Raw genomic sequence first — 126135 nt, 5'->3', positions numbered from 1 at the left:
GCCCTAGGGCCAGGGCCAGTCCTTCACGTGTATGTTCACATCGCACCATTCGCTCGCCTTGGATCCAAGTTAGGTGCTAGTCCTGTTGGGTAGATTGCACTAGGCAATCTGATTTGTATGTGATGTGCTTCTGCACTAGTCTTTACGTGATCGTAGTATTAGAGCATATTGATTACATCCAGTCCTGTTCGTGTCAGAAACCATCTGTTCGAACTTGTGTGTCATCTTAGATGGATGAGCACTTAGATATACTTGATTATCACATGATTATTACTGTGGCATTGGATACATCATTACTTGGCATGTTTCTGATTATTATACTGCTTTAATATTATTGAATTATCGTTTATATACTTGAGTAGTATGTTTAAGGAAACTATACTTGTTTTACGACGAGGGGTTAGTATTTTCAAAGTTAAAGGTTTTCTTATAAGCATTGTTTTGCTGACCCACTCAACTTTGTTTTTTCGCCCCTCCAGGACCTAGATAGCTGTACTCTTTGTGGCACTCGAGGAATCCTGGCAGTTTTGACATTTCTTTCTGTTTTAGAGGTACAAACTTATCACTATTATGTAATAAGTGTACTTTGGTTGCTTTGACTACTCTTTCATAGTCTCACTGTCTATTACGCTTTGAATAATTGTAGTGGGTTCAACCCATGAATTGCACACTCTTTCACTGTATAGTTCTAATTAGTTTTAATTTTATTCACTTCTTGCATCACTTATCCTTATGGTTACGTCACCTCACGGTGATGGCCAGCATGCTTCGACCTTTCCAGGTCGGGGTGTGTCATCAACGGTTATGATTAAATCACGTCGATATAAATTATTTTATATACTAATTTATATACTATTTCTGAAACTGAACCAAAATAACCCACACCATTTTGGAATGGAACAAAATAAACAGTATTTATGAAATTACAATAAAATAATGGACATTATTTCTCAAATTGAACCAAAATAATCCACACTATTTCTGAAACTACATCAAAATTCGGCACTATTTCTGAAAACTAAACCAAAATAACCCACACTATTTTTGGAAGGGAACAAAATAAACACTATTTCTGGAATTATCACAAAATAACCATACTATTTCTAAAACTGAACCTAAATAACACACTGTAACATCCCACATCGCCCAGGGGAGTGGATCCTCTAAGCCTTATATGTATATTCTCATCTCTACCTAGCACGAGACCTTTTGGGAGCTCACTGGCTTCGAATTCCATAGGAACTCCGAAGTTAAGCGAGTTCACGCAAGAGCAATCCCATGATGGTGACCCACTGGGAAGTTCTCGTGTGAGTTCCCAAAAACAAAACCATGAGGTGTGGTCCGGGTCCAAAGCAGACAATATCGTGCTACGACGGAGTCGAGCCCGGGATGTGGTGGGGGCCTGAGCCGGGATGTGACAATTTGGTATCAGAGCCAATCCCTGGCCGGAAGTGTGCCAACATGGACGGCGGGCCCCTAAGGAGGGTGGATTGTAACATCCCACATCGCCTAGGGGAGTGGATCCTCTAAGCCTTATATGTATATTCTCGGTTGACGACTAAAACCGTTAGTCCTACTTCGAGTTATTGTTCTCTCGGATTAACTTTTGGAAATCGAGAATTCTTTCATAGCCTAACGAAATTCGGAGTAGTCTTACTAACGACTCTCTCCTCAATTTCAACATAAAAAAATTGAGTGTTTGGGAACACCGACATTCAGTTTATACCATTTCCTCAAGTAACCCTTGTTAGTTGGTACTTTCTTGGAAGACGTGATCTTGGTAAATGACAATCTTTCCTTTTTCCAAAAAAGGGTTTATTGGAAGAAGGTTGAAATTCTTGCAAGGTATTGCAAAACTATGATATCTTGATCTTGTCAATTTATCGACAAATTGTTGGCGATCTTTTCAGCTACAGCGTCTCTCCTCACTTACGACCGAGGAAAGTTAATTTAGGTTGGGTTATTGCAAATGATTAAAGTTTCTGACAACTTAAGTGTTGTCTCATCTTACCCTTATTTTACACCTTTTGTTAACTCTGATCATTTCAAAATCCAGTGTGACGTGTCCTTTGGATGTTTCGACCTGGTAGAGGCAACATGTCGGAGTATTGCTTTTATTTTACAACGGTTAGAACTATTCGAAACGAACCATCTTATTCATGACCCAAAGTCAACAGCCATCATCTTTATTCGAAAGCTGGATGACACTTTTCTGTGGAGATTTTGGTGATGTATGGGGATTATTGATTGATGTGACAAGTCAATTCGCTTTTCGTTGGTTCAAAAGAACAATATTTTTCACCTCTTGGTGCTGAAAGGTATTCTAGTTAACCTTGGGTACATGTCAACCCTACTGCACTTCGTATTGCCTTCAAGTGGATGCACTGAATGGAAGAATCGTTGATGTTGGAAGTGCAGTCGTAATAATTAATTTCTCAATCACCTAGCAAATGCTCAATTGAACTAATCTTTACCGTGGTGATTGAATATCTCGAAAACTACCATTGTAGCTGATGTTATGCTTCCAATCCAGTTATCGTGTACTCTAGATTTGATGGACTTGCTTTGATCCTCAAATTCTTGAGTATTCTTTTAGATTTCTTGATGTAGTCACTTTCTTACTAAGTTCGAGAGAACTTCATTATGAATTTGCTTGCTAAAGCATTGCAGACTATGTTAGCTCGACTACATGACAGGTATGCCACTATCGTATCTTATCGGGATGCATGTTTTATTTCTAAGTGTTTGGGAAACCTTCTTGAAGGCCACATGTAGTAAGTTGTAGTTGACTATATATCTCTCTTAGACTAATAACCAGTTTGAACGGACTATCCAGACTTTCTTGGTGTGTTACGTTTTAGTTGTAGCATGATCGTATTTGATACTTATCTTCACTAGAAATGCTTGTAACTACGGTTACAAAATTGTTGGTCTTTATTGTGACACTATGGAGATTTGGAATGGAGATTCTTTGCTTAGCACTTGCTTGACAGAGGAGTTTTGCGAACAAGTGTTCAATTGTGAGAGTTCACATTATAGAAATGTTATCTTATTGTTGTTGTTACCTAAGTGGGGGTAGTGCGTGAGCACGGTAGAGATTTGACTAGACGTTATTTGTGTATTTCCCAATGGGGGGCATGATGGTAATATTGCACCATCGGGAATTTGTTACTTGCTTATCATGACTACAGTGAGTTGTCGATATCGCGTGCTGCAGACCGTAATATCAAAGACTTATTTGTTGGATTCGTTAAGCAAATAAATAGGTAGATTCTTTTACATTAGTGCTTACCTAGTACTTATGTGTTTGTTGTATTTTACCTAATTATTGCTTGGGCTCAACCCAAGGATATTATGTACTTACTTTCGGAGTACGTGATGCGCGGGAGCGTAGTAGAAAAATCTTATGTTCAATTTTACTATCAGTACAACTACTTTAACTTTATGTTGTTGTATATATGTATTTTCGACAGGTTGTTAATACATATAAATATTTTAGACGTTTTGTTTTTGCGAAAACCATTATATTGTAGTATTGTACTGAAGAAGAAGGAAAATATGAGTTGGAGGCATGAGAGAGGAATCATTGCACTCCGATCGTGACGGAATGACATTTTCCCTTTTGTGCAATCGCTCTCACTTGATTTCTTCGTTACGTACACATGTTTTATTCTTCCCTATCTTTGAGTTTTATATAACTAATGATTTTAAATTTCGGGGACGAAATTTTCTTAAGGGGGGTAGATTGTGACAACCCATCCCTAATTGTACGTTTTTATTAATTTTAAAAGCGTGAATTTACGAAAAATGTCCTAGAGGTAAGGACTTTGACTTCCGTTGACCATTGATTTGAGAGACGTAGGACTTATGATTTTAGTGTACCCTTGTATTACTCGTCATTACAAACACATAGGTGAAAGCCGTTTGCGAATTCGGATTATAACGGTATAGTTACGGACGTTTGAAATTGGTTATTTATATTTTGGTTTATAAGTTAATTGAATTCCCACCTTGTGGGAAAGAAGCCCAATCAGATTTTAGGCTTAAATAAGGGGGACCAATCACATAAAAGGAAGGAAAACCTTCAGAAATCAGATAAAAAAAATAAAAAATAAAAAAATGAGAAAGCTCCCAGCTTTCCCCGTCGACCCACTCGCGACCACCCATTTTCCAAGGCAAATTTCGGTCAACTCCGATGGAGTTTTTTGACGCCACCAGAGCCATCTTAAAGCTTTCACTCCCCTCTACAAAACCCAACCAAGAACCACCTTTAGAAACCACCACATGTAGCGGGGCGAAGCCACGAAATCCGACCCGTCAAAATTGTGTCCAGCCACTTTTCTCAATTTTCAGGCAAATTGGCAAAATGATAGCCGATGCCACCACTTGGGCTTTGTAGCCCATCATCCCAGGAGCAAATCCCAACTAACCTTGACCCCGTTGGTCCACCGTAGACGATGAATCGACGCCGATAAGTTTTAGGCACTGCCGACTTTGTGGGCAAAATTGACCATCTTCCATCCACTTTTGGACTTCGTGGCAGGTATAAAAGTTGTTCATCTCTTAAATTTGAGAATTTTTAGAAATAGTGGAATTTTCCGGTGAACTGTAGCAGCCAGCCACCACGTGCGGTGGCGTGTGTGGTGGCGCGTGGGCCAAGACCCTATCTGACCACCTTAGGCTAATTTTGAAGCCCCGGTTCCATATTTGTCATCCGTTTAGTGAAATTACGATGTTTTCATGTAGTTTTGTAGTTGACCACCTAGTTGGCCTTCATGGGGTCCTTGCATGAATTGACGATCCAACCGTCGGATCGTCACCAAACTTTGGTACCTTATAGTATGTAATATTTGAGGATCATAGGAACTTACGGATCGAGAAAGTACGGATCTTCCTGAATTGAATTTGTTAGTTCACAAAATAAAGTGTTGACCTCCACTTAATTTTGGCAATTGGAGGAGATCCGACCATTGGATTGTTCTGAAACTTTAGAATATTGTTCTAGAAGCATAATGTGAATCTTTGGAAGTTACGGATCGGAAATCCGAGGTGCGGATCTTCCAGATCGAGTTATGTAAGGTTGTGGATCCTACCGTTGACCTTTGACCGATAGTTGACTTTTGGTCAATGAGTTTCAAATCATTGTAGAACGCCATTGGGGATGTATTTTATGTCAGTTGTGTGTTCTATCGATAACAATCCTGAGTTGTGACTTGATATTTGTTGTAGGCGACGTTTGTTAGTGACGTCTTCATATTCGTGCTAAGGAGTTATAGCGCGGACTCCAGGTGAGTGAGCAGTTTATTTTATACCTATACATATTGATAGTTTCCCTAATTGCGTAGTTATTACATTTTTACGCTTATATTGCCAAGTATTCGTTATTGTGATGTAAATTGTGATAAATGCTGCTATATGGTTGAGATATTACTGTCATGACATTCATACATATTTGTACATTCTCATCTTGCTGCACCGGTGTTAGTACTCGCCCCAGGGCCAGGGTCAGTCCTTCACATGTATGTTCACTTCGCACCATTCGCTCGCCTTGGATCCAAGTTAGGTGCCAGTCCTGTCGGGTAAATTGCATTAGGCAATCTGACTTGTATGTGACTGTGCTTTTGCACCAGCCTTCATGTGATCGTAGTACTAGAGCATATTGATTACACTTAGTCTTGTTCGTGTCAGAAATTATCTGTTCAAACTCGTGTGTCATCCTAGATGGATGAGCACTTAGCTATACTTGATTATCACATGATTATATTATTGTGGCATTTGATACATCATGACTTGGCATATTTCTGGTTATAATACTATTATAATGCAGTTGATTTATTGTTTACATACCTACATAGTATGTTTTAAGGAAATTATATTTATTTTACGGCGAGGGGTTAGTATATTCGGAAATAAAGGTTTTTACAAAACGTTGTTTTACTGACACACTCAACTTTGTTTTTCGCCCCTCTAGGTTTAGTAGTTGTGCTTGCGTGTAGACGAGGACTCTGGCAAGATCTTAGTAGATGTGTACCTTAGTGGTATAACCCTCACCCTAATTACTGTATTGTTCTTATACTCTACCATCACGTGTGAAATGGATGCAATCCCGCTCACCCGCGCACTCTTTTGTTTTAGACACTTTTAGGTTTAAATTTATTCACTTTTTCACATCACTTACCCTTATGGTTACGTCACCTCACGGTGATGGCCAGCATGCTTCGACGTTCCCAGGTCGGGGTGTGTTAGTTTGGTATCAGAGTCAATCCCTAGACAGATGTGTGCCGACGAGGACGTCGGGCCCCTAAGAGGGGTGGATTGTAACATCCCACATTGCCTAGGGGAGTGGATCTTGTAAGCTTTATATGTATATTCTCACCTCTACCTAGTACGAGACCTTTTGGGAGCTCACTGGCTTTGGGTTTCATCGGAACTTTGAAGTTAAGCAAGTTCGCGTGAGAGCAATCCCACGATGGGTGACCCACTATGAAGTTCTCGTGTGAGTTCTCAGAAACAAAACCGTGAGGGCGTGGTCGGGGCCTAAAGCGAACAATATCGTGCTACGGTGGAGTTGAGCCGGGGATGTGGTAGGGGCCCAAGCCGGGATGTGAAAATTTGGTATTAGAGCCAATCCTTGGCCGGAAGTGTGCCGACGTGGCTGTCGGGCCGTTAAGGGGGTGGATTGTAACATCCCACATTGCCCATGGGAGTGGATCCTCTAAGCCTTATAAATATAATTCTCGTCTCTACCTAGCACGAGGTTTTTTGGGAGCTCACTACTTCGGATTTCGTAGGAACTCCGAAGTTAAGCGAGTTCGCGCAAGAGCAATCTCATGATGGGTGACCAACTGGGAAGTTCTCATGTGAGTTCCCAAAAACAAAACCGTGAGGGTGTGGTCGGGGCCCAAAGCGGACAATATCGTGCTATGATGGAGTCGAGCCCGGGATGTGGTGGGGGCTCGGGCTGGGATGTGACACACACACTATTTCTGAAATTACAGCAAATTGACCACACTATTTTTGAAACTACACCAAAATAACTCACATTATTTCTAAAACTGAACCAAAATAGGCCACACTATTTCTAAAATTACAGCAAAATAACCAACACTATTTCTGAATTAGAATCAAAATAATCGACACTATTTTTGGAACTACAATAGTGATAGATGTATTTGTTGATTTGCCCTCTGAACTTGTATAGAACTGCCAATTTCCCTCCTGAAAATTTTAGCTGATTACCCCAATAAACTTGTATAATTAGCCAATTCCCCCTTGAACATTACTTTTAGCCGATTGCCCCTTTGAACTTTTATAAAAAGCCAATTTTCCCCTTGACGTTAGGTTTTGAAAATTTTCATTCAATTTTTCATCCATTTAATTTTCCATCCTTTTTGCCCTCATACATTTGTCATGTGTTATTTCTGTGATCTAGATCATTTTAAAAATTTGATGCCGGATGGGGGGGTTTGGGTTGGGGAATTGGCTATTTATAAAAGATCAAGAGGGCAATCGGCCAAAATTAAAGTTCAGGGGGAAAACTGACAGCCCTATACAAGTTCGGGCGGTAAATCGACAAATATGCCATAGAGATAATACCAATGTTCAATTTAAGAAATATTTACTGTTTAGTTTAAGAAATAGTCATTGTCCAATTCTACAAATAGTCAGTGTTTAATTCTAGAAAAAGTGGTAGTGGCAGTGCTCATTGCTCAGTTATAAAGGTAATGGTAATGTTCAGTTTGAAGATTTTACATTTTGGAGACTTTTTAACTTTGTTTACTTATGGAAATATTTTAGCTATTTGATCATTTTTTTCCTTGAAGAATCTCAAAGTATCAAATTTGTATAGTTACCAAAGAAAAAGTAAACATGACATAAGTTGAAGGGGTTATTTGTAGTTTAGAAAAAAATGTACTAGGTAGAAAAACAGAGAGAATAAGAAAGAAATAAAATTCAAACAAAAAGTCAAAACACATTAGAGAAAAAGAAAAAGAGGTGAGGCATCGTCCACCACCATGAGTGGGTTCACTTCCAACCTTCCATTATAAGTAATATTTTTAGTTTTTGGGAATTGGGTAAAGGAAAAATGAAAGTGGGAATGGTGGATGTCAGAGAGGCAAAATGGAAGTGGGGATGGTGGACAACAGTTCATCACTTTCATGTTTAATACGGTAACGGGTTTGGGTAGTTTTTATTTGGGGCAGGTTTGGAATTTTATTTTTTATTGTGTTGGGCTTTTAATTCAGCCCGTGAGTATTTGTGTTTGTAGGATTTAAGAAGATGAATTTTTAATCCTTTTTGGTTAAATAATAGTTTAATTTAATTTTTTTAATTAAATTGAAGTTAGTCCAAGTTGTATTCATTAATCATTATTATTTTTTTCTTAAAAACAATAATACTTCGAAGTTCTCTTATCGGTGCACTATCAAACACAATATAAATAATATGGCTGACTAATTTAGTCAATACTATCTGACAAATTATTCTATCCAACTGAAATAATCAGTGAAAGCTCCCATGTTTAAACTCACGAGTACGAAACAAGCTTCCAAACACTTAAAACATGTTCTCTCTAATAAGTCTCCCTTTTTTTCTCTCTAAAATTCTCTATGTGAAAGACTCCAGCAAATTCACCGCTGGTCCCAGCCTTTGGCTGAAGCATCCTCCCTTCCTTCCTTCTTTTCTTCTTTTACTCCCTCTTCTCCTTTTCCTCTTGAGTTTTCTCAGGTTCTATTTCCTTTGCACTTTCCCTCTTTTCCTTCCCTTCATCTCCTCTGCTCCTCCCCCTCCCTGCTTCCCTCCTCCTTTTCCTTCATCTTTTCCAGTTTTCTGCCTTCCTTTTTAATTCTTGGTTCTTCCCTGAGTTTAATCTCAGTTTACCTTGAGCCGAGTCTTCAACTATCCGGGGCTTCTTGCCCCTTATCCGACGTTTTTCGCTTGCTTTTATTGCTTTCTGTCCTTTATTTTCCTTCCTTCCTTCTCCCTAGCTGTGATACTTCATCCCCATCCCATCATGTGCTTGGATCAGCGGGTTCTGATCAGAAATTGGATATCAGATCCACTTCCCTCCCACACTTCACCTCCCCTAACCAGCATGCCGGATCTCCATCGAGGCCAAGTGTTGGATATTTTACATACCCCTTAGCCTCACCTTCTTCCCATATGTTACTTTGTTTGTATATATTTGCAAGGGTTCGTGAAGGAGACTTAGATATGGTGTCTACTTTCTCGATTTGAAGATTGACTTCCTCTAAGGATGTGACAGCGGCAGCAATGTGGTCTTTGCTGCTGGAGATTAGGGTTTTTTATTGTCTGTTTTCTGCTGCCTTCGAGTTTAAGTTTGTGTGAACTTCTCGTTGTATCTTGGATTGTTACTCTTATTTTGCTTGGACCTTTTATTTCCTTGGTAGTTGTTTATCCGATTCTTTTTAGACCTTATACTAGTTTTTATTATAATAACGGTCTTCGTTATAAAAAAAAAGGGACGTCCATACACTTTTAGTGGTTCTTTTTGTTCTTCACTGCATACAAAAAAACCCCGAAGGTTCAAACTCACACCACTCATCGTACCAAACAAGCTTCAAAAAAATGGCTACCGACGAGACCAAGTTCAGCGTGCTCTGCAGCCTCTTCAACTGGATGCAGAAATCCAAAACCTCAACCCTAAAGCGTTCCAAATTCCGCAGATTTCTCGACAATTTCTGCAAACCCGCCAATTACTTCAGCGCCATTCGCCTCATTCTTCCCAGCCTCGACCGCGAGCGTGGCTCCTACGGCCTCAAGGAGTCCGTGCTTGCCACCTGCCTCATCGACGCCCTCGGCATCGCCAGAGACTCCGAGGACGCTCTCCGCCTCATTAATTGGCGCAAAGGTGGCGCCAAGACCGGCGCCAATGCCGGGAACTTCTCCCTCGTGGCGGCGGAGGTAACGGTTTTCAGGTTTATTCTGAAATTGCATTTCTTTCTGTGTGTGGAATTTTTGTGGGTTCGGTTTGTTTCGTTTCATTTTGGGATTTTGGCTCCTGGGTCGGTGGAATTTTGTGTTTCTTGTATTTGGGGTTTGGCGGGGTATGCTTTTTTATATAATTTCTGAATTTTCTGATGGTTTGTTGTTCATATGAGTTAATATGTATGAAGTAGAAGAAATGAAACCAACAAGAATGATTTTTCAAATGAATTGCAGTAAATTTTACGTGCAGTAAATTATTATGAGTTGATTTTCCACCTTGGTGGCTCATTGTAGTTTACCTTGGTGCATGGTTCAAGTGGCGGAGCCAAGATCTTACATCACGGGGGGGGGCCTTTCACAAATATGAAACTTTATTTTTTAATGCCTAAAATATGAGATAGATTGGTTGTATTTCGATTTATTTATCTCAACTCAGAAAAATATCATACCGCATCAACCATTAGGTTAATATGCAAGATAGAGGTAGATTATACCAATACCGCATCAACCATATAGTCACATAATCCAACTAATATTTAAGAGCAGATGGACTAGAAGTTCAAGCCAACAAAGAAAAATATCAGCCAACATTCTTAGAGTAAGTGATAAATCCTGACAATTAGATTCAATTACCACGGTCAAAAACTTCGACCTAAATTAATCTCCTCCGCCCAAAGATGAACGTGAAGTAATTAACAAGTTGAAGAAGCTACATCATTATAACTAGAATAAGAGAATCCCAAATCCATGAATTTCAAGATTGCAACTAAACTTACCAGAAATAAAAGGACGTTATGCTATATCTTATACATAGAAAAGGGAAAAAAAAATTGCAGGATAGGCCCATGACTACCCTTGTCCTTTAGTGGCTCCGCCACTGCATGGTTCTGGAGTTCTATGTTTATAACTTGTTTCCCATTCGCTATTTGTGAATCAGGTGTTGCAACGTAGACAGGGGTTGAGTTCAGGTGGACTAACAATCAAGGAGTTAAATGACTTGCTTGATCGTTTAGCTTCGAGTGAAAACAGGTATACTACTACAATGCTTCTTTCCGAATTCGTAATAGGACCTTGTAAATGCTTAATATCAATTATGAGGCATCATGTGAGCAAGTTTGTATAGATATGAGCTAAACATTAATATAGCAAATCTGTGGATGCAACTTTCCATATTCCCTGCTCGCTTTACGTTTTTTGTATGAAGACAGTATTTTTTCGCAATCTATCTGGTGCAACTTAAATGACACAACCATGTCAACAGGGCAGAGAAGACTTCAGTTCTTTCAACCTTGATAAACAAGACAAATGCACAGGAAATGAAGTGGATTGTCATGATCATTCTTAAAGGTATTGTCTACAAATTTCATGATATGTTTTTTTAGGTATCTATTCATTTAAGTTTCCAATTTTTTATGTTCTTATATCTCCTGTAGATCTGAAGCTGGGAACTAGTGAAAAGAGCATCTTTCACGAATTTCATCCAGATGCTGAAGATTTGTTTAATGTCACATGCGACTTGAAATTGGTCTGTGAAAAGCTCAGTGATAGAAATCAGCGCCATAAACGCCAGGTCTCTATTTAAATCTGAAACATGTTTTTATATATTTTTGACATTTCATGATTTAGCAACATTATTTAGGCATGTTCCTAGTATTTACTACTCACTAGTTGAAGCTACTATGACAAAATTATTTGAAGCTATTGTTGCATGCCAAAGATATAAAAACCTCTGTTCATTTTGTGAGTTGCTTGTGAAGACATGTCTTACGAAGCTCTAATTTATATGAAGCTCTTTCTGATCTTATAAATGTCAAAATGCTTTTTAGTTTTTTTTTTCTTTCTGCCAAAATGTTCATATGTATCCAAAAGATACAGCTTATGAATTAAGAACAGTACTTTGTATCAAACTGCAGGACATTGAAGTTGGAAAAGCTGTGCGCCCACAACTAGCTATGAGAGTTGGTGATGCAAATATTGCATGGAAAAAGGTTTCATATAATAGAAACACAAATTACTCACACGTACATGTTTGCATAAATGGTGATTCTGTTTCATATCTTTCTTATTTTCTTCCCCGGCATTCACAGTTTCATGGTAAGGAAGTGGTTGTTGAGTGTAAATTCGATGGCGATCGCATCCAAATTCATAAGAACGGAACTGAAGTACATTACTTCTCAAGGTAGAGGAAAATTTAACCAGTAATCCCAAACCTTACTCTGAATTTCTTTCTTATTTACTTGCATCTTCAATCTTTATCTTGGAAATGTTTTATTTTATTCTCATGGGCATTCTTTAATTGTAATTACAAATTACTTTATTTGATTGCAAAGTGTAGGTTCAAATTATGGCAGGATTACTCAAATAAGAGAATTTGGTTTTCCTTCTGAAATTATGCAAAGCTTGGGTCGTTGTCATATCAGTGGTTCCTTAAGCAAAAGTATTTGAGAACTTAACTCAATATGTTTCCCTTGCGCAGGAATTTTCTTGAGCACTCTGAATACACACATGCAATGTCAGACATTATCGTAGAAAATGTGCTGGCTGATAGGTAATAGCTATGTCATATTGTCTAGAGCCTTGATATTTTTTGGCTGCATTTGTCTTATTTTCTTGTGTCCCTAATAGAAATATACACTAAATATGACATGTCTTGCCCTGTTGCCCTTTTCTGTTCTTTATTGCTTTTTTTTTTAAAGGATAAGCCACTGCATAAGGCCTGGTAAGGGCCCTCTTTTATCCACTATTACCAAAACCATCTTAATGCCCCCACTTGGGTTACAAGCTCATGTGAGAGAGCTCGGCTGTTCTTTTATTGCTTTGTTTGTCGATGTGAGGTATCTTGATAAAGTACTCTGTAATACAGATAATCTTCTTTAATATGTCTACATAGATTTTGTGTGAATGGACAGAATGACTTGGAGAAAAAGCGAGAAGAAAAAAATTTGTGGGAAAAATGGGCTGGAGTGATTAGTTAAGAGACACATTTGTTATGAAAAAACAGACGTGCACTGGAAAGATGTACAAACCCCTTATGCTTTCAGTAATCCTTAGCACAAGGAAAAAACAAAGAAAGACCCTCAAACCTCACCCCTCAAGTTGCTTTAGTATACCATTAATAAACAACTTGTTATGCATATAGGTTGTACTAATTTGTAATAATCTGGTCAGGCATATAGGTAATACCAACTTTTGTCTTTTAATTGTGATTGAAGGTGTCTTTGTCTGTTTTTGTGGGATAAGTGATGACTATACTTAAATCAGTCAAATGGAAAACCTCCCCTTTTCTTCCATCACAAGAATTGGGATTCATCTCAATTTTAGAAAGCTACATTCTCTCGAAGGCTTTACTGTTCCTTGTTAGTGAGCACCAAAAGATGCCCAAAGTGGCACCTTTATTTGTACCCTAATTTGTTAACCAATCAATATGTGCGAGCACTATTTTTTGATATCCTTATTTGCGTGAAAACTAGGTATTAACATAGGCTTTTGGTTTAACAAGCTATGTATCATTTAGAGTCTAACCCCATACATGTTTGTATGAGAAAATGCAGAGAGTTGGTGTTTTATTTAATCTTTTGTATTACCTTAAGCCATTATACATTCTTCCCTGGCAATATTGGCAGGTGTATTCTTGATGGTGAGATGTTGGTCTGGGACACATCTTCTAGTCGTTTTGCTGAGTTTGGTTCAAATCAAGAAATAGGTTTTCTTTTTATTATTTTTTTCTTTTTCGTGATTAAATTTTTCTTGTTATTATCTTTTGACTCTGTTGCCTTGCTTGGATTGGCTTTAATATTTTTTTTTCTCCTTGTTTTACTTTACAGCCAAGGCAGCAAGGGACGGGCTTGACAGTGATAGACAGGTTTTCTTTATAATATTCTTTTTTTATTTTCGTAAACTATGAAGTTCGAGTCCAGCTTATGCTGCCTCCCATCCTCATGCAGTTGTGCTGTATCCTTTTGGTCTGACCTTACTCAAAGTTGAAGTCCAGGTCCAGCTTTTCCAAGCTTTTCTGTTTGATTGGTGGTGAGAATTTGTAAGATTTTCGACTTCCCTATGGAACTTGTTCTTTGAGCTTGGGCCTTTCATCACTTGGGATGTGTGCATAAACACTGTAACCGAACACCCTGAGTTTGGAGTTGTCCACACCTCTTCTGCACTCCCAAAATCGAGAATTGTAGATGGTGACCTGTTAATCAAGTAACTTGCATGATTAACAGTCTCTGCCCAATAACCATCAGGCAATCCTGCATGATAACACATGTTTCTCTCTCTTTCTATGTGAGTTCTGTTCACTCTCTCAACAGGTCTATTTTATTGGGGATTCTTCTTTACTGTGAAGTGTCTTGTGATGCCTTCTGGCTTACAGTAGTCGCAAATTCCTTGCTTGTATACTCACCTCCCTCGTCACTTCTCATGTACTTGTGTTTCTTCTAGTTTGATGCTTGGTTTGTGTCTTCCATTCCTTGAACTTTGCAAAAACCATGGATTTATGCTCCATGAAATAAACCCAAACTTTTTTTAGAAAAAATCACCCATAAAAGTAACATAATACCTACATCCACCGTTAGAGTTTGTTGGCGCAAGGGCTTAGACGTTTGAGTGAATATAGTTGAGTTGCTCCTTGCTTTAGTTATCTGCACTGATATTTGCGAACGATACCTTCCTTTGCTTTCTGAGAATGCAGTACTCATAAAATTCCAGTTTGCAAAGTGACACACCTTTTAGCAGGCCTTTCTTATGTAATTCTTGCAAACCTGATGTGCCCTAGCTTGTGATGCCAGAGTTTAGTCTTGTCTTCTGTACTCTGCTTTGTATAAACGGCTGCTCCCCCAGCTACGGTAGTCTCGATAAGCTTTTATAACACATTGTGTTGTATGTCAGCCTTCATTACCACCAGTGACCTTTGGTAACCTTGAGTTTTCATGCTTCAGAGCCAAACCCTTACCTGGCTTTGTCTAAAGTACCCAAGGATATCAAATTCTTCTTCAATCTAAGAACATATGTGACGTTCCTTAAAGTTCGTATCACCCCATGAAACATCTTGATCTTGACAGTGCTGATCCCCCTTATAAAACATGGTGAATCACCCCCCCATTAAAACTTCTCTGCTGCTGACCTCCTTGTAGTTATCAAATTCTCTTACTGAACACATATGGAATGTACAAACCTGGCAGTTCCCCATCACTCTCTTTTTAAGTGACTGCAATAGCTGAACCTGAGCTTCCTTCTTCCTAATTTTGCAGTTCTGTTCCAATGATCGGTAAGAAGGAACCTTGCTTCTTTTCCTTTTTCTTCATGGATTTCAACCCACCCTTGTTGCTGTTCTTTTCTTCCTTTGTCATTTCCCACCCCTCTCCTTGCCTTTGCATAAAGGCCTTGAGAGCTTTCAGTTATATCATCAATTTAGCATATAACTGAAAGGCATGAATTGTGTCCTCAAGCTGCAGGATCTCCTTAGAGTTGTACGAAAGTGCTTGAAAGATGAGGGATAGACCTCAGCAAGATGATAGCCATATCATCATCTTTCTAAGTTTCTTCGACCTTCTGAAGATTGACTATGCAATTTTGGAACCTGCATGCGAGATCTTCAATTTCACCTCCTTCTGGTTGAAGCCCAAATTTCATCCTTGAGAAACAGTTTGTTGGACACGGTTTTACCCATATAAACCTGCAACAACTGGGACCGGATTGATTTTGTGAGATGAGCTTGATGGAACTCTTGGCCTTCCTGAAAGTCATGGTCGATGCCGCTTCTATCATGGTCGAAGGCTTCTCATTGAGGAGTGCATCATCCAACTCTTGCTAATTCCTCATCATCCTTTGTTAGTATGTGAAATCATCCTTGCCATCAAAAGGTTGTAATGCAAGCCTTAAGCTTCCTAGGTCCACAAACTCCTTTCTTTTGACATCACAAAACACCTCGAACCAAGCTCTTGATACCAATTGTAAGATTTTCGTCTCCCCTATGGAACTTGTTCTTTGATGTATCCGACAATCAACTAAACTTAGCAAAAATAGAGAATAATTAGAAATGCACAAGATATATTTTGGTTCGGCAGAACTTTTGCCTACATCTAATCGTGATTTCTCTTTGAATTAATAATAGAGCATGCAATGCTTTTGTAAACCCTAGGACTAATCCCTCCCACTTCTCTCGATTGTCTCTTATTCTCTGCTCCTTGCCACACCCTATTTATAAGTATAGGATGCGGTTTACACGCCTATTTTCTGATTAAGTCTCCTATGCTATTTGGGATAGGAAAGGATACTTACATTCCTATGCTTTTTATGCTTTTAGGATTCCCAATCTAATTGTACAAGAAAACTTAATTCTTTCGTAATCCTTGTAGAACAAGAATATGTGTGCCTTTAGCTTTCCTAATACAATTCTAAAGAAAATAGGACACTAATATTGACGAGCCAATTCCTAACAAGATTATCATTGAATCCGCAAATAAAAAATGTGGAGGACAATTATGAAAATGTTAATTATGTGTACCTTGACATGAGATTATCTAGATGTTGCATTCGATATCCTCTATGTTGGAGATACTAGTGTGATTCACCAGAGCTTGAAGGAACGACATGAGCTTCTCCAGAAAGTTGTGAATCCATTGAAGGGTTGTTTAGAGATTTTAGTACCCAATCGTGGTCTTAACGCTCACTGTAATGAAGGTAAAAATGCTTTTAGAGATTTCAGAATTTGTTAATATGTTTGTTTTTCAACCCAGTACGAATCAGTGGATTTTGCAAGTTTAATTGGCATTTTTATATTTTCATTTGCTTGCTACTGAGTTGATTTATGTACGTAAACTTGCTATGTGATTCATCTGAGTTTGGAAAATTTTCATTCACGTAAAAGGTATTTTCTACAAAATATGTAACAAAAGAAAGATGAAATACACAATTAATGACTAGATGCCCGTCATTGTTGTCTGATATTATAATGCTGATGTAGTAGGTTCTTCTCTCCACTACTGGTAATTCTTTGCATAGAAACATAGTATATATTTTTTTTCTGGAAAGCTAATCATTCCTGTAAAATAGTTTAATATATTTACCACTCGATCAGTCTCTTACTTGTGATGGGAATGCAGGGGAACCTTGCTGGTCGCTTATTGCTACTAGTGTGGATGATGTTGAGAAGTTTTTCAAAGATACCATCGAAAATAGGTCAGATTTCCAAGTATTACAAGGCCAACTGAATACCAAGTGGTTTTTTTATCATATAAGATTGATTTTAATTTCCTCTACTGTCTAATTCCTTGTTCCATTTTCTTTTCTTCTCTTTTGCATTGCTATGCCGATTAAAAAAAGGTCCGAGTAAAGTGACTCAGGTTAACTATTGTAGCTCGTATAGGAGTAACATGAAGGTGCATTAGGAACTATTGATAGAAACATGCAATGATTGTTCTGATGTATCATGTGTCTTTAAATGCAAAAATCAAATAATCTGTGTGGTGGAACAATAGGAATAATGTGAAGGACATTTATGAGAAGGCCTCATAGGAATAACTTGAATGACATTTATGAGAAGGCCTTAATAGCATCTTGTCATATACATTAATGGGTAGGTAGAAACATGAGGCCTTCTCATAAATGTCTACTGAGATTTAAGAGTTATATACATTATCTGTAGTCGATGCTACTTCATTGGTGCAAAAGATAAGACACTTTACACCTATGTTCCCCAGCCAAGTTTTGTGGGTTGTGGTAACATCGGTTTGTAACTCACTTGCATGTAGATATTAGACCACTCATGTGAAGACTGTAAATTTAATACTACTATCTAATTGCATAAAGATGGTAATTTGGTCCCGTTGACAAGATCTTTTTGGTATGTTCTTAAGACATAGGGACATCAATGCATTTTCCTTTCAACTCTTTGAAACGTTGTTTCTTTCGTTTTGGAAGTGCAATGTCTGATGTTTGATCGTTATCTGTTAGCTCATTCTTAATTTGACCATGTCATTATTGCATTAAGCCCTGTAAAATTACAATATGCAGCATTAATACCCTTGGTTCAGGCCTTTAGGAGTATTTTATGTGAATTAGTTTTGATACTATTTGGAGGTAGAAGCCTATAAAGAGAGGATAACGCTATTCTGATGCAGTTGGTATTTCTTTAGATTGTTCGATTAAGAGATAGCAAAATCTTTGTAGACGATAGAGTGGAAGTGGCTTTCCTATGGTAAAGCAGATTTTTGGTGTGTTTATGGGCATCAATGGAAAATAGATTTAGGGATATTCCTTTTATTGTATTTGAGTTTCATTAGGACCATTAGGCATTAATCTTAGGTTCATAATGCTTTTGTCGTAATTTCCATCATGTTTCCTAAGCATACATGGAGATTTGGCCATCTTTTCTTGAATGTTGTTTTTCAGTTTCTATAAATTTTATATTCTTTCTCCATTTAATAGAAGAAATTTTACCACTAGCTCCAGATTTTTAGATTTGTAAAAATGAGACCGGACCAATTTGTGGAGTTCCAATTGTTTCCCTGGACATAAACAACAAGAACTTAATATTAGCAGCTAAGGTTAAAAGTGATTTATTCGTACGCTTCTTGTAAATACCTTTAAAATCATAGAAACTTTCATATTGATGGTGTTGCACATGAGAAAAATATGAAACTATGCCCTTTTCCTCATATTCTTATAGCGTCTAAATTCTTCATTCCGGAATCATTGTTGTGTTTTGTTCCGAATTGAGTTATTCATGGATATTCCTTATGCTTATATATCATTTTTCTTCCTGTTAGAGATGAGGGGATTGTTTTGAAGGACCTTGGTTCGAAATGGGAACCTAGTGATCGTAGTGGAAAATGGTTAAAATTAAAGCCAGACTACATTCGTGCAGGTTCTGATCTGGACGTTCTTATCATAGGTTTGTACTTTCTTTTTCTTAAATTCTTATACACGAAGAAATTTATTGGATTATTGTATCTGCCATGCTTTTTAGTTAAATGTTTGCATGCCTGTGTTTAGGAGGATACTATGGCTCTGGACGTCGTGGAGGAGTGGTCAGTTTGCAATCCTTGCTAATATACTAGTCTTTTCCCTTCCCACCCAATAAACATTGTGCACCTGCGTATATCATGTACTATCTTAGGGTCCTCAAATAAGTTTATATTCTTCGACCCTTGAGATGCTGACGACTGAGATGTATTGCCATGAGGGCTGTGAAACAATATGTTATTTTAAGGACCCTAGGAGAGAAGAACTGGGTGCACCTATATATGTGTTTGAATTTTAGTTCATTTGATAAATTTCTCATATATTGCAGGTAGCTCAGTTCTTGGTGGGTCTTGCTGAGCGTCCAGTTCCAAATACATATCCTAGAAGGTAAGAATTATTCAGTGGTTAGTTGATTTTCAGAGAATGATTAGCTTCAATATATGAAAATATTGTTTAGCATCTAATTTTTCTTGATTTGTTAATGAAGCTTATGAGAATGTTTACCAAGCATTCTCTCATCATTAGTGAGTATCATATTTTCCTCTCTCTCTCTCTCTCTCATACACGCACATGCATGCATGTTTATACAGTGCGAACATGTATCTGTTGCGGCATAAATTAATATTTTGGCAACTTGAGAAAGTATAAAAGAGGAGCATCTACGAGTTAATTAAATGTGTTTGCTGGTACAATGTTTCTTTCTTTTGGTTGACCTTTATATATCAGGTTGGAATTTTACCTAGCTTGTTTTAGAGTTGATCTTGAATATGAATTTAGCTGACTTGGGGTTGGCTTTTTGCTAATATATTTGTTGGTTGATATTAATTGAAGAAGAAATCTTGACTAAAGATCAGACAAGTAACCCCATGTAATTAATAGAGTTGATTCTACAGAGTAAATGTAGATTGTAGGCAGTAGATTCATAGCAGTCATATTTGACTTGTTGTATTGTGTTTCATACTTGATCTGGATAGTTTGTATTGCTACATATATCCTCCAATTTGGAGAATAACATAATCAAGAGGAATTGATTTTAAACTATATTGATACTTAAAACAACTAACAAGCAATAAGTTGTGTAAGTGTCTCACACTGTTGCCTAAATCATTGTTGGTGCTTATTATGCTTGTATGCACTCTGGCTAATCGAATGTTTCTAACTAGGTTTTCATATTGCAGGTTTGTATCCTTTTGCAGAGTGGGCACTGGACTTTCTGATGAAGAGATAGAAGCTGTTGCAACAAAATTAAAGCCGTATTTGAGGTATTTTGTTTTGTTATATGACTTAAAAACACTGTGATTGCTCTGCAGGGGATTATTCAAAAAAATATCCAACGAGCAATATGAAATGGCCATTGAAGCAACCAGAACAGTATGTGCTGTGACTTTTGCATTGATGGCCATGAAGCTTATGGTTTTGAACTTAAAATTGATATCTTTGGTGATTGTTTAGTGTAGTTTTGTAATTTTAGGTCAGATCGGTTTGATTTCATTTATCATGAATTCTGTTGAGAAGTTGAGATAAGGCTTGGAGCCAACACTAATAGGACTTTTTTGGCTAATTACTGGTACGGGGAAATTTATACGGTGAAATACAATACCTTATTAAGCCCTTGGGTTTAGCCCAAAGTGGTGAGGGAGGGTGGGGAAATGGGTTAGGATTATTGTGATAGGTCAAGGGATCTATTCTTTCGATTGTTAAATATGCAATACCTGTCATTTTTATTTTTTTGGTAAAGAAAAGAAAATACTAGATCTTGTGTCGACAAATACTAGGTGTTAAGTGCTATTCTTTCCTTATCTGTGCAAAATTGCAAATAAATTTTTATTCTCTCTTCTGTCAGGAAATATGAGTACCCAAAAAAGGCACCACCAAGTTTTTATCAAGTAACAAACAATTCTAAAGAGAGACCAGATGTTTGGGTTGAAAGCCCTGAGAAGTTAGTATGATTTTCTGAATAGGTCTGTGATGTATTCATTGTCAGCTTATATATCAATCATCTTTTTCTTTTCCCCCTTTGTATTGCAGATCAATAATACTTTCTATAACAAGTGACATCAGAACTATAAAGTCTGAGGTGGGTCCTAACAGCTATAGTAACATTTGTGATTCATTTATTAATCAGATACTACATATAGATCTACTAGGAAGGCCACTGTATATGTTTAGGTTCTATTATGAGTTTGGTGATTTTATTGATCTATTAGCTGTTGCATTCTTGCAGGTTTTTGCTGCACCATACAGCCTGAGATTTCCACGTATTGATCGTGTTAGATATGATAAACCTTGGCATGAATGCCTTGATGTGCAGTGTAAGAGGATCAAATTTATTCCAAATGCATCTTAGGATTCTAGCTTTACTTCGGCCACCAGTATATTTTCAATTTTCAGTACTAGGATTCCTCTCTATATTCTTAGTTTCAGTATTCAAAGATGCAGTAAGCTCTTAACGGACACAAACTTTAAATTTTTGGTTGTTTGCTTTTCTTCTTGCAGCATTTATAGAGCTTGTACAAGCAGGCAATGGGACCACACAAAGGGGGACGGATTATGGTGGTCTGCAGGATACTAAAAAGAAAAGCAAGAAGTCCCCTAGAAAGGAAGAGAAAAGAAATCTGTCTATTGTCCCCTCTCATTTTGTTCAGACTGATGTTTCGGGCGTGAAGGAGGACACATTACTATTTTCAAATATGATGTTTTGTATCCTGTGAGGTTATTGCTGAGTTATTTGCTTTATATACGAGTCAAGTGATTGAAAAACTTTTCCTGATCTTTCTCAGTCTTTATTTTGCATCACATAATTTTTATTATTTTGTTTTTCCTAATGTATATGTTGTCAACTTTTTTTTTTCTTGTGATGATACTTTCTCCATTTTGTACTTAACTCTTATTTCCATTAAGGGGTTTGGGTCGTGTATTAGCTGGATGAGAGATGATGTACATGTGTTTAATAACCTGTAGACAAAAATTTAATAAAAGAAACAGCGATACTATTTGTATGCATTTGGAAATAGGCTTAACATTGGGTATTTTGAGCATGCCATGTGATTGCATCCATTTATTCAGTGACTTATAAAATTGTTCCATCTTTTCTGCCGTTTTGTTCTTAACTTCCCAGACTTTGTTAATGTGCCTCCCACTCATTCTTTTGATTCCTTGCACAAGCTAGTTGTTGAGAATGGGGGTACTTTCTCTATGAATTTAAATAATGCTGTTACACACTGTGTTGCAGCTGATGGCAAAGGTCTCCCTCTCTCTCTCTCTCTCTCTCTCTCCCTCCCTCTCTCTCTCTCTCTCTATATATATATATTTCATGACTTAGTTACATGCACACACAAGGACAATTTCTATTAGTTTTATTGATATTAAGTTAGTTTGACAGGGATCAAGTATCAGGCAGCAAAGCATCATGGAGATATCATTCATATCTCTTGGGTGTTGGATTGTTGTTCTCAAAAGAAACTCCTTCCATTACAGCCAAAGTTAGTGACACTATCTAATCTATTTGTATTGAAAAGACATTGTAAAATGTGTCTCCTCTTCCGACTGTAAATGCTTTTATTTACTCTGCTTTTACTCGTGTAGGTACTATCTCTTCTTATCTGACTCTTCTAAGAAGTTACAAGAAGAGATTGATGATTTTTCTGACTCGTACTACTGGGATCTTGACCTTGCGGAGATAAAGCAGGTATATACGTAGAATTTTTAGTTTCTCTCATAACAGTGAATTGGCTGTATTATGTCTAATTTATTTAGAACTGGTTCTGATGGAGTGAACAGATAGAGTTTTTAACAGACAACGTGGTAATTATTTATTTCATTTTTTCAGCTTTTAATCAACATTCATAGATCAGAGGACTCCGAAGTTGTTAACTATTACAAGAAAAAATACTGTCCGGTGGAGAGATGGTCTCGCTTTCATGACTGCTGCATTTACTTTAAATCCTCAATTCATTCCTTGTAAGATCTGTTGGATACATTAAGCTTTCTTTACTAGGTTTTCTTTTATTTCCTTTGTAATCAAAATTTTTTGTTAATTGCTTTCTGATTAATCTTTGGTTGAAGGAAGCCGGATTGGGAAGTTGTCTTAGGATTCACACTGAGAAGGTTGAGGATTGAAGTTCTCAGGGGTGGTGGCAGAGTCACTGACAGTCTTGTTCATGCGACCCATTTGGTAGTCTTGTCCGTGCAGGGTCCTGATGGATTTGAAACTTTATTACGAAGGTAACTACGGTTCATAATGTTGTGAGTCGTGACTGAAGGGAAGGGAAGTATTCTTTAGTTCAGGATAATTGCTGGCATTTCCTGATAATAAGATATGTGGATCATTACTTGCGATTGAAGCATTATTAACCTATTTTATGATTCTTTGTCGAATCTGTTTAATGGTTGTTTTCATCAATTTTGGAGGCTTGGGTACCTCGAGTTTTTCCTTTTTTTATTTATTTAATTATTCAAATATGGGTGTGCAATCAATTTAGTTTTGGTTCTCGTTGCTATATCATGTATAAGGATATTCACATCAATTAATGTGTTCATTCATTTGCTTTCCCTGAAATGTCGTCAGATGTGCTTTTTTCTGGCATTACTAATTAATCAAGATTCATACAGTAATGGTGTCTCCATTTTAATAATGTTTGTGTATTAGGATTTATTTATGATCAATTGAGTGGTGTCATTTCTTTCTCAACACAGCCATATGCATGTTCTCTTAGAATAGGCTTAATAGCTAATGTGGCAGTAAAACAAAATATCAGGTTAAGAAACAGGAAGGGTATGGTTTTTATTCTTTCTTCAAATCTACCGATGATCTATTATGTCTTTTTCAATGATACTGTAAGGCTTTGTTAATGAGATTTTGATATTACCTTTGTAAGAGCATGAATTATTTGTTCTGTTCTGTTTACAGTACGTGACCTTTTCTCCTCTATATCTTTTGAATTGCTCTCTCTGTACAGTTTCACTGAAGCAGACAAACGATATCTGCATAGCAAAAGGTTGCATATTGTTGGATCTCAATGGTTGGAAGACTGCTTGGAAAGGGACCAAAGATTGCAAGAGGAAACATATAGCTTAAAACCCTATGGGTTGGAAGAATCCAACGTTGAAGAATGGTGAGTTCGATTATTTTAAAATATGATTGCATTGGGTGTGGCATTCCACTGAGCTCAAACCATTTCCACTACTGCTGTTTCAGTTTCACTTATTGGATATTGGGCTATAAGTATTGTCATAATAAACATAGAAAGTCAAGTTAGTTGATTTGAAAGACAGATCACAAACTTGTCCACAGGTGTATATAACTTGAAGTTTCAGCCATATTTCAATTTGAGATTTACGACATCGAAACTAACGGTCCCAGACGGGATCACCTATGTCACTTAAAACCCTTTCGTTAGAGAAAATAACAGCTTCAAATCCAGTCTCCCTTATTTCCTATGGAAACATATCTTATTCTTTGCCAAGAACATCAAAATTCTTTTGCAAGTCCTTGCACACAGGTGATCCTTATTGGACTATAATCTTGAGGTGTTTATGAGGTGTACCTTTATTTATTTTTGACAGTGCAACTTCCTTAGGTGAAGGATGCTACTTGGTCGTTTTGCAGTGTCTCCATCAGTATCTTTCGAAAGGAAAATAAATAAGACATAAAAATGGATTGCTAACGAATGTTGATTAAGGCTAGTTGTTGTGTAGTTGTTTTCATCATTTATAGTGCTAGATTGTCATTCTTCGAAATCAACTGCTTAGAAAAAGTAAGCTGATAGGGAACAGGGTTCAAGGCAGAGCTTTAGAAATGGGAGTTTCTCTGCAATTGACATGCGTATCAAAACTCCTCATAACATGGGGAATCATATTTGTTATTTTTTATTTGGTTCCTACCATGAGCACAGCACAAGGAACAAGTTACTGTGCATCTCTGATAGGTATATTGCAGACTTGGTTGGGCGCGTGTGTGTGCGCTCCTTTAAATTCCATTTATGATAACAGCGCATTTGGGGTGATTTTACCGTGGATAACATTTCAGTTCTGCTTCTGTTTTGTGTAGGAAACATGACATGGGTCTAGAAGAAGCACCCTGTGATGTGGATGCTGTGGAAAACCACAGTTCTTCTTTTCCTAACCGGAAAGGAAAAGAGATTGAAGTAAAAGCGGCTCCAGAAAACTGTAAGATCTTGGACTCACCCGAGAGGGGAAGCAAAAGGAAAAGGGGAAGACCTGCTCGCACAAGCTTGAACAAAGGAAAATCAACTGTCAACCAAGCTAGAAGAGCATGGGCGCGTATTGGAAGGAAGCCAGCTAAAATATCTGGCAACGAGTCAGAAGAGAGTGGCTCTCATGACAATACATCACTTGGGGAAGAGGTTGATCTGGGAGAAAGAATTCACGGAACGGTAGGTCAGGAAAGTATAGACATCCAAGAAAATGAAGCAATGAAAGATTCTGAATTGTTACAAAGAGGCAAAGCAGTTGAGCAAGACGTCGCTGAGGACATTAGAATTGAAGAGCCTTACAAAATTCCTGAAATCAAAATGATGGAGAAACATAACGTCCAAGAAAGTGAAAAGCCGGAGGAACTTGAAGCTACGGCTGATCCTGTTGAAGCCATGTTGTTTGACATGATTCCAAGTCTTGGTATGAAAAAAGCTGAAACTACATATACGAGTACTCGAGATGAGAAACCAGCACGGGATCCGATACCGAATGCAGGACCTTCAAAGAAAAAGAAAGTTAGCTACAAGGATATTGCTAGTGAGCTGCTGAAGGATTGGTAAATTGTTTTCTGCATTGGTGGTCTCTTTTGTATGTAATGATACAATCGAGGACTAGTGTTATCACAGGTGCAACGAGATAAATGTTCCTAACGACTTGAGCTACAAATCTCGTGCAAGTTGAAGGAAATCGTGTAAAACTAACGGTAGGTATTCATATGAACCCGAAGTCGAGGATCTAATAAGGAAACTGTCTCTCATGTCCGGCGCAGGAGATCACAACCGTGAGTTGGCTCATCTTCATAAAATTTTGAGAAGCAACAGAAGTTGGAGCAAAACGTGTTTTTGAGAAGCAACAGAAGTTTTGAGAAGCAACAGAAGTTGGAGCAAAACGTGTTTTTGACGTCACCATTTCAATTAAAAGTTTTAGAGCCTCTTGAACGCCGCTCTGCAAGTTCCAACTCCTTGTGCTTCATATCAAAGTAGAGAGAACCAATCTGATGCTTGCTTTGCAGGCTTGGCTTTCGTGGAAACAGGCTTCATGTAACAAATTCAAATACAACAGTCAAAGCATGATGTTTGGAAACGCATCCATAAGGAACTACGTTAAGGATTTTAAAGATTTTATCAAACACTAATTCAAAAACAAAATTGCTATATGTGGTCATTTGAGACGATTCAAAGTCAACCTAGTACTTGCAGTTTGAGAATAGTTAAGAAGGGACTCAATTTCTACAATGTCCAACTTTAGACCCCAAGCATGCTATATAACGTTAAACCAGAATAGTTGTGAAAGCAAGCAAGTCGATTATCCACAGTCCACTTCTTCCTTCCAAGGAAAATACTTGAGCGTCATAACTAGAGGCACCTGTTCCTTGCCAAATGGATTTCCTAACATTATGCATCGGAAAGATGCCGAGGGCAATTCTGATTTCGTTGACTTTATTATACCGGCCTATTGATCCTAATGCGTTTGCTAAAATACATGAAAAGGTCGCTAAACAACAAGGTCATGTGATACAAGAGTAGCGCATGCAGAGTTTGATGTACTATAAACGTACTGCTCATAATTTTACTCCCTTAATCTCACCCATCACCGGGATGGCTGGCACAACAGTTTCCGACCCCCCTCCCCAATACAACTAACTAATCACAACACATCACAAGCTTATTAGCTAAATAAGAATCTAATCTAGTGGTGGTTTTGATACATTGATGCTATGTGAGGATGTACTCTTAACACACCCCCTCAAGCTGAAGGAAGGTGATCAAATTGATAGCTTGGAAGTAAGAGCAGCAAATCGATCAGCAGCCAAAGACTTGGTGAAAATATCCGCAATTTGAAGAAGTGAAGCAACATGTTGGACACCAATATGACCAAGTAAAACTTTCTCGCGGATGTAGTGATAGTCTATTTCAACATGCTTGGTTCGAGCATGGAAAACATGATTGAATGCAAGAGCAATGGCACTTTTGTTGTCACAGTAGATGATTAGTGTCTTGAGCAAAGGGAAGGATATATCTTGCAGAATCTTGCACACCCAGGTTATCTCAGCAGCAGTATTTGCAAGAGACTTATACTCAGCCTCTGTTGATGATCTAGTAACCGTGGCTTGTTTCTTAGCACTCCAAGAGATTAGATTAGGACCTAAGAACACACAATAGCCATTGGTGGATCTTCTATCCACAGGTCAACCTGCCCAATCTGCATCGGACCAAGTAGTGAGATATTGAGGGCCTTTAGTGAACCAAAGCCCTGAATCAACCATGCCCTTGAGATATAGCAGGATGTGCTTGACTGCCTGAAGATGAATGGTTCTTGGAGAATGCATATATTGGCAAACTTGATTTACAATAAAGGCTAAATCAGGCCTGGTCCAAGTTAGATATTGTAAAGCACCAACTGTGGACCTATAATGAGTGGGATCAGAAAATAGTGTGCCTGAGTGATCTAGTTTGGAAGTAGAGACAGGTGTTGCACAAGGTTTAGCGCCAAGCATATATGTCTTTCTGAGCAAGGCTAATGCATACTTAGACTGATGCATAAGCAAGCCCTCTGTTGATCTTTTAACTTCAATGCCTAAAAAATAGTGAATATCGCCCAGATCCTTAACAGGGAACAAAGCTTGCAGTTTGGAGATAATAGATTGACACTCAATAGTTGAACTTCCAGTGATGATTATATCATCAACATAAACTAATATAAAGTAATGGAAGTATCCCTTTTAATGAAAAGACTTGTATCAGAGTATGATTAACTGAATTCCAGAGAAAGAATAACATTGTAGAAAACCTCATACTAAGCTCGAGGAGCCTGTTTAAGGCCATAAAGTGATTTCCTAAGCTTGCAGACATGATGAGGTTTGGAAGGGTCTATAAAACCAGGGGGCTGAATCATATATACATCTTCCTTTAAATGACAATGAAGGAAGGCATTACTTACATCCAGTTGGTGTATAAACCAATCATAGTTAACTGCAATGGAAAGTAAGATCCTGATAGTAGTAGGCTTTGCAACTGGACTAAAGGTTTCTAAGAAGTCCAAACCTTCCTGTTAGTGAAAACCTTTGGCAACAAGTCTTGCCTTGTACTTTTCAATGGTACCATCTGGTTTGTGCTTAACTTTGAAAACCCATTTGCAATCAACAAGATTGTAAGTTGGATTATTAGGAACCAATTCCCAAGTTCCAGTAGACTGCAATGCTTGAAACTCAGATTGCATAGCTTCCATCCAGTGAGAATGCTTAGAGGCTTGGAGAAAAGTTGATGGAGTAATGGATAACTTGGTAAGAGAATCTACTGCAGATGGGAGTTGGTGTTTAGTAGCAGTGAACACCTTGGGTTTATGAATACCTACCTTTGCACTTGTAATCATCAGGTGATTATTGACAGGAGTTGGAGGATGGAATGATGATGATGTAGGTAAGGTAGTGGGAGATGTTCCTGTGCTAAAAGATGTAGTTGGAAAGGGAATCAAATCTGGAACAGGAGAAGTTGTATCTTGTTGCTCAGAATAAGAAGCTGGAGTATTTGGTTGTTTCTCAGAGTGTGGTACAGGTAATGGAAGAGATAGAGACATAGGAGGATTGAAGTGCTTTGGTGAACATGATCGTTGAGATGAAATCAGAGAAGAAAGATGCTTATAAGGAAATAAGGACTCATCAAATACCACATGTCTCGAGATGTAGAGTCTATTGGTGATAGGATCCAAGCACCTATAGCCACTGTGATTCAAGCTATAACCCAGAAAAACACATTGTTTACTCTTTGAGTCAAATTTATCATTGGAATAAGGCTGTAACCATGGATAACATGCACATCCAAAAGTTTTTAGTGTGTTATACTTTGGAGAAGCATGAAGCATGAGTTCTTAAGGACTGATCACAGAGGATTGAGAAGGCAATCGATTAATGAGATAGATAGCAGTTTGAAAAGCTTCAACTCAAAAACTTTGCAGGTAAACCACTATGAGATAACAGTGTTCTGCCCATTTCCACAACATGTCGATGCTTGCTCTCTGCACACCTATTTTTCTTAGGAGTGTGAGGGTAAATCAACTGATGGGTGATGCCTTGATCATTAAGAAAACCTTGGAGTGACTTATTCAAGAATTCACCCCCTGAATCTGATCTTTTACTTTGAACTTTGAAGCAAGAAGAGTTTGAATCTTTAAAAGAAATGTCTTGAGAGTAGAAAAGACATCAGACTTGAAATAGAGAGGATAAAGCCAACTGTACTTAGTAAAATCATCCACTATAATTAGATAGAATCTGTAACCAGTACATGAAGATATGGGAGAGGGACCCCATACATCAGTGTGGAAAAGCTGAAGTGGTCTAGTTGAAGTACAAGGTAAAGAAAGAAATGAGAGCCTATAAGCTTTCCCAAATTGACATGCAGTGCACACTGACAAATTTCTAACAGAACCAATTACAAGAAGATTATTCTTATGCACAATAGAATGTAAAACTTCCCAAGAAGGGTGTCCAAGTACTCGATGCCAGATATAAATGTCAGCCTTAGCAATTATTAGTGCAGTTGGAGATATTGCAATGCTAGAAACACCATTGGAGGCATTCCAGTAGAAGGGGTACAAGCCGTCTTCACTAGGGCCTTGGAAAAGCATCTTCGCAGTTCTTAAGTCCTTGACATAGAACCCAAAAGGATCAAATGTCAGGGAACACCAGTTGTCATAGACAAACTTGTAAACAGATAACAAGTTATGTGATGCTTGAGGAAATAAGAGAACATCATTCAATTTAAAAGAAGCATGCTTTCTACGAATGATGGCAGAACCGGTATGAGAAATGCACATACCTTTTCCATCTCCAACGAAGAGTTGATCACTTCCATAGTAAGGGATGACAGAGTTAAGTGTGGAGGGATTAGTTGTGACATGATGGGATGCACCGCTGTCAGTGAGCCAATAGCTAGAAGGTGCCGAAGAAGTCATGGTAGACATTGCTATAGGAGCTTAAGTGAAAGTGTTGGTTGAGGTGGATGCAAACTGAGAGAGACGATTGCATGTGGGAGCCCAGTGACCATATTGTAGGCATAGCTGACATTGCACAGATCGACCAGAGAAGAAAGATTGACCACAGTTTTGGTGAGAAAGATTAGCACCAAGTAGACCACTAGAATTGTTGTTGTTCCAGTTGTTAGGTTTGTTGCCCCCAAAGTTCCGATTTTGATTAGAACGATTTCGATTTCGATTTCAAAAATTGTTGTTGTTCCAGTTGCCTTTGTTCGAGATACCTCAAGAATTGGCGGATTGAGCAGCATAGGCATGAAATGGTGCAGCAGATGAGGAAGAGGCTCTGGTTTTACATTTTTGAAGAGAGATTTCTTTACTTAATAAGAGGCCATGAAGTTTATCAGCAGTCACAGCTTAATTTCAAGTCTCAATAAAGTCAACAAATGATTCGTATTCATCTGGTAGTCCAGATAAGATGTACGCCATGAGATCAGATTCAGTCAGTGGTTTGCCAGCGGCTGCGAGTTTATCAGAGATATCTTTAATGAAATTCAGAAAGTCGGTCATGGAAGAATCACCTTTCTGAATTGTTTGGATCTTCGATCAAAGACTGTGCACATATGTGCTAGAAGCACCAAAGAAGCGCCGCTCAAGAGATTGCCAAAGAGAGCGAGAGTCTTCCATGCTAATGGTCAAGGGAAGAAGATCTTCAGAAAGAGTAAAGTTGATCTAAATGGTTAGAATCTGATCACGCTCACACCAGGCTTCAAAAGAATCATTGAGTACACATTCGCCAGAAGAGTTTCAGACAAATTTGGGAGGGCACAAATCCTTGCCATTGATGAGTCCAAGAAGCTTGAAATGCTTTAGGACAAAGATGAAGAGATTGCGCCAAGTAATATAATTTTGACGATTGAGCTTCGTCGGAACCATTCCAGCAACATTTGCAATGGAAATCGATCCAATCGACATGATCGAGAGGTTAGAGATGTCACTGTGAGGGAGATTCGCTAGAAAATTAGGGTTTGTAGGAGGTTGAGAAGTGGAATTGGAGGAATTGGCGGCAATCGTCATATCAAGATTTGCTAAATTGAGGGAAGAAAGGAAGAAATCAGAAAAGCAGCGATCTGTTTGGGAGGTAAGAAAATTCAAGAAATGCTAAGAAGTTTCAAGAAGATAGGGAAACGCCGGATCAAAGTCAGTTAGACAATGGTGATGATACCATGTTGAAACTCAGAATCCAGAGAGGAAAACTAGGAGAGAATTGTAGAGAGAAAAAGTGAGAGAAATATAATTGTGGTTATTCATTCATCTAAAAGAACCATACATAAGGTATTTATACATAAATATCCTATCCCAAATATATGTGCCAACTCAGCATAATAAACCTAACTAATCACAACACATCACAAGCTTATCAGCTAAGTAAGAATCTAATCTGGTGGTGGTTTTGATACATTGATTCTATGTGAGGATGTACTCTTAACACACCCTCTCAAGCTAAAGGAAAGTGATTGATAGGAGCATATTTATGCGACTTATTTAGCTTGTTTCCTTGCATTTACGTTGCTAGTACTTAGTAATTTTAGTATTTTAAGCTATTTTCGTGCAATTTCAGGTTCTAAGGACAAAGTATGCAAAAAGATGCATTTTGGAGCCTTTTGGAGCAGTTTTGGGCATGAATTGAATAGCTTATGCTTGGAGTAATATTGATTGACGAAATTGAAGGCCTAAAGGATGTTAGAAGTCAGTTTGGAAGCTTATAAGACACAATTTCAGCACCTCCTACAAAGGTGGCGCCTTGTCCCCTTTGTGTTTCCTCCTTGTCTCCTTTTGTGCAACAATTTCCCTTGCCATGTTTCCCTAATTTCAGAACCAAAAACACATTTCCCTTTCTCCCTTGTCCCTTGCCGCACCATACATCCTCTTTCCCTTTTAATTTCTGACCTTAAGTACCTTTCCTATATTGTGCCACATCTTTGTTACCTATTTCTCTTTAATTTCTGATTCTTTCTTACCTATTTCTGATCCAAAATTACATTCCCTTTTGTTTCAATTCTTGCTGCAGAAGGGGAGAGGATTCTTACCTATTTTATGCCTCAAAACACATTCCTAAATCTGTCCTACACTCTCTTCCGAATTTCCTTTCATATTCTCTTTAATTTCTGCACCTTTCTTGCCTATTTTCCATTGATTTCTGATTCCAAATTTAATAAATTCGTAGCCTTTCCTTTCCCTATAAATAAGACCCATTTCTGACCATTCTAAGGACTCCACCCTTCACGATAACCAACCTATATCCATCCACAACAATTCATTCACTCCCATTCATGCAGAAACCATCCAACCTCCCTTTGCCGTGCCCATCCTTCACCAATCTCCATAACTTTTGACCCTAAACACAATCCATACACTCACCCACTTGTGTGCTGCAGCAAGAAGGAAGAAGAAAGGACCCCTGGATGTCCAAGCTTCATTGTTGGTGCATTCTAGGTGTAATTCGTTCTATGATTTCAATGTGTAATTTCTTTTCTTTTCGTTTTGCTATGAACATGAGTGGCTAAACCCCTATTGGTTAGGGGTGATTTCAAAGCCATGACTATGTGTGCAATTTGATTTGATAAATTCCAGTTATGAATTCTTGAATCGTGAATGCAATTGGTTTAGCTATTTGATTAATAACTTATTTGTGTTTGTTAATTAGGGGTCGACACTTGATTGGCATGCATAAATCTGATGCTAGAGTATAAGGATGTTTCACATAATCGTTACAAACTTATATTCATATGTAGTAAAGGTTGCTAGTCACAATCGCGTTAAGTTCAATTCCTAGCATGAGTGACATGATGTCATAGTTGCAAGTGCTTTGTCATTGCTTATGGTTTTCATTGAACGTAATGATCTTTGATCGTATCTCTATTATGATGTCATGTAGGGGACCTTTGAAGAATGCTTTGGGTTGTTGAATGATGCCATCCAATCCAATAATACAAGGAAAATCTGAGAGTTAGCTAGTGATGTCACGGTTAATTTGAGGCACTGTCGTTCATAATTCTATGAAGGAATAACTGGAAATCGAGTCGTTTGCATACGTGTCATGTGTGGAGAAAGAGCCTCTAACTAATCCATCATCCATTTAAACTCCAAATTCGTTTTACAATCTGTTTTAATTACAACGTTTTGTCTTGTTTTCAATTTCGTCAAAACCAAATCCCCCTTTATTTTAAAGTGTTAGATTAGTTAGAAATCCATTTAGTTTGTGTTTTTAAGTGCTTTGATTCAAGTTGTAACCCAATTTCGTCAAAATTTGTGTTTGTGTTCAAAACTGTCCAGAAAGTGTTTTTAAGGCAGTTTTGAGTGTTTGGTTGCTGTTTTGAGTCTTTTGGTTTGTTTTAGTGTTTTAAATTTTAGTTTTGCATTCTTTGAGTCTAGTTTAGTGTGTTAAACTTTGTTTTTACGTTTTTAAGTCAGTTTTCAAGAGTTTAGCAATCCCTCATAATCCCCGGTTTAGAATGATCCCTACTTACATACTTTGCTACAATTGATAAAAAGAGGGTTTAATTTGTGTGCTTATATATTTCGCATCAAATTTTTGGCGCCGTTGCCGGGGATTAGCAACTTTGCTAATCCCCCGTTGTTTATTTTTATTTCTTTTTTGTGTCTTTTGTTTTAGTTACTGATTTTGTTTTGCTTTGTTTTATTTACTTTTGATATTTGATTTAGTTTTGTTTCTTTGATTTCAGGTACTAGAGAAGTAAGACATGGATTTTGCTAACATTCAAGCTCAATTGGCGAATCTTACTTCTCAATTGTCACAGATTGCCGGAAGGACCACAATGCAAAGTGTCCCTACATGTGGTGTGTCCTATGGGCAAGGATATCCAACTCATCAATGTTCTCAATTCGCTGCAAATGAAGATGCTTGGGGTTATCAATGCCATAGCCAATCATGGGACAACATGTTTTCCAACGCTTACAATTCGGATTGGAGAGATTATTCAGATTACATGTGGGGAGAACCTCAACAATTCCAACATGGTGGATATTGGCAGCAAGAAGAGTTCTATCAATGGCCATATGCACCATCACAGCCACCACAACAATCTGCCCAATTCAATTCAGGTACATCTCTGGATAATGATATGTTGAATAAGTTACTCACCTCTTTGAATCAGGAAGTAGAAAATCAAAACAAAGAGATGCAAAATCAAGCCACGAAGACGGGCAAATTGGAGGAGCAAATTGGGCAGATTATGGAGTTCATGGCACAAATTCAAGAGCAAAGTGAACTCTCCAACTCAACTATAGAAAATTTGAAGGAAAATTTTGAAATCCAAGATGCTATCACTTTGGAAAGTGGCATGGAGGTTGGAACAAGCCCAAAAACGTCCAAACCAATCCAAAACATGGATGAACAGCTATTGTTCAAAGAAGAAGAGGATGACAAGGCCACGGCAAGGGAAGAACCACCCTTGCCGCAGCCTACCCTTGCCGCAGCCTCCCAATGCTCCACCACTGTCCAATACAGGTAAGTTGGGTCCAATTTTCGTTAATTCTAACCTTATTCCACCCAATGTCCCTTTTCCTCGCAGGTTTTTGATTCCCAAGCAAGAAGAGAGTGAAAAAGACATTGTGGAAGCTCTTCCCAAGGTGCAAAGTGATATCCAAATTCTTGGTACAGCAAACCAAGTTTCAGATTGTGTTGAATTGTTTGAAGAACTTTGTACATCAAAAAGAAGGATTCAAGAAAAAGAAGTGGTTGGAGAATGTCAATAATTCATCAAAGAGGACGTATTTGAAACAACAAAGCCCAAAGAAGTTGAGTTTGATGACACGGGATAGATCACAACCATCGTAGTAAATCTGGCCAAATTCAAAGTCCCTGAAACATTCAAAGAAGTGGTGTTCGTCCTTGAGTTCTTATCGGAGCAAAAAGGTAAGATATTTTCTCCAATTTCAAATACGTTTTCTACTAACATGTTGATTTTGATGATTCAGGCACCCACGTTAGAATTTAAACCATTGCCGGATCATTTAAAGTATCACCGTCCATTCAAAGATCAATTCCATGCCCTGGCCACCAATGGAGCTTAATTGGAGGTCTTCATCCGGCTGCAAGACGTTAAAGCAAGCGCTTCTTGGGAGGCAACCCATGCATTCAACTTAGGAACGATGGAACTTTCACTCCACACTCAGATTTGCGTTCCTAAACCCTTATCTTTGCTGCCTTTATTTTATCAAAATTAGTTGTTTTTTGTTTGTTTGTTTGCTTTCTGTGAGTTTATGCTTAAAACATTGAGACAATGTTTGATTTAAGTGTGGGGGGATAACAAAGTATTTTTGATGCAAATTCGTGGGTTTTATTACCTATCCCCTCTAAAGCTGTTTCTCACTGTTTTTAAGTGTTTTTAGTGCATTTTGAGCTGTTTGGTGTGTGTTGAAGTAAAAATCCGAAAATTTGATAAAAATTTGAAAAATTGTTTTGAAAAAGCCAAAAAGAGTTGTTTTTGTGTGTTTGTTTGTGTCTTAGGGTACATTCCAACACAATGATGAGGATTTGGTTTTTAATTACATGACTGTTAAAGAAAGTTACAAACATGGATGGAAGTTTGATATGCTCTTTGGTTTATGCTTGGTTGTAGTTATAGTTTACGAATTCGCATGCAATCACAAAAGAAAAAAAAATTAGTTTTTGTAACATGCTTGAAGGAAGGAACTCAAATTAACGCTACAACCCTGTGAGACTTGAGCCTAAACGTTATTTGGAGAGTTATTAATCTGTGCATTCTTGTTTTCTAAAGTCATTGCATGATCTCATCATTCTTTGCTTGGTCGCTACTTAGAATGCGTTTCATCATTATAGATCCAAATACTAGAACTCATGCCCCTTCCATTCAAAGCATGTTATTGATTTGCATAACACATATTCAAGATGAAGTTGTTTAGTTACCACCAAAGCCAAATAGCCAAATCCACCCTTGTCATATGTTTTGTAGGTTTAACCCCTTTGAGCCTTCGTTAGCCTATTTTCTTTGTTAACCACATTATCCCTACCTAGCCTAGATTAGGACTGTCCACACCCTTGTTCTTAAAGAATAGTGAAGCATGACTTAGAGGGAATTCCCTTTGATTTTTGCAGAAAAACAAGTGTGGGGGAAGGGTTTTCAAAGTGTGTTTTGTGTGTCAAAAGAAAGAAAAGGGCATAAAAAAAAATAAAAAAAAATTTCGTGGAAAAAGAAAAAGAAGAAGAAAAGTGTGTGAAAAGTATGAAAAAGAGTTGAAAAATAAGTGAGAATGAACTCACATGTGTTGGTTGTTGAAGAAAGGGTCCAAAAGTTTGAATTTGACCCTAAGTGTTGCATGAATCTTCCCTTGTGTTTAAAAGTTGATTTTTGCATTCAAAAGTAATTCTAAGTGTCAATTTCATTACCTTGCTTACTATTTCTTTAATTTGCTTACTATTTCTTTAAGAACGTTTGTTTTTCCTTACCTTTCTTTGTTAGCCAATACCTTTAGCCCCGTTACAACCCTTAGACTTCTATCTTGAGTGTTGTGTATTTCAATATGTGGAGTTTGGAATTGGTATGAGCATATGATATCACTGGTTCTCGCTTCTAAGTAGTAGCATTCCGTTCATGAGATCATATATATACATGCATTAATAATTCCAGAAAAGTCCTTTCTTTGCTATAACATATGTGAGTACTAGTTTACATGTTTACATCAATCTTCTCACATATACCTAGTGTAGGGTGTGTAGTCAGAAAATCTGAGTGAAAATTGAGTGCATATCTAGTAAGTAATTGAGGGAATTCTTTAAGGCATGTTACTACATTCAAAAACGTTGTTTTAATGGATTATATGCGAACTAGTGAATGGTGACTACGATTAAGTATGTGCTCGAGGGTAAGGATGACTAAAATATGTGTAAGTAATGATTTTTAGCATGTCATATGCATTGGAAATCCCTAAGACAATTGTTGGAAGGTCTAGGTTGTGCTTTGTTTTGTTTTGTTTTGCTCGAGGACTAGCAAAAGCTAAGTGAGGGGGAATTTGATAGGAGCATATTTATGCGACTTAATTAGCTTGTTTCCTTGCATTTACGTTGCTAGTACTTAGTAATTTTAGTATTTTAAGCTATTTTCGTGCAATTTCAGGTTCTAAGGACAAAGTATACAAAAAGATGCATTTTGGAGCCTTTTGGAGCAGTTTTTGGCATGAATTGAATAGCTTATGCTTGGAGTAATATTGATTGACGAAATTGAAGGCCTAAAGGATGTTAGAAGTCAGTTTGGAAGCTTAGAAGACACAATTTCAGCACCTCCTACAAAGGTGGCGCCTTGTCCCCTTTGTGTTTCCTCCTTGTCTCCTCTTGTGCAACAATTTCACTTGCCATGTTTCCCTAATTTCTGAACCAAAAACACATTTCCCTTTCTCCCTTGTCCCTTGCCGCACCATACATCCTCTTTCCCTTTTAATTTCTGACCTTAAGTACCTTTCCTATATTGTGCCACATCTTTGTTACCTATTTCTCTTTAATTTTTGATTCTTTCTTACCTATTTCTGACCCAAAATTACATTCCCTTTTGTTTCAATTCTTGCTGCACAAGGGGAGAGGATTCTTACCTATTTTGTGCCTCAAAACACATCCCTAAATCTGTCCTACACTCTCTTTCGAATTTCCTTTCACATTCTCTTTAATTTCTGCACCTTTCTTGCCTATTTTCCATTGATTTCTGATTCCAAATTTAATAAATTCGTAGCCCTTCCTTTCCCTATAAATAAGACCCCTTTCTGACCATTCTAAGGACTCCACCCTTCACGATAACCAACCTATATCCATCCATAACAATTCATTCACTCCCATTCATGCAGAAACCATCCAACCTCCCTTTGCCGTGCCCATCCTTCACCAATCTCCATAACTTCTGAGCCTAAACACAATCCATACACTCACCCACTTGTGTGCTGCAGCAAGAAGGAAGAAGAAAGGACCCTTGGATGTCCAAGCTTCATTGTTGGTGCATTCTAGGTGTAATTCGTTCTATGATTTCAATGTGTAATTTTTTTTCTTTTCGTTTTGCTATGAACATGAGTGGCTAAACCCCTATTGGTTAGGGGTGATTTCAAAGCCATGACTATGTGTGCAATTTGATTTGATAAATTCCAGTTATGAATTCTTGAATCGTGAATGCAATTGGTTTAACTATTTGATTAATAACTTATTTGTGTTTGTTAATTAGGGGTCGACACTTGATTGGCATGCATAAATCTGATGCTAGAGTATAAGGATGTTTCACATAATCGTTACAAACTTATATTCATATGTAGTAAAGGTTGCTAGTCACAATCGCGTTAAGTTCAATTCCTAGCATGAGTGACATGATGTCATAGTTGCAAGTGCTTTGTCATTGCTTATGGTTTTCATTGAACGTAATGATCTTTGATCGTATCTCTATTATGATGTCATGTAGGGGACATTTGAAGAATGCTTTGGGCTGTCGAATGATGCCATCCAATCCAATAATACAAGGAAAATCTGAGAGTTAGCTAGTGATGTCACGGTTAATTTGGGGCAATGTCGTTCATAATTCTATGAAGGAATAACTGGAAATCGAGTCGTTTGCATACGTGTCATGTGTGGAGAAAGAGCCTCTAACTAATCAATCATCCATTTAAACTCCAAATTCGTTTTACAATCTGTTTTAATTACAACGTTTTGTCTTGTTTTCAATTTCGTCAAAACCAAATCCCCCTTTATTTTAAAGTGTTAGATTAGTTAGAAATCCATTTAGTTTGTGTTTTTAAGTGCTTTGATTCAAGTTGTAACCCAATTTCGTCAAAATTTGTGTTTGTGTTCAAAACTGTCCAGAAAGTGTTTTTAAGGCAGTTTTGAGTGTTTGGTTGCTGTTTTGAGTCTTTTGGTTTGTTTTAGTGTTTTAAATTTTAGTTTTGCATTCTTTGAGTCTAGTTTAGTGTGTTAAACTTTGTTTTTACGTTTTTAAGTCAGTTTTCAAGAGTTTAGCAATCCCTCATAATCCCCGGTTTAGAACGATCCCTACTTACATACTTTGCTACAATTGATAAAAAGAGGGTTTAATTTGTGTGCTTATATATTTCGCATCAGTGATCGAACTGATAGCTTGGAAGTAAGAGCAGCAAATCGTTCAGCAGCCAAAGACTTGGTGAAAGTATCCGCAATTTGAAGAAGTGAAGCAACATGTTGGACACCAATATGACCAAGTAACATGAATGATGGTTTGGGATCCTGAGGTCACGGGGATGCTAGAATGATGGTTTGGGGTTGGGTTGTTGAACGGAGAAGGGTGGTTGTGAGTGATGGCTCTCAGTATACTTAGAGAGAGTGAGTGTTGCAGAGAAAGAGTTTAGAGTGAGAAGGAGACTAAAATGAATGAGAGAAAGAGAGGGACCGAGAGTGGGTTTAATCCCACTTAGTAATTTCTTATTTGAAATTACAAAAGTGCCCTCCATCGCTTTAAACTTATAAATTAACCCTCATAACTTTGATCTTCACTCACATGCTCGTGAGTACGAAAGCAATTAAAGATACTAAGAAAATATGAGAATTGAAATTTAAGTTCAAGACACCTAATCAGGGGCATTTTAGTCATTTTCACATGGTTCAAGAATAAAATACAGTATTCTAAGATACGGGTTGTAACAAAACTTATATGAAAACATAGTTTTTCATTTCGTCTCACACAATTTTTTTTAATAAGAAGAAAAAATTGCAATATCTAGCCTATATGAAAATGCAAACATACATGATTGAAAACATTTGCAAAGAGAGAGTTTAGTTGATATAAACGACTCGGAGGTGGAGAGGATTTGACAAGTACACTACTATGATAATCTTTTCTTTTCCAAACTTGTCTTACTTTTGGAACAATCAAACTCGAAACATATATTATCCTTGTGATCCTATTAACCTCCTTAAAATGAGTTACAAATTGTTTCTTAAGACTTGCTTATTGACCATGAATCCCACAAATATGACAAATAGGAATGAAACTCCCAGACCTTTTGGAATTGGGTTAGCTAAAGTATTGACTTATAGGTGTTTCAGAAGTAAGACCTAAACCTTGATCATCACCTACCTTCAAGCTAAGAATATAAAAGGCTGTAATGGAAGAAGAATTAGTAGTCATTTCAGACTCAAATCCTAGACTACTTTTGTCTTCAAAACTCTTTTGCATAGCTATGCATCTTGTCAAAATTTCCCGAACCTATGCTTACTTCCTGAACTTTTCCTTTTATCTCAACCAGTTTATCCTCAAAAGCTTTCTCACCAGATGTGAGAGTGTTTATTGTGGTATGAAGAATATCAATCTTTTCTAACAATGATTCTCGCAGTTTGTAACACTTGGAAAGTATATATATAAATGATAGTAGCAAAATTATTTTAGCTTTTAAATATTAAATAAGAAAAAAAAAAAAAACAGACAAAGGATGAGCTAACGTGTAGACATCCTAAACTCTTCTTCTTTTTCCCAACCATCACATGGTGGGGAGCCAAGAGAGTATGATCTTGTTCATAAATTTTTGGGGTGATGTGGGTAGTCTAGAGGGGTGAGTAGGCATTCTAAAATAGAGATGCAATGATGGGGTTAGAGAGAGTATTTCTAACTCTCATCGAAGAACTAGAGGAGAGCGAGAGATTTTGGAAAGGGAAAAGTAGGAAAACGGAAAGAGGGGAGCTGAGAGGGTGCCTAGTTTGTTCTTCAATTGGTACAAAATGTTAGCTCAAATTAGTTAATTTTCTATTTTCTTAACATTGCAACTTTGATTTCTAGAAAACTACAGTTTGTGAGCCTCACTTTGGCTCTTGTTTTCTCTCAATCCATTATACCTTTTTAATAAGTCTTCTAATATATTTGAAATTAGACATGACAAGGAACAAAGCCCAATTTATTTAACCAATTTTGGTTGAGATCTTCTATGGAAAAATATGATTTGAAAATGTGAAAAAAATCTGGAAATCTGCAGATTTTCTGCAAAAAAACTGTTTGTGAACTCAAATTTGGAGCTTGATTATTTTCGTCTCTTAAATCCGTTTTGAGAAACTCTTATTAGATTAGAAACTAGGTTTGTTAAGCTTTAAAATCCAAGTAATTCCATCCTTTTCCATGGAGTTTTGAGGGATGAAAATGGGGTCACAATATGGGGACTTAAGCTTGGTTCATCAGGAGGTTGTGACAGGGGTATATTTGGGTAAACTTTTGATAGGCTGAAATTGAATCTTCATTCCAATTTTATGCTAACTTTTATTATTATTTATGTGATTTTAGCCCTGGGAGTGACTCCGGACACTTCGGAGGCTTAGAGAGGTATTCTAGTTAACTGGACACGAGGTAGGGGCTCTATTTCCTGATGATAGGTCTATATCATGTTTAATCTTTGTGATATTAGTGATTATATCTAATACAGTAGTAATGAAATGCTTGGATAAATGGAATTATTTGATTGTAATGGTTGTGTTATGCGTTGAAAGTTTCTTTTCTGGTGTATTTTATATATCGACTATGTTAAATGCTGTTATGTTTTGATGAATAAAGCTATGTAAAATTGCTGGATTGAATATGTTGAGGTTTACAATTGTATCTGTGAAATTGAAATGTTCAGGTTGCATTACATGATATAGAGTCAAGTGTTGGGTTGTGTAAAGTTTTGGTTAAACAAAGTGTTGGAAAATTCTATATATGTTCAAGCATCAGGGGAAGGGCTTGAACATATAGTTGGGCGTTGGGGGAAAGGTCCATATTAATGAAATTGAAACTACTAATAAAATTTAGGGTTAAGGGAGGAATGAGAGTTAACTTATATTCTATGGTGTTCGGAACCAGGTGGTATAAGCATGATTTAGGACATGCGGGTTTGGATGCCATAAATATAAGTTAGCTGGATTAGAAGGGAGTGATTTCATAGGCACTTCTTTGTCATATCATTTGTATTTTACTGTATTGTTTGAGGCATGGCACTTTGATTAATTGTGATAAATGAACTTGAAGGGTATATGGTTCCTATTGGGCATGAAATGCTCACACCCTATTAGCTATTGTAGGTACCAGTATGGAGGAACATGATGATGACCTGTCTCTAAATGAATAGCCATATCATATGTGTGTTGGTTCCTAGTTGTAATTAAAATAAAGTGTCTTAGTATCTTAAGAGTGTGTGGTAAGAGTGGAACTCTTTAAACTCAGGATGTATTAAATAAACATATCTAAATGAACTTTTAGATGGCTCTGGTTCCATCATACTGTTGTTGTAATATTTCAATTTTTTTTACTAAGATACTATTCATGCCCTAATTCGATTATCATCCTTATTTTCAAATTTGGGGTGTGACATAGTTTCTCTCCATTGTCCAAATAAGATTGATGCTCAACTTTAGCTTCATTCTTTTCACTTTCAACTAGTGCAAGTTTCTTTCTCAAGATATAGTTATCCTTCTTGACTTGCATAGTGGTGTCGTAGAGATCAAAATATTTTCTCAAGACTTCCTCCATGTTAGGTTCTTCAACAAATGAACCTTCTATATCAAATCAATCGATAGTTCCTATGAAAGCAATTGTATCCTTTTCGTCTTCCTAGCAGATGCATCTCCAGAATCACTATTACTCCAAGTAACATTCATTGCCTTATTCTTCTTCTCTCTTTTCTCTTGATAGGGTTTGCACACTCGGAAGCAATACGTCCATGACACTTATGGCACTGAACTCTATGGTTTGAACTCCTACGTTCACTAGTTCGAAATGGCCTAGACATTTTATCATGTGAGACATCTCAAGAACAAATACTTATTGAGTTTATACCAAAGTTGGTTTGTTGGTCATGGCCCTTGCAATTCTTGATACTGAGAAACCTTCTAATTTTCTCAGAGAGTTCAACCAATTCATCTTCATATAAGTCTTCAACTAGTCCTTGCTTTCTTCTTCTTTGACAACTTTGAGAGTAATTCTTTTCACCTCTTTGGAATCAGGAAGCTCTAACTCATATGTTTGGAGATACCCAATCATTTACTTAAGCTTGTAGGTGTTTAGATCTTTTGATTCCTCAAATCAATGTTCTCTTAGCATAAAACCTCACATGAAGTGATCTCAAGATTCACAATGCTATGCTCTGGAATATTTTCACCAAGATTGTGGCAGCCATTGACAATTACACTAAGCTTAGCATAAAAGTCAGAGAAACTATCATCATTAGACATTTTGATATTTTCAAAATTTGTGATGAGATGTTGAAGCTTGGATTCTTTAATAGTTAAGTTACCCCCATGAGAAACTTCAAGAATGTCCCAAGGTTCTTTCACTATTGTACACTTGCTTATGTAATTGAATTGTTCAGGTGAAATGACTATGAATAAAGCATTCAGAGCCTTTTGGTTAAAAGTTCTAAAGCTGCGCTCATGATTACTCCATTTTTTCATAGGCTTAAGCTTAGTTACAAACATAGAGGACTCTCATTCACCTTTGGTTTTTTCAATCGTCAGAAATTCCCAGCGTTCTTCAATAGTAAGCCACACCTTATCTTCTTGTGCCCACATAAAAGATTTCATTTTCGCTTCCACGCAACATAGTTTTCACCATCAAAGTGTGGTGGATGAAAAATTGAACCCACATAACAAATCATCCTAGTTATCGAACAAATCTCACAATTATGTCTCATGTCTTGCTTTGGTGCCAATTGAAAGTTCTAGGATGGGTATTAGTTTAACTAGAGGCGTGGATGGGGGGGGGTGATGCCGACATCTAATCCAAGTGCAATTCAATGTCTTGGAGCCTTGAACAACTGACTGCAACCTCATTAAACCCTCCTGCCCATGGCGAGGAGAAAAGTCAAATGAATTAAAGATTAGATTACTAAGTCTTATTTTTATGCTTTCCTAATTGAAGATCAACTCAATTAAACAAGAAATCACAATAATATCCAATCAAGGATATTACAAAATAATCCTAACATATTGTTTAATTAAATAATATATTTGGTATAGGACCATGATTTTCCAGGGTCGAAGTAAGGAAGATTAGAATACTGATATCTCAGAAGGTCGATCATATGTAGAATTAGCGGAGCAGCAATTCCACAATCATCATGTTCCAGAATCAGTGGGCGAAGTTCAACGACTTTGTTGATATTGACCATACTTGTTACGTAAGATATGTAAACCTAATCCAATAAGGAATCTGCATGTTTCCTATAACCTTGGAATCCTTCCAATATAAGGATTGAAGTGCACCATAAGTAATTACACTTCTAAGCGAGTGCAATATCTACTTCCTTTGGGATTCTTTTGGTTTAATAAGGATTTTACTATCCTAAAAGGTCTCATTCTCGACTGGTATAAATACACCATTCTAGGGCTCATCTATGGTAACACAATTATCGCATGCTTATTCTCTTGCCCATTGCTTGAGCCTTAATATAGCTTACTGACTTGATCGTCTGAGAGCCTTTGATTGGCACACCCTCCGATCTTTGGTTAGCTCATGATTGTTTATTCTTTTATAGGTTACATGGATTTGTGCTCCTATGTAGGTGCACGAATTTGGTTCCAACATTCGGGATAATTCTTTCCTTTTCCATCCTACGAATGACACACCTTGGCTAACGGCTGGCCATCTCTCTACTAATACCCTTTCTCCCCACATTTTGGTAAGCTTTAGCTATGTAATCAAGTCCTAAAACTCTCTCTCTTTCAAGAGAAACTGACTTAGGCATCGATTCATTGGCCAAACCGACCCGCTCCCCAAAAAAACTCCTTAGACGTGTGGATTTGACCTTTGATAAAAGGTGTTAATTTGTTTTGCAGGTACAAATTTGTCAAGACCGAAGATGACAAATTTTTGCTACCACGATAATATGTAAATTAGAAGTAGAAATTAGAGGACAAGTAAAACCTACCATGTCACATCCCGGCCCGGGCCCCTACCATATCCCGGGATTGACTCTGCCGTAGCACGATATTGTCCGCTTTGGGTCCTGACCACGCTCTCACGTTTTTATTTTTGGGAACTCACACGAGAACTTCCCAGTGGGTCACCCATCATGGGATTGCTCTCGCGCGAACTCGCATAACTTTGGAGTTTCGATGGAATCCGAAGCCAGTGAGCTCCCAAAAAGCCTCGTGCTAGGTAGAGATGAGAATATACATATAAGGCTTACATGATTATCACCCCTGGGCGATGTGGGATCTTACAATCCACCCCCTTTAGGGGTCCCGACGTCTTTGTCGGCACACTTCCGACCAGGGATTGGCTCTGATACCAAATTGTCACATCTCAGCCCGGGTCCCCCCCACATCCCGAGCTCGACTCCGTTGTAGCATGATATTGTCCGCTTTGGGCCCAACCACACCCTCACATTTTTGTTTCTGGGAACTCTCACGAGAACTTCCCAGTGGGTCACCCATCATAGGATTGTTCTTGCGTGAACTCGCTTAACTTCAAAGTTTCGATGGAACCCGAAGCCAGTGAGCTCCCAAAAGGCCTCATGCTAGGTAGATATGAGAAATACATATAAGACTTACATGATCCTCACCCCTGGGCGATGTGGGATCTTACATACCAAGAACTAGTATAAATAAAGGTACAAAGCGGAGAAAAGAACACATTAAAAAACTTTGATCCCCTTTTTCTCTTTCTTTGCTGTCCCTATCCACCCTCTAATTAAAAGGAAAACTAATGAACAAAAGTTTGAAAATTTTGAGTTTTAATCAGAAGGATAAAAAAGTATTGTAAGTGAATAGTATCAAGAGTGACTTTTTAAAGTAAAAATGTCATTTTCGTTAAAAGTGAACAATACCGGAAGTGTTTCATTAAAACTCCCCTAATTAAATCTTCCTTCAACATTAAATAAATTTTTGGGTTCATTAAAATACCACTTTGCTTTCTTTTTACCTTTCACGTATTATTTTTGTTTAGCTGTTTTTGTTATGGGTCGTGTAGCTTTCATGTTTTGCTGGCTCCACCCACACCATAATCTGAATAATTCTAAGTATTCCGACAAAGTGGGGTTTCTCGAGCAATATGGGTAACCAATTATTCATAGACATGTTTTACTACAGTCTACAACATGATGCAATTATTAACATGCACTTGTTAACTACTTTCCTCATAAGCTAAAAAACAAGACCAAATGATTTAAAGGAAGGCTCTTCTTCATCAGGGAAAACGCAGAGGAAAAAACCCAGCAAAGAAAAGACATTTCCAACAGAAACAAGATCGACAAATTAAAGGTCAAACCCTAAAACAGCGGTGATCATTTGAAAAATGGAACTTCATCATGATCATATGCTCATGGGGCTTTGTGGATCATTCAAAGCTGTAATGGCTGTTTCAATTTTTATCTTCAAATGATCTTTTTCTTCTTCGTCTGCCTGCAAAATCAATTGAAAATTAACTATTATTAACTAGTGCCGTACAAATTTAGAATAATAATATCGATTGTAATATATAAAACCGAATTAGATGTTCCATCTTGATTCACTAATTTAATATGTGAAGCATCGACTCTGAATGCTGTCGAGATAGTATGATGATGATGCATATGATGAGATGCATGGGATAGTTCTAACCTAATGCGTAGTGGACAAACCATGACTACTTGCATAAATAATATAGAATGAAAATCTTTACGATGGCGTAACCAAAAACATAAATGATAAATTAGTGGAAGCGTGTTTTGATAATTGTGGTCAGCACCACTTCATGGAGTTGAAGTAAAAGAAGAACCAATTTATGAATAAAGACAAGAAAGAAAAGGAGATTTAATTTGTTAATAAAACAGAACACTACTCCGAAATATTAAAATTAAATTTATTGCAAAGGAAGGAGCAAATGGTGGAAGGGTTTAAAAATTAAAAAAAAAATATATAAATATATAAAAGTGAAATAACCAAACAAAACAAAACAAAACAAAAAAATGTAACAATCGAGCTTTCAGGTCGTGTTTTGTATTCTTCCTTGGAGATATGACAAAACAAAACAAGAAAAAGAAATTGCAGCAGAAATGGTACAAGTTGGGACCATAAACGGAGTTTTTATTTGGTTGAGTAAAGGATAGAGAAACACTATCGCACATAAGTCCTTTTTTCCTATTTTTAGGGCAACCTACTTCGGCCATTTAACATTTTTGGTTAGCTGCCCAATGCCCATATGACTGATTTTGATATGAGCGCGTCTTATGTATTATTATTTTTTTGTTTGAAAAAGGAGCACAATTAGTGGCAAGTCATGATTATCCATCCATTCCGAGCCTGGAAAGGCTATGAGGAATTTCACATTGACTGTGCCACAGTTAAACAAACTCACCAGCTCGAAACATCGAATCCAAAACCTCCCACATTTTTTTGTTTATTGGGAAGCCGTAATCCGCGATCTTTCCACCGGACCACTTCATGTGGTTTACTTTCATAAGTTGTTAGCGTGCATGCATGCAAATCATTCGCAAACTATTGGTTAATTCGATTTCACGCCTATCAGAGCATCTTTTAATGAAGATATGTAAACTTGAGAAGTAAAAATTTATTTATATATTGACCCCTCGACATTACAAATTTATCCAATACAAGCTTCCAACTTTCCTGGATTTGAGTTTGGGTAGTCTATAGATAGGTCTCCTGTCAACTTCCATACTAACATATTATATCCCTCTTAATTAGCGAATGAGAAAATGTATCCTCCCATTACGTATCACCTCCATCACACAATTCATATCACCATGAAATTTGAATAATTAATTTTGAGTTTTTATGGTTTTGAAATGAATGGAGCGAAGTCACTTAGTTATAAAAGCATAACAATATGGTAAAAAATTGTAAAGTTTTATGCCCTAATGAGGTTTGAACTTCTTAAAGACGCATAAAAAGGAAAAGATAAAATAAAACTGAGTAAAAATAGAAAAGGAGGAAATAAAAAAAAAAGTGGTCTTATATTTCATGTCACAATAACAGTGCAATCTATAGTTTAGATAAGTTTGCTTTATTTATAGATCGTTATGTGATTTGGATTGAATATCCTCCTCACATAATTTAAGAGATCTTTAAAGTGTAACCGTCCGTAAGTTAAATTAAACTATATTATCGTTTCAACTTTAAATAAAAACTTGTCGACGAAATTAATGAAGTTAGAGTGAAAGAGGAAGACATGTTAAAGTGGAAAATCAAAATGGGGTCGTTTGATCACTTTTGTTCATCGAATGGTTTTATTCGGGCACTCTGGATTGCTCTAACTAGCCACATCACATAATGGAGATCGGTCACTTTATTCAAAGTGCTCTCTGTTGGTTTACAATTCTTGTGCTTCTGGTGGACCCTCAATTTTACCTCTTTCATTACTATTATCTCGGCTATTATTTGGATTAAAATATGACATTCTATCACTATCTTCATCTCAAGTGGCCGTTTAAAAGAGTGTTATTATTGTACCACGATCTGTGTTCAAACTCCATTAGCTCTCTAATTTAACATCTAATCACTTTCTTGATCTCTTTTCCTTTTATTTAAATGTAATATTACTTATTTGTATACGACTAAATATAATATTACTTATTTTAATCTAACATCTTGTTTCACCATGTCATATATATATCAGCTGATATGTCAATAAACATTTAATTATACTAATTAATATTATAAGTTGAATAATATGGTTAAAATTACAAATGTCTCTAGGGTTAAATATTATTTTTTTGTTCGAAAGAATCTTTTTGCTTTTTTTTTTTGTTTTTATGGATGGTCAAAATATTTTTAAACAATTGAGAAATTTAATTTTTTTTTTTTTCAAAAGTTGGGAAATTTAATTGAGTCACTATCGCATAGAAACAAATTATTTGTTAATTAGCAAGTATCCCATAATTTCAGTGTTATTCACCAATCATATGCTATCACAGTGACATTTCGTTCCTAAAGGAAAAAAAAACTGGCCAAATGTTGTCACAATGACACTATCGCTCCTATAAAAAAAGCCGGCCAACACGTACTGAATTTGCTATTCATGTAAATTACCAAACAAATTGCAAGTGACTAAGTAAATTAATTAAAAAGTAGTAAGGAAAAAGTAATTTACCTCAACGAAAACCGTCTTCAAGACCCTTCCGGAGAAAGCAGTAATATTCGCCGTAATGATTTTGAGCTTCAAAGATTCGAACACCTCGCACAATTTTACCATTGTGTCCGTTCTTTTACTGCATGTCAAGCTCACCACCAACGTCTTTTCACCCATGTATGTAACCCTAAGCTGTAAACAAAGTCACACATGATTAATGAATAGATTATTGCATATGATAATATAATATTACCTCACTAATTAATTAATTAATTAACATGTGTATCGTTCATTCTTTTTTAATGTTCAAACGCCATTGTCCCAACGGCGAAGCTTTTCTAAGGCGTCGATAGCCATTTTTTTGTAAGGAAAACTAATGAAAATGGCTTGAAAACTTTGAGTTTTAATGATAAGGACAAAATAAAGAGTAAAGTGAATAGTACCAGGATTGACTTTTTAGTGTAAAAATGTGGTTTTTCGTTAAAGTGAACAGTACCGGAAGCTTTTCGTTAAAGTTCCCTTTTTTGTAAGGTTGTGTTTGGATGATTGACTGAGTTAATTAATAATTACCTCGAGGATTTCGATTGTGGAAATTCTTGATCCTCCACAGTCGTAGAGCTGCTCAATTTTCTTCTTCTTTGATCTCAACAGGACCGGTAGGTCTTGTTCGAAATCGGAACCCGACTTTTTATTTGATTTTCCAGATTCAATTAGCTCAACTATCTCTGTTTGAATTCTTCTTTCTTGTTCATGCAGCTCTTGGATATAGTCAATGGCGTCTTTGATTACAGAAGCCTTGTCCATCTGTCCTCCAAACCCAACAACAAAACCAAATTTGTAAAAAAATATATAAAAATAAAGAGATATAAAACCCAAATCATGAACACAATTCTCTTTAAAAATAAAATAAAATATAGGGTCATGTTGTTATTTGATTGTCATATTATAATGGGAGGAAGCAAATTAATAAAAGAATAGTAATCAACTGCTAACCTTGCAGTAATTAAGGAGAGAGAATATTGTGCATGAATTATTAAGATTAACAATTTAATTAGGGAATTGTTATTAGCACTTCAAAAATTTTATTCTACCCTCCTCAGAGGTATATTTTTTTCTTCTAATTATAAAACGTTTGGAGTGCCAAATGAGATTTTTGGAGTGCTAATGACAATTCTCTTTAATTATTGTATGGCTAACCTTGCTAATGTTGGGGACCACTGCTCTAAGTGCAAACAGCCTTTCATTGAGCTTTTTCCTCCTATTCCTCTCAGACACAACATTCTTGGAGGAGGCCATGAAGGAAGCTGCTCCGTCCGGCGAGCTCGAATCGTAGTACCCAGAAAACGCCTCATCCAAATCCCAACTGCCGAAAATTTGGTGTCAAAAGTAGCATATATGTAACAATTCATACCATGTACTTCTTAATTCTGGGAAGAGAAAAAGTAATGTTTGTTTTTTTGCAAATACCTGTCAAGCTCTTCGGTTTGTAGGAACATATTGGTTTCCCAGTAATGTTTGTACTCATCTCCAATGTTGTCCATGGCGGACTGTAGAGAGAGAGAGAGAGAGAGAGAGAGAGAGTTCGTCGGAGATGAAAGCAAAGGTATTATTTTGGGAGACAGTGAGTGAATTTTATAAGTGGAGGGAATTGTATTTTACACACGTGGGGAAAGAGGAAGCTCTGATGCTTCTTCCTAGAAAAGATCTACACCGTCCAATGAGTGAGTCTTCATTGTAAGTCTGAAATTGAAAATGTGGTCTACAAGGCCGCGTAACAAGGACAGCACTGTAAATAAAAAGGCTGAAAACTACCTTAACTTTGCCTCTTGAGGTTACGACAAACAAATAATAAACAAAAAGATAAGGCTGGTACCAAGACTTGGCGTGTTCTTTGAATTTTCCTAACAATTCGGCTGGGATGGGAACTTCCAAATTTCTGTTCCTTGAGTGCGATCGAGGAGAAAGTCCACACGCCTATTGCACAACGGCAGAAATATGCCTTTACCAAAAAAAGAAAAAACGGGAGAAATATGCATTAATAAGGAAGTTGAGTGTTTGATATTATTTCCTTTTAAAACTGATGTACGTATGAAAAATTGTGGACAAGTTTGGTATGGTAGCAGTGGTGGTAGTGGTTATAGTGGTGGTGGTGTAAGGTTGGTAGTTTCATCGGCAAAATTATGGTGACAAAGATGGTGATGGTGGTGGTGGTGATGGTGATGGTGATGGCAACAATAGTGGTGGTGGCATGATGGTGGTGTTGGTGATTGGGGCTGTAGAGGTAACAATGGTGGTAGCAATGTGGCAGCGATTTTGGTGGTGGTGGTGGTGCTAACAACGATCATGGTGGTGATGGCAGTAGTCGTGTAAAGATGCTGGTAGTGGTTACTTTGTTCCTGTTTGGACCCAAAACGTTATTTTGGGCCGAGCTCAGAAAAATCCTTGGCCCAAAGGTGTTTGTTTAGAATCTTATCATAGGTCGGCGCTGTCAAGGTTGGCCGAATCCTGTTACGAAGAGGATTATTTCGGATAAAGGTGAAGTAGTCGAGACCTAGTATGATAAGGAGTCCTAGGGATGCTGGGACTTGGGAGATGAATTTGGCTCGTTTAAAAGGTGGGTTCAAAGTCCCAGTTGAATTAGGAATGGCCGAGTCCTAGTTAGATTAGGTTAAGGAGTCCTAATCCGAGTGTGGTTCTAGCTCGGCCATGAGAGAGTTTATTGCTATAAATAGAGAAGGGTGTGCATCATTCAACCCTATCCAATTCAACACACAAACTGCCAAACGCAAACTCTCGCTCTACGCGAAACCTCTCAACAACCTTGTGATTTTTTTTTTCTTGCCGACACATCTTTAGTTTGTATAAACAACTCTGTGAAGGCAACTGGTGGCATCTTCAGTTGGATTAACAACACTATTGTTGTAGAATCAGCCGACCGCGGAGTACCTTCAGTTTGGATAAACAGCACTGGGTCGATGCTGACTGGTTATCTATCCAAGTCTCGGTCAAGAAGGATTTTCGAGTCCTTATTGGCATAGGTCATCTCACTAGCCTTCTCGGCGAAGTGAGGTGTTACAGATTACTGGGCTTCGCGCATTCAATGCTGAGTTGTTTTATGATTGGATATTCACAAGTAAGTTTTAGAGTTCAACATTCGGACGCTCGGAACACATTTACCATCAAGACATACATCTCTTTTGAGTACTTATATTCGTATAGTTTGGAGCCAATTCGGCATGCTTATACTCTTACGAATATAATCACTGTTACCGAACCCGGTGCCGATAATCTATGAACTTCGCAAGACGAGCAGCCTTGTCTTTAGGCTTTAGAACCTGAAGGCCGAGACGTGTTCCTTCCTCAGCCATAGTCACGAGATCAAGAAGTTAGCAGCGCGCTTAACGCAACATCAACACATTTTACTCTCCAGTCGAGCTCGGCCGACAAGTTAGCACACCCCACACACAATCGAATGATGTAGTTAGCTTATTAATTACTCAGCCTACTTACCACGTAGGCTTGGTAGTTTTTAGGATCAACAGTTCCTCAAGAGAAAAAATGTGTGTACAAAGATAATAATGTCATTTTAAAAATCTAATAAAGAGATTATAGGAATTAAAAATATTTATTATAAGATTAGCTCTGCTTTTATGAAACGAAGTTCAAAAGAAACCTCTGTTGATGAAAATTTTGTACGCAGTTGAATTGCCGAATTTCTACCTACAAGAGAACAAATGTTGTTAGCCTAATTAACGAACACCAGAAGAAGGGGGAGGGTGTCCACCATGTCTGAGTTAGAAAAGTAGTTTGAGAGAAGATAAGAACTTGAGAGAGTTCTGAGAAGTAAGTGTCGATTATCGATTTTTTGTCTGACTTGCCTATTTATAGACTTGAACCCTAACAAGCAGTTGTGAGGGGAAGTTGCAGGCCATACTTGGTAGATCTTAATGTTCTGCTAGTGATTGGTGCATACTAGTCCCCACAGTCCTGCCAACTAGTAAGCATGAAGGTCTTCGTTGGTAAGAGCGTAGACGAGTCGAACACCCAAGGGTAGACTTCGAAGAGTCGGCTTTCCGCCACCATTTGACCGAGTATAGCCTGGTGCCAAGTGATATCATGGGCTTGAAGCACTTTTGATATATGGTCGTCCAAAGGCCTAATACTTACAGGAGTCAGGACATACATATGTTACAGTCCTTCATAAAAGGCAAGTAAATGCCATGTTCCCTGAAGTGGTTTGTGGTTTTGTTGACCTTAACAACTACCAAGGCTGCTAGTCTCGTGAGGTTTGTGGTTTCGTCGGCGTCGGGTTCGGTCACGGTGATTATATTCGTAAGAGTATAAGCACGCCGAATTGGCTCCAAAGTATACGGACACAAGTACTCAAAAGAAATATACGTCTTGATGATGAATGTGATTTGGCCGTCAGAATGCCGAACTCTAAAACTTACTTGTGAATATCCAATCATAAAACAACTTGGCATTCAATGCATCGAACCCAGTAATCTGTAACACCCTACTTCGCTGAGAAGGCTAATGAGATGACATATGCCAATAAGGATTCAAAAATTCTTCTCGACCAAGACTTGGATAGATAATCACTCAGCCTCGACGTAGTGCTGTTTATCTAAACTGAAGGTGCTCCGCGGTCGGCTGATTCTACGGCAACAGTGCTGTTTATCCAAACTGAAGGTGTTCGCTGGTTGACTTCACAGTGTTGTTTATCCAAAGTGAAGATGTGTCAGTGAAAAAGAAAATAAAAATCTCAAGGTTGTTGAGAGGTTTCGCGTAGAGCGAGAGTTTGCGCAGGGCAATTTTTGTGTTGTGTTGGGGAGGGTTTTGAAATGTTGCACAGTGTCTTGTATTTATAGGGACGAGTACACGCTGGTTGATAAGCTGATAAAGACTCCCAAACTATTAAAACTCTTCCACTGACTTGAGCCTCAGATAAGCCTTACTACTCCCAAGACTCTGAACTTATTCAAAAATGCAACCAAATTCGATCCTTGTGTTTAGTCTTATCACATTGAATCCTAAGATAATCTGCATGCTTGGATTTGAACAAATAACCTTCATCTAAACAGCCACCAATTATATATATATATATATATATATATATATATAGTTGCTAGCCTTTCACACGGCATGCAGGCCAAGTCCATCATCAATTCAATTCATCTGACAACATCCATAAATAACCTACCCTACTTAGGTCTCCTATCTCACCATTATCCAAGCCTTGCAAATCCCATGCTATGCTACGTGATAAAAATCCAAGCCGAGTTGCTCCAATCCACATGGAACACTGCTAACAAATCCAAATTAAATCGGATTGTTCTGCCCGTCTCTACGTTGGGGCTATGATTTTTATCCCATTTATTTTGTACAAGAAAATCAAGATAATTTATTGAAAGATAATTATTATGATTAAAAATAATAATATTATCTCTTAACAATAGCAAATTATCTTAAATTTCTTATTCGACGGTTAAGAACCATGCTCACTCAACGGCCTCGATTACTCGGGCCGATGGTGTAAAATCGGGTCCAAACAGGTTTACTCATGACGTCAAGGATAAAATTGTCATAGCGAGCATATTGTCCACGTGTCATTCTTCTATTGGATTTGGTTAATTTATGGTTCAACAAATGCCCCAACATTTGCTTTTGTTTAATTAGGAAACAAAACAGAGATGTACTTCCTAATTGCATAGGAATTTTCTTTTAAGAAAAGGTAGGTTTTAAAGTCTTAGTAGTAAAATGTTTCCTTTTTCTCTCCCACAAGAACTTAATATGAATAGGAAATAACCTTGTCTGAATACCTAAAAAAGTTCAGGGTTTGTGTAGAGCATTAAAAAAGAAAAATTCCAGGTATGAAAATTTTTCCTTATTCTTCTTCTTTCCATGTATAATGGGGCAGCAGGAGAGGCCCTCTATCTCTTATTCATCTGGCAGCAGCACGCGAGGTAATGTTGGGCTGCTCAAAGAGCAGTAGCAGGTACTGCTCGACTGGGTTGGAACATGGTTACGCATGCGGGCCTGGTCTGATGATGCCTGCGGTTAAGGGCTGAAACACGTGGGAGAGTTGGCTAGCATGGCGTGCCAGCTGGCGAGGAAGCAAGGTCACTACTTAGAGCGAGTCGTGGGTTCGGCTGGTCGATTCGGGTTGGTTTGGCAACAAGTTTCTTTTCTTTTTTATATTTTTTATATTTTTAAATTTTCGTCATTTTTCCTATTTCAATCTAACACCAATCCATCTCCAGCATTGCTATCAACAGAAGCAATATTGGATTAAACTAGGGTCTTGTGGGCATCTTATGACTCCATTAGGGCTTGCGTTGTCTTCTTCTATATTCCCCTAAGCTATAGGCCCACGCCTCATAAAATGATAGATCAGACTGGACCTGTGCCCAATCCTTCCTTAGATGCTATTAGACTTGCGCCCATTCCTCCCTCAACAACTCCATTGACTACAACCTCCACTCATCCTATGCTCATGTGGCTTTGTGACGACATTATCCAACCAAAAAGCTGTACTGATTAGGGGTGGGCACGGGTCGGGCCGGGCCAAATTTTGAAAGGACATGATCGGATCGGGATTTAAAAGAGACGGGTCAGGCCTGGTTGGAGATAACATTTTCTAATATAGGAACCAGACCTTTCCCGGCCTGGTTAAAATTGGTTGGTTCGGGCAGGCTCCACGGGTACATTGGTTTTTCTTTCTTTCTTTTTCTTTCTTTTTTGTGGAAAAGAAAAAAAAAATAAACGGAATACGTTTAGATATTCAGTTATGCCTTGTAAACGGAATGCGTTCAAATAAAATTTGCATTGAAAGGGTGTGTGATCTCTAAATTTTTGCAAAAAAATCTCAGAAGATGAATCATTTATTTCTTTAGTGTTTGGAAATTCCTTAAAATTCAATTCAAACATGGCTTTCAATTGGAAAAACTACGCAGAAACAAGTGGGAGAGGAGTATCCGATAGATCCCTTTTATTTCGTTGAATATCACATAAGTACTGGAACAACTAGAAGTCTAGAATAAGTGTAAAGATTGAAGAACCCCAATGGCAATGCACTAACTTGAAATTCAGATCACATTCAAATCAACACGAAAATGCACCATATGCAAACCAAAGTTAACTTGATTTATGTTGAGAGAACAATAATTAGATACCATTTGTTGTAGGTGAACCTGCCGCTGGTCATTTTCTCTGCTAAGATCTTTCCACTGAGCTTCAAATTTCAATAGGGCCCTGCCCTACTCGAAGAAGGACTTCTCAAGGTGGTACCTCAATTCTTGAAATTTTGATGCAATTTTGCTATTTAACAGCATACAAAATGAACAAAAATAAATCTAGTAAGCTACTACAGGCCAATCAAATTGTAACAAAAAGAAGTGAAATTTAAAACATGTAGCCATTATCAAAGGCAAATGGAATCATGGGTATTTGATAAAAAAACTCAAAACTCACCAATTGCATTATCTAATTCCTCTGAGCAGTTGGCTATTTCAGAGCTCCAGCACAAAAACCCACTTGGGTTTTGTTTTATATTTCATATTTTTCCATTTTTGGGGTGAGAAGAGAGCTGGGTTTTGTGAGAGAAGAAAATCACGGAAACAACCTTCACAACAGAAAGCTAAAAGATAGAAAATTGATGGGAATCAGAAAAAGCCATCACAACAAAAACAGCCTTCATAGGCAAAACATATCAAACACTTGATGCGCAACTCGGAAAAATCCATCACAACGAAAAGCTAAAAGATAGAAAATTGATGGGAATCGAAGGTTACCGAAGGAATTAGGGCTGTTGAGAAATGATAGAGGAGGTGGAGGCAGCGTAGGGGTCGGTTCTTAAGGGTTGTTAAGCTCTAAAGATGGTGGTGGAGGTGGAGCCGGTGACTCGGAGTCTCAGTCCGACGATAATGATGTCGTCGATGAGGAAAAAAAGAGAATCGAGAAGATCCTGCATACCCACATGTGGATCAGGAAAATCCGCCAAAACGGTTCGCTACCCATTTGGATTCTCACCCAGCTGCCAAATCCCATTGAATTGACGGAGAATGACGAAGGGGGGGATGACGCACGCTTGACGGCGAGTGGTAGACTCTCCAATGACATAATCAAGGGCTTGAGACATGAGAGATTAAGAACCTAGGGTAAAACTAAAACTAACGATTCAGATTAGAGATGGTAGCTTACTCATTAATTTGGTCCGTCCATTTCAATTACAAACGGGCCGGTCTGAGTACCCGTGGTTCCTATACTTCAGGAATCGGCCCGAACTGAAAATTTCAAAGGCCCGCCCCGTTTCTCTTTTTTAAAATTAGGAACCGACCTGTACCCACCCCGACCTGCGGTTCATGTACCCGTTTGCCCACCCCTAGTATTGATGGCCATGTGTGGTATCATTTTCTGCATGCTTTTTTAGCTTATCTTGAAATTAACAAAGTACAAGCTTTTTACAGGCCTCTAAACATCATCATTAACGCCTAGCCATGATGGAGGATGCTCTATTGCATAATGACACATGGTCTCTTGTCCATTTTCATCCAGTCAGAACACTGTTAGATGCAAAAGGGTCTTGCATATGAAGCGTAACCCTAATGACTTTGTTGAAAGATGTAAAGCTCGTCTTATGGCTGAGAGATTTCATCAGTAACTAGGTATGTCAAGATATTTAGCCATGTTGTTAAACATACCACTATTTGCATGTTCTTAGTCTGGTTGTTTCTCGAGATTGGCTTTTCTTCCAACTGAATGTCAAAAATGAATTTCTTCATGGCTTTCTTCAGGAAGATGTCTACATGGCTCATCCCTGTGGCTTTGTTGACCATACTCGTCCTCACCATTTTGGTCACCTTCATAAATCTCTCTATGGTCTCAAACAAGTTCCTCGTGTTTTGTTCAACTAGTACTGTTGCCTCATCTCTTGTTATGTTTATGCACCTCACTCACACTATCTTTTTGCTTCTTTATGTGGAGGGTATTGTTGTCACTGGTAGCTCTTCCAATCTGGTTACCCAATTTGTTGATCTACTTGGTAAGTAGTTTGACATTAAGGATTTAAGGTCATGTCAATTACTTTTTTGAGCTTACAGGTTAATCATGACATCACTGGCCTACATATTCACCAACTTAGATATGCTCATGATCTGCTTATGAAATTTGATACGATTTCCTATAAGCCAACCTTGACCCCTCTTGCTGCCAAGGTTACTCTCACTGATACCGATAGTTCTTTACTTGTGTCTCCCACATCTTTCTGTGAGTTAGTTAGCTATTTGCAGTATCTTATTCTCACTCATCCTGATATCTCTTTTGTTGTTAAAATTGTTGCTCAATACATAAGTTCTCTTATACTACTCACTTGGTAGCTGCTAAGATGATCCTCTATAAGGTACTTTAGATTTTGGTATACATCTGCTACTTTATTTGCTTATTAGGATGATGATTGGGCTGGTTGTCTAGGAACTATTTGGGTTCCAATCTTATCTGGTGCTCCAAAAAGTAGCCTACTGTCTCTCGCTCAAATGTTGAGTCTGAATATCGTTCACTTGCTTATGCGTGTGTTGAAACCACTTGTATTTGCTTTCTTCTTGGTGGGCTTGGGTTGGATTGCTTTCTTTGATTTTATTGCATTGTGATATTTTGAGTGCCGTTTATCTTGCTGCTAATCCGGTCTATCATGCTTGCACACGTTAAATTGAACTAGATTATCACTTTGTTCGTGAAAAAGCTACTCTTGGTAGTCATCATGTTTGTTATATTCCCTTTGCTGATCAACCAGCCGATATTCTGACTAGCCCGTCATTAGCCTCGTCATGGATTCCTCCTTAATTAATCTAGGATCCTCTCCGTGACTATAACATGTATCATGTAATTAATGTAGGATTTCTATATATCTAAGAATTAATATATCCTTATATATGTTGTAGTATTTTCCACATATTAATATGAACACCTCGTTACCGTTATTAGCACCTCATGATGAATGTGTTTCGTGTGGCCTTTTTGTACTAACAGATTATATGAAACAAGCGCTTCCTCTTCTGTATGTAGCCACTACTAACTACGCATTATGTTCCGATATATTGTCTTCAACTTAATCAATCATTTTCAGTATCCTAGATGGAGGATAAAATATCCAATGGACTTCATAGTTTGTGATTTTTTATTTTTTTTAAATGCATTGGTACAATTAGTCGTGAAAGACCAGTGGTATTTTTGTTTTGATGTTTGACTTACACATAACAGTCCTTTTGACTTGTATGCATGCATCCAAACTACATCAACAGAGGAACATGAAAAAAGCTGAGCAACTACCCTGAAACACAGTCATCATACTTGCGAGTCATTACCAACAAATTGACATCTTGATGGTCATCTGCATCATGTGCCCCATTTTGTGCGTGTACATATATATATAGTGCCCCTTTGTCGAGGGACATTTTAAATAATTTTATTTGAGGGAAGCATTGTGGTGCTTATTCAAATTTTTTTAACGATCCAAACTATTAATATTAATTTATTACATCATTCATATTTTTGTAAATACTTAAACAAATTCAAAATCATTAAGACATTCAATAAAGAAATTAGACATAAAATTAATAGCTATTGTAATCAAGGGCACTGTTTTTCACATGACTATTTTTTAAAACAATTAAGCTTCTGACATAAAATCAAGGCTACTATTCTTCAAGTATATTCCTATTGTAGTTAAAAAAGGGTAGTGTTATTTACAATTGTTTTTACCTCTCACACATCCTTGTTAATTTTTGTCAATGATATTCTCAGTTCATTTAATTCGACAGTTGAAAATTAAAACAGGTATGTGAGTAGTAAAAATAAGTGTGTGAATAGCACCACCCTTAAAAAATAGTCTAACCTAGTTCTTTTCGCATTTTTCAAGGTGTGGACCAAATATGATCGGTTGGATCAAATCTAAAACAGCAGAAAACAAATCAATCAAAACAAGCTTAGGGTGAAATCGGGTCACAAATGACCCGTTATTAAATCAAAGATGGTGCCCAACAATAGTTAATTTTTTTTTTCAACTTAAACACTTGGACAACAAATTATATTCATCCGAACTAATGGAACTTGTCTGAACAAAATAAAAATATATACACCACCACATATTCACAATATAATACTTGTTTTATCGACTACCATTGTTCTTCACCAGTCATTCTACACTAAACAGATTACTTGGACAACCAGTGAATCATCCAACGCTCCCTAGACATTGTGCACCCTAAGCAACATGTTGATTGCCATCCTCATTCGGAATGCAAGGAAGTTATTCAGATTAATAATATCGAGAGGAAGGCTAGCATACAAGAACTCTATCACTTTTAAAGTGAAAATCCCATAGTCCCCCTTGTGCCACCAACAAGTTTCAGAAACAATTCACACACAATTCAATCACTTAACTTAACTGACTAACAATCCAATAAATTTTGAACTCACCCGTTGTTTTGCTGTGGAGCCCATCGACTTACAACGATGAACCAAGGTCCCTCCTTCACCTCCCTAAACATGCTTCAGAGGACATTGGGCAACACAAGAGATTGAAGCCAATTTCATCGTCGTTTTTCGGGTGTGGGTTGTTGATCTCAAGGAGTCGTACACAATGATTCTCGAAGCATTGAAGTTCATCTTGACAGCAACCCAATGGTGATGGAGGTTGAGGGGCATGTAAACCCTCTCAACGTCGACCAACCATGATGTAGAAAATGGCTCCCTCTCCCCTTTCACCATTTTCAAAAGAACATGTAAGAATGGAGTGGACAATTCGGGTTTCCGGCCTTGGATTGCCCTTTGAGCAGTCCTCGCAATGTGGTCACGCTCACAGTACAACACTAATATCTTTTGAAAAATCCCCATATTGCATTGAATCACAAATTTCGAAAGTGGGATTTTACTTCATGATCATGATTCATAAGTTCAGTGCCATGTGTATTTGTTTTATCTTTGGCATCGAATCCCTTCAGAAACAAGCATGCATTGTTAAGGCATAAGTTAGCCATAGGGTATTTAACCATCTCCCTCTGAATACTTGTTTTAAATAGTGCTTATTTTAGGAACTTGAGAACTTGAAGAAATGTGTGCAAGACATGGAACTTTGGATGTTTACTTGAATTTATGATCTTAGTTGTAATGTTTATTTTAAGTTGAATATTTCTTTAAAGTTTGGAATTTGGAATGTTTATTTTAGGTGTGGAAGACTTGAACTTTGATGTTTATCTTAAGTTTGGACTTTTGGAAGATTTGAACTTTGATGTTTGTTTAAAGCTTTGGACTTTTGATGATGTTTATTTAAAGCTTTGGACTTTGGAATACTTGATTGTAATTGAACTTTGAATGTTTATTTTCATTGTCTATTATTCTATTAGATATTTGAAATGCTTATTATATCGATTATGTTGGAATTGAACTTTGAATAGACAAAAAAAAAAAAAAAAAAAAAAACCGAATCGAACCGGGCTGAAATCGAATCGGAAACAACCTGACTAAACACAAACCGACAGAAAATCAAACCGAATCAAACTGAATAGTAATTTCGGTTGGGTTTTTGATTTTGGCAAAACACCGAACCCACACCTACTCTTGAACTCTACCTTCATGCCCTAACTTCTTTGACCTCACTCGTGTTGTAAGGTCAAAATACTTCTTTTGTGTGTCCTGGTTAAAGTTGATGTCAGCAGATGCTTCCAAACAACTTTGAGTAGAGTCGTTCAATAAGAAGTTTCTACAACACTGTTAATATTTAATACTACATCCGCGCTGATTGAGAAACAACTACCCATGCTCACATATCACTGTGGCCGGGCCACACAGCGCATCACTTCCGGGAGACGACCTACCTTTAGTGCAATTTTGTTTATGATTCATTATCATATAGATTTGAAGTGAAAATGGAGTGCCAGTTGTTGATTACCTGAACAGAAAAGAAAAACAAAATATAGTAGCCTAAGAGCATCTCTACATAGATGTCAAATGTAAAACATAAAAATAATATTTGACAGTTTATGTGGCAATTTGATATTTTGTACAATTTTTTCTCCTCCCGAAAATTTAAATGAGAATTTCATTCTATAATTGTTTTATCTCTTTGTTGGGTCCAATTATTTAGACCACCAATCAAGTACTTGGAATATAGAACACCATTTATTATGAATTGCATTACCGCTAATAAAATAGGGTAATGCTAGGTAGACATTTTTTAGACCAAATTTATAAATCATGTGATGTCTTATCAATAGAAAATAAGTACGTTAATCCACTTAGGTAATAATCTAATCATCAATAACCACAACATTTAATTTATAAAATATGGTTTAAATAGATGGTAGCAGCTGTCAAAAATGACATAAGAGGGTTGGCCTTCAATTGACTAACTCCATATAAGAAATTGAAGGCTTGGTTGGAGAGAGTCTTGCTACTATTTTTTTATTGTTGTATGTCTATGTGGCAGTTTTGATATCCCATTTGGAGATACTCTAAGCCCATGCACTTTGTGTGTGAGAGTTGTGGGTCGTATGCTATGATGACATGAGAGTGACAAAAGAAAAAAGCAAAAATTTGGTTTGTTTAAAATTATGTAACTGCATATAATTTTAATTTCCGATATAAGATCAGATTGTCTTTTCATCATCTTTTGGTTGATAAAGAGTGTTTTGTCTCTCCCTCCAGTCCCCTTCGGTCTCACTTTCCCTTTTTTCTTTCTCGCTCTAGAAAGAAGTCAATACAAGTTGTTGTTGCGACTTAATCTTGACCGTTCAAATACGAAGGCAGTGGCGGGGGGGGGGGGGGGATAACTTAGAGCATCTCCAATGGGAGTCCATATTAAGAATTTTAAGGGACTCCCACTATCAACTTTGATGAATTTAAGGCTACATCTAGCCCAAAAAGCAGGGGGACCTACATCAAATTGATGCCCCAGTCTTTTTTTTTAATTAAAAATGGGTGAGCCCCATTTCTAATTCCAAAACATGATTTTAAAGGTTTATTTTTCAATTGTTTGTTTGATTACAATAAACAAACAACAACTATTTTTTGTGTGTAATTGATTAAGAAAAATGTTGTGCTTTGTGTTTAAGTCTTAGATTGAAAAGTTCATAAAAAAGGTGATGAAATTTAACATTGCTAGTTTTAGAGGCCAAAACTGAAAAATATAAACAAACAACATACCTTAATTGTAAGGGCATTACAATTTTGTTATTTGAAAGCATAAACAAGCAAATGAACCTAAACTGGAAACTCATTACAATTTAAATGCTACAAACACAAGACTTAGCCTCTCTGTGCATAAGATTAAGGTAAGCGAATCTAATCCAATAGTGCATAAAATGATGAAATCTAACTTTACCAGAATTCGAATTTTTTTTAGGTTGAAAATTTCATAAATTTTTTTTATGATAACACGTCTAAAAATCAACTTAAGAAAAGTTAAGACAAAAATCAATTTACTGTGTAATTAAATTGCTTCCCACTCAAAATCAACAGTGGGCCCACTCTTTGAGTCTCTATATACAGTCCACACATTTAAGGTTTTCTTTGAGTTATCCGGTGAGTACCTATATATTGAGATACTTTGAGGACTTCTATTCAGACTTATGAGAAGTTTTTTGTCCCTATATTTACAAGGGTGGAGCCATAATTTTTTTCTTATATAATAATCAATATAAAAGAGCAAACATAGAATACAAACAATTCTTGAAATCATAGCCCTAACCGACAACTTCAAGGACTATATAAATAATTGGCCTACTAAATGAATCAAGAATAAGTAAATAAAGTGATTAGAACGTACCAAATGTTATATTCATTGGAAAATCACAACGAAAAGCAAGGATTGTGGAGATAGGGATTTAATTGTGAACTAAAAGAAAATTCTTTTTCTTATCTTGAGTAAGAAGCTAAATGATAAATGGTTTTTTTCTTTAATGAATAGGATAGAAGGGAGGCGGGGAGATAAAACTAGTTTATTATTTTTAGCATAAAAAAGTATTATTTATTATCAATCCTCTACTAACTATACATGAAATAATAACTTGTATTAGAATTGAGTGGGCTATATAGGCTACATGCATTAACATCAGCTGTTAAAGTAGTTTAAAAAAGGATAAAAAAAGGATAGTGTTATTCACACATTCTTATTAATTATTTGTCATTGATTTTCATCAATACATTCGACTCGAAGGCCAAAAAACCTCCTTGGGCTACAGCCCATCTTAGCCTTATGAGTGGCTCTGCCTATGTATATTTAGAAACTATACGGTTGTATGAACTCTATTTATTGTTGCCATACTCCTTTGTTAATGGGTGGTATAAATATATAATATATATTTATGTTAAAAAAAAGGTGCTCAATGTGCAGCAATTGGAAATTGGAAAAGAGAGAAAAATGGCGGCAACCAGTGACGAAGAAATGGATTCTCTGCTTTCCACTTTGGATCAAATCTACCAGGTACAAATCTTCCTCCTCCTCCTCCTCACTGTGCCACTTTCCTAATTCCGTTTGGCGTCCTCAAAATTCTCAGGACTTCAAGACCGGCGCAGCCGAGATCGAGTCGAGCAAATCCGCGTGCAATGCCGAGGCGAAGAAGCGAGAGGCTCTCGAATTCACCTGCAACAATCTCAGACAAGGTCAATTCGCTTCGCTTCGATTCACTTCTTCGAAACAATCAAATGCAGCTTTTTCGATTTCAGCGGTTAAGATGACTGAATCGGAAAGCGGTGATTTGATTTGTTGTTGCAGAAAACGAACGATTGAGCAGATTGTACACGGAGTCGTTCAGCAGTGTTGCTGATCAGCTCGAGCGGCGTACAAGAAGCCAGAGCTTGAAGGAAGAGGTGAAGAAAATGAGGGATGAGTGGATGAGTAAAGAAGAAGAGCACAGGAAAGCTATTGAGTTGGTTAAGCAAGATTATGCTGCCAAGCTTGATGATTTGGCGGCTCAAATTAGGTCAGTTTTAATATCAAATTTAACCCCTTAACTAAATTTGATTTGCAATTTTAGTCCATATTAAATACTTAAATCTCTTACAGAGTAAGATTTGCAAATTTAGTCCAAATTTAATGCTTTAATCTCTTCTGAGGAGTAATTTGATTGAACTTATTGAAGTGAAGTTGCAATAAATAGAGAAGTTGTAAAAAAAATTGCAACTTTTTAAGTTCACCCCCAAAATATAGTTCTTGGATATTTGTTATTCATGTATCTAGCGTCGCTAGATTGTCAATCAAAATCAACATTAGTGATGAGAAGTATACATAAATGAATCAACAGTACTGAAAAGAAAATCATGTTGATAAGAGTTTTGATGAAGTTACAGAAGATCAAAGGATGACTGGAAATAGAGAGAAATATGATGTCTATGTCCCTGAAAATATTTTATCAGCTAGTCGTGGTGAAGAATTGGAAATTCTAATTTGCTTCCGTTCTAAGAATAGATGTAGAAATGCAGCATTTTGTAATGGGAGTTCGGAAATCATGTCTAAATATATTGTTGTGATCAACATGTATAAGAGTAGGGTTGTTAGCAGGTTTGTTTCATTTAAATCAGACCGTCAATTTGAATTGTTGATCAGAGATGAGATATGTTTAAATATAAGGGTTTGATTGACAGCTTCACGAACTTACCACGTATGATGTCTGTCAAGAGAAATTTACTCTACGTACAAGCTAAGCTGTTTGCGTTGTATCAGAGGGTTTATGCTTGAGAAGGCAAAACATGAAGCAACCATTAATCACCTTCAACGGGATTTAGCAGCCCATAAGTCCCATATGCATGTTCTAGCAAGCAGGTTGGACCACTTGCAGTTGGATGTGGAATCGAAATGTGAGGTCTTAAATAACTCTTTTTGCTTTTATCTCTGTTAGAAGTATAGTTTAGAGCATGCTTAAGTTGACGTCATCGTTCCTTGACAGATATTCTTGAGATTCAGGATTTGAAGGACTGCCTCGCAATTGAACAGGAGGAGAAAAATGAGTTGAATAAAAAAGTCCAAGACTTGGAAAAGGAATGTGAGTGCGAGATTGCTTTCGGTTTCTCTTGTGTTCAAATTGTTTTATATGTGACTTGATCGGGCTTGCTTTGGCCTTCCTAAACAATTACATGCTAATGACTTGTTCGTACCTTGGTGTTGGTGCACACAGTGGTAGTTAGCAGATCAAAGCTAGTTGAACAGAAACAAGACTCAAACTCAACTTGGCAGGTCGAAATGCTGAAGACTAAGATTATGAAGCTGAGAAAGGAGAATGAGATCTTAAAGCGCAAGATACTTCCTTCAGACAAGGGCTAGATGCAGATGGGGTGGCTGCATAAGGTGTTTGATGAACTCAGATAGTTCATTCCGTCCCAGAACTTGACTGAAAGGATGTCATATATGCATTTTGTATTAGTTCAACAGGAGGGCCTCTGTAGATTAGTGGACAAAGTGGTTGTGCAAATTCGTAGTATGGAGTTTGGACTGGTGTATCAGAGTAAAGTTTCTTTCTTTTTTTGGTGTGGAATGTTGGAGTAAAGTAACACAGCATTTTTCAGATTCCTTGACTCTTCTATTGCTTATTAAGTAGTGGATAAGTTCATTAGTTAGGGCTCTTTTGGAGGTTCTACTCTATAAAGCACTTTCACTCACTAGTGTTTTGTCAGTAGCACTTGTTCGTAGCACTTCTATGAAAATGCAGATTGCACAAAAGTGCTTTTGATACTGAAGTATAGTGTTTGGATCCCAAATGAAAAAAAGCATTTCTTTAGTTGATATGCACTGTTTGTTTGAAAACATGAAAAAGGTTGATGTAAATCTTTAAAGGTTTCTGATTTGGATTTCAAAATTTTTATAACTCGACTGTGTTTGAACACCAACCTCCAGAAGAAAAGCAACACATCAAATGAAGAAACAAAAGCAACTGAACCTTTATTCAGTTGCCTCCCACTGCATCCCCACTCTTCATGCAAATAATGAGAACTTGCTCCTTGTTTCAACTGTGAACTGAGAATAGGCTTAGAGATCACCAGTTGTTCAGTTTTTTCTTTTTCTTCTCCAAGAAAAAGTTTGTTTGTGGTTGGTGTTAAGCATTTCGGTTTACAAGAGGATGAAGCAACAACCGAACTACCGCTGCTATTGATGTGGTTCCAAAATGAGTAACCAAGTTGTTTAACTGGGACTCTCTCTACTATTTTGCATATATGTATAGGTTTACTTACTTGAATACATTAATATTGTACTGAAGTATTTTAACCAAATTTTCTTAGGTGAGTACAGCCGAGAAAGGCGATATGATGCAGAGCTTCTTCCTTGCAGAAACGCTCTCGTATCTCTATCTCCTATTCTCATCTCCATAATTCATCTCTTGGATGAATGTGTATTCAACGCAGGAGTGCACCCTCTAAGGAATGTGACTCGACATGCTAGCGGAGAGAGTAATAGTACAACTGAACAGGACAGATTACCTGAAACATTTCATGGTAGGAAAGGACGGCCAGGATTCTCCTACACTTAATAAACTGCAAGTCCTTAAGGGTCCCCATGTATAAGATCCCGGGCCATATTCAACTGTGCTTTGGCATCTAACAGCCTTAGCAACTTGAACTAGATACTAAAGGCAGTGGAGCAAGTTAATTGTGAGGCGACGGTGAAATGACTGTGCTGGAAACAGATGGGGGTTGTCTTTTGGTTGCTTCTTGGTATATAACAATAGGCTGTAGAAATATTAGAATAGGTAAAAATCCACTGTAGTTTCCTCTGCTGATGATGTGCTTATGGCCAATTATACATGATGTTATTTCAGCCTTGAATTCTCTTTCCAATATAAACCCTAAATCCCTATATTTAAACGATCTCGGTTTGGTCGGAGAAAAGTTAAGTAGACCATCCTATTGATGAGTCGATTTTATACTATATATTTTTCTCTATTCTTGGTATATGTTGGTGACTATTTTGGTGAGATTTTGATGCTTTGATATGTGTTTTCAATGTAGGACATGCGAATCCGTTTTGCGCATAAAATAAGCAAACGGTGGAATTTTTTAGTGATTCCAATTGGAACGGATTTGTGAGTCTGTCAAGAAGGTTGTATCAAAATTTCATGATTTTATCTTGAAGCATCTGATCGTGGTGAATTTATTTATTTCCAGCGCACAGTGTTGGCAGATTGGGCTGCAGAGCTTATTTATGACTTTTGGGCTGGAAGATGATTGCACTTGGGTTCTTCTTGGAACTTGAAGAAGAGGTCCTAATCTTTAATTCAAGTCATTTTGGGTAGACCCGGCAGTTTCTGACACGACATGGTGACATGACACGAAAACGACATGAAAATAACGGATTTCGGATCAACACGATAACTTAACGGGTTATTAACGGGTATACACGCAGGTAACACGTGGATAACCCGTTTCGACCCGTTAAGAAAAAAATTATTTTGATAATTTTAAAGTTTAATTACTAAAAGATTTATTATAAAATACGATAGCCATATTAATATATACAATATATTCTATATTAAATAAATAGTTTTGTATTATTATTCTATATAAGTTTAAAAAAAAAAGTTTTAGTCATTATTTATTTTTATTATGAGAGTTCCTTATTATCGTTACTAGGATAAATTTTACTTAACATGTTGTCCAAAATTAAAATAAACTAATATAGTATTTGTATAGGCAAGAACTAAGAAGACATACATACAAGTATGAAAAATGTGAAAGAATATATAAACTCTCATGATTCATCATTATTCCTCCATAAGTAGTAATGGTTACACTTATATTATCGTTTAGATTTTTAAAATCCTCCAAACCTTCATGAATAATGTTTTTTATTTGAGGGCAAAATTAATAAAATTAATAATAATTATTGTAGAATTGTAAAAAATGTAAAAAAAAAAAAAATATACAATCACTGTGACGACCCGTCCCTTTTTTATTAATTTTAAAAGCGTGAATTTACGAAAATACCCTAGAGGCAAGGACTTTGACTTCTGTTGACCATCGCCTAAATAAATGTATGACTTACTCTTTTAGAGTACCCTCGTAGTGCTCGTCGCTACGAACGCGTGTTAGATTCGAATCAGATCTGTAATGAAAAAGTTACTCTCTGTTAAGGTACGTTAACTACAGATATTTTGTACACGCGCATACAAATATACAGTGTCGAAAACACTGTCAAAGAGGCAAATTTTGTACATTATTGTACAAAATCCTTCCCTTCCTTAATTGGTGGATTTGGTTCCCTTCACCATTCAAATATTTCAATTTTATTTCCCACAAATCCCTCTCATCCATTCACCACCCTCAAAACCCACACCCAATCAGAAGCAACCCTCACTTCTGTCCCAATCAGAAAAAGGCTCACTTTCTCTCTTCCTTATTTCTCTCTCCCTCTCGAAACTCTCTTTTCTTTGCAACAAGGAAGACCAACCCCAAATCTTCACTGTTCGAGCTTAAAAACCTTACCATTATGTTCACCTTACCTCCACGAACACAACCATACCAACCAAACTAAGAATGGACGATTTTTGACTCGCCAACTCGGAAGGTTCGAAATCGGACGAGTTGAGTTTGACGTGTTTTCAACCGAGTCACGATGTTTTAGGACTCGGGAAAGCCTCTACGCAAATCCCTAGGGTCCCTAGTCAAGGTTTGAGGAAGCTTTGACGTGAAACAACTCGGTTTTGAGAAGTTCAAGTTTGACCCATACGTTTCGAGCCAATTTCTAGCCAAACCACGGTGAGTTGGCCGGCGTGCAAGGTATCAATATCTTCGTCTCGCTAAGTACCATAACTTTCCTTTTTGTTTCATCCAATTTTGTTGAGTACTAAAAAAGTTATACTCATTTGAATCTTACCCAATTTCCGGCGAGTCCGACGGCTTTCGAGGCATTTTCCGGTCAAAATAAGGTGAGTTAGACGTATTGCAAGGTACCATTCTCTTCGTCTCTTCGAGAACTACAACTTTTTTTTTTTCACTCGATTTCGTTGAGTAACAAGGAAGTTGTGAACGTTTAAAGGTTGTGTAGTTTTCCGGCCGAATTATGGCCTTCCTCTTCCTTTGGGTCCGGTGACCCATATGTTGGACTCGGGCCAGGCTTTTAAGCCTTACCCTTTCAAACCCAGGCCCTTGGGGCCAAGTAGAAGAATGCCTTTGGCCCGTGACTCCAAACCCAAACCTATAACCTTTTTAATTCTTTTATTTTTATTTTATTTGTTAAATTAAGGGCCTTGTTGTGAAGGTGTAAACCCCAAACCCAATCCCTAAAGCCCTAAACCCTTTTAGTTTAGGCCTTTAGGCCTAGAACCCTTAAGTCCAACCTATTAATCTAACCCAACCTAATAACCCTTAACCCAGATGAAATATTCCGTTATGGAATATTCCATCTGTCAGGGAATATTCTATCCTTTAGGGAATATTCATCCTATTGACTTTTTGGAAATTTAAGCGAGACCCTTCTTAGGGTAATTCGACGTCCTGAATCCGTTTTTGACGTCCGTTTTCCCAAATTCAATTTTTATAATATAGTTTTATTAAAAGTGTACCTTTATGTGCTTAGGGGCAATTATTAGTGGCGTTTCCATCTTTGCTAGGTTGCGTGGCTCATCAGTGGCGAAGTATCTATGAGTGGGTAGTTTATTTTATACCTATACATATTGATAGTTTCCCTAAATGCGTAGTCACTTCACTTTTACGCTTATATTGCCAAGTATTCGATATTGTGATATGAATTGTGATAAATGCTGCTATATGGTTGGGATATTATTGTCATGACATTCATACATATTTGTACATGCTCATCTTATTGCACCCCGGTGTTAGTACTTCACCCAGGGCTAGGGCCAGTCCTTCACGTGTATGTTCACATCCGCACCATTCGCTCGCCTTGGATCTAGGTTAGGTGCCATTCCTGTTGGGTAGATTGCATTAGGCAATCCGACTCATATGTGACCGTGCTTCTGCACCAGTCTTTGCGTGATTGTAGTACTAGAGCACATTGATTACACCCAGTTTTGTCGGGTAGAATTGCCTTAGGCAGTTCCGACTCGTGTGCTAACTTAGATGATGAGCAAACTACTTATAATTGATTATCACATGATTATATTACTTTGGCATTTGATATATCATGACTTGGAATATTTCTGGTTATATTGCTGTTATATTTGATTACATACTTACGTAGTATGTTTTGAGGAAACTATACTTGTTTTATGGTGAGGGGTTAGTATATTCAAAAATAAAGGTTTTCGTATAAGTATTGTTTTGCTGACACACTCAACTTTGTTTTTCGCCCCTCCATGTTTAGTAGCTGTGTTTACGCGTATACAAGGATTTTGGCAAATCTCAGGAGATGGTTACCTTCAGTGGTACAACCCTCATCCTATTTACTATACTGTCTTATGCTCTGACATCACGTGTGAAAATGGTTCAATCCCGCTGACCCGCGCACTCCTTTGATTAGACACTTTTAGGTTTAATTTATTCACTTTTTCCACATCACTACACTTTATGGCTTCGTTAACTTCCAGGTGTTGGCTAGCACAACTCGATTCGGAGTCCAAGTAGACATTCCGGGTTGGGGTGTGTCAATCACTCGTAGTGACAAACTTTACAACTTTCATGAAGGGTTCAGCTTCGAAATGCAACACTATAATTCATAAACCTTAAATTTATATTTAACGTCGATTGCCATTTACACTTTGTTCTTCTTATTGAATTTCATTTTTAAAGTTTTCTTTTTTGAAAACATGATCATCTGACGGATGTAAGAAGATGAACGGTTCAGATCTTTGATATCACGTTTTGATATTTACGATTAACTGAAATATGAGTCGATGTCATATAGTTTGTAGAAACTTTATAAATATCAAGCAATATTTTCACTAACCGTAAAACTTTGAATATAATATCAATGATCTAAACCGTTCATCTTCCTGCATTCTTTAATAGATCAAGTTTTCAAAAAAGAAAATCTGAAAAAACTAAATTTGATGAGAACAATAAAGTGTAAATGTAAACAACAATCAACGGTTAAATTTTGATCTATGATTTATATGATTATAGTGGCGAATTTCGAAGTTAAGCTCTTCATGAAAGTTGTAAAGCTTGTCATTACGAGCGTTTATATATATTTTTTACACTTCTACATTAATTAAAAAACTATTAAAGACTTTAGGTAAGTGAAAATATACTTAAAAGAAAAATGCGTTTTTATGTTTTGGATGTGACAATATGGTATGTATATACTTATTTAGTATTATTTTTTTCATTTGATTATTTATTGGTTTAAAATATATTTTCCTTAACAGGTAACGGGTCGGGTCATATTACATGTTAATATTATCGGGTCGATTTCGGGTTGGGTCATTTTACTTGTTTACTTTAAAGAGTGTTACACGACACGACCTGTTAACATATCGGGTATGACACAAATGCCAGGTCTAATTTTGGGCATGTTTTGGAGCTCTGAAGGTCTAAAAATGAATGCCAGGTTTAATGAGTCCTACATGTTTATATTTGACCTGAACATCACATAAGGGTTGTATGTTAGATATACGTTTTCGCTTGAACATCACAAGGAAAATATGCATTAGGAAAACCTAACCTTCAAAGCATGTATATGGAAATTTATAAGTAATTGGTAAAATTGCATAGAATTGTTAGTGATGATGGCGGAACCCTAGTGCTTAAATTGATTTTCAAAACGTTTTCTTTAGTTTTTCTTACTTTGCCAGTTATTTAGTTGTTTTTATTTAAAATTCGTTTTTATTATTAAATCCCAGAATCAACATTTTCGAAACTTTGTTTCAAATAATTAGCTAAGGATTAGTTTAAATACAAATTATTCATTCAATCCCTGCAGAGAAGTCATAGCACTTATCCAACTATCTCGCTCATCACTAGCTATAGCTTTTCGATAAGTAGTCGGATCTCCTTGACTAATGTTAAGAGCATAATTAACTTCGTCTTGGTCAAACCCAAATCTGTCAGGTTTCTTCTTGTTTTGCTTAGGTTTGTCTAGTGCTATGCATCTCTGGAATGCAGGTGGATTGTTGGATGGAGTTCGAACCCTTTGGGATGTCTGGCGGATTGGAGTGCCTTCAATCTGCCATGTTTCTTGCTCCACCTGATTCCTAATTGGTCTTCTTCTTCCTCAAAACCATCAGATTCAGCCTCTTGCTTGATTTGCTCCACCTGAGCTTATTAATGGAATCTTTGTTGCTTTAATTTCAGCATCGTCCGTCTTCTCCCTACTGCTCTCGACTTTATTAAGGGGCATGGTTGTCTCATCAAAGATAACATCTCGATTGACAACCTTTTTCCAGTTGTTGAAATCCCAAAGCTTGAAACCCTTAACTCCTTTCTCAAAACCTAAGAATATGCAATGTGTAGACTTTGGTTTGAGCTTGGACCTTTCATCACTTGGAATATGTGCATAAGCATTACAGCCGAACACCCTGAGCCTGGAATAGTCCACCGGCTTCTCAGACCATACCTCTTCCGCACTCTTAAAATCGAGAACTGTAGATGGTGACCTGTTAATCAAATAACTTGCATGATTAACAGCCTCTGCCCAAAAAACTATCAGGCAACTGCCCAAAAACTATCAGGCAATCCTGCATGAAATCGCATGCTCCTTTCTCTCTCTCTCCATGAGAGTTCAGTTTATCCTCTCAGCAGCTCCATTTTGTTGGGGATTCTTCTTTACTGTGAAGTGCCTTATGATGCCTTCCTACTTGCAATAATCGGTAAACTCATTACTTATATATTCACCTCCATTATCACTTCTCAGGTACTTGATCTTTCTTCTAGTTTGATTATTGGCTTCTGTTTTCCATTCCTTGAACTTTGCAAAAACCTTGGATTTCTGCTTCATGAAATAAACCCAAACCTCCCTAGAAAAATCATCCATGAAAGTAACAAAATATCTGGCTCTAGCATTTGATTTAGTTGGTGCAAGGCCCCAAACATCTGAGTGAATATAGCTAAGTTGCTCCTTGCTTCAGTTATCTGCACTGCTACTTACGAATGATACCTTTCTTTGCTTTCTGAGAACACAGTATTCACAAAAGTCCAGTTTGCAAGATGACACGTCTTCCAATAGACCTTGCTTGTGTAATTCTTGCAACCCTTTCTGGCTTATGTGCTCGAGCCTATGATGCCAGAGTTCAGTCTTGTCTTCTACACTCTGATTTACAGAAACAGTTGCTCCCCCGACTATAGTGGTCCCAATTAACTTATACAACTTATTGGGTTGTAGGTCACCCCACATTACCACTAGCGATCCTTTGGTTACCCTGAGTCTTCCTTTTTTAGACTTGTACTCATAACCAGCCTCATCTAAATTACCCAAGGAAATCAAATTCTTTCTTAGTTTAGGGACATACCTGATGTTCCCCAAAGCTCGTATCATCCCATCGAACATTCTGATTCGAACAATGTCGATTTCTCTTACAAGACATGAAGAATCATCCCCCATTAAGACTTCCCCGATGCTGACTTCTTTGTAAGTATCGAACCATTCCCTTACACCACATATATGAAAAGTGCATCTAGTATCCAAAATCCAATTGGTGAAAGCCTTGGAGCCTAATGTTATTGAAAGAAGCTCCCCGTCACTCTTATGCTCGGTGACTGCACTAGTTGAACCTGAGCTTCCTTCCATCTTGGCTTTCTTCTCTTTCCAAATCTTGGAGTTCCTCTTCCAATGATCGGCTAAACCACATTCGAAGCAACCTTCCTTCTTCTCATTTTTCTTCTTGGATTTTGACCTACCTCTATTGCCGATTTTCTGTTTCTTTGTCTTTTCCCGCCCCCTCTCCTTGCCTTTGGCATAAAGGCCTTGAGAGCTTTCAGTTATATCATCCAGTTTAGCATATGACTGAAGAGCTTGAATTACGTCTTCAAGCTTCATGGATGATCGGATCATATTTATATATATTTTTACTTCAAATTCACTCGTCTTTTCTTGGTTAGTTCTTTATATTTTTGAGCTATTTACGTTATTTTTGTGTTTATAGGATCTTTTATGCAAAGAAAATAAAAATAGCACAAATGAGTTTTAAATAATAAACAGAAAAGTGAAACACGGGTGGACCATTAGAAAAATAATGAAAGTGCACTGACAAAGGAATAAAGAGACTAAAAACAGAAAACAAAGGAAGTGAATGGCAGAAAATAAAGAGGATGGCCTGTCCGTTATCTTTCCTGCTTTCAAGTTCAGTTGGAAAAATTAAATAATGGGGACTTACTTTGACTCATCGATTTTCAGGATAAAGAAGCTAATTGACATCAAGGAAAAGAGGAGGTCAGAGAGGGCAGATAAGAGTAGGTGAGAGAGGTGGAAACAGACGGGAGAACACTGAGGTAGTGCGGAAAAAAGAATAAAAAGAAAGACAGCGTGTAGAAAAAGAGAGAGGTGAGAAAGGGAGTGAGAGACAGCAGGTCAGTGAGGGGAAGGCAGGTCAAAAAGGAAGGTCACGGACAGAAACAGAGGCAGCTTAGACACGGGGAGATATGAGAGACGAAGAGAAGGGCGCGGGCAGGGTTAGAAGGCAGGCGGGATAAGGGCGGAAAGAAAACAAGGGAGGGAAACAGACGGGCAGCTCGCAGAAGAAGAGGAGGACTGACGCGGAGACGCAGGGCGCGGGGAGAGAGGCAAACGCGGAAAGGAAAGAAGAAAAGGGAAGAGCAGGAGAGAGGACTGACGGAAAATAGATAAAATATAAAGAGGGCAGGCACGGCAGGAAGCAAAGCTTCACTTCCTTCTCTCTCGATTAAATCTTTCCAAACTTATATTTTATTTCTGTTTTAATAATGTGTAACTAAATTTATTTTGGCTAGAGGTTAATTCAAAGCCATGAATATATTTGTAATATGAATTGATTACCTTCAATTGTGATTTCTGAGTTGTGATTTAATTTGCTTAACTGCTTGATTGATAACTTATTTTTGTATGTCGATTAAGAATGCATACTTAATTTACATGCATGAATTTGATGCTAGAATATAAGTGAATTTCACCTAATCGTTATGAACTTATATTCACAAGTAGTGAAGATTGCTAGTCACAATCACGTTAAGTAAATTCTTGGCATAAGTTTCATGCAAATCATAGTAACGAGTATCTCGTCAATGCTTATGTTTTTCATAGAACTTAATGATTCTTGCTTGTATCTCTATTATGCAATTCATGTAGGGAACTTGTAGGGAATGTTTTGGGTTGTCGTATGCAATCATCCAACCCAATAACTTGTGGAAAAACTGAGGGTTAATTAGTGCAATTCACGGTTAATTTGGGGCGTTGAGATTTACAATTTATTGAAAGAACAACTGAAAATCAATTTAGGTTGCATATGTGTCATGTGTGGAGAAGAACCCTCTAGCTAGTCCGTCACCTATCCTTTCACCTTAATTTCATGCTTTTGTCAATTCTGTAATTTATTTAAGTTTAATTTACTTCTCGTCAAAACCAAACCCCCCCATTATTAAATTATATTATTTAGTTAGTTTTCATTGTTGTTAGTATTTTAATTCAATTTCCGTCCATTTCAGTTCCTAGTGTCTAAATTGATTGTTTCCATTATTTTGAGTCATTCTAAGTGTGTTTCGAGTTATTAGAGTTTTTAGCCTAGTTTTGTGTCCTTGAGTCTTGTTTAATATTTTTAAATTAATTTAGAATAGATTAGCAATCCCTCCTAATCCCCGGCCTAGAACGATACCCTACTTACATCTATACTACAACTGTCAAAAAGAGGGTTTAATTTGTGTGTCAAGTAATTCTCACATCAAATTTTGGCGCCGTTGCCGGGGATTAGCAACTTTGCTAATCCCTTGGTTCTTTTCTTTTTGTTTAGTTTGTTTTTGTTTTAGTTTCTGACTTAGTTTTGTTTTCCTTGTTTTGTGTTACTTTTGATATTTGATTTAGTTTTCTTTGATTTCAGTGTCTTGAGAAGTAAGACATGGATTTTGCTAACATTCAAGCTCAATTGGCTTCTCAATTGTCACAGATTGCCGGAAGGACTACAATGCAAAATGTCCCTACATGTGGTGTGCCTTATGGGCACGGATATCAAACTCATCAACATCCTCAATTCATTGTGAACGAAGATGCTTGGGGTTATCAAGGCTATGATCAACCAAGCAACAACATGTTTTCCAACGCTTACAATTCGGCTTGGAGAGATCATTCAAATTATATGTGGGGGGAACCTCAACAATTCCAACAAGATGGATATTGGCAGCAAGAGGAGGAGTTCTATTCAAAACCTATGCAATATGCCCAATCAAACTCAGATTCGTCAATAGATTACAATCAAATTTTTGATGAATTAAATTCTTTGGTGCAGGGCTCACAAAATCAAGCCAAGGAGGCTCAACAAGATGGATATTGGCAGCAATCTGAGGAGTTTTATTTAACGCCTATGCAGCCACCACCGCATACCCCACAACAATTCCAATCAAATTCAAGTATGTCCATGGATAGTGATCAAATTCTTCAAGTACTAACCTCTTTGACGCAGGACCAACAAAATCAAGACAAGAAGTTGGATAAATTGATGAGTCAAATGGGAGAGATTATGGAATTCATGGTACAAATTCAAGAGCAAAGTGAACTCTCCAGCTCAACTGTTGAAAATTCGAAGGAAGATTTTGAAATCCACGATGCTATCACTTTGGAAGGTGACATGAAGGGTGAAGCTGTCCCAGAACTATCCAAACACAGCCCGAACATGGATGAATTGCTGCTGCAAGCAGAAGAGGAGGAGGACGACCTGGGCAGTTTAGAAGAATTCTTGCTGCAAGCTCCTCAAATCCCTATGTCATCCAACTCAGGTGAGGAAGTTCTAAATCCACTTCATTCTAACATTATTCCACCAAATGTCCTTTTTCCTTGTAGGTTTTTGATTCCAAATATCAAAGAGAGTGAAAAAGACATTGTGGAAGCTCTTCCAAAGGTGCAAAGTGATATCCCAATTCTTGGTGCACCAAAACAAGTTCCCGATGGTATTGAAACGTTCAAAGAACCTTGCACACCAAGAAAAGGGATTCAAGAGAATGAAGTGGTTGAAGCATATCAAGAATACATCCAAGAGGTTGTGCATGAGACAATCAAGCCCAAAGCAGTTGAGTTTGATGACACGGGACAAGCCACAACCATCATAGTAAACCTGGCCAAGTTCAAAGTCCCGGAAATGTTAAAAAATGTGGTGTTTGTCATTGAGTTTGTGTCGGAAAAAGAAAGTAAGCCATCTTCTCCAATTTTAATTTTAATTTATACTAACATGTTTCTAATTTTGATGATTCAGGCACCCACTCTTGAATTTAAACCATTGCCGAATCATTTCAAGTATCACCTCCCATTAAAAGATAAATTCCATGCATTGGAGCCGAGGGGAGTTTAAAGGAAAGATTCGTCCGGCTAAAGACGTTAAATCAAGCGCTTCTTGGGAGGCAACCCAAGCATTCAACGAAGGGAGACTTTGGAATCGCTAACCAAATCAGATTTGCATTCTTACACCCTTATCTTTACTGCTTTCATTTTGTTTTGTTCAGTTAGTTGTGTTATTTGGTTGATTTCTGTGAGTTTGTGTTATTTAGTTTAAGTGTGGGGGCAGGTTAAACAAAGTCTTTTTACATTAATTTACATATTTAATAAAAAATAAAATAAAATAAAAAAAAAAAAAATAAATAAAAAAAAAAAAAAAAACACTTAAAAAAAAATACACTTAAAAAAAAAAACATAAAAGTAAAAATATTTTACAATGATGTGTAAACTAATAGCATTCATTGGTCAGGTGGTGCTTCAGTAGTCGGCGGAGCTTCAGCAGTCGGCGGGGCCACGGAAGGAGGAGGTATCGGAGGTTGATCAGTTGGAGCTTCACTACGCAGTGCCGCCCCAGAAGACGAAGGCAGATGCGGTTGGAACAAACCCACAAACCTTCGGTGATCAAGTAAAATCTGACCATCATTTTCCTGCAGCTGGTCAATTTTCCTCTTCATGTTTGTGGCATAACTGTGTGCAAGCTTATGCAATTGTTTATTTTCATGCTTGAGTCCTCTAATCTCCTCTTTGAGACTCTGTATTTCAGCCACCAACGATTCAACGTGACGGGTTCGAGCAAATAGGCGTTGGGCCATGTTGGACACAGAACCCGCACACTGCACGCTAAGAGCTAGAGACTCCTTAACCGCCAATTCATCAGACCGTTTAGTGAGCAGTCTGTTATCTCTGGGGGTGACAAGGTTCCGGGCCACCACCGCAGCTGTCATTTCATTTTTCATCACCGAATCCCCCACGGTAAGGGGACCGGTAGGGGATATGAAGGATGGGCGCCATATGTTGTCTGGTGAAGGCGGAGCTGCCTCTTCACCAATGTTCAAGTCAAAACGACGATCGGAAGGGCCAGACATTTTTCAGAATGGTAAAGAAAGAAGAGATCGGACAGATTAAGATTTTGGAAGTGCAAGAAGGGAGTGTTTACAGGAGAGAGCTCAAGTGTGTTGTGGAACAAAATTAACGCCTCTATAAAAAGAAGAAATCAAAGAGGCGCTCCTCAGAAATCGAAGAAGCGTCCTCTCGCAAATCGAAGAGTCGGGGCTCCTTTCTCAAAAGTCGGATTCTTTTCTCAAAAGAGGCGTTTCATTTCTTAAAGGCTGGGCTTGCTCAGAAACCACGAGCCGAACCCCGGATTTCAAAAGATCAATTTGTCCAGACGTGTTGTCACTCGTCACATGCAACTGGCAGCTTTGCGGAAATTACGGGCAGTTTTGTCAGAAAGCGCGTAATATGTACTATTCATCCATCCACCGGCTGCCGACAATGAGTGAGAGAATAGTTCCGGTTGTGAAGAAAAGTCCCATAAGTATCTACCTTCGCCTTCCCACAGCAAAGGCACACCCTTTCAACACTTCTTCATCTCCGAGAATGTATTCCCAAAGAAACCTTTCAAGTCACTCTGTATTTTTCATCCCTTGGGGTACCTCTGCAAACAACCCATCCAAAGCAAAAATATTTCATATCATGAAGGTTGAAAGCAAGAGTATCTCATATCATGCTTTCTCCCTGTCCTTTCTCCAGCCAGCTCTTGCTCTCGAGTACTCATCATCTTATGCTTTCTCTTTGTTTCTCACTTATAAGGGAAGTGAAGATGATACCTCGAAGCATGTGGAGACAACGTGCTGATTCATCCTCAACTAAGGACAAGGAGAAAGAGAGCAAGAGGTGGGCACTTGGAAAGATTGAAGAAAGAAACAGACCAACACCTCTCCCTCGTGCCTGCCCGTCGTGCAGAAGAAACAAGCAGAGAAGAATGCAGCTTGCACAATCATCCCAGCAGAAGGAGTCTGAGATGAAGAACTAGAGAAGCTGCCACATCTGCTTGGAGAACAAATAAGGAACTGCAACATCACCAAAGAGCAAAGCTTCGCCGTACAATATCATCAAATCATCACTTGCAAGTAAAAAGCTAAGTGTCACCCCGTTCATTGTCTTTTATCGTGATTTTCAATTTTTCGTTTGCAATTTTTTTTTACATTTTCTTGCGTTACTTAACTGAATTATTTCTTTTCTTTGCAGGAATTTTTGGTTATTTCCACCCTTGAAGTTGATTGCAGAATTTTAGCTTGGGGGGTCATCGCTTGGTTTTACTGCAAACTAGGGAAGTTTTCAGTCCAATTGCTTTATTTTGTTTCTTATTATTTATTTATTTTATTTTTATTTGCATTATAGTGTTTTCTGACATTGGGGACAATGTCCAGTTTAAGTTTGGGGGTAAAGAGTATAAAAATGACCAAATTGAAAATTTTTTTTTTTGTACCTTCAACTACGAACGAGTTTCATTTGTTTCCATGTTGTTGCTTTTTGTTTTCTTAATTAGTTTTGTTTTCTTTTTAAAAAAAAAAAAATTTAAAATTTAAAAAAAAAATATCCAAAAATATTGTCTTGTTTCCCTTATTGTTTTGAATTAGATTTTTGTTAGTTTCCCGACCCAATGATATAATTGGATCAAATTTGAACCATGATCATCAAGAACTTAGTTAACATGTGTTTTGTGAAATTCCTAATTCTCTTGTTAGTTTTGTACATGTTTGACCATCTTTGAAAAACCAAATGCACATAGCCTTGTTAATGTGAAACTAAAGTATGACTTAAAGCTTCATATGTGAATTTAGTGACCATATACATCCTATGTGAGTTTTTGAGCCGATTGAAAGTGTGTGCATTTTTCATACACTCCTATTCTTTCATGTGTGATGAACTTATGTGAGATACATCTCTAGAACTTGCGTAACGATCTTTCGAAATGTTTGTCATTGATTGCATGAATTTGGAAATGATAGAGGCATTAGGTTTACCACTATGGCCCAAATAACCATGTTTCCCAAAGAAAAATGATATCATTAGATTGCCAATTTGAGCCGTGTACGTTGAGCCTTTTATTTCTTATCACCAGATATGTCTACCCTTATACCTGAAACATTTTTCCTTACCCTTTCCAAGCGAGCAGTGCGAGATTGTCTTATGAGAAATGTTTGTGAAGTACTTTGAAGGTGTTTGGCAAAAGAATAAGTGTGGGGGTATTTCATGTTTGTATTTAAAAAAAAAAAAAAAAAAAAAAAAAAAAGAGAAAAAAAGAGAAAAGAAAAAGAAAGATTGTATACAAAGAAAATAAAAAGTTTTTCAAGTTTCAGTTAAGGGTGTGGTTGGAGGTGCTAGAAGAATCGCTGGAAAGATTGAGTTCTTATAAATCTAAACAAAAGAATTGCTTGCAATGTAGCTTGGAACTTGTGTTTTCCTATTCTTTCGTTTCAATAACCCTATCCCTAAGCCTCATTACATCCAATAAAAGTCCTCTTGATTTAAGTTTTGCAATTATGACTGTGGAGAAGTGATCTTTATGCAAGCTTATGGTAGAAATTTCACATTTGATTCTTTGAGCGAAACACATTTAAACTAAACACATGTATGATTGAGTGTATATCCCATGAGAAGGTTGCTAGTTTGCATATGATGATTTTAAAAATAAATAAATAAATTTTTTTTTTGAAATTGCATTAGCATGGCTATCTCACACACTACACTTCAAGGATGATTTAAAGATTACTGCTAATATTTGAATAAGGAAGATGAATTTGGATTAGCTTGCTTGGTGCTAGCTATGGTTCTTGTTGATTTGTGTTCTCAAATGAAATTCTATGAGGGTCACATAGGGGGAAGCTAATGTTTTTCTTGTTACTACTTGTTCTTGTTTTCTTTGTTTTGCTCGAGGACTAGCAAAAGCTAAGTATGGGGGTATTTGATCGGATCATATTTATATATATTTTTACTTCAAATTCACTCGTCTTTTCTTGGTTAGTTCTTTATATTTTTGAGCTATTTACGTTATTTTTGAGCTATTTACGTTATTTTTGTGTTTATAGGATCTTTTATGCAAAGAAAATAAAAATAGCACAAATGAGTTTTAAATAATAAACAGAAAAGTGAAACATGGGTGGACCATTAGAAAAATAATGAAAGTGCACTGACAGAGGAATAAAGAGACTAAAAACAGAAAACAAAGGAAGTGAATGGCAGAAAATAAAGAGGATGGCCTGTCCGTTATCTTTCCTGCTTTCAAGTTCAGTTGGAAAAATTAAATAATGGGGACTTACTTTGACTCATCGATTTTCAGGATAAAGAAGCTAATTGACATCAAGGAAAAGAGGAGGTCAGAGAGGGCAGATAAGAGTAGGTGAGAGAGGTGGAAACAGACGGGAGAACACTGAGGTAGTGCGGAAAAAAGAATAAAAAGAAAGACAGCGTGTAGAAAAAGAGAGAGGTGAGAAAGGGAGTGAGAGACAGCAGGTCAGTGAGGGGAAGGCAGGTCAAAAAGGAAGGTCACGGACAGAAATAGAGGCAGCTTAGACACGGGGAGATGTGAGAGACGAAGAGAAGGGCGCGGGCAGGGTTAGAAGGCAGGCGGGATAAGGGCGGAAAGAAAACAAGGGAGGGAAACAGACGGGCAGCTCGCAGAAGAAGAGGAGGACTGACGCGGAGACGCAGGGCGCGGGGAGAGAGGCAAACGCGGAAAGGAAAGAAGAAAAGGGAAGAGCAGGAGAGAGGACTGACGGAAAATAGATAAAATATAAAGAGGGCAGGCACGGCAGGAAGCAAAGCTTCACTTCCTTCTCTCTCGGTTAAATCTTTCCAAACTTATATTTTATTTCTGTTTTAATAATGTGTAACTAAATTTATTTTGGCTAGAGGTTAATTCAAAGCCATGAATATATTTGTAATATGAATTGATTACCTTCAGTTGTGATTTAATTTGCTTAACTGCTTGATTGATAACTTATTTTTGTATGTCGATTAAGAATGCATACTTAATTTACATGCATGAATTTGATGCTAGAATATAAGTGAATTTCACCTAATCGTTATGAACTTATATTCACAAGTAGTGAAGATTGCTAGTCACAATCACGTTAAGTAAATTCTTGGCATAAGTTTCATGCAAATCATAGTAACGAGTGTCTCGTCAATGCTTATGTTTTTCATAGAACTTAATGATTCTTGCTTGTATCTCTATTATGCAATTCATGTAGGGAACTTGTAGGGAATGTTTTGGGTTGTCGTATGCAATCATCCAACCCAATAACTTGTGGAAAAACTGAGGGTTAATTAGTGCAATTCACGGTTAATTTGGGGCGTTGAGATTTACAATTTATTGAAAGAACAACTGAAAATCAATTTAGGTTGCATATGTGTCATGTGTGGAGAAGAACCCTCTAGCTAGTCCGTCACCTATCCTTTCACCTTAATTTCATGCTTTTGTCAATTCTGTAATTTATTTAAGTTTAATTTACTTCTCGTCAAAACCAAACCCCCCCATTATTAAATTATATTATTTAGTTAGTTTTCATTGTTGTTAGTCTTTTAATTCAATTTCCGTCCATTTCAGTTCCTAGTGTCTAAATTGATTGTTTCCATTATTTTGAGTCATTCTAAGTGTGTTTCGAGTTATTAGAGTTTTTAGCCTAATTTTGTGTTCTTGAGTCTTGTTTAATATTTTTAAATTAATTTAGAATAGATTAGCAATCCCTCCTAATCCCCGGCCTAGAACGATACCCTACTTACATCTATACTACAACTGTCAAAAAGAGGGTTTAATTTGTGTGTCAAGTAATTCTCACATCAATGGACTCTTTTCCAAACATTAGAGTTGTTCGAAAGTGCTTGAAAGATGAAGATAGAGATCTCAGCAAGATGATAGCCATATCATCATCTTTGTAAGTTTCTTTGACCTTCTGAAGATTAGCTATGCAATTTTGGAACATGCATACATGATCTTCAATATCGCCTCCTTCTTCTAGTCGAAGCCTGAATAGTTCATCCTTTAGAAAAATTTTATTGGACACGGTTTTACCCTTATAAACATTCTTCAACTTTTCCCATGCTTCCTGGGCAGTCATATTTTCGGTGATGTGTGACCGAACTGATCTTATGAGATAGATCTCGATGGAGCTCTTGGCCTTCTTGAGAACCTTAGTCCATGTTGCCTCTATCATGTTTTCCGGCTTCTCACCATCGAGTGCATCATCCAAATCTTGTTGTATCAGTACGTTCTTCATCATCCTTTGCTAGTCCGTGAAGTCATCCTTGCCGTCAAAGGGCTTTAACGCAGGTCCTTAATCCGCATTCATCTTCCTTTTTGACATCGTAGAACAACTTGATCCTAGCTCTTGATACCAATTGTTGAAAAAACCCGCACACTAGACCTTGTTCTTTAATGTAACCAACGGCAATAGACCAAACTAGCAAATATTAGAAAACTTAGAAACACACAAGAATTATACTGGTTCGGTAGAACTTATGCCTACGTCTAGTTGTGATTTCTCTAGGCAGAGAAATCACCACTCCTTTGATTAATAATAGAGATTACAGAACCTTTGCAAACCCTAGAAAGAATCTCAAAACTCTTGGCTGTCTGGCTGTTTTCTTTTTCTCTTTTTGAAAAACAACCTTGCTGCACCCGATTTATAGACATAGGGTTGGCTTACATGTCCCAAGGCTGATTGAATTCCTATTTCTAAGTGGACTAAGAAATTACACTATCCAAATCCAAATAGCCTTCTAGAAATCCAAACCTAAATTAAATAAGGAAACTGAAATTGTTTCCTAATCCCTCCAAGACAAGAATCGGTATACCTCTAGGTTTCCTAAAACAATCCTAAACCAACTAGGACATATTTGACGAGCCAAAAACCTAACAAGTCCAACCTTGATAGGGGTCTTAATGCTTTATTGTCCAACAGGTTCTAGAATGTGTTTTTTGCTTGTGGGGATGATAGGACTGGTGGTCTTTTCCTTTGTTAGAATGATCTTAATATTAATATGAATATGCTTGCTCACAATTCTAGATTCATTCACTGTGAAGCTACATATAAACAAGCTAACATTAACTTCTTTTTTACTTTTGTGTATGCTTACCCTCAAAAGAATCTTTAACCTTAACTCTGAAATAATATTATCAATCTTAATCCTGCAAGAAACTCTAATCATCCTTGGATTATCTTGGGTGATTTTAATAATATTACTAATCTTGGTGAGAAAGTTGGAGGAGATAGGAGATCAATAATCATATGATACATTTTAACAATTTTTTGAGTGAAGGCAATTTAATTTCTATCCCTGCTTCTGATGTGCCTCTCACTTGGTGTAATGGTCACAAAGATAATACTATCATTTAAGAAAGACTTGATAAGACCATTGCTAATACTGAATGGTTAAATTTATTTCCTAATGCTTCCCTTCATAATTATCCTATCTTTGGTTCAGTCCATAGTCCAATCTTATTGGACTTTACAGTAGTGTTAATGTTGGTACGTTAAGAACTAATATGTTTAAGTTTGAAGCTATGTGGTTATCCCATCTGGAATTTAAAACAGTTGTGAGCAAAGCTTGGAGTGATAACATTTCTGGTAACCCTTGCGGTAAGGTTATGGGCTACTTAGAAAGATTCAAATTTCTCATTATGAAGTGGAATGGGAATATATTTGAAAAGAAAAAGGAGCTCATTAGTGAGTTAGATAGAATCCAACAGGATATTATGAGTATGCCTGATCCTAGTAATTTGATAAATAATGAAATTACAATTAAAAACCAATTAAATCAAGTTATGAGAAATTGGTGGTGGAAAGGTGAAGGAATGGAAGGTATCTTTGTTGAAGATTTCAAACTTAGATTCACTGCTTCCACCATTCTAGGCCTGGATAACTATGTGGATATCATTGAACCATGTATCAATGAAGAGCACAACTCTTTGCTTAATAAACCTATTTTGGAGGGAGATGTGCTTGAAGCTGTTAAAAGTATTGGGGCTCTAAAAGCTCCAGGACCTGATGGCATCCATGCATATTTTATCAAAATTGTTGGGACCTTGTGGGCCCTTCAGTTGCTAACATGATTAGAAACTTTTTCAACACAAGCTCTAGCCTAAGGTTAATAAACCACACAAATATTTCTCTTATCCCTAAAGTAGAAAACCCTGAATTGGTTTCTAATTTTAGATTGATTAGCATGTGTAATGTCACTTACAAGATTATAAATTAGCATGTGTAATGTCACTTACAAGATTATAACAAAGATTATGGTCAATATAATTAAACCTTTACTAATGAATTGCATTTCCAGGAATCAAGGTGCGTTTGCTCCTGGAAGATCTATATAGGACAACATTCTTATTGCACATGAATTTTTCTCCTCATTCAAGGGTAAGAAAGGTAAATGTGGAGCCATGGCTATAAAGCTTAATCTTAAAAAAGCATATGATTTTCTCAGTTGGGACTATATCAAACTAGTACTAATGAAATTCCACTAGTAGGAAAAACAACTTGCACGACAAAACATTATTCGTCACAAAAGAGGTACTTGCACGACCAAAAAATATTATCGTCGCACAAAAAAGGTAGGAAAGAAAAAAACCTTTGTGCGACAAAGGCTTCGTCTCGCAAGTTACTGTCAGTTTTGAGTCAAATCATTTAGTGCATGTGAATCGGAGGAATCAATACTATATTTAGTGCAGATGTTTGCATGACAAAGCCTTCGTCGCACAAAGGCCCTGACCTTCCTATAAATATGCGCTTATGCTCTCCTTGTTCTTCACAATTCTGTTTCTGCTGGGATGGATGATAAAAACCAGGATCAGAGCATGCCCGCTAACCTGTATGATATGAGGCAACATGTGGAGTTCGCGCATACGATAGGTGTAGCCATGTAGAATAATTGTCCTACTGTTGAGTGGCATTCTTGGAAATATGTGCTAGAGAATGTGAAGAAGGTGGTGACGGATCAATTATTAGTAAGTATACTAATGATGGATATATAATTAATTTTGTGAAATTTGTTGTTATATATTGAAATTAATTATTTGCATATATGTGTAATAGTGTAAGTATACTCTTGATGATAATACGAACGAAGAGTTGATAAAGTTGATGGAGGATGTGTTGAAGGCAGGTTACAAACGGTGGCGTTATGACGTGGAGCGGAATGGAGGACCATCGAAACAATAGTTTTAAATTTATTTTTTTGAGGACAATATTTAAATTTAAGGTGTTTTTTTATAGATTATGTATTTGGACTCAATTAGGCTTTAATTCTTGTTTGGTTTTTTAAATAATTGAATAGATTAATTCAATTTATTTAAGGTTTTAATTATGTTTATGTAAACTTCATAATTACATCGAATCACGTTTGTCGTGCAAAAAAGGCAGGAAAGGAATTTTTTTTTTTTTTTTTTTTACACGAAGAATACTTAGCGTGACGAGTAGGTAGTGGCATCAAATGTTTGCACGATGAAAATTACCACATTTTCATCGTGCAAAGTTACACTGAAACGGTCAAAATGCCTTCTAACCACTCCCATTTATTGCGCATTCATGACTCGTTTTGCACGACGGATAAAGACATTGCGCGATGAAGATGTTCATCGCGCAAAGTGTTCCGAGTCCTATATAAATATAATTTCAGAACCCTAATTTTCAAAGATTTTGTTTCAAAGGTATGGCTGATTCAGGCGAAGGCTCTCGCATAGGGAAAGTTGTATTGCGAGTAAAGAGGTATCAATGTAAGAAAGTGCCCTACTTTGAAGACAAAAGTGTGGCTGAGGCGTACGTCGAACTTATTTTTGATATTGGCGATTTGGTGCTGACGAAATGTTTTGCCAAGTTTGAGTCTTGGAAAAAGGTGCTTGAGGAGTTGAAGAAGTCCATGCTAAGGGAGTTATCGGTAAGTTTGTATTAAATAATATATAATTATTTTTGTTAAAATGTAGTATTTTTTAAATTACTAATTTATTGTTATTGGCATTAAAGTAGGTTCATTGGGATGTTGACAAAACCAATGTGAAGTAGCGGAAGTATCTGTATGAGCTTTTTAGGAAGCGTTTATGGCAGTGGAAGTTTGATGTGCTATGGGATGCGGAGTGAGGTGCTGCTGCCCTGGAGGAGGATGATTGAAGTTGAATTGTAATTTTTTTTATGAAATAAGATTTTTAGGACTTTATATTTGATTTTAATTAATAAAATTATGTTATGTGGATGACTATTAATATTTACATTAATTATAATATGTATTTGGGATAATAAATTAGTTTTGTTAATTAATTTGGTATTGTTTAATTAGGTTTGAGTTTTTTTTTATTTAGATTAAACTAAAATTTATGTTAGATAAAAAGAAAGTGGAAAAAAATTAAAAATATGCATTTTGTGTGACCAAACCGGTATTCCTTGTGTAACTTATTTACATCAATAAATTATAAAGTAAATGAAAAAACAAATGTACACTTGCGCGACGAATGATATGTATTTGCACAAAATCATTCGTTCGAAAGTTAACTTTATAATCTGGATTCATCAGTTGCAGATTCAGCCTCTGCACTACTCCCTTTCGTTTTATTTTTAAAAAAAATATAAAACTAATTAAATTATGTTGAAATTATGTTGTTATGTTTATATTGTGTTGTGAAATTTTATTTATATTATGTTGTTAAATTTGTACGTGACGCGCAAGTATGTGTTGTGATGTACGAAGTTAATTGTACTTAACTTTGTACTTTTTTTTTAAGTAAAACTTAGTTTCCCGTTCGAGGATTAGTTGGATTTTACGCATGGATACGAAAGCATGACTGCTGTCCAATTGATTCTTGAATTGTCCCATTATTTGGACAGGTTGGGAATGCACAGTTATGATGCGTAGTTTATGGTTGAAGGATTAGATTTTGGTTGTGGGGATTTTGGTGTCATCTGTACATTCTTTGGGTGGCACATATGTATTTCATATCTACATCGTCCATCTGAAGAATAATACCGGGATGCTGCTGAAATTACTCCACGTCAAAATCTAATCTAATGTAGCCATAAATTACGTGACATAACTTTGCATTCCCGAATGGGATAGGGCCTTTACCGGAGGCATAAGGTGACAATATCATTTTGTATGAAGTTGTTGTGATTGTTGTACTGTTATTGTGGTTGCAGGGATTATGGACAGAATGTGGATACAGAACCCGAATAGATGCGGACGAATACTTGGATGAAATCGAGGATTTTATTGACTTTGCATGTACACACAACCTGGGTGCAACTAGAATCTGGTGTCCTTATAGGAGGTGTAACAACACGTTAAGGGACACAATTGAAAATATTCGATTTCATTTAGTAAGGAATGGAATGCTTGAGACCTATAACACTTGGAACCATCATGGGGAACAATAGACAATGCTTCGTCTTCAAATGCCCCAAGAATGGGCAATGTTGAAACTATTGTGGATCATAATGAACAAGTCACAAATATTATAAATGATTCTTTTCCATTTGCATCGACAAACACCAATAAGGAAGGGGAAGATGACATGCCTACACCAATGGACAACGTAGAGTTCAAACAATATGAAAAACTATTAAAAAATGCCAACCAAGAGTTATACTCGGGGTGCAAGAGCTTTTTGGTTCTCAAGGCCATTGTGGAACTAATGCAAGGGAAAATAAAGTATCGTATGTCGAACCAGTGTTTCAATTACTTTTTGGGGGTTTTCAAGAGAATGCTTTCAAAGGATAATTGTTTTCCAAATGACCATAGGCATGCGCAAAAGGTGTTGAATGGTCTAGGATTGGGTTATGAAAAAATTCACACTTGCAAAAATAATTTTATTTTATTCTACAAAGAGAATAAAGCATTGGATAAATGCCCTGTATGCAATGAGTTGAGGTTCAAAATGACATCTCAGAGTAGAACAACTAAGATCCCACAAAAAGTCATCCGTTATCTGCCTTTGAAACCTAGGTTGCAGTGATTGTATATGTCGACACATACTGCCATCGACATGAGATGACATAAGGAAAAACGGGTGGACGATGATGTGATGAGGTATCCTGTAGATGGGGAGACATGAAAAGAGTTCGATCGAACATTCCTCAAGTTTGCTGCTAATCCCCATAATGTTAGATTAGGGCTTACCATCGGCGAATTCAATCCGTTCGGGGTTCTAAACCAACACCACAACACTTGGCCAATTTTCATATTTCCATATAATTTTCCGCCTTGGAAATGCATGAAAAAAGAATACATGATAATGACTCATTTGATAACTGAGGATCCTGGTAAGTCAATCGATGTTTAATTAAAGCCGTTGGTTGATAAGCTAAAGGATTTATTGACAAATGGTGTGCGCACGTACGATAAGTGTACTAGGATGATGTTCACTTTGCGGGCAACAGTTATGTTGACTGTGAACTATTTTTCCGTATATGCAATGGTTTCTAGGTGGAGCACTAGGGGTTATATGGCATGCCTTGTATTCAAGGATGATGTAACATCTGGTTGGCATGCCTAAAAAATGTGTTACCTTGGTCATCAGAGATGGTTGCCATGGGACCACGAGTGGGGGGAAAAAGGATAAAGTGTTCGACGGGAAAACAGAGCATCGCCTCAGACCTAGAGAGTGGTCCGGTGATCAGATTTTGAAAGAGCTTAACCATTTGGATTTTGCTCTGTTCATGAAAAGTAGAACCAGACTTTCTACACATATGAATTGGATGCGCAAGTCTATGTTTTTTGAGCTCCCGTATTGGTCGAAACTAAAATTGAAACACAACCTCGACATTATGCATGTTGAGAAAAATGTATTTGACACATTGATGGGCAGCATTCTAGATATCGAGGGCAAGAAAAGGACATGATCAAAGCTCGTCTTGATTTGGAAAGAATGGGCATACGGAGGGGTTTATGGATGAATAGGGACAATAAATCCAGAAGGGATCTTGTGTTTTTTTCCATGAAACTGAATGACAAATAAGAGTTTCTGAAGTTTTTATCGTCAGTAAAGTTTTCCGATGGGTATGCTTCTAATATCGCGCGTTGCGTAAATGTTGACGGGGGTAAATTTGCTGGACTAAAGAGCCATGATTTCCATGTGGTTATGGAATGCCTACTTCCTGTGGGTATTCGACACTTATTGCCAGAAGATGTTACGAAGCCAATCATGTTGTTGTCCAAATGTTTTTCCCAACTGACAGCAAGAACGTTGTGAAAGACAGATGTTAATCAGTTGCACCATGAAATTGTCCAAGTTCTATGCAAGTTTGAGATGATATTCCCTCCAACTTTCTTCATAAGTATGATCCATGTGATGGTTCACTTGCCTGAAGAGGCATTGCTTGCTGGTCCTGTCAACTATCATTGGATGTATCCAATAGAAAGGTATATAATCCACATCATTTGTTTATTCATCATTAACCTACACTTACTAATTTGTATCGTATCGTTTTATTTTGGCAGGCTTCTCGAGGAGTTGAAAAAAAAGTGTACGCAACAGGGCCAAGAAGCACCGAGAATGAAGAGATGATGAAATGAGAACATCCATCACATTTGTATGCTAAGAAGCACCGAGAATTGTTTCCACAGTGGCTTTTCGAATATATATGTTATAAGTGTTTTGTATTTTGAAGGATAATTTTGTGAAAACATGTTCATTTGAATAACATCTATAGCATGCAATTAACAATTAAAAGGCGGAATCATGCTTGCATGCATTCAAAAACAAAACATTAACCATGAAATTCAAAGCCTAGTAGATTGGTGAACCAAGACTCAACTCAAATCAAAGTGAGTTGAGAAATTTATACCTTTGTAGATTCCTCTTTGCATAAGCAAAGGCTAATCACCCAAAGAGAGGGCCTTCATTCCTTGCATCTAAAATCTATGGATTTGGATGGATGAAAAGGTTTCTCCAAGTTCCCAAAATTGAGAACCTCTAAGTCTCCACACCAAGGAGAGATTGGAGAAGAAATGAGTGACCTTGGAGTAGTGGGATTGCTAGATGCACCCTCCAAGGGGGGCGGCCTCTTTAGAGAGAAAGGAGAGCATTGTGTTCTCTCCAATTTCCTAAAAGAAAACCCTAAATGAATTTTGGCTATAAAGTCATATTTATACCTTTATTCATTGGAGTGGCAAACTTGTAATTAAAGCAAGTTCACTACCCTCCTCTAAATGGCCGGCCATAGGGTTTTGTTTGGGCTTTTTGGGCCTTTGTGAATTAAGTTGTCATACAACTTAAGTCAATGGGCTTGAAGTTCGAAGCCCATTGGGCCTTAAGGTCCAAAACTATCCCGAGGTCTTTAACGAACTTATTCTTTTAATTAATTAACATATTAATTAATCCTTGCCATAAATAATTAAACCATTTAATTATTCTTACTCATCTCCATTGTTTATTCAATCTCCACCTTACACGGTGTACGATCCATTAGGTTCCTTTTAGCGAGGCAGTGGGCGATTAAAACTCTTTAAAATCGATTGTGAATTGAAACTTACTTTCAATTCTCCCTTTAGTGTTTATACACGTTTAGGGCTTCCACAAACCAAGAGTGACACCTAGCAGCATATCATGGTTACCCAAGCTAATCAGAAGAGGTAGAGAACCTATTCAGTTTAGGATTACAAATGCAATACGGTCTTTCTCTAATACAATACTCTTGACCACATTGTTTGGTTTGATAGTTTATTCATGTCTACTATCCAATGTGATTCGTGTGCTTATATGATTACCTTGAATGTGATTTAGAACGACTTTTCTAAATCTCATTCATACTCTGGCCAGAGATTCTTAATCATATCATAGAGTATTCTCCCCCAAACGGTTTGAAGGTTAGAGATCCCTTGTTGCGCATTCACTTGCCTCCATAGCCAAGTGGCTTAACCCCAACGATGTCGTGGACACCCTCCTGATGGAGTGACTTTGACATAATCAAAGATGAAGTACTTAACCACAAGACAAACGTGATGCCTCAGGTCAAAAGACTACTTTGCATTATCCCAACCATGAGTTCTCATGTGACATGAATATGAGAACTCTTCGTTGATCGTGTTCAGTGAACTCATTCTCTATTGAGCACCTACGTACTTGTCTTGATATCACACACACCAATGACTCGAGACTAGTCACTCTCCCTGAGAGAAGACACAGCACGTACTGATCTTAACGGACTGTCAATGCCCAATTGGCAATCCTATGATCAGGAACGTTTAGGATGTGTCTATGAAAGAATGGTCTCATGAATCTAACTTCTTTAGATTGCATTCTCCCAATCACATATTCCTTTGACTTATCGTTTAAGCATATAACATTTATATGAGACGGCTCAAACAATAATCTTTGCCCTTGATATTAAACTAGATTAGTTTAACATGTGAAATGTCCGTAAAGTATCATCATATGATTGGTTTTAGGGCACATTTCCAACATATTTGACATATATATTGTAGTATTTAATTTTCTCAAACTAACAGGTGTATGTTTTTGTATAATGTTAGGTTAATAAATTGAAAGCATCGAATTCCCCCACTTACAGTGAAGAGTTATATAACTTGGCGTTCGGCTCGATTCAGGCTAAATTGTTCTCGGGTTGCCATGTTAACGGCGTCAAGTTTTTGGGGCCTCCACGAGATAAAAAGTTGTGTATGCAACACATTGGTGTCCATGTCCCAGGTGGAGGCGAAAGTACATACATTGATTTCTATGGCAAACTAACAAGTGTCATGCAATTGCTTTACAAAGACAGATGCCAAGTGATCATGTTTAAGTGTCAATGGTTTGATACGAACCCAAATGGGCAGGGAAGTGTTAAAATCGAACATGGTTTACTATATGTGAACATTAACAGAACTTGGTACTATGACGACCTTTACATTTTGGCAAACATGGCAAAATAGATTGTGTATCTAGATGACCCTAAAGCTAGGAGAGGTTGGAAAATTGTTTAGAAGATGGATCAGAGGAATGTGTATGCTATACCAGAATAAGACCCTACTAACGACGACGTCGACAACGTCGCTGACCAACGTTTAGAATCTTCAATGGAAAATGATGCAAATACACTTCGAGATATAAATCTTATCCAAGAACCGTTTCAGATACAAGGAGTGGCTTCAATCGATATACCGATTCAGTCAATTACAATTGATCTCGGTAATCTTCCGCGATACGATGGTGAAGTGAGCCCGAACGACGACGGTGACGTACCTATTGAAAAGGAAGATTGGGAGACCGAAAGTGATGATAGCGACGATAGCGAAAGTTATTATAGTTCAGATGATGAATAATGCAATTTATTTGTTACTGCTATGTAAAACATATTAAATGATTTTTTTTTTGTGATTTGTTTATCTTATCTTATAAATAAATTGTTTTTATTTGAATAAATATAAATTTAAAAAAATTTGACTAGGATAAATTAAATTTTTAGCTCATTGCGCGATGAACATAAAATTATTTGTCGCTCAAATGCTATTTGCACGACTATTATTACTCTTAGTCGCGCAATGAGCTGAAAATTTAACGTTCTAGGCGGGCACGAAAATAATTTCGTGAAAATTTGAATTTTTCATTGCGCAAGAACCTTGGGATTAAACTGAAATCGCAAACACTTTCCCCTCACCTCTTCCTCTCTCTAAACTCTCCTTTCGACAACCATCTCCCTCACAATCTCTCTTCCTCCTCCAGCAGCCCTCTCTCATCCCCTCCGACAACCCTCTCTCTTCCTACTTTGACAACCATCTCCCTTTGAGGTAATTTTCAATTTACTTAACTTTACTAAATTTAGGAATTAGGGTTCTAATGTCCTGTGATTTTTATAATTAATTGATTTTTGGTTGTTAATGTCGAGCTTCGATGTCATTTTTAACTAATGCTACTATCATTTTTTATTTTATATTGCTTTCCTTCTTCGTGGCGGATTAAAGGGACTAACCAACATCAAAAGCCTTTTTGTGATGCTAGCAATGTTGTCGGTTCTATTATCCGATATTGCATGAGTTTATGTTGGATTTTTACCAAATATCCAACAGAAATTATGTTTTCTTGTTGGTTTTTAGACTGCCAGTTATAGGTAATTTTGTAGTAGTGATCATGCCTTAGCACCCTCTATCTTTTCTACAAAGGATTCAAGGGACATTTGTGGATTGATTCAACCATCATGTAGACCATTTAGATACTTTATAGTACTGGTTGATGCTTCCACATGTTGGTCACAAGTGTAGTAGTTGTCCACAAGTTTCATTCTCCACACTGGTAGCTCAAATTAACAAGCTCAGGGCTCACCACCCTGATTATCTGATCAAATCTATTTGATTGGATAAGTTGGAGAATTTACGTCAAAAACTTTTGATGGAAATTGCATGTCGATTGGGTTTTGAAGTTGAACATTAAGTACCCCATGTTCATACCCAGGACGACCTAGTAGAAGCATTCATTAAACGCCTTCAAATGATTGCACAATCGATTGGTCATACGTACCAAGTTCTCGATTTCTGCTTGGGGCCATGCAATATTGCAAGAAACCATGTTGGTCTGCCTGAGGCCCGTCACGACCCAACCTTATAAAGCGCGTGTCGGTATGTTACCAGAGACGAACCCGACATATCGTATCTGCGCGTCTTTGGTTGTGCGATCTATGTGCCATTTTTTGCCGCCCTTATGTAGAAAAGAAAAAAGAAATGAGGTCCTCAGGGAAGGATGAAAATCTATGTCGATTATGATTCTCCTTCTAATATTCGTTACTTAGAACCTGTTGACAGGTGATCTTTTTATCGCTCATTTTGCGGATTGTCACTTTTATGAGACAATCTTCCCGTCATTAAGGAGAGATAAGAACGTCAACGTTCCTAAAGAACGACGCGAATTATTTTGGACGTCCCCACTATGTCTTATCTCGATCCCAATCTAGATCATCAGAGTATAACCAGAAGCTTCTTTTGATCTAGCAAATATGACGAGGTCATATATACCAGCTGCAAATATGCCTGCAAAGACGTGTACTAAATGTATGACGGACCTTTATCCCGAAAGTAGGAACGCCACTACTATGGTCGACCCTCGTACATTGGCAGCTAGGCAATCAATCTGTCATATGCCAAAAGCATGGCAGATCACTCGGTTCGAGGATTCACTTCCCCAAAATTGGAGAAACATGGCATGAACAAATCCGCCCCCCGTCTGAATCCTTTCTATCTCATGAGATTAAATTTAGATTACTCCCAAGACCTGAGTTCTTGGTCCGGCATACTAGTTTGGATGAGATATGGAATTGGAATGAGATTATCATAGATGATGTTTCATTTGTATGGTAACTACCAACATAAATGAAAAACGACGATAATGAACCGCGTTCTATTGATTAGTGTCAATGTAGAATTGATTAGTCAATTAGAAGAATTAATTGATGAAGAATGAGATGAATGAAATAGTGCGATATGACGCCTTGTGGCACAAGGTTTCTCTTATAAGCTCTGTGATTGATTGCAGCATTACAAACGTGGTTGTAGTATCACTGGGATCCTGATACAAAACCTACATGGAGTTTCCAAATAACTTACATGTACTAATTCAAATAATTCTAGACCATAAGAACACCCTATTGGTTCTAATGAGGCCTTCACTTTGCGGATGCAGAACTATACGTGCGGATGTGGTATACCCGTCAGTGAATATTTGATCAGTTAGGGATATATGCTATGCATGTACAAAATCCAAAATTGCTAGAGTTGAGAAAACTGACTCACACCTAAAGTCAGATTTTAAGATGAATGATCTTGGGAAAACTTAACATTACCTTAACCTAAAGTTCCAAGCTAGTTCTAATGGTATTCTGGTCTACCACTTGAACTAGACCCAGAAGGTGTTACGTCCGAGTATACCCTGTTTGTCTTTGCGCAAGATGCAAATGAGACCTTTACGGAGGATATGGAGCATAAGGTTCCATATTGGAACGTGAGGCAACGATATCTAAGTACAATTGGCGTTTGTTGTACCTAGCCCAATGCACTAGATTATACATCTTATGTGCTGATAATCTGTTTGCATAAAGCAACACTACGCCTACACGCTATCACCAATTTGGTGTTAAAGAAATTTGTTCGTTACTACGGATTTGGGCTTATCTATCCTTATGCATCTTAGAATAGATCACACCCCTTGATTTTCGGAATAATGCTTACCTTGTGAGATTCGCTGAATCAGACTATCTATCTGACCGCACAAGGTACATTCCTGAATGGTTATGTCTTTACTATTAAGGAACACCACAATATCTTGGAGGTCAACCAGATAGACTTTTGTTGCGAAACCTTTGAATAGTTCCAAGACTCATTGTATCTCATCACGTGAAAGATATGGTCGAGAACCCTTGTTTAGCATATTTAAGCTCTCTACAATTTTCATCCATCGTTAAGTCCTAACAATGATCCATGATGTATGGGTGGACCAGATCATGATATATCCAACAAGTCAACACCAAGCATATTGTGTCTACATCAACATGAGCATTAGAAGATTGAAGTCAAGCAGTCTGATCCCAAACAATCTTGTTGACCTCTACATGATGTCACTGCTGAAGTCTACCTTCCAGAAACTTGTTCGAGGAATTAATAACCTCATTTATTGGTTCACACGTGGAGATCTACATCGGTAATTGAAACTCAGAGGTCGGCTCCCATTAGGCCCACTTGTTTTCAATGGAACTCAGTGGTTGTCTCTATATTAAGAGTTCAGACTTGTTCTGTTATGGGTGACAAACTCGTTGGCTTGCACATAAGCTCATTGGCTTGCACAAGCCCAAAATCGTGGGCTCTGATACCTTGTTAGAATTTTGGATCGTCGGGCCCGCCCCACTCTAACGACATCGATACTGTCCGCAACTTTACCACTTGCCAAATCCGTTAGGTGTGGGGTTTTACCACAAAAGGCCTCGGTATTAATTAGAGTAGGGTAGTTCTATTTAACCCATTGGGTTTCTTTGAACCTACTGATGTGGGACTTTAACAAGAAATGTGCAGGAAAATTTTGGGATTTCTCTGTTTTTGTTTTGAGTGTGGGAAATTTTGGAACTTTTTTTCAGTTTTTGGCTTCTGGGATAGAGATCTACGAATCTGGAGCGGGATATGGGCAGGCAAAGGTTCGAAGAAAAAAAAAATTGAAGACGCCACTAATGGATCTACTGCTGATCATGACATGCATGTAGCCTTTGATGGTCGACTCGTTCAGAGTTGGCTTGCTCGCATCTTCGCTTTACTCATTGAGTAAACTCGCTCGTCGGTTCAGAAATCTTCATCTCCGCTTTGCCGTAAACTCATTCATTAGAAATTCAGAAATCAGAATCACCATATATCTTTCTTAATTTCTTATTTTACATTGGAAATTTGAAATTTTGATTTGTTTGGGGTGGGTTTCAAGGTTTTGGAGGAACCTTGGATTTGCAGGCTGTGTGATTTCATCGACTTCGGGCAAGCTTTTTGATTGGGGTTTTTGGACTCGAGTTGGGTTCTCAATTGTGGTTTTGATGGTGAAGGCGAAAAGTGGGGACAGAAGGAGGAGGGAAGGGGGGTGAGTATGAATGACGGAAACTTGCTCGAGAAGATGAAATTTTGCTTTTTTTTCGTTTTTTTTTTGTTAAAAAAATAGTATTTTTACCATATTATTTTTTTTTTCAGCATTTATCCATGTGACAAATTTTATGGGGCCCGTTGTGTCCTAATGAGCAAATAACTAAGAACTTAACAGACGGATGTATGAAATTGAAATGAAATAATTATTAATGTAAGCGGGAGGAAACATTTCACTGCTAGCTACTAAGAACCTAACATAATTCTTTTTTGAGAGTAAAGAAAAAAAAGGCAGAAGGTTATGAAATAAATGTTTCAATGATTGTCTTTCTTAACAAGAGTAGTCATAGATAGAGTAGTAGATCCGAACAAATCAAAGAACCTTATGGGAAGAAGCTAACGGAATAAAATTATTACTAGGGGTACGAAAAGAGTAGCTCCTCTTATGAGAAGCAAGTAGCTTTACTTTGTAACCTTACCCCTTTAATTTAAGCAAGTAAACTACCTTCCTTATGAAATTGAAATGTTTTAAAGATGTTGTACGAGGGTGTAATTGCACACAATCCTAAGGGGGTAAAATGTAATTTACCCCTTAATTTAAAAAGAAAAACCTTTACATGCTCGGCAAACCCATGTGGAAATAATTGTCCATGCATTTCAACCCCAGTTGAAGGATATTGGGTCTTCATCAATGCCTCATACTGTTTGAGGAATGGCGAGACTTCATCGTAGTTGTTTAATATGTACTAGTGAACCACCTGCACATCGGCTTCTTTGAATGGTCTAGATGAAGGTCTTTCACTGAATGAGGGTGCAGGTGGGGCAAAGATAGATAGCTTTTTATTCTACACACCACTATCGAAATTGCATGAGCGCTTATTGTAGGAAGTTTCAACATTTCAGAGGTACCTCACACAGAAGATAAGCGATTTTTGTACGCTAATCGCCTCCGCTATGGATCCTTCTAGCTATACTTTGTTGCGGACAAACTGCTTATAACCGCCCAACAATAAGAAAAAGTATCAACATTATAAATAAAAAAAATTTAGTAGTTGGATAAAGAATATTAACACACATACTGACAAGATTACCCCTAAATTGGACACATCCAACGATTATGTATCGACCCAACAAGTTTTGCCTCATACGGAAGATGTATGATCACGTGAACCATAGTCATGAAAAATGTCGGTGAATATATTGCTCTAGTCTGCATAGGATGTGCACAATATATTCGTTCATTGCATCAACGTTTGACTTTCGCAACATTCTACCACATAGTTGCTGGAAGAACCAAGACGAATGTACAATCGTCTTAACAACATTGAGGTTTAGTAGGACTGAATACAAATTGGAAGGAGTGGCTGTAGTAAGACATGATAGTCATGACTCATTCTTGCCATCTGACTTGAAGTACAATTGGCGTTCTCTTTGTTGTATTTACCATTGACTTTTGTAGGCCACAAGTTGGACGTTATCTGTATTGGTTGCATGCCAATACAAGTCTTCATGATGTCCTTTGATTGTCCCTCGATAGGCAGAGTCGTTCTCATCAGATTGTCACAAACATTCTTCTTAATATGCATGGGATCAACAATGTGTATGATTTTCAATTCGACCAGTATTCCAAGTAAAAAAAGAATATACTCTTCTTCATCCAATTCAGTTGTTCCACTTGTCTCAATCCTTTCCCAAATCGGAGTATTCAACTTGGACAATATCTCATCTCCAGACAATTCTATTAGTCTAGGCCAATATTTCATTATTGTCTATCATAATGTTTCAGACTTGTTACTCTACTCGTGATTGTAGGGGAGCTATCTTCGGTGATTCAAATAGCATACCTTTTAGCATACCATATAACTTTTGGTGCTCCATCCTGATAACATACCAAAAGCTAAGAAATCATTAATTGTCCATATAACTACTGCTCGTAGAGTAAACATTTCCCTTGTGGACTTATCGTACGTTTATGGACCATTTTTCCATAAATATATCAACTCATCAATCAACAACCGCAGATAAACATCAATGGAATTACATGGTGATGGCAGCATGGGTATTAAAAGGCTCATGATCATTAATTCTTTCTTCATGTGTCTCCATGGGGGGTAAGTTATAAGGAATGACGACCACAGGCCAAATGTTGAGCTTATTCTAAAAATTTCCGAACGAAGCCGTTAAAAGCAAGTCCTAATCTGACATTTCTTGGATGTGCGGCAAAATCAGGATAAATTTTATCAAATTCTTTTCACGCTTCGCCATTTGCTTAATTCCACAAAAAATCATCAACAACCCGTTCGTCCTATGCCATCTCATATCACTTACAGTGTGGGTCGACATGTACAATCTCTGCAATCTTGGCGTAAGTGGAAAATAACACAACACCTTGTCTGGAATTTTGTTCTTTCGATATCTTGGCTCATTGCACTTAGGAAAATTATCTAACTTCTCGAATTCACCATAAAATAATACACAATTGCTTGTGCATGCATGGATCTTTCCATATCCCATCATCATATTATAGTTTTGATTGATCATATTGTGCTCTATATTTATGTGCATCAACTCTACAATGGGTAAAGAGACAAATACATACATTTCATTTTATTTTCTTCCAATTTTCCAATTGCAAAACTACAACAATCAAGATTAATTAATCACACATTCAAGTAAAAATTATTCAACCAATAAAAAGAAACTAACCTTGAATCAATTGGGAGAGGGAGAGATGGATGAGAGGGTGTGAGTGAGAGAGAGATAGAGAGAGGGGGAGTTTTGGAACCTTTTGCCGACAACTGTCTTTTGTCATGCAAAGGTTTTGAGTCAACCCTAATTTTGATTAGTTTTGCCCTACCAACTGAAAAATTCGTCAGATAAAGTCCTTTATCCAATGAAAAGTGGTTCGTCAAACAAAATTTCGTAGGGCAATTAAGGTCTAATTTTTGGTCGATCAATGCATTGTATCCAGTCCTTTTAATTATACTTAGACCTAATCCCTCACTCAAACATAATATGGATGCTTTACAAATTAACCAAACCAAACCAAACCAAACCATTACACATAGTTTTGGAGTAAAACAGATTCAATCTGGAGTTGGGTCATCATCTTTATTATTCTTTTGCTAAGGCTGGTGTCCTATCTTTACTTTGACCAAAAAGCATGCTCAATCTCCTTACGTGAAAGTATACACACGTATCAAAGTATTATCTTTCATATAAAATATGACCTTATACATTTGGAGGAAATATTTTTCTAAAGATAGTACTTATAAGAACACACAATATATGTTCACCAAATATTATTTACTAATTAAGTAACATTGCATTCCATTTTTCTGAATTAAACATCCACGTTGTCGTGTGGTCCATGATTTTTCCAAAAGCTAGTCAAGAAAACAAAAGTGGTTACTTGTATGGTTATGTCTATGCAACATAGTGTTATAACAAGCCCGTGAGAAGTCTTATTCCAAAGCTAGCATGCAGGACAAACGTTGTGATAGGTCTAATTTTAAACTCCTACGGACTAGTTACTACTGAGTACCAACCAAATCAATGGGCTAAAAATAGATTTTGAGCTAAAACCTATTTTTGGGCCAAATTTAGCCTAAAAAATGAGCCAAAGTTACTGGCAGGGACCCAACTCTATGACCCAGTTGCTAATGTTGTCAGTCACTTGTGGAAAGACCAACGACTATTTCCTTTTATCATATGGCCCACATTGTTGGACAATTGGTTCAATCAATAGTACAAATTCAATTATTTTTTAGAAAACAATAAAATTTATAAAATATGAATAAAACCTTATGGTAAAAAAAAGATCTAGTAACTCAAAATTAAATCTGTTTATACCATATTTAGGGCCTCATATTTAGACCTCGTATAAATACTTTGGGGACTTAAATGTAATTATGTGATAAATGAAGGGGCAAATATGTAATAAGTGAGGAGTCCTTATTCTATAAAAGGATCCCTCACCCTCACAATTAAGAGAGGCCAATTCCTAGGCCCTCTCACTCTCAGAGCTCCCTCTCCCTCAAATAAATACATAATCAGTGTGGACGTAGCCCAAACCTTGGGGTGAACCACAATACATCTTGTGTTATTTACATTACTTGTAGAGTTACGGTCGGATTTACGTTGTTCCAAGACCTCCGGTTTTGTGCATCAACATTTGACGCCGTCTGTGGGAAACAATATGAAAAGCTGTGTCGGTTCTCTTTCATTTCTTCACCTCCGCCGTGGATCTGCAAAAAAAAAAAAAAAATACCCCAAGAAACCAAATCTCCCTCTTTCTCCTCTCTCGGTCAGTCATACACAAAAACCAAAACAAAAAGAAAACCTCAAAAAGTCTCTCAAACTATATTTGGTCTCTCCGACTTGTGCAACTTTCTCTCTACTGCTACCTATCTGTGAAACTGTGACCCTCTTCCCTTCCGCCAGGCTGTGCCCTCCCGCCAGACTCCATCAAGGAACACTTCCTCAAAGCAACAACGACCGTCAAGTCGCGCACCACCCCAACCTTCACCTCCGACGAAGACGAATGAGCTAGATCTGAAGGAGATTATGGGTAGCCTCTGGTCAGCAGCTTTTGGTCAGCAACTTCAGACAAGACCTCTCTCTCTCTCTTTCCTCGGTCTTGAATCTTCAAGGGAGTTGGTGGTTTTTCAGTCGGTGCTTAGATAGTGAAATGGTGCAGTCAATGAGGTGGAAAGAGACAGAGGTGCTCAGATACCAATCTCTTTACTGTGCAGTCATGGAGGTGCTTAGATACCAATCTTTTTACTATACGAATCCCATTTTGTCTTCAAACTCTCCTCTTCGTCCTCCTATGTCCTCTCAGCCTCTGCATTTCTCGATTCTGTTTCCGGCGAACAGCAGCACGGAGAGATTGGAGATCCTTGACGACGAAAGCCATGTCATCAGCTTCAGCATGGTGGGAGGGGACCACCGGCTGTTGAACTATAGGTCGGCATCAACAGAAACTCCGGTCAGACGTGATACAACTCCAATTGCGGATGATTCCTCGACTGGCTTATCTGATGCAATACCTGCTCCAGCGTGTAATGCAATGATTTTCGAAGCACTTTCTGCCTCGACAGATCCAAATGGATTGGACACTAATGCTACTGCTAGCTTTATCGAGGGAAGAATGAAAGGAAATGAGTGCTAAAGGAGCAGCAACAGAATAATTAAAGCAGAAATGGAGGTGGAAAGAGACAGAGATGCAGAAAAAAAAAAAAGGCTGAACAAGTGTAGGGTTATCAGTCCCCGATTCGATGAAGAACATAATGATGTGTAGTCATGTGCTCAGAAAACATGGCTGCCCATTAAATGCAGCAGAAAAATGAAAAGAAGATCAAGAAAAGCAGAAAAGAAAAGAGAAAGTAAAAGCAAGGAATAAACACCCCACCAGAATGATGTGGTTTATTTTCCTTATTTTTGAATGATGTAATTTATTTTTCGTATCTTTCAGAGATATCTGTATAAACCCCATCAAAAAAAAAAAGGGCAAAGCCCAAAATAAATGTGTTGTAATGTTGTGTGGAAAGCGAAGGCCAATAAGCCCAAAATAGCATCAACTAGGTGATCAAAAGTACGCCCAGTACTCTACAATTATTCGACAACCTGATGCTATTACCACCAACTAGGTGATGAAATGTACAATCCGTACTCTAATATCATTTGGCAACTAGCCATTCATGCCACCAACCAGGTGATGAAATGTACAACCCGTACTCTAATATCATTTGGCAACTAGCCATTCATGCCACCAACCAGGTGATGAAATGTACAACCCGTACTCTCCATTCATGCCACCAACCAGGTGATCAAAAGTATGCCTAGTACTTCATATTATACATGAACATTACTCATGTCAATCATACATAAACATTCATGAGCATCACTCATATCAATCATACATAAACATTCATGAGCATCACTCATGTAAACATTCATGAGCATCACTCATGTCAATCAAACATTCATGAGCATCACTTATGTCAATCAGCTTCAAAAGCTTCATTTACAGAGCTACAGCTTCAAAAGCTTCATTTACAAAAGCTCTAGCTTCAAAAGCTTTATTTACAGAGCTCCAGCTTCAAAGTTTCACTTACAAAGCTTCAGTGTAGGGTATACAAATACCGCCTCCGAACAACCACCACTTCAGGCCATACATGGATTCAATTTGAAGTCTCCAGCCAACAGATTCTATTGACCGAAGACTTGGGAGACTACATTATGTACCATATATTGGACCTCAACTAGGCCTCATGAAAAATACTTGGGGGACTCTAGCCCATCATTCATGTTTTGAGGAGCGAGCCCTTATTCTATAAAAGGGACTCCCTCACCACCATTAGAGAGCATTAACTCTAGCCTGTATTTATGTATTGAGGAGCGAGCCCTTATTCTATAAAAGAGACTCCCTCACCATCATTAGAGAGCATCGCCGCCTACTGAGCAACCGCCTCGCCGTGAGCATCAACTCTAGCCTATATTTATGTATTAAGGAGCGAACCCTTATTCTATAAAAGGGACTCCCTCACCTTCGTTAGAGAGCATCGCCGCCTGCTGAGCAACCGCCTTCGCCATGAGCATCACTTCTAACCCATTATTCATGTACTGATGAGCGAGCCCTTATTTTATAAAAGGGGCTCCCTCACCATCATTAGAGAGCATCAACTTTAGCTCATCATTCATGTATTGAGGAGCGAGCCCTTATTCTATAAAAGCGACTCCCTCACCTTCAACGCCATAAGCCGAGCCAACCAAGGCAACATAAGCCACGAGCCAAGCAGCCTTGCAGCATGTGCTACTTCTAGTTGAGCATCATTTTAGATTGAGCACAGCCTCATATCGAACATCAGTTCAAGACAACGTCTAGTTACTTCGGCCCACACATGGACTGAATTTTAAGTCTCTAGCCAAAAGACTCTCTTGACTGAAGACTTGGGGGACTACTGTTTATACCATATTTAGGGCCTCGTATTTAGATCTCGTACAAATACTCAAGGGACTTAAATGTAATTATGTGAAAAAGGAAGGGGCAAATATGTAATAAGTAAGAAGTCCTTATTCTATAAAAGGACCCTTCACCCCCTCACCCCCTTTCAAAGCTCTCACTCTCAGAGCTCCCTCTCCCTCAAATAAATACATAATCAGTGTGGACGTAGCCCAAACCTTGGGGTGAACCACGATACATCTTGTGTTATTTACATTACTTGCAGATTCACGGTCGGATTTACGTTGTTCCAAGACCTCCGTTTTTGTGCATCAACAAAATCTAACGACGAAAGCTATTAAAAAATTATTTAAATAATAAGTAACCAAAGGCTCTATAAATACCTATGTATTTATTTAAACATCCACACAAAATTCACTTTCGTCAAATGATTCTTTCTTCCACCTATGTATTTGTGTTTAAGAACGGGGTAGGTTGTGTGGTTTTTTATATTCTTTCATGTGGTGCATATCTTTAATATTAGAAAGCCTGAAGGAGAGTTTGGTGTCTCAAGGCTTCACCAAAAAATTTTGGACTAAAAATGTGACAGCCAGTCCCTAAAAATTATGGTTTTTGTAATTTTAAAAATGTGAATTTGTGAAAATGCCCTAGAGGTGAAGGTGTTGACTTTCATTGACCAATGTGTAGTGAGACGTACTAAATATTCTTTTAGCGTATTCCTGAAGTACTCGACGATATGAAAGAGCACTAGTACAAAAACATGTTTGCACGACAGAGTAAATTTCGTCGCGCAAAGTATGTTTGTGCGACGCTAAACACAAAACGTCACGCAAACAGCCTTTGCGTGACGCAAGCCTTCATCGCGCAAAGGTTGTTTTCATGACATTTTGTGCGTCGTGCAAAATTTTGGCGCCAAACCATCCCAACTTTGCACGACGCAGGTGCACCTACGTCGCACAAAACAGCTTTGCGTGACGTAATTGAACCTACGTCACGCAAAGCTGTTTTGCGCAACGTATGTCGCATCGCGCAAAGTCGACGACTTTTTTTTCTAAAATAACCACACATAAGGGCCTTTTTCTTCACACTCAACCTCTCTCTTTCAGACTTTCCATCTTTCTCAACCTTCACCATCTTCACCTTCAGGTTGTATTTATTTGATTAATTAATTGACTATTTATTGATTACATTTATTTTTGGATTTTTTTATTTTTGTGTATTTATGTTTTTCTTTAATTATCTTTGTCAATGCTTATTTTTAACAAGTTGAGTTTTTGTTTTGAACAATTGAATGAGTAGAATGAATGACTAGGAGTATGAAGGATTTTGATAGGTTTAGGGAAACAAAAGCTAAGAAACTGCAAGTTGCTCAGTTAACTTGATCTAATTTAGGGATAGATTGATGTGTGCTAAAAAATGATTTCATATCTCACCAAATTGGGAGGAGGAAACTAGAATGTTAGAGATTTAGAGAAGAAGCCAGTTTACAGCTTTGTCAAACCACTATTCTACTACGTGGTTAGTAATCATTTTAGGTGTAGTCTCGACCCTTTACGATTTTGAATACGTGGTCTCATCATATAGGTCCATAAACAATAATTTGAAGGCAAGAGTGGAAGAGGTATACAATAAGTTAAAACTGTGGAACATAGGAAAAAAAAAAAAAAAAAAAAAAACCTTTGCACGACTCCGTCGCGCAAAGTTTTTTTTTTTTTTTTCCTTTTGCGTCGTGCAAAGATTTTTTTTTCTTTTCCTTTTGCTTTTCTTTTGGGGTTCTTGCATTTCCTTTTTCTTTTGTGGTATCCACTTGTGTAAATGTTTTAAATTGACGATTGAATTAGTTCCTTGTATTCATATAGGATCCAAGAGTGTAGCTATAAAAAATCATCAAAATCGGAGTTTTTCTTTTATAACCGTCAAAAAGTTTTGTCCCGTTACTTGATCTTTGAAGGTTTGTTTGTTGTCATTTGTGGCGTATGCGATCTCAAAGCATATAGAAACAAGTTTGATGGTTGGATCCTTGAAACTAGTTTTGTACAATGTGTATCCCATTAAAACAATAGATTCCCTAACACTTATATTTTATTTATACTTTCATTAAGTATAACATAAGATTTTGTGGTATCCACTTGTGTAAATGTTTTAAATTGACAGTCGAATTAGTTCCTTGTATTCATATAGGATCTAGGAGTGTAGTTGTAAAAAAAATCATCAAAATCGGAGTTAAATAACCGTTAAATCTTGATTTTTTTGTTTATAACCGTCGAAAAGTTTTGTCCCGTTACCTGATCTCTAAAGGTTTGTTTTTTGTCATTTTTGGCGTATGCGATCTCGAAGCATATACAAATAAATTTGATGGTTGGATCGTTGAAACTAGTTTCGTACAATGCGTATCCCATTAAAATGATAGATTCTCCAACACTTATATTTTATTTATACTTTCATCAAGTATAACATAAGATTTTGTGGTATCCACTTGTGTAAATGTTTTAAATTGACGATCGAACCCGTTCCTTGTATTCATATAGGATCCAGGAGTGTAGTTGTAAAAAATCATCAAAATTGGAGTTAAAATAACCGTTAAATCGTGATTTTTTTGTTTATAACCGTTGAAAAGGTTTGTCCTGTTACTTGATCTCTGAAGATTTGTTTTTTTCCATTTTTGGCATATGCGATCTTGAAGCATATACAAACAAGTTTGACGGTTGGATCGTTGAAACTAGTGTTGTACAATGTGTATCCCAATAAAACAATAGATTCCCTAACACTTAAATTTTATTTATACTTTCATCAAGTATAACATAAGATTTTGTGGTATCCACTTGTGTAAATGTTTTAAATTGACGATCGAATCAGTTTCTTGTATTCATATAGGATCCAGGAGTATAGTTGTAAAAAATCATCAAAATTGGAGTTAAATAACCGTTAAATCGTGATTTTTTCGTTTATAACCGTCGAAAAGTTTTGTCTCGTTACTTAATCTCTGAAGGTTTTTTTTTTTTCATTTTTGGTGTATGCGATCTTGAAGCATATATAAACAAGTTTGACGGTTGGATCGTTGAAATTAGTTTTATACAATGCGTATCCCATTAAAACAATAGATTCTCTAACACTTATATTTTATTTATACTTTCATCAAGTATAACATAAGATTTTGTGGTATCCACTTGTGTAAATGTTTTAAATTGACAATCGAATCAGTTTCTTGTCTTCATATAGGATCCAGGAGTGTAGCTATAAAAAATCATCAAAATCGGAGTTAAAATTACCGTTAAATCGTGATTTTTTCATGTATAGCCGTCGAAAAGTTTTGTCCCGTTACTTGATCTTTGAAGGTTTTTTTTTTTGCCATTTTTGGCGTATGCGATCTCGAAGTATATACAAATAAGTTTGACGATTGCATCGTTAAAACTAAGTTCGTACAATGTGTTTCCCATCAAGTTCAATGGTATCTATATATATATATATATATTTACTAAGTAGTTTTTAATTTATTTACTTTGTACTCATAAGCAAAAGGGCAAAAAAAAAAAAATAAATAAATAAAAAACTTTGCGCGACGGAGGTGCAACTGCGTGGTGCAAAGTTTTGTTTTTTTTTTTTTTTTGGGGGGGTTCTTGCATTGCTTTTTTCTTTTGTGGTATCCACTTGTGTAAATGTTTTAAATTGACGATCGAATTAGTTCATTGTATTCATATAGGTTTAAAGATTGAAACTTAAAAAAATCATCAAAATCAGAGTTAAAATAACCGTTAAATCGTGATTTTTTGTTTATAGCCGTAAAAAAGGTTTGACCCGTTACATAATTTCTGATTGTTTTTTTTTTTCGATTTTTGGCGTATACGATCTCGAAGCATATACAAATAAGTTTGACGGTTGGATCGTTGAAACTAGTTTTGTACAATGCGTTTCCCATGAAAACGATAGATTTACTAACACTTAAGAGTTTATTTATACTTTCATTAAGTATAACATAATATTTTGTGGTATCCACTTGTGTTAATATTTTAAATTGATGATCGAATTAGTTTGTTGTATTCGTATAAGGTCAATGAGTGTAGCTGTAAAAAATCATCAAAATCGGAGTTAAAATAATCGTTAAATTGTGATTTTTCGTTTATAACTGTTAAAAAGTTTTATCTCGTTACTTGATCTCTGAATGTTTGTTTTTTGTGATTTTTGGCGTATGCGATCTTGAAATATATACAAACGAGTATATATATTTATTAAGTAGCTTTAAATTTTTTTATTTTGTACGTATAACACTTAAGAAATTGAATGGTATATATATTTATTAAGTAGTTTTAAATTTATTATTGTAGTTTGGATCAGATTTTTTTATAGAAAAATATATTATTGTGGGTTATGTTAAAAAAAATGAATTTGAAGGGAATAAAGTCAAAATTTCAATAAATTTTATAATAATTTAAAAAAAAAAAAAAAACTTGCGCGATGCATTGGTTGATGCGTCGCGCAAGTTGTTGAAATTTGGCGGTACGATTAAAAAAAATAGGCCTTTTTTTTTAATTTTTCCCAAATTACTTATAATTGCTCTCACTCAGTCTCTCTTCAGTCTTCCCTTTCGCTCATCTCGCCCTCTCTCTCACTCCGTCTCGCTCTTCTCTCTCACTCCGTTAGACGAATTACAAACACGAAGGAAGACAGCAGCCACTACGCACCCATTTGCTTCTCCTCCGCTCCACCCTCCGTCGGCGTTTTGGCCGTTTTACGTTATAGGGATGTGCACCACCAGTAAAGCTGCGACGTGTGGTGCGCATTCAACCGAGAGTCACACACTGACACAAGTACACTCTTTGCCTGTAATCTTCGTCTCTGCACAACACAATAAATGGGTTGGTAATCCCTTCCAATTTCCCAATCATTTCCTTTCTCAATTTTGACATATATGTATTCTCACTATTCCAATTACCAGGAATTCACAGTGTTTGCTGCTTGCGTTCCCATTTCACTGTAAATTTCAATCCTCACTGCCATTTTTCACCTTAGTTTCTAGTAATCAGTGAGAAAAAGTGTAAATTTACCTGTTTAAATTTGTGGGTTTTCGTTCTATTACCGTATAATGGCGATTTCTATGCTTTACGGAGCTCAGAATCTCAAACTTGTCAATGGAATAATAGCAGTAACACCAAGTGGGTTAGGTTATGGTGGGAAAAATTACCATTATGGGGTTTTTCCCAGAAGGGTTTAGTGAGCTATGGTGGTAGGAGTCGAAAGACCAGAACTTTAGTGGGACCGATATGCAGTGTGTCATCCTCAAGGCCTGCTTCCAAGTCTAGGTTCATATAGCACAAACAGAAGGCTTTCTGGTTCTATAGGTTTTTGTCTATAATGTATGATCATGTTATAAACCCTAGGCATTGGACTGAGCCCCTGAACTTTACGATAGGAATATGGTGGTGGTGGATATTGGAGGTGTAACTAGGGTACGACTCTTGGCATTGTTAAGCATGTGGACGCCAAGAATGTGACCATTCTTGACCAATCACCGCACCAACTTTCCAAGGCTAAGGAGAATGAGCCCTTGAAAGAATGCAGGAAAATTGAAGGGGATGTCGAAGATCTGCCGTACCCAATTGATTACGTGGATCGATATGTCTCTGCTGGAAGGTACAATTTCTGCTTGTTTTGCTTCCTATAATCAGTGTAATGAATTTGCATTTAAAGGAATCTCAAAGTGTAATGTGTTTGCATTTAAAGGAATGTCAAGTGGCGTTTTGAGCAATGGGGTTATTTGTCTAAAGTTCAGGTGTAGAAATGTATCATAAATTTAGCCAAGCTTATTATCACTTATTTCAAATTTTAGTGTCAAATTCTGTTATAATGTTTCCTAGTGGGTTAATAGCACTTTATCACAATGTTTTTTAGTGTCAAATTCTGTTATAATGTTTCCTTGTTATCAGGTTTGTTTCAAATTTACATCTTTTTCTTTTTGCCCTTGCTAGATTTTCAATTCTGTTATAATGTTTCCTAGCGGGTTAATAGCACTTTATCATATTATACATGTAAAGCTTGGCATGTCCGTCTTTGCTTCAATCTTGAGGTCCAGTAGCCTTTAGTGTCAAATTCCATTTGATCATGAATTGTAGATCATCACCTGCTTTAAAATTCAAAACTTGTCCGCCTGCTTTGAATTGGAAGGATCAGTTTAAGTTTAAAATAGGGAATAAGTTGACTTACTTTGAATTGGAAGGATTTAGTTTAAGTCTACCTGCTTTGAATTGGAAGGATTCAGTTTACGTTTAAAACTTGTGATTTAAGTTGTTGAGTTTTTGGCTTTCGCTTCAAAATGCTCATGGTTTAAGGAAAAATTCCTGTTATTTGATTTAGTCCTCTCAGTTGTCGTATGTGGTTATGCATCTATTGCGAATTCTTAGGGCATATCGCATTTGTCTTTAGGCATTCAATTATTTAGAGTTACCGTACTTACTCTTGCACTCTTGTCAACATTGATGATCTATCTGCCTGTGTATTTGCTTATGTTTTGGGTCGTGTCTGTAATTTGTACTTCTATAGTTAAGTGTGTGGGGTTTGGTGTTTTGATGTTTTAAGGTCATTTAATTGCAGATAAATGGTTGAATTTTTTAGTGCAAAGTGTTAACTTGATTTCTTGTGGGATATGGTCAATGATTGGGCAATCTCTATGGGATTCGGTATCTAGAATTAAAGATTACTCCATTCTTTTCTGTTAATGTGGTTGATATGCTGCTGTATCTTCACTCGGTTCCCTTTTTCAGGAGGTTATGACGTCTTTGGGGCTTGGTGTCATTCTACAATGTAGTTTTGATTGTAGGGTTTTTATTTTGGGGTATATCTATTGTATTGCTGGTCCATTGCTTGTTGTAATTTGCTGTTTAGCACATTTTAGGAAAATTTATCAATCTTCTACAAAAAGCATTATTTTTGTAAAGTGATCTATACATATTGTGCATGGCCTACAGTGTGTTTTTCCCTGTAGGCATCTCCAATTCATTTAGCTGGAAGGCAAGTTTACATTGAGGAGCAAAGACCAAACAACACTGGATTAGCAGCTTGAGGAAGTATGTGCTTAATTTCATTATTTTTTTCTTAACATCTTTGATGTGGCAAAATTGTCAGACTTATGAATGCATGATGTTATTATTAAATACTGTATCTATTGGAAAAACATGAGTGTAAGGGGATGTATTGGGGATGTTGTGTGGAGTCCTTGAGTAGCCCGTATGGTTGTGTTTGTCCTAATGTTGGCAGCTGCTGCAAGGAAGTGGTGTTGCCTTCATAAATCTTAGAAATTTTTTGTGGTAGAGATAGAGAACATGCTTTTTCCCAATCAGACTCAGAATCAAATTTGCATTGCAATCTTCCTTCTTTTAAGATGTCGTTTAGATGTGCATTACTAGTGTCAAGGTTTTTCATGGAACCAAATCATTTGTCCTGTTCATGAGCTTACTGAGTCTATTGGCATAGCCAGCATTTAGAATGTGATCTATCAAACTATTAAGCATCTATGCATCTGTTTTCATTAGAGATAACATTTAATTTGCTCAACTTTTGGTTTCCTTAAGTGGATTTTGAAATTTTCAACCAGGAGGAAGGGGCAAAGGCAGAGGAAGTTACCAAACTGACGCCACAAGGGGGCGTTTTAGTGGCCGGAGTTCAAGCAGGGGTAGTTACCAGGATGAAGATTACAACAGACTGAGAGGCAATGGTTTTCATCAGCGTGGCAAGGCTACACCACCAGCCGATACTTAGTAGCATGATGCATCAAGCCTAGAAGACTACTTGTTGTAGTTTTTTCTTTTATGTTTTTTTTTTTGGTCAATTAGTTTTTTCTTTTATGTTTGAACATCTTGTGTGTACATTTTCATATATTTTATAATTAAATACTTTTTCTTGGTTTATTAATGATTGTTTATACTTTAATTACAATATTTATAAAAAATTAAATAAAAAAATATTTTTACCAAAAAGAAGAAAAAGAAAAAAAAAGACTTTGCGCAACAAAGAAACGTCACCCAAAGTGTCTTTGCACGACGCAAGTCCCTACATTGTGCAAAACTACTTTGCGCGACGCATGTACCTACGTTGCGCAAAGTAGTTTTGCATGACGTAAGAGGTGCGTCGCGCAAAGTAGTTTTGCACGACGTAGGGACCTACGTCACGCAAAGTGGCTTTGCACGACGTAGGTTGCTTCTTTGTCGCGCAAACCCTTCTGTCACTACCTTGGCGTGACGGTTGGTGTGCGATGAAGGTTCGTTGCGCTAATGTTTGCGCGACGATTTTTTGACTTTGTGTGACGAAGGACCTGCGTTGTGCAAAGGTTTTTTGTACTAGTGGAGGAAGCGCAAGTAGAAGTGAATTTGGAATTACGAACCGAAAGTATATGGAAGAAATAACTATTCTATTTATATTATATTAATGTATGCTAAATTAGGAGGACATGTGTGTGTGTGTGTGTGTGTGTGTGTGTGTGTGTGTGTGTGTGTGTGTGTGAGTGTGTGTGTATGTGACGGAAAGGGGGAAGAAAAAGAAGAGGAGTGGGGGAAGAAGAAGAAAAGAGGATAAGGGAAGGGCTGCTACCCAATCAGGAAGAGAAGAGAAGTGAGGGACCAACCAGAGAAGAGAGCAAGAAGGAGAAAGGAGAAAAGAAAAAGGGGAAACTGGGTTTCCCTCAACCCGTGACCTAACCCGGTGGATTCTCCCATCTCTGACCACCTTGGACGACAAGGTTAGTGTCAAAATGACCTTTACCACGAGGACAACCGATCCCTTTTCCATTTACATGTGAAAATTGGGTGGAAATTGGTGAATTTTGGGTAAAACTGTGCAAAAAGGGGGCACATGGGTTAGGTTTCATTCCACCATGATTGGAAGCTACCTCCTCCAATTACCACTAGAAATAAACTCCCCTCAACCTTAGGAACAAAGCCCAAGCACTTGTGGAGACGTTGGAGTGAGCTTGGAGTTCGAATTGAAGCACACCATTTTCTAGGGTTCCGGCGGGTTTGAGCAAAATTGGAGCTTTTCCCGGCCAAATTGGACTTGGTCATAGGTATGAAAGTTACTCTACTCATTGAGATCTTCATTCCTGTAAATTTTGGTAATTTTTGGAATTAGTTGGATTTTTCGGTGAGTCAGGGCAGCTGACCGCCACCTGTGGCGGCGCGTGGCCAGGAGACTATCGATGCTACTTTTAAGCTAAATTAAATACCTTGAATTTATTATTGATATCCAAATGTCATAGGTTGATCGTTTGAATCAAATTTTGTTACGATACTTGGTTTGGCCAAAATATGAATCGATGATCTGACCGTTGGATCGTCACCAAACTTGGATATATTATAATATGTAATATTTCAGGATCATAGGAATTTATGGATCGGGAATTTGAAATATGGATCTTCCCAAATTGGATTTGTAAGTTTGTAAAATAAATGTTAACCGGCATTTGGTTTTGGGCAATTGGCAAAGATCCGACCGTTGGATCATAATGAAATTTTAAGATGCTGTTCTAGAAGCATAATGTGGATCTTTGGAAGTAACAGATTGGAAATCTGTAATGCAGATCTTCTGGATCAAATCTTAGGGGTGTGTTTTATGTAAATTATATATTTTTATCGGTCATAACTCTGAGATATGATTTGATAATTGATCATAGGTGACAATGGTTCGTGATGTCTCGATATATGAGCTAGGGAGCCTTAGTTTGGACCTCAGGTGAGTGGGTCTTTTCCTTTCCATCGTATATTATATATATATGATTGATAATTCCATAAACGCTTATAAATTGATGATGGCTTACGATTACTGTGAATGCTTTGAAGTAATTATTGTGAACTACGAATGACTTGATCCCTATTTAGTGTTTGTAGGTAATCTAACGAGACGTTAGATGCAGCCATACAATAAATAAGACTAAATAATTGAGACAATAGCCTTGTTTAGGGAATTGAGTAATGTGAGGGACATTGGTGGAAAATATAAGATTTAACCTTATGTTTTGGTGGTTAAATATTGGTCATAAATCTATGTGGAAGAATTAGGAATTTGAAGTAAGGAAATGTAAGTAATGATAGTTAATTAAACTAGTATCTAGTTGGGCTTATCATCGATAATCATTTCCGAAAATAAGTAGTTCGGGAGTAGGGCGTTACGGATTATGCATTTTATGCCATATTATATATATATATATATTTGGGAATACTATGTTATGGTTGAATTTTGATTGCATCATGGCATATTCATATGTATATTACCTGCACATAATCATTGTAAGTGCTTGGAAGCGCGAAGGTGAACTCAGGACACCCAGGTAAGTTCATGTGAGTTTATGGTATTAGTTGACATGATGGGGTTATGGCATGACTATATGATGTCTTAAGCAACCCCAACACGGTCGTACGGGTTGCCTATGAATTGTACATGTTATGTTGAGATGCATTGAGAGCTCATAAACCTGCACCCCGGTGTTAGTGCTTCCACCCATGGCTAGGGCATAGTCCTTCACGTGATGTTCATCTCTCGCACCTTACGCTCACCTTGGATCCAAGGTAGGTGCACAATCCTATCGTACGGACCACTATAAGTGGTTCCGACTCGTAGGTGACCCGCAATTATTCGCACAGTCTTCACGTGATCATAACACTTGAGCGTATTTATTTACACCTAGTCCTGTCGTACAAACCACTTTAGGTGGTTCCGACTCATGTGCAGGTATACTTATTAAGCTATGGATAAGTCATACAGGTCACTAGAAGTGACTCCGACTTATGAGCTAGCATATATGATGAGATGCTAGCTTATATGATGAGATATGTTATGAGCTAGCATATATGATGAGATATGTTATGAGCTAGCATATATGATGAGATATGTTATGAGATAGTATATATGATGAGATGCTAGCATATATGATGAGATATGTTATGAGATGCTAGCATATATGATGAGATATGTTATGAGCTAGCATATATGATGAGATATGTTATGAACTAGCATATGTGATGAGATATGGATTCAACTGTACATGATAGGTGGATTCAGCTAACATGCCATTTCATATTGGTTTATTTCACCTAGGTTACTTATTCTTGTTGAGATATTTGACGTGGCATAACTGTAAGACTATTATTTTGGTTATAGCTTTGATTTTTAGTCACGCCTGTTATTTTCTGGGAAATTATACAGGTATACGGTAAGAGGCTACTACTTTTGGTAGTTAGAATTGGTTTGAAAAGTTTTGTTTCACTAACTCACATTTTCTATTTTTGTACCCGTCCAGGTTCTAGCAATAGAGTTCCGTATTGACGAGGATTCGTGGCACTTTTTAGCACAAATATCTTTTTTTTTATGGTGTAATCATTATCTCACCTTATTGTACTATACCTATGCTTTGTATCACGCGTGAAATGGGTCCAGATCCGCTCACCGCGCACTCGTGTACTTAGACACTCTTAGGTTTTAATTTATTCACATTTTATACATTATCACACTTTATGGCTTCATCACCTTCCAGGTGTCGGCCAGTACGGCCCGATTCGGGGTCCTGGTGGATATTCTGGGTCGAGGTGTGTCAAAAAAGCCCCCCAAACAAAAAAAAAAAAAATCAAAACTGACTCAAAAAATACATATAAAAACCCCAAAGGTAATTCTGTAAGAAATAGAAATTTATATTTCATTTTATTAGAAAAAAAAAAGAGAGATAAAAAATGGTATGTGACCAACTCCACTCCTCCTCCATTTTCGGAGAGAGATGGACTAATATCTCATAGAAATATTGTTTAAAAAAAAAACAAAAACTTAAAATTTGTTTTATTGAAACATGAAAAAAAAAAGGAAACGTGCTAAACCCCTCAAAAAAAAAAAAAAAAAAAAGAATCATGACAATTATCCTCTAAAAATTAAAATAAAAAAAAAATCATGGCAATTATCCTCCTCCATTTTCGATTTCGTCATCTATATCGATATATATGGATATATGGAATGAGAGCCCCAAAACATGGTCATTAATTTTTTTTTTAAAAAAGACGATATGGTGAATAACTGCTCTCCATTTTAGAAGAGAAAGATATTAAACAGAAAAATTAAAATTTGTTATATTGAAAAAAGAAAAAAAAAAGAAACAAATAAAACAACAGAAACAAAATAACTTCTCCTCCATTTTAAGAGAAAATATTAATCTAACAAAATTATATTAAAAAAATATCTAAGAAATTTATATTAAACAAAAACAACATAATTGCTCTCCATTTTATGAGAGATATATAAAATAGAGAATTAAAATTTATTTTATTGGAAAAAAAGGAAAAAAAGAAGAAGAAAAGAAAATGAACGTATCTCCTCCATTTTAGGAGGAGATATTAATATCCAACAAAATTATATTAAAAAAAGAATAAGAACCAACGTGGGAGAAAATGGGTTAAGGTTGTCGTCAGTTAAAAAAAAAAAGGGTGAAGTTCTCAAACTACCAAGCAGTAACTTCCCAGTTCCCACGTATGTTCCCATTTTTTCTGTTGTGGCTACAATATTATTATATGTGCTCCCCATCTCCTCCGATTATGTGGCCAAATCTTATACTCCCCATTTTTTTGCTCTGCCTTCTTCACATGCGATGCTATTTGAATTAATTTGGTGAGATTCTTGACTCAAAAGGCTTTTGCCAACCATTCATATCCATCTTATGTGAAATCTTGGTGCTTTTTATCTCAATTTTCTTATTCTTTCTTTCTCCTTTTTGTTATAGGATCAAGATGATTCTATTAGGCTCCAAAGTTCAAAGGTTTGAGTAACTTTAGGTAAATCTCAATTTAAATGTACCTTTTCAGTTTTTAGGTTTTTTTTTTACGGTTTATCTTTTAGGTGATGAATTTGATGCGCTCTATTGTAGCTTTGTATATATGAGTTTGTATTTAGTAAGTCAATTTTAGTTTTTTTAACTTCTTCCTTTGAAATCTTCATTGTGCGCTTCTTATATTTTGGTTAGATTATGAGTTTCAATTTTGATTATCTTAATGTGCTATACGTGTGCTATGGTAATTTAAAAAATTATTTGTTTTCATTCTCAGGATATCTACAAGAATACCCACAAAAAATGAAGAACGAACTACCTATTGATAAGATCCCAAACAGTCGTGTCTCTATTTTTACACCTGGGTGGGAGATATCTGTCAGAGTAAAAACTATTGATTTAAGCCAACTGATTCTCAAAGAGTGGAAAAAGAAGAAGCATGAGCAGTATGTAGTGTGCGGATCCAGGATTTGAACATTAGGTCGTCCTAATTGTAAAAGTTTCAAAAAAACTTAAACGAAAATAACATTGAAATTTTTTACAATAAATTACTATTTGATGTTGGAGAGAAACATTCCAAGATCAGATTGTTTGATCTAATCAAAATAAAAAATCATATGAACTAACAAAGACATAATATATATATTAAAAATTATTATTTGCACTCTAAAAATATCACTTTGTATTTCAAACTTTCTAAAATGAGAAAGAAATCTACATTTATGAGGAATGCAAAATGTGATTTTTAAAGTATAGATAAAAGTTCTCTATAAATTAACCAACAATGATCAAATTATTATAAAAAAATCATAAACTACATCACAATAATCATATGAATATTTTCATCTAGTACACATAAGACCAAAATCATAAAATTTATTTGAAATTCAATATTGTAATGAGGTGATGATGGAAAGATAGAGGTGGAATAATTGTGGTGGGGTTCCGGGGTAAGGTTTGTATTTGATGGGTGGATTTAGGGTTTTGTTCCAATTAAAAGAGGGAATTGCATGAGAAGTAGTTGGGCCTCGGGTTTGTAGACGAAAAAGAGTGTTAATTTTTTGAATGGCCTGGCTCAAAACAGCAGCGTCTGACCAGGTCATTAAAAACAATATTAAACCTCCTTCTTCTATGCTATTGGGTGCTGCGCTGCAAATTCATGGAGTTCCAAAACCAGCACGAGACCAGGCAGTCGGGTGGTCCTCAACGATCTTCACAGATACTTTTCTGATCTTCCGGAGGGTCCTGGGACCACCCAGGTCCTGTAATGGATCCGCCCCTGGGAGTATGTATTCTAAATTCTTTATTAAATTTGTTACAAGAAATTCTAACATTATATATTCCTTCAATATATAGATGGCGCATGACAAATGCTGTAGAAGAATTAAAACCTTCAACAACTCCTCACATTATACGTATTTGGAATAAAGTCCAACAAATTAGGTACAACACCATTTCTTACCTATTTATTTTTAGTGGCATTCTCTATATGAGTTTCATGTGAAAATGCATGCGAAGATTAACATTAAGGAATAAAACACAAACATTAATAATTGAAGCCAAAAAAGTATAACATATATGCGTCTGTACATGCACACACACATATAAAATTGTCAAGTAAAATGTCCACGGTCTTGACAGTATACATGTTTGAAAACCAAACGTATATCTTCCACCAGGTCATCACTACATCATCTTTAAAGGTTGATTGGCTTCAATCTCAATTAAGAATTATCGCATGTTTCAATCTTCTTATGGCATGTGATGCCATTATCATTTTCTACTGCAGCTTTGAGATAATATCTCCTCCTATTGTTCCTTTGTTTCTTCTATATTAATATCTCCTCCTAAAATGGAGGAGATACGTTCATGTTAATTATCTCAAATTATAAAATTAAAAAAAAAAATTCAAATTAATTATCTCAAATTATAAAAATAATAATAAAAAAACAGTATTTGGATACAGAAAGAAGATTAATAGTGATCAAACAACTTTTCTAAATACGGTAAGTCTTCTCTTATTTTCATACGGAAGTATACTATAAATTCAAATTGCATTCAATTTTCAAATAGAATAAAATTGCATTTTTTGTCAGTTTTACAAGTATCACACATGTCTCAAAGTACAAAGGTTGAAGTACAAGATTAAGGTAACATTTCTTACTATTTAATTTTGTAAACATGATTACAATTTGTTACCTAAAACTTGACAAATTATTTATCTTTCAGTATTCTAAAAGTAATTGGAGTAAAAGTATTGTCATGAGAAAATTGTCAAAGTTAAAGGTATTTAGGTTAAATTGCTTACAATCTTTATATTTGGGATTGTGCATTATAGTTAGACAACTTATTTTATCATCATTGCTTACAGATTAACCATGAAAATCTAAAGCATCAAGTGCAAGCAAATGGGTGGCAAGCATGGCTTTGATTTCACACGTAGACGCTATGGTTACATATGTACATGTTGTCTATGTTTTGCTTTGCTAGCCTATAACTTTGATTGAAAACTTATGAATCTGAAAATTTTGATTTAAGGACATTAATTGTTATCAGCATGTATCTAGACATGAAATTACATGTCATATTTTCAGATTTTTTTAATACTTTATGTTTTCCCATTTTATCTTCGTTGTTGCTAAATTCTTCAACGAACGAAGCAAAAAAAATGTGGAATGGTTAGTGTGCAATTCATAAATTTCATTTTTTCTGTACAATGGGCGGGTGCAAAAAAACTAAGTTAGATGACTGAAAATAATAAGAAATTGTTCTGATAGACACACACCCACAATTTATAAAATAATCACTTAAGAAGTATCAGAATATCTAAAACAACACATCTTTGAGGCGCGTAGCGCCCGTGATGCAAAAAAGCCTCACGCACGCACATTAGTGCGTGCAAAGAGGCTAGTGTGTAAGAATGAGATAAGTTTAGTGATTTTCATTACTTATCGAAATTTAATTATTTTTAGGTTAAAATGTTCATAAAAATAAATTAAGATAATCTACGTACTTTAATTTCCCCTAGAAGGAGAGTTTGAACCCACTACATAGTGAGTTGAAGAGGAAAGACCTCGACCACCAAATTAACCACCAATTGCTTATTTTGGTGTTTTATCTGAAGTTTCTTGTGGGATTTACTGTTGTTCTTGATAAAATAGAAATGTGTTTAGGAGTGTTGACGAACGCTGTTCGAGAAAATTTCTACATTTTCATAACTCTATCTTCTCAATATAATGAATGCTGCATATGGTTGTATTGCACAATCTAGAACATCAAATTTATCCATGAAAAATGTTGTGATCAGTTTAGGTAATAAACTTAATTTTCTTTCTTTTTTTTTTAGAGCACGGTAGGTTTGATTTATATATAATTTTTAGCCAAAAGTATGAGGGGACTAATTGGTTAACTGGAGCCAAAGCGGCGTTCTTCATTTGATCTTCAGCACAACAGCAACTGCAACACTGATCGATTCGATACTGACTGACAGCATAGGTACTCACGCGTTTCGGCTCTTGGAGTTTCCCTGCAAATGTGAATTTGTGGGGAAAAGTAAAGCTTCTCTGGTATACAATTAAAGCAGCGGCCGTTCGAATTGTGAAGAATCGAGTAGCGGATAAACAATTAAAGCAGTCCTTATACCACAGTTATGGCTCAATAGAAAATAAATTTGCGATTTGAAGTTTGTAATGATACTCATTTCCCTAAGCACAAATATGAAACCTACACATGCAACTTGATGTAAATGTTTAAATGTGAGTGTTGTGTGTAAGAGTAACAGTATCCCCAATTGTAAGATCAAGATAATAAGTCACAAACACATATCAGAGAAGTGCAAACTTTTAGAATTCGAAACTAATCTTACATGGCAATCATTCTCCTCCCTCCGTCAAAACATTTAATGCTCAATCAACAATAAGTTTTTTATTCAATATTAAATGTGCGTTTTGAAAAACAGAGGCCACTATAATATACATATATGTGTGTTCGATTCGTTTGATTCTTCTATTAGAATTCAATGAAACACTAACAAGTAATCATTGTTCAACAATGAGTTCACTATCTAGGTTCGATCAAAACCGAGTTTCAACTATATCAATTAGAATAGTTCAAACCTCTTTCTACAAGACTTTTTTTTTGCATTAACAATGAATCAAAACATGTTGGCTTTGTGGAGCCAAAAATAATCCCAAAAAACATGGAGCTGACACGTGGATTATTTCTCAAGAAAGACAAGACTGCCACTATTAAATGAGCAGGAAGCCGTCTCCTTCACCACACGCAACTAAGGTAGAGCAGGTAGAGATCAACGACTGCTCAAGGCACCCCTGCCTGTAGGAAAAGTTAAAGGTATTTATGATAGAATAATCCCTTATTCTTATCATAAATTCATTTATAATCAGAAGACCTTTTTCAAGTAAGTTATCCTAATTTCATTTATTTAGGATATTTACCTAATTATTCTAAGATATTTATTTACACAAATATCTTAGAATATTCCACCCAAAAATATCACCTAGGGTCGCCCACCCCTAAACTCTAGAGGGCAGGCCCTTACTCCTCCCTAAACTCTAGAGGGCAGGCCCTTACTCCTCCTCTCCTATAAATACTCCATTTATCTCCAAAATTCAGTAAGCTTTAGCTACCCCTAAAGAGGTTTTTTGCTTTCCACAAACACTCAAACATATTCTTTACATAATTCTAACTTTGGCATTGGAGATTTTTCGGCCAAAGCCCCCATCCCATTCATCGTGGGTGCGTGAGGCTTTTAGCCCTAATATTAGGTGTTATAATTTTGCAAGTGCAAATTTGTCAATCAAGGAAACGTAGAAATTTGCATCCATAAATTGGTGCTTTCATTGAGAACTTTGATATGAAGACTCGAATAAGACTTTCACTTTCAACTTTCTTCGTTCATAGATCCACGACTACGATAGCAGGAAATTTATAAACTACAACCAATGGGGTATGTTGAAGGACATGGATCAACCAATGAAGAGGGCGACATGGCTCCACTCCATCGCTCCTCGAGGCTTACCATAACAAAGACTACACCTTTGCCGCCACAAGGCACCGTGGTCATGCCAGCAGCGACAACCGCTGCTGTAGTGGCCCACGGGGCAGCCACCCCTCAACATAAGGAAACCCTAAGCAGCCAGAAGGCGCAGACCTAAGTAGCTGCTCATTTTCGGCAGCAGCCTTTGGCGCCTACCACCTTCAATTGGACGCGAGCTACCCAGACTGAGGTAACCCAAGCTACACCAACCAAGGTGGCACAGCGCCCATGCGCTCGACTTGCTCATACAACCATCCAGACGGTTTAGCATGGTCCCAAAACACTTCAACCATCCCAAATCTAGATCCCAAGGCCACTGATTGAACCAAGGGTATTTTCACCCCACCTTACTGCAGATCTGACCCAACCTGGCTCAAACTTTGCACTCGGAATCCATTACACTTCCATAACTTAAGCATCTACATCCTAACTCTTCCATAACTCAAGCCGAGGCCAATAAATCATGATCGGGGGCAGCCAAGAGCTCCGCTGCCTCAACAAAGGCAAATTCAAGAAGAAGTAGAGAGGCTCCTGACTGAGCAATTACGGGAATTCCAATGCATCGAGACCACATGGGCAGATCATATTTCACGGATGAGATCGAGCTGACAAAACCCCTACGTAAGTTTAATACGCCACATTTCACCTTATTTAAAGAAGATGGAGACCCGAAAAGGCACTTGAAGCACTAACACAGCGCGATGATCTTCTGCAAGGCCAACGACTTTAATGTGCAAAATATTCGCCACTACTTTGAAAGGTGAGGCGTATGATTGGTTCCATACCCTGTATCCACAGTCTATCTAGGGTTTCGATGAGCTTTTTGTAGTTTTCACTAAGGAGTACTTATCTTACCACTCGATCAAGAAGAAGCCTGATTATCTCTTCAATAGAAAGAAGAATCCAAAAGAGTCATTCTACGACTATGTCAAGTGGTTCAAGGTGGATAAGGCGATTATAGTAAGTTGCATCAACTCGATCGCCAGCCCAGCCTTCCAAAAGGGACTCCTAGCAGATTATCCCCTAATTGAAGAATTAATCATGAAAGAAGACTTGACTCTAATAGACTCATTCAATTAGGCTGAGAAGTATGCGTTTTGGGATGAGGCTCGATGAGCAATCAAGGCACCTGAGCAGCCTTAGAAGGTGTCTACGGTAGCTTAAAAAAAAGTGCACAAGAAGCAGTCCAACGATTAAAGCAGGAAAGGGGCCAAGCGTAAAGACCGGTCCTCGACAAGAGGAGGCCAAGCCATCAAGAACTATACCAAGTTCTCCATCCCAATCAACCAGATCCTCTGCGACCCCAAGAGTAAGCCTTGGTTCAAGCTACCAAGATAATCCAGATGAGACACCGCTAAGCTGGATCACACCAAGTATTGAGTTCCACTGAGGTCCCGGTTACACAACCAACACTTGCTATACCTAGAGGGAATAACTAGAGAAGTTCGTGACGAAGGGTAAATGCGATAGAGACCTGGACAAGCTAGCTGCGTAGCCTAGGAGGAACGCATATGTAGATAAGGAGTCGCCTTCCAAGACCATAAGAATCAACGATATTTTTGCCGAGTCTGAATACTTGGGGATCACAAACAACTCCAAGAAGAGGAAGATCCAGCAAATTATAGCGATCTGCCAAGTTCAGGCAGCCTACGCCAAACCTGGACCCATTGTTGGTTTCACAAAGCAGGATGCTGAGGGAGTTGACTTCCCACACGATGATGCTCTGGTAGTGTCCGTTCAATTGGCACATGTTATAATCGACAAAGTGATGATGGACAACAACAACATATTAAATCTATTTCAGCTATCCATCATTCAGAAGATGGGCCAGGAAATCACGATAATACACTGAGCAGAGGTACTCATCAAATTCAACGGATACACCTCGACCGTTATTGGCAACATAACACTCGATGTGAAAACACCACTAGTAGTCTCAAAGTAGATGTTCATTATAGTTAGCAACCCATCTCCCTATAACGGGATTTTGGGAAGGCCCTGGCTAGTGAAACTAGGAACTGTAACCTCTGTCGAGTTTCAGAAAATTCGATTCTACATCCCGAGAGGAAGATTTCGAGAGATCAAGTCTGACCAGGCCGCATCCTGACGATGCAAGGTGCAAATGTTGAAGGAGTAAAAAAAGAAATCCTTCACCCCCGTAGGAGCTACTGAAGTTGAGAATGATGAGCCTGCTACCAAATGGCAACAACAATAGGTGGATTAAGATGATAACGTTTAGGAGGCTAC

General features: G+C 37.1%; 4 protein-coding genes and 3 long non-coding RNA genes across 8 annotated transcripts; 4 read left to right on the top strand and 3 right to left on the bottom strand.

The window, feature by feature from the left end:
* Window positions 1-9490: 9490 nt before the first annotated feature.
* LOC103451039 (DNA ligase 4) lies at window positions 9491-26273 on the top strand. The gene is made up of 27 exons (XM_008390467.4): window positions 9491-9924; window positions 10886-10977; window positions 11210-11295; window positions 11382-11518; window positions 11862-11936; window positions 12036-12127; window positions 12425-12496; window positions 13572-13651; window positions 13773-13810; window positions 13893-13899; window positions 16471-16626; window positions 17049-17124; window positions 18714-18838; window positions 18940-18974; window positions 19238-19296; window positions 20088-20171; window positions 20753-20848; window positions 20938-20986; window positions 21134-21221; window positions 21406-21609; window positions 22028-22153; window positions 22292-22391; window positions 22495-22597; window positions 22739-22869; window positions 22975-23133; window positions 23868-24023; window positions 24959-26273. The coding sequence occupies exons 1-27, from the start codon at window positions 9589-9591 to the stop codon at window positions 25683-25685; spliced, it is 3489 nt and encodes a 1162-aa protein (XP_008388689.2). The 5' UTR covers window positions 9491-9588; the 3' UTR covers window positions 25686-26273.
* A 617-nt stretch (window positions 26274-26890) lies between these two features.
* On the bottom strand, window positions 26891-30084 carry LOC139193089 (uncharacterized). Its single transcript, XM_070816050.1, has 4 exons — window positions 29940-30084; window positions 29534-29852; window positions 28188-28858; window positions 26891-27270 (listed from the first exon to the last, which is right to left on the bottom strand). Exons 1-4 carry the CDS (start codon window positions 30082-30084, stop codon window positions 26891-26893), a joined length of 1515 nt encoding a protein of 504 aa, XP_070672151.1.
* A 16171-nt stretch (window positions 30085-46255) lies between these two features.
* Window positions 46256-51008, bottom strand: LOC103451048 (transcription factor bHLH35). The gene is made up of 5 exons (XM_008390478.4): window positions 50631-51008; window positions 50361-50526; window positions 49734-49967; window positions 49185-49355; window positions 46256-46495 (listed from the first exon to the last, which is right to left on the bottom strand). The coding sequence occupies exons 1-5, from the start codon at window positions 50702-50704 to the stop codon at window positions 46406-46408; spliced, it is 735 nt and encodes a 244-aa protein (XP_008388700.1). The 5' UTR covers window positions 50705-51008; the 3' UTR covers window positions 46256-46405.
* A 5118-nt stretch (window positions 51009-56126) lies between these two features.
* On the bottom strand, window positions 56127-57282 carry LOC103451059 (uncharacterized). The gene is made up of 3 exons (XR_011577525.1): window positions 56957-57282; window positions 56637-56802; window positions 56127-56483 (listed from the first exon to the last, which is right to left on the bottom strand). It is a non-coding gene; the product is annotated as an uncharacterized lncRNA (long non-coding RNA).
* A 7053-nt stretch (window positions 57283-64335) lies between these two features.
* On the top strand, window positions 64336-66720 carry LOC103451065 (protein At-4/1). The gene is made up of 6 exons (XM_008390497.4): window positions 64336-64641; window positions 64715-64820; window positions 64933-65140; window positions 65881-66014; window positions 66104-66199; window positions 66332-66720. Exons 1-6 carry the CDS (start codon window positions 64414-64416, stop codon window positions 66475-66477), a joined length of 918 nt encoding a protein of 305 aa, XP_008388719.3. The 5' UTR covers window positions 64336-64413; the 3' UTR covers window positions 66478-66720.
* A 21247-nt stretch (window positions 66721-87967) lies between these two features.
* On the top strand, window positions 87968-88746 carry LOC139192908 (uncharacterized). The gene is made up of 2 exons (XR_011577462.1): window positions 87968-88434; window positions 88524-88746. It is a non-coding gene; the product is annotated as an uncharacterized lncRNA (long non-coding RNA).
* Window positions 88747-110622: 21876 nt separating this feature from the next.
* LOC108173581 (uncharacterized) lies at window positions 110623-113946 on the top strand. 2 transcript variants are annotated; one of them, XR_011577493.1, is made up of 4 exons: window positions 110623-110901; window positions 111456-111676; window positions 113025-113106; window positions 113634-113946. It is a non-coding gene; the product is annotated as an uncharacterized lncRNA (long non-coding RNA). The 2 variants fall into 2 exon arrangements; XR_001790261.3 differs by having other exon boundaries at window positions 110626-110901; window positions 110982-111676.
* Window positions 113947-126135: the final 12189 nt, after the last annotated feature.

Source organism: Malus domestica, chromosome 16 (genome assembly GCF_042453785.1).
Source record: "Malus domestica chromosome 16, GDT2T_hap1".
Classification (NCBI taxonomy): domain Eukaryota; kingdom Viridiplantae; phylum Streptophyta; class Magnoliopsida; order Rosales; family Rosaceae; genus Malus; species Malus domestica.
This window is presented reverse-complemented; position numbering and strand designations above follow the sequence as displayed.

Coding starts and splice junctions, on each gene's coding strand:
- LOC103451048 (XM_008390478.4), bottom strand. CDS start 50,704: ATGGACAACATTGGAGATGAGTACAAACATTACTGGGAAACCAATATG. Junction 49,968..50,360: donor TGGTCCCCAACATTAGCAAG/GTTAGCCATACA, acceptor TTTGGAGGACAG/ATGGACAAGGCTTCTGTAAT. Junction 49,356..49,733: donor CCACAATCGAAATCCTCGAG/GTAATTATTAAT, acceptor CTTTGTTTACAG/CTTAGGGTTACATACATGGG.
- LOC139193089 (XM_070816050.1), bottom strand. CDS start 30,084: ATGTCTACCATGACTTCTTCGGCACCTTCTAGCTATTGGCTCACTGAC. Junction 28,859..29,533: donor ATTGGTTCTGTTAGAAATTT/GTCAGTGTGCAC, acceptor TCTGGGTTATAG/CTTGAATCACAGTGGCTATA. Junction 27,271..28,187: donor GGCAAGACTTGTTGCCAAAG/GTTTTCACTAAC, acceptor GTGTGTTCTTAG/GTCCTAATCTAATCTCTTGG.
- LOC103451065 (XM_008390497.4), top strand. CDS start 64,414: ATGAGTGGCTCTGCCTATGTATATTTAGAAACTATACGGTTGTATGAA. Junction 64,642..64,714: donor CTTTGGATCAAATCTACCAG/GTACAAATCTTC, acceptor CAAAATTCTCAG/GACTTCAAGACCGGCGCAGC. Junction 66,200..66,331: donor CCAAGACTTGGAAAAGGAAT/GTGAGTGCGAGA, acceptor TGGTGCACACAG/TGGTAGTTAGCAGATCAAAG.
- LOC103451039 (XM_008390467.4), top strand. CDS start 9,589: ATGGCTACCGACGAGACCAAGTTCAGCGTGCTCTGCAGCCTCTTCAAC. Junction 13,652..13,772: donor TGGTTCAAATCAAGAAATAG/GTTTTCTTTTTA, acceptor TTTACTTTACAG/CCAAGGCAGCAAGGGACGGG. Junction 19,297..20,087: donor CCAAATACATATCCTAGAAG/GTAAGAATTATT, acceptor TTCATATTGCAG/GTTTGTATCCTTTTGCAGAG.